We start from the raw sequence: 144,179 nt of genomic DNA on the forward strand, positions 1-144,179 counted from the left end.
CGTCTGGAAAGCTATGTCGCGTGCTGCGGTATGCGGAGACACTAAAAGCACCATACTAGAACACAGATTAAGTTTCTAAGTTGATGTAATAGACAGTATGAAGTAGTACAATTCAAGTTTTAGGTATCGATTATTGACTTTTTAGCTGGCTTTTCTGCCTTGGACATGAGCTAGGACCTTAAGATTCTGCATGAAAGGAGGACTAGCAGCCGAGTTGCAAGGGACAATGTTAAAAGTGTTCATATGTAGTAAAAACCTGAGAAATCCGACCGTTTTCGTAATTTATTATCGAATCGACTTCAAGCAGTGCGTCACATTGGCCGCTCTTCTCTCTGAAACGGTTGCACTTATCGTCTGCAAAGCTATGTCGCGTGCTGCGGTATGCGGAGACACTAAAAGCACTATAGTAGAACACAGATTAAGCTTTTAAGTTGATGTAATAGCCAGTAAGAAGTAGTACAATTCAAGTTTTAGGTATCGATTATGGACTTTTTAGCTGGCTTTGGTGCCTTGGACATGAGCTAGGACCTTAAAATTCTGCATGAAAGGAGGACTAGCAGCCGCGTTGCATGGGAGTATGTGAAAAGAGTATATATGTAGTAAAAACCTGAGAAATCCGTCCGTTTTCGTAATTTATTATCGAATCGACTTAAAGCCAGATCGTCACATTGGCCGCTCCTCTATCTGAAACGGTTGAACTTATCGTCTGCAAAACTATGTCGCGTGCTGCGGTATGCGGAGGCACTAAAAGCACCATAGTAGAACACAGATTAAGTTTCTAAGTTGATGTAATAGACAGTAAGAAGTAGTACAATTCAAGTTTTAGGTATCGATTATTGACTTTTTAGCTGGCTTTGGAGCCTTGGACATGAGCTAGGACCTTAAGATTCTGCATGAAAGGAGGACTAGCAGCCGAGTTGCACGGGAGGATGTGAAAAGTGTTCATATGTAGTAAAAACCTGAGAAATCCGACCGTTATCGTAATTTATTATCGAATCGACTTAAAGCAGTGCGTCACATTGGCCGCTCTTCTCTCTGAAACGGTTGCACTTATCGTCTGCAAAGCTATGTCGCATGCTGCGGTATGCGGAGACACTAAAAGCACTATAGTAGAACACAGATTAAGCTTTTAAGTTGATGTAATTGCCAGTAAGAAGTAGTACAATTCAAGTTTTAGGTATCGATTATGGACTTTTTGCAGGCTTTGGTGCCTTGGACACGAGCTATTACATTAAGATTATGCATGAAAGGAGGACTAGCAGCCGAGTTGAAAGGGAGAATGTGAAAAGTGTTCATATGTAGTAAAAACGTGAGGAATCCGTCCGTTTTCGTAATTTATTATCGAATCGACTTCAAGCAGTGCGTCACATTGGCCGCTCTTCTCTCTGAAACGGTTGTACTTATCGTCTGCAAAGCTATGTCGCGTGCTGCGGTATGCGGAGACACTAAAAGCACTATAGTAGAACACAGATTAAGCTTTTAAGTTGATGTAATAGCCAGTAAGAAGTAGTACAATTCAAGTTTTAGGTATCGATTATGGACTTTTTGCTGGCTTTGGTGCCTTGGACACGAGCTATTACCTTAAGATTCTGCATGAAAGGAAAACTAGCAGCCGAGTTGCAAGGGAGAATGTGAAAAGTGTTCATATGTAGTAAAAACGTGAGGAATCCGTCCGTTTTCGTAATTTATTATCGAATCGACTTCAAGCAGTGCGTCACATTGGCCGCTCTTCTCTCTGAAACGGTTGTACTTATCGTCTGCAAAGCTATGTCGCGTGCTGCGGTATGCGGAGCCACTAAAAGCACCATAGTAGAACACAGATTAAGCTTCTAAGTTGATGTAATAGCCAGTAAGAAGTAGTACAATTCAAGTATTAGGTATCGATTATTGACTTTTTAGCTGGCTTTGGTGCCTTGGACATGAGCTAGGACCTTAAGATTCTGCATGAAAGGAGGACTAGCAGCCGAGTTGCACGGGAGGATGTGAAAAGTGTTCATATGTAGTAAAAACCTGAGAAATCCGACCGTTTTCGTAATTTATTATCGAATCGACTTAAAGCAGTGCGTCACATTGGCCGCTCTTCTCTCTGAAACGGTTGCACTTATCGTCTGCAAAGCTATGTCGCGTGCTGCGGTATGCGGAGACACTAAAAGCACTATAGTAGAACACAGATTAAGCTTTTAAGTTGATGTAATAGCCAGTAAGAAGTAGTACAATTCAAGTTTTAGGTATCGATTATGGACTTTTTAGCTGGCTTTGGTGCCTTGGACATGAGCTAGGACCTTAAGATTCTGCATGAAAAGAGGACTAGCAGCCGAGTTGCACGGGAGAATGCGAAAAGTGTTCATGTGTAGTAAAAACCTGAGAAATCCGTTCGTTTTCGTAATTTATTATCGAATCGACATAAGCCAGACCGTCACATTGGCCGCTCTTCTCTCTGAAACGGTTGTACTTATCGTCTGCAAAATTATGTCGCGCGCTGCGGTATGCGGAGACACCAAAAACACCATAGTAGAACACAGATGAAGCTTCTAAGTTGATGTAATAGTAAGTAAGAAGTAGTACAATTCAAGTTTTAGGTATCGATTATTGACTTTTTAGCTTGCTTTGGTGCCTTGGACCTGAGCTAGGACCTTAAGATTCTGCATGAAAGGAGGACTAGCAGCCGAGTTGATCGGGAGTATGTGAAAAGTGTTCATATGTAGTAAAAACCTGAGAAATCCGTTCGTTTTCGTCATTTGTTATCGAATCGACTTAAAGTCAGATTGTCACATTGGACGCTCTTCTCTCTGAAACGGTTGTACTTATCGTCTGCAAAGCTATGTCGCGTGCTGCGGTATGCGGAGACACTAAAAGCACTATTGTAGAACACAGATGATGCTTCTAAGTTGATGTAATAGCCAGTAAGGAGTAGTACAATTCAAGTTTTAGGTATCGATTATTGACATTTTAGCCGGCTTTGGTGCCTTGAACATGAGCTAGGAACTTAAGATTCTGCATGAAAGGAGGACTAGCAGCCGAGTTGCAAGGAAGAATGTGAAAAGTGTTCATATGTAGTAAAAACCTGAGAAATCCGTCCGGTTTCATCATTTGTTATAGAATCGACTTAAGTCCAGACCGTCACATTGGCCGCAGTTCTGTCTGAAACGGCTGTACTTATCGTCTGCAAAGCTATGTCGCGTGCTGCGGTATGCGGAGACACTAAAAGCACCATAGTAGAACACAGATGAAGCTTCTAAGTTGATGTAATAGCCAGTAAGAAGTAGTGAAATTCAAGTTTTAGGTATCGATTACTGACTATTTTGCTGGCTTTGGTGCCTTGGACATGAGCTAGGACCTTAAGATTCTGCATGAAAGGAGAACTAGCAGCCGCGTTGCACGGGAGTATGTGAAAAGTGTTCATATGTAGTAAAAACCTGAGAAATCCGTCCGTTTTCGTCATTTGTTATCGAATCGACTTAAAGCCAGATCGTCACATTGGCCGCTCTTCTCTCTGAAACGGTAGTACTTATCGTCTGCAAAGCTATGTCGCGTGCTGCGGTATGCGGAGACACTAAAAGCACCATAGTGGAACACAGATGAGGCTTCTAAGTTGATGTAATAGCAAGTAAGAAGTAGTACAGTTCAAGTTTTAGATATCGATTATTGACTATTTTGCTGGCTTTTGTGCCTTGGACATGAGCTAGGAGCTTAAGATTATGCATGAAAGGAGGACTAGCAGCCGCGTTGCACGGGAGTATGTGAAAAGTGTTCATGTGTAGTAAAATCCTGAGAAATCTGTCCGTTTACGTAATTTATTATCGAATCGACTTAAAGCCAGATTGTCACATTGGCCGCTCTTCTCTCTGAAACGGTTGTACTTATCGTCTGCAAAGCTATGTCGCGTGCTGCGGTATGCGGAGACACTAAAAGCACCATAGTAGAACACAGATTAAGCTTCTAAGTTGATGTAATAGCCAGTAAGATGTAGTATAATTCAAGTTTTAGGTATCGATTATGGACTTTTTGCTGGCTTTGGTGCCTTGGACATGAGCTAGGACCTTAAGATTCTTCATGAAAGGAGGTCTAGCAGCCGAGTTGCAAGGGACAATGTTAAAAGTGTTCATATGTAGTAATAACTTGAGAAATCCGTTCGTTTTTGTCATTTGTTATCGAATCGACTTAAAGCCAGATCGTCACATTTTTCGCTCTTCTCTCTGAAACGGTTGTACTTATCGTCTGCAAAGCTATGTCGCGTGCTGCGGTATGCGGAGGCACTAAAATCAACATAGCGGAACACAGATGAAGCTTCTAAGTTGATGTAATATCCAGTAAGAAGTAGTACAATTCAAATTTTAGGTATCGATTATTGACTTTTTAGCTGGCTTTGGTGCCTTGGACATGAGCTATGTCCTTAAGATTCTGCATGAAAGGAGGACTAGCAGCCGAGTTGCATGGGAGTATGTGAAAAGTGTTCATATGTAGTAAAAACCGGAGAAATCCGTCCGTTTTCGTCATTTGTTATCGAATCAACTTGAAGCCAGATCGTCACATTGCCCGCTCTTCTCTCTGAAACGGTTGTACTTATCGTCTGCAAAGCTATGTCGCGTGCTGCGTTATGCGGAGACACTAAAAGCTAAATAGTAGAACACAGATGAAGCTTCTAAGTTGATGTGATAGCCAGTAAGGAGTAGTACAATTTAAGTTTTAGGTATCGAATATTGACTTTTTAGCTGGCTTTGGTGCCTTGGACATGAGCTAGGACGTTAAGATTCTGCATGAAAGGAGGACTAGCTGCCGAGTTGCACGGGAGAATGCGAAAAGTGTTCATATGTAGTAAAAACCTGAGAAATCCGTCCGTTTCCGTAATTTATTATCGAATCGACTTAAAGCAGTGCGTCACAATAGCCGCTCTTCTCTCTGAAACGGTTGTACTTATCGTCTGCAAAGCTATGTCGCGTGCTGCGGTATGCGGAGACACTAAAAGCACCATAGTAGAACAAAGATTAAGCTTCTAAGTTGATGTAATAGCCAGTAAGAAGTAGTACAATTCAAGTTTTAGGTAACGATTATTTACTTTGTAGCTGGCTTTGGTGCCTTGGGCATGAGCTAGGACCTTAAGATTCTGCATGAAAAGATGACTAGCAGCCGAGTTGAACGGGAGAAAGCGAAAAGTGTTCATGTGTAGTAAAAACCTGAGAAATCCGTTCGTTTTCGTAATTTATTATCGAATCGACATAAGCCAGACCGTCACATTGGCCGCTCTTCTCTCTGAAACGGTTGTACTTATCGTCTGCAAAGCTATGTCGCGCGCTGCAGTATGCGGAGACACTAAAAACACCATAGTAGAACACAGATGAAGCTGCTAAGTTGATGTAATAGCCAGTAAGAAGTAGTACAATTCAAGTTTTAGGTATCGATTATTGACTTTTTAGCGTGCTTTGGTGCCTTGGACCTGAGCTAGGACCTTAAGATTCTGCATGAAAGGAGGACTAGCAGCCGAGTTGATCGGGAGTATGTGAAAAGTGTTCATATGTAGTAAAAACCTGAGAAATCCGTTCGTTTTCGTCATTTGTTATCGAATCGACTTAAAGTCAGATTGTCACATTGGCCGCTCTTCTCGCTGAAACGGTTGTACTTATCGTCTGCAAAGCTATGCCGCGTGCTGCGGTATGCGGAGACACTAAAAGCACTATAGTAGAACACAGATGATGCTTCTAAGTTGATGTAATAGCCAGTAAGGAGTAGTACAATTCAAGTTTTAGGTATCGATTATTGACATTTTAGCCGGCTTTGGTGCCTTGAACATGAGCTAGGAACTTAAGATTCTGCATGAAAGGAGGACTAGCAGCCGAGTTGCAAGGGAGAATGTGAAAAGTGTTCATATGTAGTAAAAACCTGAGAAATCCGTAAGTTTTCATCATTTGTTATAGAATCGACTTAAGTCCAGATCGTCACATTGGCCGCAGTTCTGTCTGAAACGGCTGTACTTATCGTCTGCAAAGCTATGTCGCGTGCTGCGGTATGCGGAGACACTAAAAGCACCATAGTAGAACACAGATGAAGCTTCTAAGTTGATGTAATAGCCAGTAAGAAGTAGTACAAATTACGTTTTAGGTATCGATTTTTGACTTTTTAGCTGGCTTTGGAGCATTGGACATGAGGTAGGAGCTTAAGACTCTGCATGAAAGGAGGACTGGCAGCCGCGTTGCACGGGAGTATTGTGAAAAGTGTTCATATGTAGTAAAAACCTGCGAAATCCGTCCGTTTTCGTCATTTGTTATCGAATCAACTTGAAGCCAGATCGTCACATTGGCCGCTCTTCTCTCTGAAACGGTTGTACTTATCGTCTGCAAAGCTATGTCGCGTGATGCGGTATGCGGAGACACTAAAAGCACTATAGTAGAACACAGATGAAGCTTCTAAGTTGATGTAATAGCCAGTAAGAAGTAGTGAAATTCAAGTTTTAGGTATCGATTACTGACTATTTTGCTGGATTTGGTGCCTTGGACATGAGCTAGGACCTTAAGATTCTGCATGAAAGGAGAACTAGCAGCCGCGTTGCACGGGAGTATGTGAAAAGTGTCCATATGTAGTAAAAACCTGAGAAATCCGTCCGTTTTCGTCATTTGTTATCGAATCGACTTAAAGCCAGATCGTCACATTGGCCGCTCTTCTCTCTGAAACGGTAGTACTTATCGTCTGCAAAGCTATGTCGCGTGCTGCGGTATGCGGAGACACTAAAAGCACCATTGTGGAACACAGATGAGGCTTCTAAGTTGATGTAATAGCCAGTAAGAAGTAGTACAGTTCAAGTTTTAGGTATCGATTATTGACTATTTTTCTGGCTTTTGTGCCTTGGACATGAGCTAGGAGCCTAAGATTATGCATGAAAGGAGGACTAGCAGCCACGTTGCACGGGAGTATGTGAAAAGTGTTCATATGTAGTAAAAACCTGAGAAATCCGTCCGTTTTCGTCATTTGTTATCGATACGACTTATAGCCAGATCGTCACATTGGCCGGTCTTCTCTCTGAAACGGTTGTACTTATCGTCTGCAAAGGTATGTCGAGTGCTGCGGTATGTGGAGACACTAAAAGCACCATAGTAGAACACAGATGAAGCTTCTAAGTTGATTTAATAGCAAGTAAGAAGTAGTACAATTCAAGTTTTAGGTATCGATTATTGACTTTTTAGGCGGCTTTGGTGCCTTGAACATGAGCTAGGACCTTAGGATTCTGCATGAATGGAGGACTAGCAGCCGAGTTGCACGGGAAAATGTGAAAAGTGTTCATATGTAGTAAAAACCTGAGAAATCCGTCCGTTTTCATCATTTGTTACAGAATCGACTTAAATCCAGATCGTCACATTAGCCGCAGTTCTGTCTGAAACGGCTGTACTTATCGTCTGCAAAGCTGTGTCGCGTGCTGCGGTATGCGGAGACACTAAACGCACCATAGTAGAACATAGATGAAGCTTCTAAGTTGATGTAATAGCCAGTAAGAAGTAGTACAATTTACGTTTTAGGAATCGATTTTTGACTTTTTACCTGGCTTTGGAGCCATGGACATGATGTAGGACCTTAAGATTCTGCATGAAAGGAGGACTAGCAGCCGAGTTGCAAGGGAGAATGTTAAAAGTGTTCATATGTAGTAACAACCTGAGAAATCCGTCCGTTTTCGTCATTTGTTATCGAATCGACTTAAAGCCAGATCGTCACATTTTCCGATCTTCTTTCTGAAACGGTTGTACTTATCGTCTGCAACGCTATGTCGCGTGCTGCGGTATGCGGAGACACTAAACCACCATAGTAGAACTTAGATGAAGCTTCTAAGTTGATGTAATAGCCAGTAAGAAGTAGTACAATTTACGTTTTAGGTATCGATTTTTGACTTTTTAGCTGGCTTTGGAGCCTTGGACATGAGGTAGGACCTTAAGATTCTGCATGAAAGGAGGACTAGCGGCCGCGTTGCACGGGAGTATTGTGAAAAGTGTTCATATGTAGTAAAAAAGTGAGAAATCCGTCCGTTTTCGTCATTTGTTATCAAATCAACTTGAAGCCAGATCGTCACATTGTACTTATCGTCTGCAAAGCTATGTCGCGTGATGCGGTATGCGGAGACACTAAAAGCACCATAGTAGAACACAGATGAAGCTTCTAAGTTGATGTAATAGCCAGTAAGAAGTAGTACAGTTCAAGTTTTAGGTATCGATTATTGACTATTTTGCTGGCTTTTGTGCCTTTGTACATGAGCTAGGAGCTTAAGAATCTGCATGAAAAGAGGACTAGCAGCCGCGTTGCACGGGAGTATGTGAAAAGTGTTCATATGTAGTAACAACCTGAGAAATCCGTCCGTTTTCGTCATTTGTTATCGAATCGACTTAAAGCCAGATCGTCACATTGGCCGCTCTTCTCTCTGAAACGGTTGTACTTATCGTCTGCAAAGCTATGTCGCGTGCTGCGGTATGCGGAGACACTAAACCACCATAGTAGAACATAGATGAAGCTTCTAAGTTGATGTAATAGCCAGTAAGAAGTAGTACAATTTACGTTTTAGGTATCGATTTTTGACTTTTTAGCTGGCTTTGGAGCCTTGGACATGAGCTAGGACCTTAAGATTCTGCATGAAAGGAGGACTAGCAGCCGAGTTGCATGGGAGAATGTGAAAAGTGTTAATATGTAGTAAAAACCTAAAGAAATCCGGCCGTTTTCGTCATTTGTTATGGAATCGACTAAAAGCCAGATCGTCACATTGGCCGCTCTTCTCACTGTAAAGGTTGTACTTATCGTCTGCAAAGCTATGTAGCGTGCTGCGGTATGCGGAGACACTAAAAGCACCATAGTAGAACACAGATGAAGCTTCTAAGTTGATGTAATAGCTAGTAAGAAGTAGTACAGTTCAAGTTTTAGGTATCGATTATTGACTATTTAGCTGGCTTTGGTGCCTTGGACATGAGCTAGGAGCTTAAGATTCTGCATGAAAGGAGGACTAGCGCCCGCGTTGCACGGGAGTATGTGAAAAGTGTTCATATGTAGTAAAAACCTGAGAATCCGTCCGTTTTCGTCATTTGTTATGGAATCGACTTAAAGCCAGGTCGTCACATTGGCCGCTCTTCTCTCTGAAACGGTTGTACTTATCGTCTGCAAAGCTATGTCGCGTGCTGCGGTATGCGAAGACACTAAAAGCACCATAGTAGAACACAGATGAAGCTTCTAAGTAATGTAATAGCCAGTAACAAGTAGTACAGTTCAACTTTTAGGTATCGATTATTGACTTTTTAGCTATCTTTGGTGCCTTGGACATGCGCTAGGACCTTAAGATTCTGCATGAAAGGAGGACTAGCAGTCGAGTTGCACGGGAGAATGTGAAAAATGTTCATACGTAGTAAAAACCTAAAGAAATCCGTCCGTTTTCGTCATTTGTTATCGAATCGACTTAAAGCCAGATCGTCACATTGGCCGCTCTTCTCTCTGAAACGGTTGTACTTATCGTCTGCAAAGCTATGTCGCGTGCTGCGGTATGCGGAGACACTAAAAGCACCATAGTAGAACACAGATGAAGCTTCTAAGTTGATGTAATAGCCAGTAAGAAGTAGTACAATTCAAGTTTTATGTATCGATTATTGACTTTTTAGCTGGCTTTGGTGCCTTGGACATGAGCTAGGACCTTAAGATTCTGCATGAAAGGAGGACTAGCAGCCGAGTTGCACGGGAGAATGTGAAAAGTGTTCATATGTAGTAAAAATATGAGAAATCCGTCCGTTTTCGTCGTTTGTTATCGAATCGACTAAAAGCCAGATCGTCACATATACCGCTCTTCTCTCTGAAACGGTTGTACTTATCGTCTGCAAAGCTATGTCGCGTGCTGCGGTATGCGGAGACACTAATAGCACCATAGTAGAACACAGATGAAGCTTCTAAGTTGATGTAATAGCATGCAGGAAGTAGTACAATTCAAGTTTTAGGTATCGATTATTGATTTTTAGCTGGCTTTGGTGCCTTGGATATGAGATAGGACCTTAAGATTCTGCATGAAAGGAGGACTAGCAGTCGAGTTGCACGGGAGAATGTGAAAAGTGTTCATATGTATTAAAAACCTAAAGAAATCCGTCCGTTTACGTCATTTGTTATCGAATCGACTTAAAGCCAGATCGTCACATTGGCCCCTCTTCTCTGAAACGGTTGTACTTATCGTCTGCAAAGCTATGTCGCGTGCTGCGTTATGCGGAGACACTAAAAGCACCATAGTAGAACACAGATGAAGCTTCTAAGTTGATGTAATAACCAGTAAGAAGTAGTACAATTCAAGTTATAGGTATAGATTATTGACTTTTTAGCTGGCTTCGGTGCCTTGGACATGAGCTAGGACCTTAAGATTCTGCATGAAAGAAGGACTAGCAGCCGAGTTGCACGGGAGAATGTGACAAGTGTTCAAATGTAGTAAAAACCTGAGAAATACGTCCGTTTTCGTCATTTGTTATCGAATCGACTTAAAGACAGATCGTCACATTGGCCGCTCTTCTCTCTGAAACGGTAGTACTTATCGTCTGCAAAGCTATGTCGCGTGCTGCGGTATGCGGAGACACTAAAAGCACCATAGTAGAACATAGATGAAGCTTCTAAGTTGATGTAATAGCCAGTTAGAAGTAGTACAATTTACGTTTTAGGTATCGATTTTTGACTTTTTAGCTGGCTTTGGTGCCTTGGACATGAGCTAGGACCTTAAGATTCTTCATGAAAGGAGGACTAACAGCCGAGTTTCATGGGAGAATGCGAAAAGTGTTCATATGTAGTAAAAACCTGAGAAATCCGTCCGTTTTCGTCATTTGTTAATGAATCGACTTAAAGCAAATTCGTCACATTGGCCGCTCTTCTCTCTGAAACGGTTGTACTTATCGTCTGCAAAGCTATATCGCGTGCTGCGGTATGCGGAGACACTAAAAGCACCATAGTAGAACACAGATAAAGCTTCTAAGTTGATGTAATAGCCAGTAAGAAGTAGTACAATTCAAGTTTTAGGTATCGATTATTGACTATTTAGCTGGCTTTTGTGCCTTGGACATGAGCTAGGAGCTTAAGATTCTGCATGAAAGGAGGACTAGCAGCCGCGTTGCACGGGAGTATGTGAAAAGTGTTCATATGTAGTAAAAACCAGAGAAATCCGTCCGTTTTCGTCATTTGTTATCGAATCGACTGAAAGCCAGATCGTCACATTGGCCGCTCTTCTCTCTGAAGCGGTTGTACTTATCGTCTGCAAAGCCATGTCGCGTGCTGCGGTATGCGGAGACACTTAAATCACCATTGTAGAACACAGATGAAGCTTCTAAGTTGAAGTAATATCCAGTTAAATGTAGTACAATTCAAGACTTAGGTTCGATTATTGACTTTTTACCATTCTTTGGTGCCTTGGACATGAGCTAGGACCTTAAGATTCTGCATGAAAGGAGGACTAGCAGCGAAGTTGCATGGGAGAATGTGAAAAGTGTTCATATGTAGTAAAAACCTGAGAAATCCGTCTGTTTTCGTCATTTGTTATCGAATCGACTGAAACCCAGATTGTCACATTGGCACCTCTTCTCTGAAACGGTTGTACTTATCGTCTGCAAAGCTATGTCGCGTGCTGCGGTATACGGAGACACTAAAAGCACCATAGTAGAACACAGATGAAGCTTCTAAGTTGATGTAATAGCCAGTAAGAAGTAGTACAGTTCAAGTTTTAGGTATCGATTATTGACTATTTTGCTGGCTTTTGTGCCTTTGTACATGAGCTAGGTGCTTAAGAATCTGCATGAAAGGAGGACTAGCAGCCGCGTTGCACGGGAGTATGTGAAAAGTGTTCATATGTAGTAACAACCTGAGAAATCCGTCCGGTTTCGTCATTTGTTATCGAATCGACTTAAAGCCAGATCGTCACATTGTCCGCTCTTCTCTCTGAAACGGTTGTACTTATCGTCTGCAAAGCTATGTCGCGTGCTGCGGTATGCGGAGACACTAAACCACCATAGTAGAACATAGATGAAGCTTCTAAGTTGATGTAGTAGCCAGTAAGAAGTAGTACAATTTACGTTTTAGGTATCGATTTTTGACTTTTTAGCTGCCTTTGGAGCCTTGGACATGAGCTAGGAATTAAGATTCTGCATGAAAGGAGGACTAGCAGCCGCGTTGCACGGGAGTATGTGAAAAGTGTTCATATGTAGTAAAAACCTGAGAATCCGTCCGTTTTCGTCATTTGTTATGGAATCGACTTAAAGCCAGGTCGTCACATTGGCCGCTCTTCTCTCTGAAACGGTTGTACTTATCGTCTGCAAAGCTATGTCGTGTGCTGCGGTATGCGGAGACACTAAAATCACCATAGTGGAACACAGATGAAGCTTCTAAGTTGATGTAATAGCCAGTAAGAAGTAGTACAATTCAAGTTTTAGGTATCGATTATTGACTTTTTAGCTGGCTTTGGTGCCTTGGACAAGAGCTATGTCCCTAAGATTCTGCATGAAAGGAGGACTAGCAGCCGCGTTGCACGGGACTATGTGACAAGTGTTCATATGTAGTAAAAACCTGAGAAATCCGTCCATTTTCGTCATTTGTTATCGAATCGACTTAAAGCCAGATCGTCACATTGGCCTCTCTTCTCTCTGAAACGGTTGTACTTATCGTCTGCAAAGCTATGTCGCGTGCTGCGGTATGCGGAGACACTAAAATCACCATAGTGGAACACAGATGAAGCTTCTAAGTTGATGTAATAGCTAGTAAGATGTAGTCAATTTAGGTATCGATTATTGACTTTTTAGCTCGCGTTGGTGCCTTGGACATGAGCTATGTCCTTAAGATTCTGCATGAAAGGAGGACTAGCAGCCGCGTTGCACGGGAGGATGTAAAAAGTGTTCATATGTAGTAAAAACCTGAGAAATCCGTCCATTTTCGTCATTTGTTATCGAATCGACTTAAAGCCAGATCGTCACATGGGCCCCTCTTCCCTCTGAAACGGTTGTACTTATCGTCTGCAAAGCTATGTCGCGTGCTACGGTATGCGGAGACACTAAAAGCACCATAGCAGAACACAGATTAAGCTTCTAAGTTGATGTAATAGCAAGTAAGAAGTAGTACAATTCAAGTTTTAGGTAATGATTATTGACCTTTTTGCTGGCTTTTGTGCCTTGGACATGAGCTAGGACCTTAAGATTCTGCATGAAAGGAGGACTAGCAACCGCGTTGCACGGAAGTATGTGAAAAGTGTTCATATGTAGTAAAAACCTGAGAAATCCGTCCATTTTCGTCATTTGTTATCGAATCGACTTAAAGCCAGTTCGTCACATTGGCCCCTCTTCTCTCTGAAACGGTTGTACTTATCGTCTGCAAAGCTATGTCGCGTGCTGCGGTATGCGGAGACACTAAAAGCACCATAGTAGAACACAGATGAAGCTTCTAAGTTGATGTAATAGCCAGTAAGGAGTAGTACAATTCAAGTTTTCGGTATCGAATATTGACTTTTTAGCTGGCTTTGGTGCCTTGGACATGAGCTAGGACCTTAAGATTCTGCATGAGAGGAGGACTATCAGCCGCGTTGCACGGGAGTATGTGAAAAGTGTTCATATGTAGTAAAAACCTGAGAAATCCGTCCATTTTCGTATTTGTTATCTAATCGACTTGAGGCCAGTTCGTCACATTGGTCCCTCTTCTCTCTGAAACGGTTGTACTTATCGTCTGCAAAGCTATGTCGCGTGCTGCGGTATGCGGAGACACTAAAAGCACCATAGTAGAACACTGATGAAGCTTCTAAGTTGATGTAATAGCCAGTAAGGAGTAGTACAATTCAATTTTAGGTATCGAATATTGACTTTTTAGCTGGCTTTGGCGCCTTGGACATGAGCTAGGACCTTAAGATTCTGCATGAAAGGAGGACTAGCAGCCGAGTTGCATTGGAGAATGTGGAAAGTGTTCATATGTAGTAAAAACCTGAGAAATCCGTCCGTTTTAGTCATTTGTTATCGAATCAACTTGAAGCCAGATCGTCACATTGCCCGCTTTTCTCTCTGAAACGGTTGTACTTATCGTCTGCAAAGCTATGTCGCGTGCTGCAGTATGCGGAGACACTAAAAGCACCGTAGTAGAACGCAGATGAAGCTTCTAAGTTGATGTGATAACCAGTGAGAAGTAGTACAATTAAAGTTTTAGGTATCAATTATTGACTTTTTAGCTGGCTTTTTTGCCTTGGACATGAGCTAGGACCTTATGAATCTGCATGAAAGGAGGACTAGCAGCCGAGTTACAAGGGAGAATGTGAAAAGTGTTCATATGTAGTAAAAACCTGAGAAATCCGTCCGTTTTCGTCATTTGTTATCGAATCGACTTAAAGCCAGATCGTCACATTGGCCGCTCTTCTCTCTGAAACGGTTGTACTTATCGTCTGCAAAGCTATGTCGCGTGCTGCGGTATGCGGAGACACTAAAAGCACCATAGTAGAACACAGATGAAGCTTCAAAGTTGATGTAATAGCCAGTAAGAAGTAGTACAATTCAAGATTTAGGTATCGATTATTGACTTTTTTGCTGGCTTTGGTGCCTTGGACATGACCTAGGACCTTAAGATTCTGCATGAAAGGAGGACTAGCAGCCGAGTTGCACGGGAGATGTAAAAAGTGTTCATATGTAGTAAAAACCTGAGAAATCCGTCCGTTTTCGTCATTTGTTATCGAATCGACTTAAAGCCAGATCGTCACATGGGCCCCTCTTCTCTCTGAAACGGTTGTACTTATCGTCAGCAAAGCTATGTCGCGTGCTGCAGTATGCGGAGACACTAAAAGCACCATAGTAGAACACAGATGAAGCTTCTAAGTTGATGTGATAGCCAGTGAGACGTAGTACAATTCAAGTTTTAGGTATCGATTATTGTCTTTTTAGCTGGCTTTGGTGCCTTGGACATGAGCTAGGACCTAAAGATTCTGCATGAAAGGAGGACTAGCAGCCGAGTTGCATTGGAGAATGTGGAAAGTGTTCATATGTAGTAAAAACCTGAGAAATCCGTCCGTTTTAGTCATTTGTTATCGAATCAACTTCAAGCCAGATCGTCACATTGCCCGCTTTCCTCTCTGAAACCGTTGTACTTATCGTCTGCAAAGCTATGCCGCGTGCTGCGGTATGCGGAGACACTAAAGTTACCATAGTAGAACTCAGATGAAGCTTCAACGTTGATGTAATAGCCAGTAGGAAGTAGTACAATTCAAGTTTTAGGTATCGTTTATTGACGTTTTAGCTGGCTTTGGTGCCTTGGACGTGAGCTATGTCCTTAAGATTCTGCATGAAAGGAGGACTAGCAGCCGAGTTGAATGGGAGAATGTGAAAAGTGTTCATATGTAGTAAAAACCTGAGAAATCCATCCTTTTTCGTCAGTTGTTATCGAATCAACGTGAAGCCAGATCGTCATATTGCCCGCTCTTCTCTCTGGAACGGTTGTACTTATCGTCTGCAAAGCTATGTCGCGTGCTGCGGTATGCGGAGTCACTAAAAGCACCATAGTAGAACACAGATGAAGCTTCTAAGTTGATGTAATAGCCAGTAAGGAGTAGTACAATTCAAGTTTTAGGTATCGAAAATTGATTTTTAGCTGGCTTTGGTGCCTTGGACATGAGGTAGGACCTTATGATTGTGCATGAAAGGATTACTAGCAGCCGAGTGGCACGGGAGGATGCGAAAAGTGTTCATATGTAGTAAAAACCTGAGAAATCCGTCCGTTTTCGGAATATATTTTCGAATCGACTTAAAGCAGTGCGTCACATTGGCCGCTCTTCTCTCTGTAACGGTTGTACTTATCGTCTGCAAAGCTAAGTCGCGTGCTGCAGTATGCGGAGACACTAAAAGCACCATAGTAGAACACGGATGAAGCTTCTAAGTTGATGTGATAGCCAGTGAGAAGTAGTACAATTCAAGTTTTAGGTATCGATTATTGACTTTTTAGCTTGCTTTTATGCCTTGGACATGAGCTAGGACCTTATGATTCTGCATGAAAGGAGGACTAGCAGCCGAGATGCATGGGAGAATGTGAATAGTGTTCATCTGTAGTAAAAAAATGAGAAATCCGTCCGTTTTCGTCATTTGTTATCGAATCGACTTAAAGCAGATCGTCACATTGGCCGCTCTTCTCTCTGAAACGGTTGTACTTATCGTCTGCAAAGCTATGTCGCATGCTGCAGTATGCGGAGACACTAAAAGCACCATAGTAGAAAACAGATGAAGCTTCTAAGTTGCTGTAATAGCCAGTAAGGAGTAGTACAATTCAAGTTTTAGGTATCGAATATTGACTTTTTAGCTGGCTTTGGCGCCTTGGACATGAGCTAGGACCTTAAGATTCTGCATGAAAGGAGGACTAGCAGCCGAGTTGCACGGGAGGATGCGAAAAGTGTTCATATGTAGTAAAAACCTGAGAAATCCGTCCGTTTTCGTAATTTATTATGGAATCGACTTAAAGCAGTGCGTCACATTGGCCGCTCTTCTCTCTGAAACGGTTGTACTTATCGTCTGCAAAGCTATGTCGCGTGCTGCGGTATGCGGAGACACTAAAAGCACCATAGTAGAACACAGATTAAGCTTCTAAGTTGATGTAATAGCCGGTAAGAAGTAGTACAATTCAAGATTTAGGTCTCGATTATTGACTTTTTAGCTGGCTTTTGTGCCTTGGACATGAGCTTGGACCTTATGATTCTGCATGAAAGGAGGACTAGCAGCCGAGTTGCATGGGAGAATGTGAAAAGTGTTCATATGTAGTAAAAACCTGAGAAATCCGTCCGTTTTCGTCATTTGTTATCGAATCGACTTAAAGCCAGATCGTCACATTGGCCGCTCTTCTCTCTGAAACGGTTGTACTTATCGTCTGCAAAGCTATGTCGCGTGCTGCGGTATGCGGAGACACTAAAAGCACCATAGTAGAACACAGATGAAGCTTCAAAGTTGATGTAATAGCCAGTAAGAAGTACTACAATTCAAGATTTAGGTATCGATTATTGTCTTTTTTGCTGGCTTTGGTGCTTGGACATGAGCTAGGACCTTAAGATTCTGCATGAAAGGAGGACTAGCAGCCGCGTTGCACGGGACTATGTGACAAGTGTTCATATGTAGTAAAAACCTGAGAAATCCGTCCATTTTCGTCATTTGTTATCGAATCGACTTAAAGCCAGATCGTCACATTGGCCTCTCTTCTCTCTGAAACGGTTGTACTTATCGTCTGCAAAGCTATGTCGCATGCTGCAGTATGCGGAGACACTAAAAGCACCATAGTAGAACACAGATGAAGCTTCTAAGTTGATGTAATAGCCAGTAAGGAGTAGTACAATTCAAGTTTTAGGTATCGATTATTGACTTTTGCGAGTTACATGGGAGAATGTGAAAAGTGTTCATATGTAGTAAAAACCTGAGAAATCCGTCCGTTTTCGTCATTTGTTATCGAATCGACTTAAAGCCAGATCGTCACATTGGCCGCTCTTCTCTCTGAAACGGTTGTACTTATCGTCTGCAAAGCTATGTCGCGTGCTGCCGTATGCGGAGACACTAAAAGCACCATAGTAGAACACAGATGAAGCTTCTAAGTTGATGTGATAGCCAGTGAGAAGTAGTACAATTCAAGTTTTAGGTATCGATTATTGACTTTTTAGCTTGCTTTTATGCCTTGGACATGAGCTAGGACCTTATGATTCTGCATGAAAGGAGGACTAGCAGCCGAGATGCATGGGAGAATGTGAATAGTGTTCATCTGTAGTAAAAATATGAGAAATCCGTCCGTTTTCGTCATTTGTTATCGAATCGACTTTAAGCAGATCGTCACATTGGCCGCTCTTCTCTCTGAAACGGTTGTACTTATCGTCTGCAAAGCTATGTCGCATGCTGCAGTATGCGGAGACACTAAAAGCACCATAGTAGAACACAGATGAAGCTTCTAAGTTGCTGTAATAGCCAGTAAGGAGTAGTACAATTCAAGTTTTAGGTATCGAATATTGACTTTTTAGCTGGCTTTGGCGCCTTGGACATGAGCTAGGACCTTAAGATTCTGCATGAAAGGAGGACTAGCAGCCGAGTTGCACGGGAGGATGCGAAAAGTGTTCATATGTAGTAAAAACCTGAGAAATCCGTCCGTTTTCGTAATTTATTATGGAATCGACTTAAAGCAGTGCGTCACATTGGCCGCTCTTCTCTCTGAAACGGTTGTACTTATCGTCTGCAAAGCTATGTCGCGTGCTGCGGTATGCGGAGACACTAAAAGCACCATAGTAGAACACAGATTAAGCTTCTAAGTTGATGTAATAGCCGGTAAGAAGTAGTACAATTCAAGATTTAGGTCTCGATTATTGACTTTTTAGCTGGCTTTTGTGCCTTGGACATGAGCTTAGACCTTATGATTCTGCATGAAAGGAGGACTAGCAGCCGAGTTGCATGGGAGAATGTGAAAAGTGTTCATATGTAGTAAAAACCTGAGAAATCCGTCCGTTTTCGTCATTTGTTATCGAATCGACTTAAAGCCAGATCGTCACATTGGCCGCTCTTCTCTCTGAAACGGTTGTACTTATCGTCTGCAAAGCTATGTCGCGTGCTGCGGTATGCGGAGACACTAAAAGCACCATAGTAGAACACAGATGAAGCTTCGAAGTTGATGTAATAGCCAGTAAGAAGTACTACAATTCAAGATTTAGGTATCGATTATTGTCTTTTTTGCTGGCTTTGGTGCCTTGGACATGAGCTAGGACCTTAAGATTCTGCATGAAAGGAGGACTAGCAGCCGCGTTGCACGGGACTATGTGAAAAGTGTTCATATGTAGTAAAAACCTGAGAAATCCGTCCATTTTCGTCATTTGTTATCGAATCGACTTAAAGCCAGATCGTCACATTGGCCTCTCTTCTCTCTGAAACGGTTGTACTTATCGTCTGCAAAGCTATGTCGCATGCTGCAGTATGCGGAGACACTAAAAGCACCATAGTAGAACACAGATGAAGCTACTAAGTTGATGTAATAGCCAGTAAGGAGTAGTACAATTCAAGTTTTAGGTATCGATTATTGACTTTTGCGAGTTACATGGGAGAATGTGAAAAGTGTTCATATGTAGTAAAAACCTGAGAAATCCGTCCGTTTTCGTCATTTGTTATCGAATCGACTTAAAGCCAGATCGTCACATTGGCCGCTCTTCTCTCTGAAACGGTTGTACTTATCGTCTGCAAAGCTATGTCGCGTGCTGCCGTATGCGGAGACACTAAAAGCACCATAGTAGAACACAGATGAAGCTTCTAAGTTGATGTAATAGCCAGTAAGAAGTAGTACAATTCAAGATTTAGGTATCGATTATTGACTTTTTTGCTGGCTTTGGTGCCTTGGACATGAGCTAGGACCTTAAGATTCTGCATGAAAGGAGGACTAGCAGCCGAGTTGTACGGGAGAATGTAATAAGTGTTCATATGTAGTAAAAACCTGAGAAATCCGTCCGTTTTCGTCATTTGTTATCGAATCGACTTAAAGCCAGATCGTCACATGGGCCCCTCTTCTCTCTGAAACGGTTGTACTTATCGTCTGCAAAGCTATGTCGCGTGCTGCGGTATGCGGAGACACTAAAAGCACCATAGCAGAACACAGATTAAGCTTCTAAGTTGATGTAATAGCAAGTAAGAAGTAGTACAATTCAAGTTTTAGGTATCGATTATTGATCTTTTAGCTGGCTTTTGTGCCTTGGACATGAGCTAGGACCTTATGATTCCGCACGAAAGGAGGACTAGCAGCCGAGTTGCTTGGGAGAATGTGAAAAGTGTTCATATGTAGTAAAAACCTGAAAAATGCGTCCGTTTTCGTCATGTGTTATCGAATCGACTTAAAGCCAGATTGTCACATTGGCCGCTCTTCTATCTGAAACGGTTGTACTTATGGTCTGCAAAGCTATGTCGCGTGCTGCGGTATGCGGAGACACTAAAGGCACCATAGTAGAACACAGATGAAGCTTCTAATTTGATGTAATAGCCAGTAAGAAGTAGTACAAATCAAGTTTTAGGTATCGAATATTGACTTTTTAGCTGGCTTTGGCGCCTTGGACATGAGCTAGGACCTTAAGATTCTGCATGAAAGGAGGACTAGCAGCCGAGTTGCACGGGAGGATGCGAAAAGTGTTCATATGTAGTAAAAACCTGAGAAATCCGTCCATTTTCGTAATTTATTATCGAATCGACTTAAAGCAGTGCGTCACATTGGCCGCTCTTCTCTCTGAAACGGTTGTACTTATCGTCTGCAAAGCTAAGTCGCGTGCTGCGGTATGCGGAGACACTAAAAGCACCATAGTAGAACACAGATGAAGCTACTAAGTTGATGTAATAGCCAGTAAGGAGTAGTACAATTCAAGTTTTAGGTATCGAATATTGACTTTTTAGCTGGCTTTGGCGCCTTGGACATGAGCTAGGACCTTAAGATTCTGCATGAAAGGAGGACTAGCAGCCGCGTTGCACGGGACTATGTGACAAGTGTTCATATGTAGTAAAAACCTGAGAAATCCGTCCATTTTCGTCATTTGTTATCGAATCGACTTAAAGCCAGATCGTCACATTGGCCGCTCTTCTCTCTGAAACGGTTGTACTTATCGTCTGCAAAGCTATGTCGCGTGCTGCGGTATGCGGAGACACTAAAAGCACCATAGTAGAACACAGATGAAGCTTCGAAGTTGATGTAATAGCCAGTAAGAAGTACTACAATTCAAGATTTAGGTATCGATTATTGTCTTTTTTGCTGGCTTTGGTGCCTTGGACATGAGCTAGGACCTTAAGATTCTGCATGAAAGGAGGACTAGCAGCCGCGTTGCACGGGACTATGTGACAAGTGTTCATATGTAGTAAAAACCTGAGAAATCCGTCCATTTTCGTCATTTGTTATCGAATCGACTTAAAGCCAGATCGTCACATTGGCCTCTCTTCTCTCTGAAACGGTTGTACTTATCGTCTGCAAAGCTATGTCGCGTGCTGCGGTTTGCGAAGACACTAAAATCACCATAGTGGAACACAGATGAAGCTTCTAAGTTGATGTAATAGCTAGTAAGATGTAGTCAATTTAGGTATCGATTATTGACTTTTTAGCTGGCTTTGGTGCCTTGGACATGAGCTATGTCCTTAAGATTCTGCATGAAAGGAGGACTAGCAGCCGAGTTGCATTGGAGAATGTGGAAAGTGTTCATATGTAGTAAAAACCTGAGAAATCCGTCCGTTTTAGTCATTTGTTATCGAATCAACTTGAAGCCAGATCGTCACATTGCCCGTTTTTCTCTCTGAAACCGTTGTACTTATCGTCTGCAAAGCTATGCAGCGTGCTGCGGTATGCGGAGACACTAAAAGCACCATAGTAGAACTCAGTTGAAGCTTCAAAGTTGATGTAATAGCCAGTAAGAAGTAGTACAATTCAAGTTTTAGGTATCGATTATTGACTTTTTAGCTGGCTTTGGTGCCTTGGACATGACCTATGTCCTTAAGATTCTGCATGAAAGGAGGACTAGCAGCCGAGTTGGATGGGAGAATGTGAAAAGTGTTCATATGTAGTAAAAACCTGAGAAATCCATCCTTTTTCGTAAGTTGTTATCGAATCAACTGGAAGCCAGATCGTCATATTGCCCGCTCTTCTCTCTGAAACGGTTGTACTTATCGTCTGCTAAGCTATGTCGCGTGCTGCGGTATGCGGAGTCACTAAAAGCACCATAGTAGAACACAGATGAAGCTTCTAAGTTGATGTAATAGCCAGTAAGGAGTAGTACAATTCAAGTTTTAGGTATCGAAAATTGACTTTTTAGTTGGCTTTGGTGCCTTGGACATGAGGTAGGACCTTATGATTGTGCATGAAAGGATTACTAGCAGCCGAGTGGCACGGGAGGATGCGAAAAGTGTTCATATGTAGTAAAAACCTGAGAAATCCGTCCGTTTTCGGAATATATTATCGAATCAACTTAAGGCAGTGCGTCACATTGGCCGCTCTTCTCTCTGAAACGGTTGTACTTATCGTCTGCAAAGCTATGTCGCGTGCTGCGGTATGCGGAGACACTAAAAGCACCATAGTAGAACACAGATGAAGCCACTAAGTTGATGTAATAGCCAGTAAGGAGTAGTACAATTCAAGTTTTAGGTATCGAATATTGACTTTTTAGCTGGCTTTGGCGCCTTGGACATGAGCTTGGACCTCAAGATTCTGCATGAAAGGAGGACTAGCAGCCGAGTTGCACGGGAGGATGCGAAAAGTGTTCATATGTAGTAAAAACCTGAGAAATCCGTCCGTTTTCATAATTTATTATCGAATCGACTTAAAGCAGTGCGTCACATTGGCCGCTCTTCTCTCTGAAACGGTTGTACTTATCGTCTGCAAAGCTATGTCGCGTGCTGCGGTATGCGGAGACACTAAAAGCACCATAGTAGAACACAGATGAAGCTACTAAGTTGATGTAATAGCCAGTAAGGAGTAGTACAATTCAAGTTTTAGGTATCGAATATTGACTTTTTAGCTGGCTTTGGCGCCTTGGACATGAGCTAGGACCTTACGATTCTGCATGAAATCAGGACTAGCAGCCGCGTTGCACGGGAGTATGTGAAAAGTGTTCATATGTAGTAAAAACCTGAGAAAACCGTCCATTTTCGTCATTTGTTATCGAATCGACTGAAAGCCAGATCGTCACATTGGCCCCTCTTCTCTCTGAAACGGTTGTACTTATCGTCTGCAAAGCTATGTCGTGTGCTGCGGTATGCGGAGACACTAAAATCACCATAGTGGAACACAGATGAAGCTTCTAAGTTGATGTAATAGCCAGTAAGAAGTAGTACAATTCAAGTTTTAGGTATCGATTATTGACTTTTTAGCTGGCTTTGGTGCCTTGGACATGAGCTATGTCCTTAAGATTCTGCATGAAAGGAGGACTAGCAGCCGAGTTGCATGGGAGAATGTGAAAGGTGTTCATATGTAGTAAAAACCTGAGAAATCGGGCCTTTTTCGTCACTTGTTATCGAATCAACTTGAAGCCAGATCGTCACATTGCCCGCTCTTCTCTCTGAAACGGTTGTACTTATCGTCTGCAAAGCTATGTCGCGTGCTGCGGTATGCGGAGTCACTAAAAGCAGTATAGTAGAACACAGATGAAGCTTCTAAGCTGATGTAATAGCCAGTAAGGAGTAGTACAATTCAAGTTTTAGGTATCGAATATTGACTTTTTAGCTGGCTTTGGTGCCTTGGACATGAGGTAGGACCTTACGATTCTGCATGAAAGGAGGGCTAGCAGCCGAGTTGCACGGGAGAATGTAAAAAGTGTTCATATGTAGTAAAAACCTGAGAAATCCGTCCGTTTTCGTCATTTGTTATCGAATCGACTTAAAGCCAGATCGTCACATTGGCCCCTCTTCTCTCTGAAACGGTTGTACTTATCGTCTGCAAAGCTATTTCGCGTGCTGCGGTATGCGGAGTCACTAAAAGCACCATAGTAGAACACAGATGAAGCTTCTAAGTTGATGCGATAGCCAGTGAGAAGTAGTACAATTCAAGTTTTAGGTATCGATTATTGACTTTTTAGCTGGCTTTGGTGCCTTGGACATGAGGTAGGACCTTAAGATTGTGCATGAAAGGAGGACTAGCAGCCGCATTGCACGGGAGTATGTGAAAAGTCTTCATATGTAGTAAAAACCTGAGAAATCCGTCCCCTTTTATTCATTTGTTATCGAATCGACTTAAAGCCAGATCGTCACATTGGCCGCTCTTCTCTCTGAAACGGTTGTACTTATCGTCTGCAAAGCTATGTCGCGTGCTGCGGTATGCAGAGACACTAAAAGCACCATAGTAGAACACAGATGAAGCTTCTAAGTTGATGTAATAGCCAGTAAGGGGCAGTACAATTCAAGTTTTAGGTATCGAATATTGAATTTTTTGCTGGCTTTGGTGCCTTGGACTTGAGCTAGGACCTTAAGATTCTGCATGAAAGGAGGACTAGCCACCGAGTTGCACGGGAGAATGCGAAAAGTTTTCATATGTAGTAAAAACCTGAGAAATCCGTCCGTTTTCGGAATATATTATCGAATCGGCTTAAAGCAGTGCGTCACATTGTCCGCTCTTCTCTCTGAAACGGTTGTACTTATCGTCTGCAAAGCTATGTCGCGTGCTGCAGTATGTGGAGACACTAAAAGCACCATAGTAGAACACAGATGAAGCTTCTAAGTTGATGTGATAGCCAGTGAGATGTAGTACAATTCAAGTTTTAGGTATCGATTATTGACTTTTTAGCTGGCCTTGGTGCCTCGGACATGAGCTAGGACCTTAAGATTCTGCATAAAAGGAGGACTAGCAGCCGCGCTGCACGGGAGTATGTGAAAAATGTTCATATGTAGTAAAAACCTGAGAAATCCGTCCATTTTCGTCATTTGTTATCGAATCGACTTAAAGCCAGATCGTCACATTGGCCCCTCTTCTCTCTGAAACGGTTGTACTTATCGTCTGCAAAGCTATGTCGTGTGCTGCGGTATGCGGAGACACTAAAATCACCATAGTGGAACACAGATGAAGCTTCTAAGTTGATGTAATAGCCAGTAAGAAGTAGTACAATTCAAGTTTTAGGTATCGATTATTGACTTTTTAGCTGGCTTTGGTGCCTTTGACAAGAGCTATGTCCTTAAGATTCTGCATGAAAGGAGGACTAGCAGCCGAGTTGCATGGGAGAATGTGAAAGGTGTTCATATGTAGTAAAAACCTGAGAAATCGGTCCTTTTTCGTCAGTTATAATCGAATCAACTTGAAGCCAGATCGTCACATTGCCCGCTCTTCTCTCTGAAACGGTTGTACTTATCGTCTGCAAAGCTATGTCGCGTGCTGCGGTATGCGGAGTCACTAAAAGCACCATAGTAGAACACAGATGAAGCTTCTAAGTTGATGTAATAGCCAGTAAGGAGTAGTACAATTCAAGTTTTAGGTATCGAATATTGACTTCTTAGCTGGCTTTGGTGCCTTGGACATGAGGTAGGACCTTACGATTGCGCAAGAAAGGAGGACTAGCAGCCGAGTGGCACGGGAGGATGCGAAAAGTGTTCATATGTAGTAAAAACCTGAGAAATCCGTCCATTTTCGTCATTTGTTATCGAATCGACTTAAAGCCAGATCGTCACATTGGCCCCTCTTCTCTCTGAAACGGTTGTACTTATCGTCTGCAAAGCTATGTCGCGTGCTGCGGTATGCGGAGAAACTAAAATCACCATAGTGGAACACAGATGAAGCTTCTAAGTTGATGTAATAGCCAGTAAGAAGTAGTACAATTCAAGTTTTAGGTTTCGATTATTTACTTTTTAGCTGGCTTTCGTGCCTTGGACATGAGCTAGGACCTTAAGATTCTGCATGAAAGGAGGACTAGCAGCCGAGTTGCACGGGAGGATGTGAAAAGTGTTCATATGTTATAAAAACCTGAGAAATCCGTCCGTTTTCGTAATTTATTATCGAATCGACTTAAAGCAGTGCGTCACATTGGCCGCTCTTCTCTCTGAAACGGTTGTACTTATCGTCTGCAAAGCTATGTCGCGTGCTGCGGTATGAAGAGACACTAAAAGCACCATAGTAGAACACAGATGAAGCTTCTAAGTTGATGTAATAGCCAGTAAGAAGTAGTACAATTCAAGTTTTAGGTATCGATTATTGACTTTTTAGCTTTCTTTTGTGCCTTGGACATGGGCTAGGACCTTATGATTCTGCATGAAAGGAGGACTAGCAGCCGAGTTGCATGGGAGAATGTGAAAAGGGTTCATATGTAGTAAAAACCTGAGAAATCCGTCTGTTTTTGTCATTTATTATCGAATCGACTTAAAGCCAGATCGTTACATTGGCCGCTCTTCTCTATGAAACGGTTGTACTTATCGTCTTCAAAGCTATGTCGCGTGCTGCGGTATGCGGAGACACTAAAAGCACCATAGTAGAACACAGATGAAGCTTCAAAGTTGATGTAATAGCCAGTAAGAAGTAGTACAATTAAAGATTTAGGTATCGATTATTGACTTTTTTGCTGGCTTTGGTGCCTAGGACATGAGCTAATACCTTACGATTCTGCATGAAAGGAGGACTAGCAGCCGAGTTGCACGGGAGAATGTAAAAATTGTTCAAATGTAGTAAAAAACTGAGAAATCCGTCCGTTTTCGTCATTTGTTATCGAATCGACTTAAAGCCAGATCGTTACATTGGCCGCTCTTCTCTCTGAAACGGTTGTACTTATCGTCTGCAAAGCTATGTCGTGTGCTGCGGTATGCGGAGATACATAAAGCACCATAGTAGAACACAGTTGAAGCTTCTAAGTTGATGTAATAGCCAGTAAGAAGTAGTACAATTCAAGATTTAGGTATCGATTATTGACTTTTTACCCTTCTTTGGTGCCTTGGACATGAGCTGGGGCCTTAAGATTCTGCATGAAGCGAGGACTAGCAGCCGAGTTGCACGGGAGAATGTGAAAAGTGTTCTTATGTATTAAAAACCTGAGAAATCCGTCCGTTTTCGTCATTTGTTATCGAATCGACTCAAAGCCAGATCGTCACATTGGTCGCTCTTCTCTCTGAAACGGTTGTACTTATCGTCTACAAAGCTATGTCGCGTGCTGCGGTATGAAGAGACACTAAAAGCACCATAGTAGAACACAGATGAAGCTTCAAAGTTGATGTAAAAGCCAGTAAGAAGTAGTACAATTCAAGATTTAGGTATCGATTATTGACTTTTTTGCTAGCTTTGGTGCCTTGGACATGAGCTAGGACCTTACGATTCTGCATGAAAGGAGGACTAGCAGCCGCGTTACACGGGAGTAAGTGAAAAGTGTTCATATGTAGTAAAAACCTGGGAAATCCGTCCATTTTCGTCATTTGTTATCGAATCGACTTAAAGCCAGATCGTCACATTGGCCCCACTTCTCTCTGAAACGGTTGTTCTTATCGTCTGCAAAGCTATGTCGCGTCCTGCGGTATACGGTAACACTAAAATCACCATAGTAGAACACAGATGAAGCTTCTAAGTTGATGTAATAGCCAGTAAGAAGTAGTACAATTCAAGATTTAGGTATCGATTATTGACTTTTTTGCTGGCTTAGTGCCTTGGACATGATCTAGGACCTTACGATTCTGCATGAAAGTAGGACTAGCAGCCGAGTTAAACGGGATAATGTAAAAAGTGTTCATATGTATTAAAAACCTGAGAAATCCGTTCGTTTTCGTCATTTGTTATCGAATCGACTCAAAGCCAGATCGTCACATTGGTCGCTCTCCTCTCTGAAACGGTTGTACTTATCGTCTGCAAAGCTTTGTCGCGTGCTGCGGTATGCGGAGACACTAAAATCACCATAGTGGAACACAGATGAAGCTTCTAAGTTGATGTACTAGCCAGTAAGAAGTAGTACAATTCAAGTTTTAGGTATCGATTATTGACTTTGTAGCTGGCTTTGGTGCCTTGGACATGATGTAGGACCTTAATATTCTGCATGAAAGGGGGACTAGCAGCAGCGTTGCACGGGAGTATGTGAAAAGTGTTCATATCTAGTGAAAACCTGAGAAATCCGTCCGTTTTCGTCATTTGTTACCGAATCAACTTGAAGCCAGGTTTTCACATTGGCCGCTCTTCTCTCTGAAACGGTTGTACTTATCGTCTGCAAAGCTATGTCGCGTGCTGCGGTATGCGGAGACACTAAAAGCACCATAGTAGAACACAGATGAAGCTTCTAAGTTGATGTAATAGCCAGTAAGGAGTAGTACAATTCAAGTTTTAGGTATCGAATATTGACTTTTTAGCTGGCTTTCGTGCCTTGGACATGAGCCAGGACCTTAAGATTCTGCATGAAAGGAGGACTAGCAGCCGAGTTGCACGGGAGGATGCGAAAAGTGTTCATATGTAGTAAAAACCTGAGAAATCCGTCCGTTTTCTTAATTTCTAATCGAATCGACTTAAAGCAGTGCTCCACATTGGCCGCTCTTCTCTCTGAAACGGTTGTACTTATCGTCTGCAAAGCTATGTCGCGTGCTGCGGTATGCGGAGACACTAAAAGCACCGTAGTAGAACACAGATGAAGCTTCTAAGTTGATGTAATAGCCAGTAAGAAGTAGTACAATTCAAGTTTTAGGTATCGATTATTACTTTTCAGCTTGCTTTTTTGCCTTGGACATGAGCTAGGACCTAATGATTCTGCATGAAAGGAGGACTAGCAGCCGAGTTGCATGTGAGAATGTGAAAAGTGTTCATATATAGTAAAAACCTGAGAAATCCGTCCGTTTTTGTCATTTGTTATCGAATCGACTTAAAGTCAGATCGTCACATTGGCCGCTCTTCACTCTGAAACGGTTGTACTTATCGTCTGCAAAGCTATGTCGCGTGCTGCGGTATGCGGAGACACTAAAAGCACCATAGTAGAACACAGATGAAGCTTCAAAGTTGATGTAATAGCCAGTAAGAAGTAGTAAAATTCAAGATTAAGTATCGATTATTGACTTTTTTGCTGGCTTTGGTGCCTTGGACATGAGCTAGGACCTTACGATTCTGCATGAAAGGAGGAGTAGCAGCCGAGTTGCACGGGAGAATGTAAAAAGTGTTCATATGTAGTAAAAACCTGAGAAATCCGTGCGTTTTCGTAATTTATTATCGAATCGACTTAAAGGAGTGCGTCACATTGGCCGCTCTGCTCTCTGAAACGGTTGTACTTATCGTCTGCAAAGCTATGTCGCGTGCTGCGGTATGCGGAGACACTAAAAGCACCATAGTAGAACACAGATGAAGCTTCAAAGTTGATGTAATAGCCAGTAAGAAGTAGTACAATTCAAGATTTAGGTATCGATTATTGACTTTTTTGCTGGCTTTGGTGCCTTGGTCAAGAGCTAGGACCTTAAGATTCTGCATGAAAGGAGGACTAGCAGCGCGCTGCACGGGAGTATGTGAAAAGTGTTCATATGTAGTAAAAACCTGAGAACTCCGTCCATTTTCGTCATTTTTAATTGAATCGACTTAAAGCCAGATCGTCACATTGGCCGCTCTACTCTCTGAAACGGTTGTACTTATCGTCTGCGCATCTATGTCGCCTGCTGCGGTATGCGGAGACACTAAAAGCACCATAGTAGAACACAGATTAAGCTTCTAAGTTGATGTAATAGCAAGTAAGAAGTAGTACAATTCAAGTTTTAGGTATCGATTATTGACTTTTTCGCTGGCTTTGGTGCATTGGACATGAGCTAGGACCTTAAGATTCTGCATGAAAGGAGGACTAGCAGCCGAGTTGCACGGGAGGATGCGAAAAGTGTACATATGTAGTAAAAACGTGAGGAATCCGTCCGTTTTCGTAATTTATTATCGAATCGACTTCAAGCAGTGCGTCACATTGGCCGCTCTTCTCTCTGAAACGGTTGTACTTATCGTCTGCAAAGCTATGTCGCGTGCTGCAGTATGCGGAGACACTAAAAGCACCATAGTAGAACACTGATGAAGCTTCTAAGTTGATGTGATAGCCAGTGAGAAGTAGTACAACTCAAGTTTTAGGTATCGATTATTGACTTTTTAGCTGGCTTTTGTGTCTTGGACATGAGCTAGGACCTTAAGATTCCGCATGAAAGGAGGAGTAGCAGCCGCGTTGCACGGGAGTATGTGAAAAGTGTTCATATGCAGTAAAAACCTGAGAAATCCGTCCATTTTCGTCATTTGTTATCGAATCGACTTAAAGCCAGATCGTCACATTGGCCGCTCTTCTCTCTGAAACGGTTGTACTTATCGTCTGCACAGCTTTGTCGCGTGCTGCGGTATGCGGAAACACTTAAAGGACCATAGTAGAACACAGATGAAGCTTCAAAGTTGATGTAATAGCCAGTAAGAAGTAGTACAATTCAAGATTTAGGTATCGATTATTGACTTTTTAGCTGGCTTTGGTGCCTTGGACATGAGCTAGGACCTTAAGATTCCGCATGAAAGGAGGACTAGCAGCCGCGTTGCACGGGAGTATGTGAAAAGTGTTCATATGTAGTAAAAACCTGAGAAATCCGTCCATTTTCGTCATTTGTTATCGAATCAACTTAAAGCCAGATCGTCATATTGGCCGCTCTTCTCCCTGAAACGGTTGTACTTATCGTCTGCACAGCTATGTCGCGTGCTGCGGTATGCGGAGACACTAAAAGCACCATAGTAGAACACAGATGAAGCTTCTAAGTTGATGTAATAGCAAGTAAGAAGAAGTACAATTCAAGTTTTAGGTATCGATTATTGACTTTTTAGCTGGCTTTGGTGCCTTTGGCATGAGCTAGGTCCTTATGATTCTGCATGAAAGGAGGACTAGCAGCCGAGTTGCATGGGAGAATGTGAAAAATGTTCATATGTAGTAAAATCCTGAGAAATCCATCCGTTTTCGTCATTTGTTATCGAATCGACTTAAAGCCAGATCGTCACATTGGCCGCTCTTCTCTCTGAAACGGTTGTACTTATCGTCTGCAAAGCTATGTCGCGTGCTTCGGTATGCGGAGACACTAAAAGCACTATAGTAGAACACAGATGAAGCTTCTAAGTTGATGTAATAGCCAGTAAGGAGTAGTACAATTCAATTTTTAGGTATCGATTATTGACATTTTAGCTGGCTTTGGTACATTGGACATGAGCTAGGACCTTAAGATTCTGCATGAAAGGAGGACTAGCAGCCGCGTTGCACGGGAGTATGTGATAAGTGTTTATATGTAGTAAAAACCTGAGAAATCCGTTCATTTTCGTCATTTGTTATCGAATCGACTTAAAGCCAGATCGTCACATTGGCCGCTCCTCTATCTGAAACGGTTGTACTTATCGTCTGCAAAGCTATGTCGCGTGCTGCGGTATGCGGAGGCACTAAAATCACCATAGTGGAACAGAGATGGAGCTTCTAAGTAGATGTAATAGCCAGTAAGTAGTAGTACAATTCAAGTTTTAGGTAACGATTATTGACCTTTTAGCTGGCTTTGGTGCCTTGGACATGAGCTAGGACCTTAAGATTCTGCATGAAAGGAGGACTAGCAGCCGAGTTGATCGGGAGAATGCGAAAAGTGTTCATGTGTTGTAAAATCCTGAGAAATCTGTCCGTATACGTAATTTATTACCGAATCGACTTCAAGCCAGATCGTCACATTGGCCGCTCTTCTCTCTGAAACGGTTGTACTTATCGTCTGCAAAGGTATGTCGCGTGCTGCGGTATGCGGAGACACTAAAAGCACCATAGTAGAACACAGATAAGCTTCTAAGTTGATGAAATAGCCAGTAAGAAGTAGTACAATTCAGGTTTTAGGTATCGACTATGGAGTTTTTGCTGGCTTTGGTGCCTTGGACATGAGCTAGGACCTTAAGATTCTGCATGCAAGGAGGACTAGCAGCCGAGTTGCAAGGGACAGTGTTAAAAGTGTTCATATGTAGTAAAAACCTAAGAAATCCGTTCGTTTTTGTCATTTGTTATCGAATCGACTTAAAGCCAGATCGTCACATTTGCCCCTCTTCTCTCTGAAACGGTTGTACTTATCGTCTGCAAAGCTATGTCGCGTGCTGCGGTATGCGGAGGCACTAAAATCACCATAGCGGAACACAGATGAAGCTTCTAAGTTGATGTAATAACCAGTAAGAAGTAGTACAATTCAAGTTTTAGGTATCGATAATTGACTTTTTAGCTGGCTTTGGTGCCTTGGTCATGATCTATGTCCTTAAGATTCTGCATGAAAGGAGGACTAGCAGCCGAATTGCATGGGAGAATGTGAAAAGTGTTCATATGTAGTAAAAACCTGAGACATCCGTCCGTTTTCGTAATATATTATCGAATCGACTTAAAGCAGTGCGTCACATTGGCCGTTTTTCTCTCTGAAACGGTTGTACTTATCGTCTGCAAAGCTATGTCGCGTGCTGCGGTATGCGGAGACACTAAAAGCACCATAGTAGAACACAGATGAAGCTTCTAAGTTGATGGAATAGACAGTAAGGAGTAGTACAATTCAAGTTTTAGGTATCGAACATTGACTTTTTAGCTGGCTTTAGTGCCTTGGACATGAGCTAGGACCTTAAGATTCTGCATGAAAGGAGGACTAGCAGCCGAGTTGCAAGGGACAATGTTAAAGTGTTCATATGTAGTAAAAACCTGAGAAATCCGTTCGTTTTTGTCATTTGTTATCGAATCGACTTAAAGCCAGATCGTCACATTTGCCCATCTTCTCTCTGAAACGGTTGTACTTATCGTCTGCAAAGCTATGTCGCGTGCTGCGGTATGCGGAGACACTAAAAGCACCATAGTAGAACACAGATTAAGCTTCTAAGTTGATGTAATACCCAGTAAGAAGTAGTACAATTCAAGTTTTAGGTATCAACTATTGAATTTTTAGCTGGCTTTTCTGCCTTGGACATGAGCTAGGACTTTATGATTCTGCATGAAAGGAGGACTAGCAGCCGCGTTGCACGGGAGTATGTGAAAAGTGTTCATATGTAGTAAAAACCTGAGAAATCCGTCCATTTTCGTCATTTGTTATCGAATCGACTTAAAGCCAGATCGTCACATTGGCCCTTCTTCTCTCTGAAACGGTAGTACTTATCGTCTGCAAAGCTATGTCGCGTGCTGCGGTATGCGGAGACACTTAAAGCACCATAGTAGAACACAGATGAAGCTTCTAAGTTGATGTAATAGCCAGTCAGAAGTAGTACAATTCAAGTTTTAGGTATCGATTATTGACTTTTTAGCTGGCTTTTCTGCCTTGGACATGAGCTAGGAATTTATGATTCTGCATGAAAGGAGGACTAGCAGCCGCGTTGCACGGGAGTATGTGAAAAATGTTCATATGTAGTAAAAACCTGAGAAATCCGTCCATTTTCGTCATTTGTTATCGAATCGACTTAAAGCCAGATCGTCACATTGGCCCTTCTTCTCTCTGAAACGGTAGTACTTATCGTCTGCAAAGCTATGTCGCGTGCTGCGGTATGCGGAGACACTAAAAGCACCATAGTAGAACACAGATGAAGCTTCTAAGTTGATGTAATAGCCAGTAAGGAGTAGTACAATTCAAGTTTTAGGTATCGAATATTGACTTTTTAGCTGGCTTTGGTGCCTTGGACATGAGCTAGGACCTTAAGATTTCGCATGAAAGGAGGACTAGCAGGCGCGTTGCACGGGAGTATGTGAAAAGTGTTCATATGTAGTAAAAACCTGAGAAATCCGTCCATTTTCGTCATTTGTTATCGAATCGACTTAAAGAGAGATCGTCACATTGGCCGCTCTTCTCTCTGAAACGGTTGTACTTATCGTCTGCAAAGCTATGTCGCGTGCTGCGGTATGCGGAGACACTAAAAGCACCATAGTAGAACACAGATTAAGCTTCTAAGTTGATGTAATAGCCAGTAAGAAGTAGTACAATTCAAGTTTTAGGTATCGATTATGGACTTTTTGCAGGCTTTGGTGCCTTGGACATGAGCTAGGACCTTAAGATTCTGCATGAAAGGAGGACTAGCAGCCGAGGTGCAAGGGACAATGTTAAAGGTGTTCATATGTAGTAAAAACCTGATAAATCCGTTCGTTTTTGTCATTTGTTATCGAATCGACTTAAAGCCAGATCGTCACATTGGTCGCTCTTCTCTCTGAAACGGTTGTACTTATCGTCTGCAAAGCTATGTCGCGTGCTGCGGTATGCGGAGACACTAAAATAACCATAGTGGAACACAGATGAAGCTTCTAAGTTGATGTAATAGCAAGTAAGAAGTAGTACAATTCAAGTTTTAGGTATCGATTATTGACTTTTTAGCTGGCTTTGGTGCCTTGGACATGAGCTAGGACCTTAAGATTCTGCATGAAAGGAGGACTAGCAGCTGCGTTGCACGGGAGTATGTGAAAAGTGTTCATATGTAGTAAAAACCTGAGAAATCCGTCCATTTTCGTCATTTGTTATCGAATCGACTTAAAGCCAGATCGTCACATTGGCCCCTCTTCTCTCTGAAACGGTTATACTTATCGTCTGCAAAGCAATGTCGCGTGCTGCGGTATGCGGAGACACTAAAAGCACCATAGTAGAACACAGATTAAGTTTCTAAGTTGATTTAATAGACAGTAAGAAGTAGTACAATTCAAGTTTTAGGTATCGATTATTGACTTTTTAGCTGGCTTTTCTGCCTTGGACATGAGCTAGGACCTTAAGATTCTGCATGAAAGGAGGACTAGCAGCCGAGTTGCAAGGGACAATGTTAAAAGTGTTCATATGTAGTAAAAACCTGAGAAATCCGACCGTTTTCGTAATTTCTTTTCGAATCGACTTAAAGCAGTGCGTCACATTGGCCGATCTTCTCTCTGAAACGGTTGTACTTATCGTCTGCAAAGCTATGTCGCGTGCTGCGGTATGCGGAGACACTAAAAGCACCATAGTAGAACACAGATTAATCTTCTAAGTTGATGTAATAGCCGGTAAAGAAGTAGTACAATTCAAGTTTTAGGTATCGATTATTGACTTTTTAGCTGGCTTTGGTGCCTTGGACATGAGCTAGGACCTTAACATTCTGCATGAAAGGAGGACTAGCAGCCGAGATGCACGGGAGGATGTGAGACGTGTTCATATGTAGTAAAAACCTGAGAAATCCGACCGTTTTCGTAATTTATTATCGAATCGACTTAAAGCAGTACGTCACATTGGCCGCTCTTCTCTCTGAAACGGTTGTACTTATCGTCTGCAAAGCTATGTCGCGTGCTGCGGTATGCGGAGACACTAAAAGCACTATAGTAGAACACAGATTAAGCTTTTAAGTTGATGAAATAGCCAGTAAGAAGTAGTACAATTCAAGTTTTAGGTATCGATTATTTACTTTTTGCTGGCTTTGGTGCCTTGGACACAGGCTAGGACCTTAAGATTCTGAATGAAAGGAGGACTAGCAGCCGAGTTGCAAGGGAGAATGTGAAAAAGTGTTCATATGTAGTAAAAACCTGAGAAATCCGACCGTTTTCGTAATTTATTATCGAATCGACTTAAAGCAGTGCGTCACATTGGCCGCTCTTCTCTCTGAAACGGTTGAACTTATCGTCTGCAAAGCTATGTCGCGTGCTGCGGTATGCGGAGACACTAAAAGCACTATAGTAGAACACAGATTAAGCTTTTAAGTTGATGTAATAGCCAGTAAGAAGTAGTACAATTCAAGTTTTAGGTATCGATTATGGACTTTTTAGCTGGCTTTTGTGCCTTGGACATGAGCTAGGACCTTAAGATTCTGCATGAAAGGAGGACTAGCAGCCGCGTTGCATGGGAGTATGTGAAAAGAGTTTATATGTAGTAAAAACCTGAGAAATCCGTCCATTTTCGTCATTTGTTATCGAATCAACTTAAAGCCAGATCGTCACATTGGCCGCTCCTCTATCTGAAACGGTTGAACTTATCGTCTGCAAAACTATGTCGCGTGCTGCGGTATGCGGAGGCACTAAAATCACCATAGTGGAACACAGATGAAGCTTCTATGTTGATATAATAGCCAGTAAGAAGTAGTACAATTCATGTTTTAGGTAACGATTATTGACTTTTTAGCTGGCTTTTGTGCCTTGGACATGAGCTATGTCCTTAAGATTCTGCACGAAAGGAGGACTAGCAGCCGAGTTGCATGGGAGAATTTGAAAAGTGTTCATATGTAGTAAAATCCTGAGAAATCCGTCCGTTTACGTAATTTATTATCGAATCGACTTAAAGCCAGATCGTCACATTGGCCGCTCTTCTTTCTGAAACGGTTGTACTTATCGTCTGGAAAGCTATGTCGCGTGCTGCGGTATGCGGAGACACTAAAAGCACCATACTAGAACACAGATTAAGTTTCTAAGTTGATGTAATAGACAGTAAGAAGTAGTACAATTCAAGTTTTAGGTATCGATTATTGACTTTTTAGCTGGCTTTTCTGCCTTGGACATGAGCTAGGACCTTAAGATTCTGCATGAAAGGAGGACTAGCAGCCGAGTTGCAAGGGACAATGTTAAAAGTGTTCATATGTAGTAAAAACCTGAGAAATCCGACCGTTTTCGTAATTTATTATCGAATCGACTTCAAGCAGTGCGTCACATTGGCCGCTCTTCTCTCTGAAACGGTTGCACTTATCGTCTGCAAAGCTATGTCGCGTGCTGCGGTATGCGGAGACACTAAAGGCACTATAGTAGAACACAGATTAAGCTTTTAAGTTGATGTAATAGCCAGTAAGAAGTAGTACAATTCAAGTTTTAGGTATCGATTATGGACTTTTTAGCTGGCTTTGGTGCCTTGGACATGAGCTAGGACCTTAAAATTCTGCATGAAAGGAGGACTAGCAGCCGCGTTGCATGGGAGTATGTGAAAAGAGTTTATATGTAGTAAAAACCTGAGAAATCCGTCCGTTTTCGTAATTTATTATCGAATCGACTTAAAGCCAGATCGTCACATTGGCCGCTCCTCTATCTGAAACGGTTGAACTTATCGTCTGCAAAACTATGTCGCGTGCTGCGGTATGCGGAGGCACTAAAAGCACCATAGTAGAACACAGATTAAGTTTCTAAGTTGATGTAATAGACAGTAAGAAGTATTACAATTCAAGTTTTAGGTATCGATTATTGACTTTTTAGCTGGCTTTGGAGCCTTGGACATGAGCTAGGACCTTAAGATTCTGCATGAAAGGAGGACTAGCAGCCGAGTTGCACGGGAGGATGTGAAAAGTGTTCATATGTAGTAAAAACCTGAGAAATCCGACCGTTTTCGTAATTTATTATCGAATCGACTTAAAGCAGTGCGTCACATTGGCCGCTCTTCTCTCTGAAACGGTTGCACTTATCGTCTGCAAAGCTATGTCGCATGCTGCGGTATGCGGAGACACTAAAAGCACTATAGTAGAACACAGATTAAGCTTTTAAGTTGATGTAATAGCCAGTAAGAAGTAGTACAATTCAAGTTTTAGGTATCGATTATGGACTTTTTGCTGGCTTTGGTGCCTTGGACACGAGCTATTACCTTAAGATTCTGCATGAAAGGAGGACTAGCAGCCGAGTTGAAAGGGAGAATGTGAAAAGTGTTCATATGTAGTAAAAACGTGAGGAATCCGTCCGTTTTCGTAATTTATTATCGAATCGACTTCAAGCAGTGCGTCACATTGGCCGCTCTTCTCTCTGAAACGGTTGTACTTATCGTCTGCAAAGCTATGTCGCGTGCTGCGGTATGCGGAGACACTAAAAGCACTATAGCAGAACACAGATTAAGCTTTTAAGTTGATGTAATAGCCAGTAAGAAGTAGTACAATTCAAGTTTTAGGTATCGATTATGGACTTTTTAGCTGGCTTTGGTGCCTTGGACATGAGCTAGGACCTTAAGATTCTGCATGAAACGAGGACTAGCAGCCGCGTTGCATGGGAGTATGTGAAAAGAGTTTATATGTAGTAAAAACCTGAGAAATCCGTCCATTTTCGTCATTTGTTATCGAATCGACTTAAAGCCAGATCGTCGCATTGGCCGCTCCTCAATCTGAAACGGTTGAACTTATCGTCTGCAAAACTATGTCGCGTGCTGCGGTATGCGGAGGCACTAAAAGCACCATAGTAGAACACAGATTAAGTTTCTAAGTTGATGTAATAGACAGTACGAAGTAGTACAATTCAAGTTTTAGGTATCGATTATTGAATTTTTAGCTGGCTTTTCTGCCCTGGACATGAGCTAGGACCTTAAGATTCTGCATGAAAGGAGGACTAGCAGCCGAGTTGCAAGGGACAATGTTAAAAGTGTTCATATGTAGTAAACACCTGAGAAATCCGACCGTTTTCGTAATTTCTTATCGAATCGACTTAAAGCAGTGCGTCACATTGGCCGCTCTACTCTCTGAAACGGTTATACTTATCGTTTGCAAAGCTATGTCGCGTGCTGCGGTATGCGGAGACACTAAAAGCACTATAGTAGAACACAGATTAAGCTTTTAAGTTGATGTAATAGCCAGTAAGAAGTAGTACAATTCAAGTTTTAGGTATCGATTATGGACTTTTTAGCTGGCTTTGGTGCCTTGGACATGAGCTAGGACCTTAAGATTCTGCATGTAAGGAGGACTAGCAGCCGCGTTGCATGGGAGTATGTGAAAAGAGTTTATATGTAGTAAAAACCTGAGAAATCCGTCCATTTTCGTCATTTGTTATCGAATCGACTTAAAGACAGATCGTCGCATTGGCCGCTCCTCAATCTGAAACGGTTGAACTTATCGTCTGCAAAACTATGTCGCGTGCTGCGGTATGCGGAGGCACTTAAAGCACCATAGTAGAACACACATTAAGTTTCTAAGTTGATGTAATAGCCAGTAAGAAGTAGTACAATTCAAGTTTTAGGTAACGATTATTGACTTTTTAGCTGGCTTATGTGCCTTGGACATTAGCTAGGACCTTAAGATTCTGCATGAAAGGAGGACTAGCAGCCGAGTTGAACGGGAGAATGCGAAAAGTGTTCATGTGTAGTAAAATCCTGAGAAATCTGTCCGTTTACGTAATTTATTATCGAATCGACTTAAAGCCAGATTGTCACATTGGCCGCTCTTCTCTCTGAAACGGTTGTACTTATCGTCTGCAAAGCTATGTCGCGTGCTGCGGTATGCGGAGGCACTAAAATCAACATAGCGGAACACAGATGAAGCTTCTGAGTTGATGTAATATCCAGTAAGAAGTAGTACAATTCAAGTTTTAGGTGTCGATTATTGACTTTTTAGCTGGCTTTGGTGCCTTGGACATGAGCTATGTCCTTAAGATTCTGCATGAAAGGAGGACTAGCAGCCGAGTTGCATGGGAGAATGTGAAAAGTGTTCATATGTAGTAAAAACCTGAGAAATCCGTCCATTTTCGTCATTTGTTATCGAATCGACTTAAAGCCAGATCGTCACATTGGCCGCTCTTCTCTCTGAAACGGTTGTACTTATCGTCTGCAAAGCTATGTCGCGTGCTGCGGTATGCGGAGACACTAAAAGCACCATAGTAGAACACAGATTAAGCTTCTAAGTTGATGTAATAGCCAGTAAGAAGTAGTACAATTCAAGTTTTAGGTATCGATTATGGACTTTTTGCAGGCTTTGGTGCCTTGGACATGAGCTAGGACCTTAAGATTCTGCATGAAAGGAGGACTAGCAGCCGAGGTGCAAGGGACAATGTTAAAGGTGTTCATATGTAGTAAAAACCTGATAAATCCGTTCGTTTTTGTCATTTGTTATCGAATCGACTTAAAGCCAGATCGTCACATTGGTCGCTCTTCTCTCTGAAACGGTTGTACTTATCGTCTGCAAAGCTATGTCGCGTGCTGCGGTATGCGGAGACACTAAAATAACCATAGTGGAACACAGATGAAGCTTCTAAGTTGATGTAATAGCAAGTAAGAAGTAGTACAATTCAAGTTTTAGGTATCGATTATTGACTTTTTAGCTGGCTTTGGTGCCTTGGACATGAGCTAGGACCTTAAGATTCTGCATGAAAGGAGGACTAGCAGCTGCGTTGCACGGGAGTATGTGAAAAGTGTTCATATGTAGTAAAAACCTGAGAAATCCGTCCATTTTCGTCATTTGTTATCGAATCGACTTAAAGCCAGATCGTCACATTGGCCCCTCTTCTCTCTGAAACGGTTGTACTTATCGTCTGCAAAGCTATGTCGCGTGCTGCGGTATGCGGAGACACTAAAAGCACCATAGTAGAACACAGATTAAGTTTCTAAGTTGATTTAATAGACAGTAAGAAGTAGTACAATTCAAGTTTTAGGTATCGATTATTGACTTTTTAGCTGGCTTTTCTGCCTTGGACATGAGCTAGGACCTTAAGATTCCGCATGAAAGGAGGACTAGCAGCCGAGTTGCAAGCGACAATGTTAAAAGTGTTCATATGTAGTAAAAACCTGAGAAATCCGACCGTTTTCGTAATTTCTTTTCGAATCGACTTAAAGCAGTGCGTCACATTGGCCGCTCTTCTCTCTGAAACGGTTGTACTTATCGTCTGCAAAGCTATGTCGCGTGCTGCGGTATGCGGAGACACTAAAAACACCATAGTAGAACACAGATTAATATTCTAAGTTGATGTAATAGCCGGTAAGAAGTAGTACAATTCAAGTTTTAGGTATCGATTATTGACTTTTTAGCTGGCTTTGGTGCCTTGGACATGAGCTAGGAATTTAACATTCTGCATGAAAGGAGGACTAGCAGCCGAGATGCACGGGAGGATGTGAAAAGTGTTCATATGTAGTAAAAACCTGAGAAATCCGACCGTTTTCGTAATTTATTATCGAATCGACTTAAAGCAGTGCGTCACATTGGCCGCTCTTCTCTCTGAAACGGTTGTACTTATCGTCTGCAAAGCTATGTCGCGTGCTGCGGTATGCGGAGACACTAAAAGCACTATAGTAGAACACAGATTAAGCTTTTAAGTTGATGAAATAGCCAGTAAGAAGTAGTACAATTCAAGTTTTAGGTATCGATTATTTACTTTTTGCTGGCTTTGGTGCCTTGGACACAGGATAGGACCTTAAGATTCTGCATGAAAGGAGGACTAGCAGCCGAGTTGCAAGGGAGAATGTGAAAAGTGTTCATATGTAGTAAAAACCTGAGAAATCCGACCGTTTTCGTAATTTATTATCGAATCGACTTAAAGCAGTGCGTCACATTGGCCGCTCTTCTCTCTGAAACGGTTGAACTTATCGTCTGCAAAGCTATGTCGCGTGCTGCGGTATGCGGAGAAACTAAAAGCACTATAGTAGAACACAGATTAAGCTTTTAAGTTGATGTAATAGCCAGTAAGAAGTAGTACAATTCAAGTTTTAAGTATCGATTATGGACTTTTTAGCTGGCTTTGGTGCCTTGGACATGAGCTAGGACCTTAAGATTCTGCATGAAAGGAGGACTAGCAGCCGCGTTGCATGGGAGTATGTGAAAAGAGTTTATATGTAGTAAAAACCTGAGAAATCCGTCCATTTTCGTCATTTGTTATCGAATCAACTTAAAGCCAGATCGTCACATTGGCCGCTCCTCTATCTGAAACGGTTGAACTTATCGTCTGCAAAACTATGTCGCGTGCTGCGGTATGCGGAGGCACTAAAATCACCATAGTGGAACACAGATGAAGCTTCTATGTTGATATAATAGCCAGTAAGAAGTAGTACAATTCATGTTTTAGGTAACGATTATTGACTTTTTAGCTGGCTTTTGTGCCTTGGACATGAGCTATGTCCTTAAGATTCTGCATGAAAGGAGGACTAGCAGCCGAGTTGCATGGGAGAATGTGAAAAGTGTTCATATGTAGTAAAATCCTGAGAAATCCGTCCGTTTACGTAATTTATTATCGAATCGACTTAAAGCCAGATCGTCACATTGGCCGCTCTTCTTTCTGAAACGGTTGTACTTATCGTCTGGAAAGCTATGTCGCGTGCTGCGGTATGCGGAGACACTAAAAGCACCATACTAGAACACAGATTAAGTTTCTAAGTTGATGTAATAGACAGTAAGAAGTAGTACAATTCAAGTTTTAGGTATCGATTATTGACTTTTTAGCTGGCTTTTCTGCCTTGGACATGAGCTAGGACCTTAAGATTCTGCATGAAAGGAGGACTAGCAGCCGAGTTGCAAGGGACAATGTTAAAAGTGTTCATATGTAGTAAAAACCTGAGAAATCCGACCGTTTTCGTAATTTATTATCGAATCGACTTCAAGCAGTGCGTCACATTGGCCGCTCTTCTCTCTGAAACGGTTGCACTTATCGTCTGCAAAGCTATGTCGCGTGCTGCGGTATGCGGAGACACTAAAAGCACTATAGTAGAACACAGATTAAGCTTTTAAGTTGATGTAATTGCCAGTAAGAAGTAGTACAATTCAAGTTTTAGGTATCGATTATGGACTTTTTGCAGGCTTTGGTGCCTTGGACACGAGCTATTACCTTAAGATTATGCATGAAAGGAGGACTAGCAGCCGAGTTGAAAGGGAGAATGTGAAAAGTGTTCATATGTAGTAAAAACGTGAGGAATCCGTCCGTTTTCGTAATTTATTATCGAATCGACTTCAAGCAGTGCGTCACATTGGCCGCTCTTCTCTCTGAAACGGTTGTACTTATCGTTTGCAAAGCTATGTCGCGTGCTGCGGTATGCGGAGACACTAAAAGCACTATAGTAGAACACAGATTAAGCTTTTAAGTTGATGTAATAGCCAGTAAGAAGTAGTACAATTCAAGTTTTAGGTATCGATTATGGACTTTTTAGCTGGCTTTGGTGCCTTGGACATGAGCTAGGACCTTAAGATTCTGCATGAAAGGAGGACTAGCAGCCGCGTTGCATGGGAGTATGTGAAAAGAGTTTATATGTAGTAAAAACCTGAGAAATCCGTCCATTTTCGTCATTTGTTATCGAATCGACTTAAAGCCAGATCGTCGCATTGGCCGCTCCTCAATCTGAAACGGTTGAACTTATCGTCTGCAAAACTATGTCGCGTGCTGCGGTATGCGGAGGCACTAAAAGCACCATAGTAGAACACAGATTAAGTTTCTAAGTTGATGTAATAGCCAGTAAGAAGTAGTACAATTCAAGTTTTAGGTAACGATTATTGACTTTTTAGCTGGCTTATGTGCCTTGGACATTAGCTAGGACCTTAAGATTCTGCATGAAAGGAGGACTAGCAGCCGAGTTGAACGGGAGAATGCGAAAAGTGTTCATGTGTAGTAAAATCCTGAGAAATCTGTCCGTTTACGTAATTTATTATCGAATCGACTTAAAGCCAGATTGTCACATTGGCCGCTCTTCTCTCTGAAACGGTTGTACTTATCGTCTGCAAAGCTATGTCGCGTGCTGCGGTATGCGGAGACACTAAAAGCACCATAGTAGAACACAGATTAAGCTTCTAAGTTGATGTAATAGCCAGTAAGAAGTAGTACAATTCAAGTTTTAGGTATCGATTATGGACTTTTTGCTGGCTTTGGTGCCTTGGACATGAGCTAGGACCTTAAGATTCTTCATGAAAGGAGGTCTAGCAGCCGAGTTGCAAGGGACAATGTTAAAAGTGTTCATATGTAGTAAAAACCTGAGAAATCCGTCCGTTTCCGTAACTTATTATCGAATCGACTTAAAGCAGTGCGTCACAATAGCCGCTCTTCTCTCTGAAACGGTTGTACTTATCGTCTGCAAAGCTATGTCGCGTGCTGCGGTATGCGGAGACACTAAAAGCACCATAGTAGAACAAAGATTAAGCTTCTAAGTTGATGTAATAGCCAGTAAGAAGTAGTACAATTCAAGTTTTAGGTAACGATTATTGACTTTGTAGCTGGCTTTGGTGCCTTGGGCATGAGCTAGGACCTTAAGATTCTGCATGAAAAGAGGAATAGCAGCCGAGTTGAACGGGAGAATGCGAAAAGTGTTCATGTGTAGTAAAAACCTGAGAAATCCGTTCGTTTTCGTAATTTATTATCGAATCGACATAAGCCAGACCGTCACATTGGCCGCTCTTCTCTCTGAAACGGTTGTACTTATCGTCTGCAAAGCTATGTCGCGCGCTGCGGTATGCGGAGACACCAAAAACACCATAGTAGAACACAGATGAAGCTTCTAAGTTGATGTAATAGCCAGTAAGAAGTAGTGAAATTCAAGTTTTAGGTATCGATTACTGACTATTTTGCTGGCTTTGGTGCCTTGGACATGAGCTAGGACCTTAAGATTCTGCATGTAAGGAGAACTAGCAGCCGCGTTGCACGGGAGTATGTGAAAAGTGTTCATATGTAGTAAAAACCTGAGAAATCCGTTCGTTTTCGTCATTTGTTATCGAATCGACTTAAAGTCAGATTGTCACATTGGACGCTCTTCTCTCTGAAACGGTTGTACTTATCGTCTGCAAAGCTATGTCGCGTGCTGCGGTATGCGGAGACACTAAAAGCACTATTGTAGAACACAGATGATGCTTCTAAGTTGATGTAATAGCCAGTAAGGAGTAGTACAATTCAAGTTTTAGGTATCGATTATTGACATTTTAGCCGGCTTTGGTGCCTTGAACATGAGCTAGGAACTTAAGATTCTGCATGAAAGGAGGACTAGCAGCCGAGTTGCAAGGAAGAATGTGAAAAGTGTTCATATGTAGTAAAAACCTGAGAAATCCGTCCGTTTTCATCATTTGTTATAGAATCGACTTAAGTCCAGACCGTCACATTGGCCGCAGTTCTGTCTGAAACGGCTGTACTTACCGTCTGCAAAGCTATGTCGCGTGCTGCGGTATGCGGAGACACTAAAAGCACCATAGTAGAACACAGATGAAGCTTCTAAGTTGATGTAATAGCCAGTAAGAAGTAGTGAAATTCAAGTTTTAGGTATCGATTACTGACTATTTTGCTGGCTTTGGTGCCTTGGACATGAGCTAGGACCTTAAGATTCTGCATGTAAGGAGAACTAGCAGCCGCGTTGCACGGGAGTATGTGAAAAGTGTTCATATGTAGTAAAAACCTGAGAAATCCGTCCGTTTTCGTCATTTGTTATCGAATCGACTTAAAGCCAGATCGTCACATTGGCCGCTCTTCTCTCTGAAACGGTAGTACTTATCGTCTGCAAAGCTATGTCGCGTGCTGCGGTATGCGGAGACACTAAAAGCACCATAGTGGAACACAGATGAGGCTTCTAAGTTGATGTAATAGCAAGTATGAAGTAGTACAGTTCAAGTTTTAGGTATCGATTATTGACTATTTTGCTGGCTTTTGTGCCTTGGACATGAGCTAGGAGCTTAAGATTATGCATGAAAGGAGGACTAGCAGCCGCGTTGCACGGGAGTATGTGAAAAGTGTTCATGTGTAGTAAAATCCTGAGAAATCTGTCCGTTTACGTAATTTATTATCGAATCGACTTAAAGCCAGATTGTCACATTGGCCGCTCTTCTCTCTGAAACGGTTGTACTTATCGTCTGCAAAGCTATGTCGCGTGCTGCGGTATGCGGAGACACTAAAAGCACCATAGTAGAACACAGATTAAGCTTCTAAGTTGATGTAATAGCCAGTAAGATGTAGTATAATTCAAGTTTTAGGTATCGATTATGGACTTTTTGCTGGCTTTGGTGCCTTGGACATGAGCTAGGACCTTAAGATTCTTCATGAAAGGAGGTCTAGCAGCCGAGTTGCAAGGGACAATGTTAAAAGTGTTCATATGTAGTAATAACTTGAGAAATCCGTTCGTTTTTGTCATTTGTTATCGAATCGACTTAAAGCCAGATCGTCACATTTTTCGCTCTTCTCTCTGAAACGGTTGTACTTATCGTCTGCAAAGCTATGTCGCGTGCTGCGGTATGCGGAGGCACTAAAATCAACATAGCGGAACACAGATGAAGCTTCTAAGTTGATGTAATATCCAGTAAGAAGTAGTACAATTCAAATTTTAGGTATCGATTATTGACTTTTTAGCTGGCTTTGGTGCCTTGGACATGAGCTATGTCCTTAAGATTCTGCATGAAAGGAGGACTAGCAGCCGAGTTGCATGGGAGTATGTGAAAAGTGTTCATATGTAGTAAAAACCGGAGAAATCCGTCCGTTTTCGTCATTTGTTATCGAATCAACTTGAAGCCAGATCGTCACATTGCCCGCTCTTCTCTCTGAAACGGTTGTACTTATCGTCTGCAAAGCTATGTCCCGTGCTGCGTTATGCGGAGACACTAAAAGCTAAATAGTAGAACACAGATAAAGCTTCTAAGTTGATGTGATAGCCAGTAAGGAGTAGTACAATTTAAGTTTTAGGTATCGAATATTGACTTTTTAGCTGGCTTTGGTGCCTTGGACATGAGCTAGGACGTTAAGATTCTGCATGAAAGGAGGACTAGCTGCCGAGTTGCACGGGAGAATGCGAAAAGTGTTCATATGTAGTAAAAACCTGAGAAATCCGTCCGTTTCCGTAATTTATTATCGAATCGACTTAAAGCAGTGCGTCACAATAGCCGCTCTTCTCTCTGAAACGGTTGTACTTATCGTCTGCAAAGCTATGTCGCGTGCTGCGGTATGCGGAGACACTAAAAGCACCATAGTAGAACAAAGATTAAGCTTCTAAGTTGATGTAATAGCCAGTAAGAGGTAGTACAATTCAAGTTTTAGGTAACGATTATTTACTTTGTAGCTGGCTATGGTGCCTTGGGCATGAGCTAGGACCTTAAGATTCTGCATGAAAAGAGGACTAGCAGCCGAGTTGAACGGGAGAAAGCGAAAAGTGTTCATGTGTAGTAAAAACCTGAGAAATCCGTTCGTTTTCGTAATTTATTATCGAATCGACATAAGCCAGACCGTCACATTGTCCGCTCTTCTCTATGAAACGGTTGTACTTATCGTCTGCAAAGCTATGTCGCGCGCTGCAGTATGCGGAGACACTAAAAACACCATAGTAGAACACAGATGAAGCTGCTAAGTTGATGTAATAGCCAGTAAGAAGTAGTACAATTCAAGTTTTAGGTATCGATTATTGACTTTTTAGCTTGCTTTGGTGCCTTGGACCTGAGCTAGGACCTTAAGATTCTGCATGAAAGGAGGACTAGCAGCCGAGTTGATCGGGAGTATGTGAAAAGTGTTCATATGTAGTAAAAACCTGAGAAATCCGTTCGTTTTCGTCATTTGTTATCGAATCGACTTAAAGTCAGATTGTCACATTGGACGCTCTTCTCGCTGAAACGGTTGTACTTATCGTCTGCAAAGCTATGTCGCGTGCTGCGGTATGCGGAGACACTAAAAGCACTATAGTAGAACACAGATGATGCTTCTAAGTTGATGTAATAGCCAGTAAGGAGTAGTACAATTCAAGTTTTAGGTATCGATTATTGACATTTTAGCCGGCTTTGGTGCCTTGAACATGAGCTAGGAACTTAAGATTCTGCATGAAAGGAGGACTAGCAGCCGAGTTGCAAGGGAGAATGTGAAAAGTGTTCATATGTAGTAAAAACCTGAGAAATCCGTAAGTTTTCATCATTTGTTATAGAATCGACTTAAGTCCAGATCGTCACATTGGCCGCAGTTCTGTCTGAAACGGCTGTACTTATCGTCTGCAAAGCTATGTCGCGTGCTGCGGTATGCGGAGACACTAAAAGCACCATAGTAGAACACAGACGAAGCTTCTAAGTTGATGTAATAGCCAGTAAGAAGTAGTACAAATTACGTTTTAGGTATCGATTTTTGACTTTTTAGCTGGCTTTGGAGCCTTGGACATGAGGTAGGAGCTTAAGACTCTGCATGAAAGGAGGACTGGCAGCCGCGTTGCACGGGAGTATTGTGAAAAGTGTTCATATGTAGTAAAAACCTGCGAAATCCGTCCGTTTTCGTCATTTGTTATCGAATCAACTTGAAGCCAGATCGTCACATTGGCCGCTCTTCTCTCTGAAACGGTTGTACTTATCGTCTGCAAAGCTATGTCGCGTGATGCGGTATGCGGAGACACTAAAAGCACTATAGTAGAACACAGATGAAGCTTCTAAGTTGATGTAATAGCCAGTAAGAAGTAGTGAAATTCAAGTTTTAGGTATCGATTACTGACTATTTTGCTGGATTTGGTGCCTTGGACATGAGCTAGGACCTTAAGATTCTGCATGAAAGGAGAACTAGCAGCCGCGTTGCACGGGAGTATGTGAAAAGTGTCCATATGTAGTAAAAACCTGAGAAATCCGTCCGTTTTCGTCATTTGTTATCGAATCGACTTAAAGCCAGATCGTCACATTGGCCGCTCTTCTCTCTGAATCGGTAGTACTTATCGTCTGCAAAGCTATGTCGCGTGCTGCGGTATGCGGAGACACTAAAAGCACCATAGTGGAACACAGATGAGGCTTCTAAGTTGATGTAATAGCCAGTAAGAAGTAGTACAGTTCAAGTTTTAGGTATCGATAATTGACTATTTTTCTGGCTTTTGTGCCTTGGACATGAGCTAGGAGCCTAAGATTATGCATGAAAGGAGGACTAGCAGCCGCGTTGCACGGGAGTATGTGAAAAGTGTTCATATGTAGTAAAAACCTGAGAAATCCGTCCGTTTTCGTCATTTGTTATCGAAACGACTTAAAGCCAGATCGTCACATTGGCCGGTCTTCTCTCTGAAACGGTTGTACTTATCGTCTGCAAAGGTATGTCGAGTGCTGCGGTATGTGGAGACACTAAAAGCACCATAGTAGAACACAGATAAAGCTTCTAAGTTGATTTAATAGCAAGTAAGAAGTAGTACAATTCAAGTTTTAGGTATCGATTATTGACTTTTTAGGCGGCTTTGGTGCCTTGAACATGAGCTAGGACCTTAAGATTCTGCATGAATGGAGGACTAGCAGCCGAGTTGCACGGGAAAATGTGAAAAGTGTTCATATGTAGTAAAAACCTGAGAAATCCGTCCGTTTTCATCATTTGTTACAGAATCGACTTAAATCCAGATCGTCACATTAGCCGCAGTTCTGTCTGAAACGGCTGTACTTATCGTCTGCAAAGCTGTGTCGCGTGCTGCGGTATGCGGAGACACTAAACGCACCATAGTAGAACATAGATGAAGCTTCTAAGTTGATGTAATAGCCAGTAAGAAGTAGTACAATTTACGTTTTAGGAATCGATTTTTGACTTTTTACCTGGCTTTGGAGCCATGGACATGATGTAGGACCTTAAGATTCTGCATGAAAGGAGGACTAGCAGCCGAGTTGCAAGGGAGAATGTTAAAAGTGTTCATATGTAGTAACAACCTGAGAAATCCGTCCGTTTTCGTCATTTGTTATCGAATCGACTTAAAGCCAGATCGTCACATTTTCCGATCTTCTTTCTGAAACGGTTGTACTTATCGTCTGCAACGCTATGTCGCGTGCTGCGGTATGCGGAGACACTAAACCACCATAGTAGAACTTAGATGAAGCTTCTAAGTTGATGTAATAGCCAGTAAGAAGTAGTACAATTTACGTTTTAGGTATCGATTTTTGACTTTTTAGCTGGCTTTGGAGCCTTGGACATGAGGTAGGACCTTAAGATTCTGCATGAAAGGAGGACTAGCGGCCGCGTTGCACGGGAGTATTGTGAAAAGTGTTCATATGTAGTAAAAAAGTGAGAAATCCGTCCGTTTTCGTCATTTGTTATCGAATCAACTTGAAGCCAGATCGTCACATTGTACTTATCGTCTGCAAAGCTATGTCGCGTGATGCGGTATGCGGAGACACTAAAAGCACCATAGTAGAACACAGATGAAGCTTCTAAGTTGATGTAATAGCCAGTAAGAAGTAGTACAGTTCAAGTTTTAGGTATCGATTATTGACTATTTTGCTGGCTTTTGTGCCTTTGTACATGAGCTAGGAACTTAAGAATCTGCACGAAAAGAGGACTAGCAGCCGCGTTGCACGGGAGTATGTGAAAAGTGTTCATATGTAGTAACAACCTGAGAAATCCGTCCGTTTTTGTCATTTGTTATCGAATCGACTTAAAGCCAGATCGTCACATTGGCCGCTCTTCTCTCTGAAACGGTTGTACTTATCGTCTGCAAAGCTATGTCGCGTGCTGCGGTATGCGGAGACACTAAACCACCATAGTAGAACATAGATGAAGCTTCTAAGTTGATGTAATAGCCAGTAAGAAGTAGTACAATTTACGTTTTAGGTATCGATTTTTGACTTTTTAGCTGGCTTTGGAGCCTTGGACATGAGCTAGGACCTTAAGATTCTGCATGAAAGGAGGACTAGCAGCCGTGTTGCATAGGAGAATGTGAAAAGTGTTAATATGTAGTAAAAACCTAAAGAAATCCGGCCGTTTTCGTCATTTGTTATGGAATCGACTAAAAGCCAGATCGTCACATTGGCCGCTCTTCTCACTGTAAAGGTTGTACTTATCGTCTGCAAAGCTATGTAGCGTGCTGCGGTATGCGGAGACACTAAAAGCACCATAGTAGAACACAGATGAAGCTTCTAAGTTGATGTAATAGCTAGTAAGAAGTAGTACAGTTCAAGTTTTAGGTATCGATTATTGACTATTTAGCTGGCTTTGGTGCCTTGGACATGAGCTAGGAGCTTAAGATTCTGCATGAAAGGAGGACTAGCAGCCGCGTTGCACGGGAGTATGTGAAAAGTGTTCATATGTAGTAAAAACCTGAGAATCCGTCCGTTTTCGTCATTTGTTATGGAATCGACTTAAAGCCTGGTCGTCACATTGGCCGCTCTTCTCTCTGAAACGGTTGTACTTATCGTCTGCAAAGCTATGTCGCGTGCTGCGGTATGCGAAGACACTAAAAGCACCATAGTAGAACACAGATGAAGCTTCTAAGTAATGTAATAGCCAGTAACAAGTAGTACAGTTCAACTTTTAGGTATCGATTATTGACTTTTTAGCTATCTTTGGTGCCTTGGACATGCGCTAGGACCTTAAGATTCTGCATGAAAGGAGGACTAGCAGTCGAGTTGCACGGGAGAATGTGAAAAATGTTCATACGTAGTAAAAACCTAAAGAAATCCGTCCGTTTTCGTCATTTGTTATCGAATCGACTTAAAGCCAGATCGTCACATTGGCCGCTCTTCTCTCTGAAACGGTTGTACTTATCGTCTGCAAAGCTATGTCGCGTGCTGCGGTATGCGGAGACACTAAAAGCACCATAGTAGAACACAGATGAAGCTTCTAAGTTGATGTAATAGCCAGTAAGAAGTAGTACAATTCAAGTTTTATGTATCGATTATTGACTTTTTAGCTGGCTTTGGTGCCTTGGACATGAGCTAGGACCTTAAGATTCTGCATGAAAGGAGGACTAGCAGCCGAGTTGCACGGGAGAATGTGAAAAGTGTTCATATGTAGTAAAAATATGAGAAATCCGTCCGTTTTCGTCGTTTGTTATCGAATCGACTAAAAGCCAGATCGTCACATTGACCGCTCTTCTCTCTGAAACGGTTGTACTTATCGTCTGCAAAGCTATGTCGCGTGCTGCGGTATGCGGAGACACTAATAGCACCATAGTAGAACACAGATGAAGCTTCTAAGTTGATGTAATAGCATGCAGGAAGTAGTACAATTCAAGTTTTAGGTATAGATTATTGATTTTTAGCTGGCTTTGGTGCCTTGGATATGAGATAGGACCTTAAGATTGTGCATGAAAGGAGGACTAGCAGTCGAGTTGCACGGGAGAATGTGAAAAGTGTTCATATGTAGGAAAAACCTAAAGAAATCCGTCCGTTTACGTCATTTGTTATCGAATCGACTTAAAGCCAGATCGTCACATTGGCCCCTCTTCTCTGAAACGGTTGTACTTATCGTCTGCAAAGCTATGTCGCGTGCTGCGTTATGCGGAGACACTAAAAGCACCATAGTAGAACACAGATGAAGCTTCTAAGTTGATGTAATAACCAGTAAGAAGTAGTACAATTCAAGTTATAGGTATAGATTATTGACTTTTTAGCTGGCTTCGGTGCCTTGGACATGAGCTAGGACCTTAAGATTCTGCATGAAAGAAGGACTAGCAGCCGAGTTGCACGGGAGAATGTGACAAGTGTTCAAATGTAGTAAAAACTTGAGAAATACGTCCGTTTTCGTCATTTGTTATCGAATCGACTTAAAGACAGATCGTCACATTGGCCGCTCTTCTCTCTGAAACGGTAGTACTTATCGTCTGCAAAGCTATGTCGCGTGCTGCGGTATGCGGAGACACTAAAAGCACCATAGTAGAACATAGATGAAGCTTCTAAGTTGATGTAATAGCCAGTTAGAAGTAGTACAATTTACGTTTTAGGTATCGATTTTTGACTTTTTAGCTGGCTTTGGTGCCTTGGACATGAGCTAGGACCTTAAGATTCTTCATGAAAGGAGGACTAACAGCCGAGTTTCATGGGAGAATGCGAAAAGTGTTCATATGTAGTAAAAACCTGAGAAATCCGTCCGTTTTCGTCATTTGTTAATGAATCGACTTAAAGCAAATTCGTCACATTGGCCGCTCTTCTCTCTGAAACGGTTGTACTTATCGTCTGCAAAGCTATATCGCGTGCTGCGGTATGCGGAGACACTAAAAGCACCATAGTAGAACACAGATGAAGCTTCTTAGTTGATGTAATAGCCAGTAAGAAGTAGTACAATTCAAGTTTTAGGTATCGATTATTGACTATTTAGCTGGCTTTTGTGCCTTGGACATGAGCTAGGAGCTTAAGATTCTGCATGAAAGGAGGACTAGCAGCCGCGTTGCACGGGAGTATGTGAAAAGTGTTCATATGTAGTAAAAACCAGAAAAATCCGTCCGTTTTCGTCATTTGTTATCGAATCGACTGAAAGCCAGATCGTCACATTGGCCGCTCTTCTCTCTGAAGCGGTTGTACTTATCGTCTGCAAAGCCATGTCGCGTGCTGCGGTATGCGGAGACACTTAAATCACCATTGTAGAACACAGATGAAGCTTCTAAGTTGAAGTAATATCCAGTTAAATGTAGTACAATTCAAGACTTAGGTTCGATTATTGACTTTTTACCATTCTTTGGTGCCTTGGACATGAGCTAGGACCTTAAGATTCTGCATGAAAGGAGGACTAGCAGCGAAGTTGCATGGGAGAATGTGAAAAGTGTTCATATGTAGTAAAAACCTGAGAAATCCGTCTGTTTTCGTCATTTGTTATCGAATCGACTGAAACCCAGATTGTCACATTGGCCCCTCTTCTCTGAAACGGTTGTACTTATCGTCTGCAAAGCTATGTCGCGTGCTGCGGTATACGGAGACACTAAAAGCACCATAGTAGAACACAGATGAAGCTTCTAAGTTGATGTAATAGCCAGTAAGAAGTAGTACAGTTCAAGTTTTAGGTATCGATTATTGACTATTTTGCTGGCTTTTGTGCCTTTGTACATGAGCTAGGTGCTTAAGAATCTGCATGAAAGGAGGAATAGCAGCCGCGTTGCACGGGAGTATGTGAAAAGTGTTCATATGTAGTAACAACCTGAGAAATCCGTCCGGTTTCGTCATTTGTTATCGAATCGACTTAAAGCCAGATCGTCACATTGTCCGCTCTTCTCTCTGAAACGGTTGTACTTATCGTCTGCAAAGCTATGTCGCGTGCTGCGGTATGCTGAGACACTAAACCACCATAGTAGAACATAGATGAAGCTTCTAAGTTGATGTAGTAGCCAGTAAGAAGTAGTACAATTTACGTTTTAGGTATCGATTTTTGACTTTTTAGCTGCCTTTGGAGCCTTGGACATGAGCTAGGAATTAAGATTCTGCATGAAAGGAGGACTAGCAGCCGCGTTGCACGGGAGTATGTGAAAAGTGTTCATATGTAGTAAAAACCTGAGAATCCGTCCGTTTTCGTCATTTGTTATGGAATCGACTTAAAGCCAGGTCGTCACATTGGCCGCTCTTCTCTCTGAAACGGTTGTACTTATCGTCTGCAAAGCTATGTCGCGTGCTGCGGTATGCGGAGACACTAAAAGCACCATAGTAGAACACAGATGAAGCTTCTAAGTAATGTAATAGCCAGTAACAAGTAGTACAGTTCAACTTTTAGGTATCGATTATTGACTTTTTAGCTATCTTTGGTGCCTTGGACATGCGCTAGGACCTTAAGATTCTGCATGAAAGGAGGACTAGCAGTCGAGTTGCACGGGAGAATGTGAAAAATGTTCATATGTATAAAAAACCTAAAGAAATCCGTAGGTTTTCGTCATTTGTTATCGAATCGACTTAAAGCCAGATCGTCACATTGGCCGCTCTTCTCTCTGAAACGGTTGTACTTATCGTCTGCAAAGCTATGTCGCGTGCTGCGGTATGCGGAGACACTAATAGCACCATAGTAGAACACAGATGAAGCTTCTAAGTTGATGTAATAGCATGCAGGAAGTAGTACAATTCAAGTTTTAGGTATCGATTATTGATTTTTAGCTGGCTTTGGTGCCTTGGATATGAGATAGGACCTTAAGATTCTGCATGAAAGGAGGACTAGCAGTCGAGTTGCACGGGAGAATGTGAAAAGTGTTCATATGTAGGAAAAACCTAAAGAAATCCGTCCGTTTACGTCATTTGTTATCGAATCGACTTAAAGCCAGATCGTCACATTGGCCCCTCTTCTCTGAAACGGTTGTACTTATCGTCTGCAAAGCTATGTCGCGTGCTGCGTTATGCGGAGACACTAAAAGCACCATAGTAGAACACAGATGAAGCTTCTAAGTTGATGTAATAACCAGTAAGAAGTAGTACAATTCAAGTTATAGGTATAGATTATTGACTTTTTAGCTGGCTTCGGTGCCTTGGACATGAGCTAGGACCTTAAGATTCTGCATGAAAGAAGGACTAGCAGCCGAGTTGCACGGGAGAATGTGACAAGTGTTCAAATGTAGTAAAAACCTGAGAAATACGTCCGTTTTCGTCATTTGTTATCGAATCGACTTAAAGACAGATCGTCACATTGGCCGCTCTTCTCTCTGAAACGGTAGTACTTATCGTCTGCAAAGCTATGTCGCGTGCTGCGGTATGCGGAGACACTAAAAGCACCATAGTAGAACATAGATGAAGCTTCTAAATTGATGTAATAGCCAGTTAGAAGTAGTGCAATTTACGTTTTAGGTATCGATTTTTGACTTTTTAGCTGGCTTTGGTGCCTTGGACATGAGCTAGGACCTTAAGATTCTGCATGAAAGGAGGACTAACAGCCGAGTTTCATGGGAGAATGCGAAAAGTGTTCATATGTAGTAAAAACCTGAGAAATCCGTCCGTTTTCGTCATTTGTTATCGAATCGACTTAAAGCAAATTCGTCACATTGACCGCTCTTCTCTCTGAAACGGTTGTACTTATCGTCTGCAAAGCTATATCGCGTGCTGCGGTATGCGGAGACACTAAAAGCACCATAGTAGAACACAGATGAAGCTTCTAAGTTGATGTAATAGCCAGTAAGAAGTAGTACAATTCAAGTTTTAGGTATCGATTATTGACTATTTAGCTGGCTTTTGTGCCTTGGACATGAGCTAGGAGCTTAAGATTCTGCATGAAAGGAGGACTAGCAGCCGCGTTGCACGGGAGTATGTGAAAAGTGTTCATATGTAGTAAAAACAAGAGAAATCCGTCCGTTTTCGTCATTTGTTATCGAATCGACTGAAAGCCAGATCGTCACATTGGCCGCTCTTCTCTCTGAAACGGTTGTACTTATCGTCTGCAAAGCTATGTCGCGTGCTGCGGTATGCGGAGACACTTAAATCACCATTGAAGAACACAGATGAAGCTTCTAAGTTGAAGTAATATCCAGTTAAATGTAGTACAATTCAAGACTTAGGTTCGATTATTGACTTTTTACCATTCTTTGGTGCCTTGGACATGAGCTAGGACCTTAAGATTCTGCATGAAAGGAGGACTAGCAGCCGAGTTGCATGGGAGAATGTGAAAAGTGTTCATATGTAGTAAAAACCTGAGAAATCCGTCCGTTTTCGTCATTTGTTATCGAATCGACTGAAACCCAGATTGTCACATTGGCCCCTCTTCTCTGAAACGGTTGTACTTATCGCCTGCAAAGCTATGTCGCGTGCTGCGGTATACGGAGACACTAAAAGCACCATAGTAGAACACAGATGAAGCTTCTAAGTTGATGTAATAGCCAGTAAGAAGTAGTACAGTTCAAGTTTTAGGTATCGATTATTGACTATTTTGCTGGCTTTTGTGCCTTTGTACATGAGCTAGGTGCTTAAGGATCTGCATGAAAGGAGGACTAGCAGCCGCGTTGCACGGGAGTATGTGAAAAGTGTTCATATGTAGTAACAACCTGAGAAATCCGTCCGTTTTCGTCATTTGTTATCGAATCGACTGAAAGCCAGATCGTCACATTGGCCGCTCTTCTCTCTGGAAGGTTGTACTTATCGTCTGCAAAGCTATGTCGCGTGCTGCGGTATGCGGAGACACTAAAAGCACCATAGTAGAACACAGATGAAGCTTCTAAGTAATGTAATAGCCAGTAACAAGTAGTAAAGTTCAACTTTTAGGTGTCGATTATTGACTTTTTAGCTATCTTTGGTGCCTTGGACATGCGCTAGGACCTTAAGATTCTTCATGAAAGGAGGACTAGCAGCCGCGTTGCATGGGAGTATGTGAAAAGTGTTCATATGTAGTAAAAACCTGAGATATCCGTCCGTTTTCGTCATTTGTTATCGAATCGATTTAAAGCCAGATCGTCACATTGGCCGCCCTTCTCTCTGAAACGGTTGTACGTTTCGTCTGCAAAGCTATGTCGCGTGCTGCGGTATGCGGAGACACTAAAAGCACCATAGTAGAACACAGATTAAGCTTCTAAGTTGATGTAATAGCATGCAGGAAGTAGTACAATTCAAGTTTTAGTTATCGATTATTAATTTTTAGCTGGCTTTGGTGCCTTGGATATGAGATAGGACCTTAAGATTCTGCATGAAAGGAGGACTAGCAGTCGAGTTGCACGGGAGAATGTGAAAAATGTTCATATGTATAAAAAACCTAAAGAAATCCGTCCGTTTTCGTCATTTGTTATCGAATCGACTTAAAGCCAGATCGTCACATTGGCCGCTCTTCTCTCTGAAACGGTTGTACTTATCGTCTGCAAAGCTATGTCGCGTGCTGCGGTATGCGGAGACACTAAAAGCACCATAGTAGAACACAGATGAAGCTTCTAAGTTGATGTAACAGCCAGTAAGAAGTAGTACAATTCAAGTTTTAGGTATCGATTATTGACTTTTTTGCTGGCTTTGGTGCCTTGGACGTGAGCTAGGACCTTAAGATTCTGCATGAAAGGAGGACTAGCAGCCGAGTTGCACGGGAGAATGTGAAAAGTGTTCATATGTAGGAAAAACCTGAGAAATCCGTCCGTTTTCGTCATTTGTTATCGAATCGACTTAAAGCCAGATCGTCACATTGGCCCCTCTTCTGTGAAACGGATGTACTTATCGTCTGCAAAGCTATGTCGCGTGCTGCGTTATGCGGAGACACTAAAAGCACCATAGTAGAACACAGATGAAGCTTCTAAGTTGTTGTAATAACTAGTAAGAAGTAGTACAATTCAAGTTTTAATTATAGATTATTGACTTTTTAGCTGGCTTTGGTGCCTTGGACATGAGCTAGGACCTTAAGATTCTGCATGAAAGAAGGACTAGCAGCCGAGTTGCACGGGAGAATTTGACAAGTGTTCAAATGTAGTAAAAACCTGAGAAATACGTCCGTTTTCATTATTTGTTATAGAATCGACTTAAATCAGGATCATCACATTGGCTGCAGTTCTGTCTGAAACGGTTGTACTTATCGTCTGCACAGCTATGTCGCGTGCTGCGGTATGCGGAGACACTAAAAGCACCATAGTAGAACACAGATGAAGCTTCTAAGTTGATGTAATAGCCAGTAAGAAGTAGTACAATTCAAGTTTTATGTATCGATTATTGACTTTTTAGCTGGCTTTGGTGCCTTGGACATGAGCTAGGACCTTAAGATTCTGCATGAAAGGAGGACTAGCAGCCGAGTTGCATGGGAGAATGTGAAAAGTGTTCATATGTAGTAAAAACCTGAGAAATCCGTCCGTTTTCGTCATTTGTTATCGAATCGACTAAAAGCCAGATCGTCACATTGACCGCTCTTCTCTCTGAAACGGTTGTACTTATCGTCTGCAAAGCTATGTCGCGTGCTGCGGTATGCGGAGACACTACAAGCACCATAGTAGAACACAGATGAAGCTTCTAAGTTGATGTAATAGCATGCAGGAAGTAGTACAATTCAAGTTTTAGGTATCGATTATTGATTTTTAGCTGGCTTTGGTGCCTTGGATATGAGATAGGACCTTAAGATTCTGCATGAAAGGAGGACTAGCAGTCGAGTTGCACGGGAGAATGTGAAAAGTGTTCATATGTAGTAAAAACCTGAGAAATCTGTCCGTTTTCGTCATTTGTTATCGAATCGACTTAAAGCCAGATCGTCACATTGGCCCCTCTTCTCTCTGAAACGGTTGTACTTATCGTCTGCAAAGCTATGTCGCGTGATGCGGTATGCGGAGACACTAAAAGCACCATAGTAGAACACAGATGAAGCTTCTAAGTTGATGTAATAGCCAGTAAGAAGTAGTGAAATTCAAGTTTTAGGTATCGATTACTAACTATTTTGCTGGCTTTGGTGCCTTGGACATGAGCTATTACCTTAAGATTCTGCATGAAAGGAGAACTAGCAGCCGCGTTGCACGGGAGTATGTGAAAAGTGTTCATATGTAGTAAAAACCTGAGAAATCTGTCCGTTTTCGTCATTTGTTATCGAATCGACTTAAAGCCAGATCGTCACATTGGCCCCTCTTCTCTGAAACTGTTGTACTTATCGTCTGCTAAGCTATGTCGCGTGCTGCGGTATACGGAGACACTAAAAGCACCATAGTAGAACACAGGTGAAGCTTCTAAGTTGATGTAATAGCGAGTGAGAAGTAGAACAATTCAAGTCTTAGGTATCGATTATTGACTTTTTAGCTGGCTTTGGTGCCTTGGACATGAGCTAGGACCTTAAGATTCTGCATGAAAGGAGAACTAGCAGCCGCGTTGCACGGCTGTATGTGAAAAGTGTTCATATGTAGTAAAAACCATAGAAATCCGTCCGTTTTCGTCATTTGTTGTCGAATCGACTTAAAGCAAGATCGTCACATTGGCCGCTCTTCTCTCTGAAACGGTTGTACTTATCGTCTGCAAAGCTATGTCGCGTGCTGCGTTATGCGGAGACACTAAAAGCACCATAGTAGAACACAGGTGAAGCTTCTAAGTTGATGTAATAGCGAGTGAGAAGTAGAACAATTCAAGTCTTAGGTATCGATTATTGACTTTTTAGCTGGCTTTGGTGCCTTGGACATGAGCTAGGACCTTAAGATTCTGCATGAAAGGAGAACTAGCAGCCGCGTTGCACGGCTGTATGTGAAAAGTGTTCATATGTAGTAAAAACCTGAGAAATCCGTCCGTTTTCGTCATTTGTTGTCGAATCGACTTAAAGCAAGATCGTCACATTGGCCGCTCTTCTCTCTGAAACGGTTGTACTTATCGTCTGCAAAGCTATGTCGCGTGCTGCGTTATGCGGAGACACTAAAAGCACCATAGTAGAACACAGATGAAGCTTCTAAGTTGATGTAATAACCAGTAAGAAGTAGTTCAATTCAAGTTTTAGGTATAGATTATTGACTTTTTAACTGGCTTTGGTGCCTTGGACATGAGCTAGGACCTTAAGATTCTGCATGAAAGAAGGACTAGCAGCCGAGTTGCACGGGAGAATGTGACAAGTGTTCATGTGTAGTAAAAACCTGAGAAATCCGTCCGTTTTCGTCATTTGTTATCGAATCGATTTAAAGCCAGATCGTCACATTGGCCGCTCTCCTCTCTGAAACGGTTGTACTTATCGTCTGCAAAGCTATGTCGCGTGCTGCGATATGCGGAGACACTAAAAGCACCATGATTGAACACAGATGAAGCTTCTAAGTTGATGTAATAGCCAGTAAGAAGTAGTAAAATTCAAGTTTTAGGTATCGATTACTGACTAATTTGCTTGCTTTGGTGCCTTGGACATGAGCTATTACCTTAAGATTCTGCATGAAAGGAGAACTAGCAGCCGCGTTGCACGGGAGTATGTGAAAAGTGTTCATATGTAGTAAAAACCTGAGAAATCTGTCCGTTTTCGTCATTTGTTATCGAATCGACTTAAAGCCAGATCGTCACATTGGCCCCTCTTCTCTGAAACTGTTGTACTTATCGTCTGCAAAGCTATGTCGCGTGCTGCGGTATACGGAGACACTAAAAGCACCATAGTAGAACACAGGTGAAGCTTCTAAGTTGATGTAATAGCGAGTGAGAAGTAGAACAATTCAAGTCTTAGGTATCGATTTTTGACTTTTTAGCTGGCTTTGGTGCCTTGGACATGAGCTAGGACCTTAAGATTCTGCATGAAAGGAGAACTAGCAGCCGCGTTGCACGGCTGTATGTGAAAAGTGTTCATATGTAGTAAAAACCTGAGAAATCCGTCCGTTTTCGTCATTTGTTATCGAATCGACTTAAAGCAAGATCGTCACATTGGCCGCTCTTCTTTCTGAAACGGTTGTACTTATCGTCTGCAAAGCTATGTCGCGTGCTGCGGTATGCGGAGACACTAAAAGCACCATAGTAGAACACAGATGAAGCTTCTAAGTTGATGTAATAGCCAGTAAGAAGTAGTACAATTCAAGTTTTATGTATCGAATATTGACTTTTTAGCTGGCTTTGGTGCCTTGGACATGAGCTATTACCTTAAGATTCTGCATGAAAGGAGAACTAGCAGCCGCGTTGCACGGGAGAATGTGAAAAGTCTTTATATGTAGTAAAAACCAGAGAAATCCGTCCGTTTTCGTCATTTGTTATGGAATCGACTTAAAGCTAGATCGTCACATTGCCGCTCTTCTCTCTGAAACGGTTGTACTTATCGTCTGCAAAGCTATGTCGCGTGCTGCGGTATGCGGAGACACTAAAAGCACCATAGTAGAACACAGATCAAACTTCTAAGTTAATGTAATAGCCAGTAAGAAGTAGTACAATTCAAGTTTTGGGTACTGATTATTTACTTTTTAGCTGGCTTTGGTGCCTTGGACATGAGCTAGGACCTTAAGATTCTGCATGAAAGGAGGACTAGCGGGCGAGTTGAACGGGAGAATGTGAAAAGTGATCATATGTAGTATAAACCTGAGAAATACGTCCGTTTTCGTCATTTGTTAGCGAATCGACTTGAAGCCAGATCGTCACATTGGCCGCTCTTCTCTCTGAAACGGTTGTACTTATCGTCTGCAAAGCTATGTCGCGTGCTGCGGTATACGGAGACACTAAAAGCACCATAGTAGAACACAGGTGAAGCTTCTAAGTTGATGTAATAGCGAGTGAGAAGTAGAACAATTCAAGTCTTAGGTATCGATTATTGACTTTTTAGCTGGCTTTGGTGCCTTGGACATGAGCTAGGACCTTAAGATACTGCATGAAAGGAGAACTAGCAGCCGCGTTGCACGGCTGTATGTGAAAAGTGTTCATATGTAGTAAAAACCTGAGAAATCGGTCCGTTTTCGTCATTTGTTGTCGAATAGACTTAAAGCAAGATCGTCACATTGGCCGCTCTTCTCTCTGAAACGGTTGTACTTATCGTCTGCAAAGCTATGTCGCGTGCTGCGGTATGCGGAGACACTAAAAGCACCATAGTAGAACACAGATGAAGCTTCTAAGTTGATGTAATAGCCAGTAAGAAGTAGTACAATTCAACTTTTATGTATCGAATATTGACTTTTTAGCTGGCTTTGGTGCCTTGGACATGAGCTAGGACCTTAAGATTCTGCATGAAAGGAGGACTAGCAGCCGAGTTGCATGGGAGAATGTGAAAAGTGTTCATATGTAGTAAAAATATAGAAATCCGACCGTTTTCGTCATTTGTTATCGAATCGACTTAAAGCCAGATCGTCACATTATCCCCTCTTCTCTGAAACGGTTGTACTTATCGTCTGATAAGCTATGTCGCGTGCTGCGTTATGCGGAGACACTAAAAGCACCATAGTAGAACACAGATGAAGCTTCTAAGTTGATGTAATAACCAGTAAGAAGTAGTTCAATTCAAGTTTTAGGTATAGATTATTGACTTTTTAACTGGCTTTGGTGCCTTGGACATGAGCTAGGACCTTATGATTCTGCATGAAAGGAGAACTAGCAGCCGCGTTGCACGGCTGTATGTGAAAAGTGTTCATATGTAGTAAAAACCTGAGAAATCCGTCCGTTTTCGTCATTTGTTATCGAATCGACTAAAAAGCAAGATCGTCACATTGGCCGCTCTTCTCTCTGAAACGGTTGTACTTATCGTCTGCACAGCTATGTCGCGTGCTGCGGTATGCGGAGACACTAAAAGTACCATAGTAGAACACAGATGAAGCTTCTAAGTTGATGTAATAGCCAGTAAGAAGTAGTACAATTCAAGTTTTAGGTTCTGATTATTTACTTTTTAGCTGGCTTTGGTGCCTTGGACATGAGCTGGGACTTTAAGATTCTACATGAAAGGATGACTAGCAGCCGAGTTGCACGAAAGAATGTGAAAGGTGTTCATATGTAGCAAAAATCTGAGAAATCCGTCCGTTTTCGTCATTTGTTATGGAATCGACTTAAAGCCAGATCGTCACATTGCCGCTCTTCTCTCTGAAACGGTTGTACTTATCGTCTGCAAAGCTATGTCGCGTGCTGCGTTATGCGGAGACACTAAAAGCACCATAGTAGAACACAGATGAAGCTTCTAAGATGATGTAATAGCCAGTAAGAAGTAGTACAATTCAAGTTTTAGGTATCGATTATTGACATTTTAGCTGGCTTTGGTGCCTTGGACATGAGCTAGGACCTTAAGATTCTGCATGAAAGGATGACTAGCAGTCGAGTTGCACGAAAGAATGTGAAAGGTGTTCATATGTAGTAAAAATCTGAGAAATACGTCCGTTTTCGTCATTTGTTATCGAATCGACTTAGAGCCAGATCGTCACATTGCCGCTCTTCTCTCTGAAACGGTTGTACGTATCGTCTGCAAAGCTATGTCGCGTGCTGCGTTATGCGGAGACACTAAAAGCACCATAGTAGAACACAGATGAAGCTTCTAAGTTGATGTAATAGCCAGTAAGAAGTAGTACAATTCAAGTTTTAGGTTCTGATTATTTACTTTTTAGCTGGCTTTGGTGCCTTGGACATGAGCTGGGACTTTAAGATTCTGCATGAAAGGATGACTAGCAGGCGAGTTGTACGGGAGAAAGTGAGAAGTGTTCATATGTAGTAAAAACCTGAGAAATCCGTCCGTTTTCGTCATTTGTTATCGAATCGACTTGAGGCCAGATCGTCACATTGGCCATTCTTCTCTCTGAAACGGTTGTACTTATCGTCTGCAAAGCTATGTCGCGTGCTGCGGTATGCGGAGACACTAAAAGCACCATAGTAGAACACAGATGAAGCTTCTAAGTTGATGTAATAGCCAGTAAGAAGTAGTACAATTCAAGTTTTAGGTATCGATTATTGACATTTTAGCTGGCTTTGGTGCCTTGGACATGAGCTAGGACCTTAAGATTCTGCATGAAAGGATGACTAGCAGCCGAGTTGCACGAAAGAATGTGAAAGGTGTTCATATGTAGTAAAAATCTGAGAAATCCGTCCGTTTTCGTCATTTGGTATGGAATCAACTCAAAGCCAGGTCGTCACATTGGCCGCTCTTCTCTCTGAAACGGTTGTACTTATCGTCTGCAAAGCTATGCCGCGTGCTGCGTTATGCGGAGACACTAAAATCACCACAGTGGAACACAGATGGAGCTTCTAAGTTGATGTAATAGCCAGTAAGAAGCAGTACAATTCAAGTTTTAGGTATCGACTATTGACTTTTTAGCTGGCTTTAATGCCTTGGACATGATCTAGGACCTTACGATTCAGTATGAAAGGAGGACTAGCAGCTGCGTTGCATAGGAGAATGTGAAAAGTGTTCATATGTAGTAAAAACCTGAGAAATCCGTCCGTTTTCGTCATTTGGTATGGAATCAACTTAAAGCCAGATCGTCATATTGGCCGCTCTTCTCTCTGAAGCGGTTGTACTTATCGTCTGCAAACCTATGTCGCGTGCTGCGGTATGTGGAGACACTAAAAGCACCATAGTAGAACACAGATGAAGCTTCTAAGTTGATGTAGTATCCAGTAAGAATTAGTACGATTCAAGTTTTAGGTATCGATTATTGACTTTTTAGCTGGCTTTGGTGCCTTGGACATGAGCTAGGACCATAAGATTCTGCATGAAAGGAGGACCAGCAGCGGAGATCCACGGGAGAATGTGAAAAGTGTTCATATGTAGTAAAAACCTGAGAAATCCGTCCGTTTTCGTCATTTGTTAAGGATTCGACTTAAAGCCAGATCGTCACATTGGCCGCTCTTGTCTCTGAATCGGTTGTACTTATCGTCTGCAAAGCCATGTCGCGTGCTGCGGTATGCGGAGACACTAAAAGCACCATAGTAGAACACAGATGAAGCTTCTAAGTTGATGTAATAGCCAGTAAGAAGTAGTACAATTCAAGTTTTAGGTATCGATTATTGACATTTTAGCTGGCTTTGGTGCCATGGATATAAGCTAGGACCTTAAGATTTTGCATGAAAGGAGGATTAGCAGCCGAGTTGTACGGGAGAATGTGAAAAGTCTTCATATGTAGTAAAAACCTGAGAAATCCGTCCATTTTCGTCATTTGTTAAGGAATCGACTTAAAGCCAGATCGTCACAATGCCGCTCTTCTCTCTGAAACGGTTGTACTTATCGTCTGCAAAGCTATGTCGCGTGCTGCGGTATGCGGATACACTAAAAGCACCATAGTAGAACACAGATGAAGCTTCTAAGATGATGTAATAGCCAGTAAGAAGTAGTACAATTCAAGTTTTAGGTATCGATTATTGACATTTTAGCTGGCTTTGGTGCCTTGGACATGAGCTAGGACCTTAAGATTCTGCATGAAAGGATGACTAGCAGTCGAGTTGCACGAAAGAATGTGAAAGGTGTTCATATGTAGTAAAAATCTGAGAAATACGTCCGTTTTCGTCATTTGTTATCGAATCGACTTAAAGCCAGATCGTCACATTGCCGCTCTTCTCTCTGAAACGGTTGTACGTATCGTCTGCAAAGCTATGTCGCGTGCTGCGTTATGCGGAGACACTAAAAGCACCATAGTAGAACACAGATGAAGCTTCTAAGTTGATGTAATAGCCAGTAAGAAGTAGTACAATTCAAGTTTTAGGTTCTGATTATTTACTTTTTAGCTGGCTTTGGTGCCTTGGACATGAGCTGGGACTTTAAGATTCTGCATGAAAGGATGACTAGCAGGCGAGTTGTACGGGAGAAAGTGAGAAGTGTTCATATGTAGTAAAAACCTGAGAAATCCGTCCGTTTTCGTCATTTGTTATCGAATCGACTTGAGGCCAGATCGTCACATTGGCCATTCTTCTCTCTGAAACGGTTGTACTTATCGTCTGCAAAGCTATGTCGCGTGCTGCGGTATGCGGAGACACTAAAAGCACCATAGTAGAACACAGATGAAGCTTCTAAGTTGATGTAATAGCCAGTAAGAAGTAGTACAATTCAAGTTTTAGGTATCGATTATTGACATTTTAGCTTGCTTTGGTGCCTTGGACATGAGCTTGGACCTTAAGATTCTGCATGAAAGGATGACTAGCAGCCGAGTTGCACGAAAGAATGTGAAAGGTGTTCATATGTAGTAAAAATCTGAGAAATCCGTCCGTTTTCGTCATTTGGTATGGAATCAACTCAAAGCCAGATCGTCACATTGGCCGCTCTTCTCTCTGAAACGGTTGTACTTATCGTCTGCAAAGCTATGCCGCGTGCTGCGTTATGCGGAGACACTAAAATCACCACAGTGGAACACAGATGAAGCTTCTAAGTTGATGTAATAGCCAGTAAGAAGCAGTACAATTCAAGTTTTAGGTATCGACTATTGACTTTTTAGCTGGCTTTAATGTCTTGGACATGATCTAGGACCTTACGATTCAGTATGAAAGGAGGACTAGCAGCTGCGTTGCATAGGAGAATGTGAAAAGTGTTCATATGTAGTAAAAACCTGAGAAATCCGTCCGTTTTCGTCATTTGGTATGGAATCAACTTAAAGCCAGATCGTCATATTGGCCGCTCTTCTCTCTGAAGCGGTTGTACTTATCGTCTGCAAACCTATGTCGCGTGCTGCGGTATGTGGAGACACTAAAAGCACCATAGTAGAACACAGATGAAGCTTCTAAGTTGATGTAGTATCCAGTAAGAATTAGTACGATTCAAGTTTTAGGTATCGATTATTGACTTTTTAGCTGGCTTTGGTGCTTTGGACATGAGCTAGGACCATAAGATTCTGCATGAAAGGAGGACCAGCAGCGGAGATCCACGGGAGAATGTGAAAAGTGTTCATATGTAGTAAAAACCTGAGAAATCCGTCCGTTTTCGTCATTTGTTAAGGATTCGACTTAAAGCCAGATCGTCACATTGGCCGCTCTTGTCTCTGAATCGGTTGTACTTATCGTCTGCAAAGCCATGTCGCGTGCTGCGGTATGCGGAGACACTAAAAGCACCATAGTAGAACACAGATGAAGCTTCTAAGTTGATGTAATAGCCAGTAAGAAGTAGTACAATTCAAGTTTTAGGTATCGATTATTGACATTTTAGCTGGCTTTGGTGCCATGGATATAAGCTAGGACCTTAAGATTTTGCATGAAAGGAGGATTAGCAGCCGAGTTGTACGGGAGAATGTGAAAAGTCTTCATATGTAGTAAAAACCTGAGAAATCCGTCCATTTTCGTCATTTGTTAAGGAATCGACTTAAAGCCAGATCGTCACAATGCCGCTCTTCTCTCTGAAACGGTTGTACTTATCGTCTGCAAAGCTATGTCGCGTGCTGCGGTATGCGGATACACTAAAAGCACCATAGTAGAACACAGATGAAGCTTCTAAGATGATGTAATAGCCAGTAAGAAGTAGTACAATTCAAGTTTTAGGTATCGATTATTGACATTTTAGCTGGCTTTGGTGCCTTGGACATGAGCTAGGACCTTAAGATTCTGCATGAAAGGATGACTAGCAGTCGAGTTGCACGAAAGAATGTGAAAGGTGTTCATATGTAGTAAAAATCTGAGAAATACGTCCGTTTTCGTCATTTGTTATCGAATCGACTTAAAGCCAGATCGTCACATTGCCGCTCTTCTCTCTGAAACGGTTGTACGTATCGTCTGCAAAGCTATGTCGCGTGCTGCGTTATGCGGAGACACTAAAAGCACCATAGTAGAACACAGATGAAGCTTCTAAGTTGATGTAATAGCCAGTAAGAAGTAGTACAATTCAAGTTTTAGGTTCTGATTATTTACTTTTTAGCTGGCTTTGGTGCCTTGGACATGAGCTGGGACTTTAAGATTCTGCATGAAAGGATGACTAGCAGGCGAGTTGTACGGGAGAAAGTGAGAAGTGTTCATATGTAGTAAAAACCTGAGAAATCCGTCCGTTTTCGTCATTTGTTATCGAATCGACTTGAGGCCAGATCGTCACATTGGCCATTCTTCTCTCTGAAACGGTTGTACTTATCGTCTGCAAAGCTATGTCGCGTGCTGCGGTATGCGGAGACACTAAAAGCACCATAGTAGAACACAGATGAAGCTTCTAAGTTGATGTAATAGCCAGTAAGAAGTAGTACAATTCAAGTTTTAGGTATCGATTATTGACATTTTAGCTTGCTTTGGTGCCTTGGACATGAGCTTGGACCTTAAGATTCTGCATGAAAGGATGACTAGCAGCCGAGTTGCACGAAAGAATGTGAAAGGTGTTCATATGTAGTAAAAATCTGAGAAATCCGTCCGTTTTCGTCATTTGGTATGGAATCAACTCAAAGCCAGATCGTCACATTGGCCGCTCTTCTCTCTGAAACGGTTGTACTTATCGTCTGCAAAGCTATGCCGCGTGCTGCGTTATGCGGAGACACTAAAATCACCACAGTGGAACACAGATGAAGCTTCTAAGTTGATGTAATAGCCAGTAAGAAGCAGTACAATTCAAGTTTTAGGTATCGACTATTGACTTTTTAGCTGGCTTTAATGTCTTGGACATGATCTAGGACCTTACGATTCAGTATGAAAGGAGGACTAGCAGCTGCGTTGCATAGGAGAATGTGAAAAGTGTTCATATGTAGTAAAAACCTGAGAAATCCGTCCGTTTTCGTCATTTGGTATGGAATCAACTTAAAGCCAGATCGTCATATTGGCCGCTCTTCTCTCTGAAGCGGTTGTACTTATCGTCTGCAAACCTATGTCGCGTGCTGCGGTATGTGGAGACACTAAAAGCACCATAGTAGAACACAGATGAAGCTTCTAAGTTGATGTAGTATCCAGTAAGAATTAGTACGATTCAAGTTTTAGGTATCGATTATTGACTTTTTAGCTGGCTTTGGTGCTTTGGACATGAGCTAGGACCATAAGATTCTGCATGAAAGGAGGACCAGCAGCGGAGATCCACGGGAGAATGTGAAAAGTGTTCATATGTAGTAAAAACCTGAGAAATCCGTCCGTTTTCGTCATTTGTTAAGGATTCGACTTAAAGCCAGATCGTCACATTGGCCGCTCTTGTCTCTGAATCGGTTGTACTTATCGTCTGCAAAGCCATGTCGCGTGCTGCGGTATGCGGAGACACTAAAAGCACCATAGTAGAACACAGATGAAGCTTCTAAGTTGATGTAATAGCCAGTAAGAAGTAGTACAATTCAAGTTTTAGGTATCAATTATTGCCTTTTTGCTGGCTTTGATGCCTTGGACGTGAGCTAGAACCTTAAGATTCTGCATGAAAGGAGGACTAGCAGCCGAGTTGCACGGGAGAATGTGAAAAGTGTTCATACGTAGTAAAAACCTTAGAAATTCGTCCGTTTTCGTCAATTTGTTATCGAGTCGACTTAAAGCCAGATCGTCACATTAGCCGCTCTTCTCTCTGAAACGGTTGTACTTATCGCCTGCAAAACTATGTCGCGTGCTGCGTTATGCGGAGACACTAAAATCAGCACAGTGGGACACAGATGAAGCTTCTAAGTTGATGTAATAGCCAGTAAGAAGTAGTACAATTCAAATTTTAGGTATCGATTATTGACTTTTTAGCTGGCTTTGATGCCTTGGACATGAGCTAGGATCTTAAGATTCAGTATGAAAGGAGGACTAGCAGCCGAGTTGCATGGGAGAATGTGAAAAGTGTTCAAATGTAGTAAAAACCTGAGGAATCCGTCCGTTTTCGTCATTTGTTATCGAATCAACTTAAAGCCAGATCGTCACATTGGCCGCTCTTCTCTCTGAAACGGTTGTACTTATCGTCTGCAAAGCTATGTCACGTGCTGCGTTACGCGGAGACACTAAAATCACCACAGTGGAACACAGATGAAGCTTCTAAGTTGATGTAATAGCCAGTAAGAAGTAGTACAATTCAAGTTTTAGGTATCGACTATTGACTTTTTAGCTGGCTTTGATGCCTTGGACATGAGCTTGGACCTTAAGATTCAGTATGAAAGGAGGACTAGCAGCCGCGTTGCATGGGAGAATGTGAAAAGTGTTCATATGTAGTAAAAACCTGAGAAATCCGTCCGTTTTCGTCATTTGGTATGGAATCAACTTAAAGCCAGATCGTCATGTTGGCCGCTCTTCTCTCTGAAACGGTTGTACTTATCGTCTGCAAAGCTATGTCGCGTGCTGCGGTATGTGGAGACACTAGAAGCACCATAGTAGAACACAGATGAAGCTTCTAAGTTGATGTAATAGCCAGTAAGAATTAGTACGATTCAAGTTTTAGGTATCGATTATTGACATTTTAGCTGGCTTTGGTGCCTTGGACATAAGCTAGGACCTTAAGATTCTGCATGAAAGGAGGATTAGCAGCCGAGTTGTACGGGAGAATGTGAAAAGTCTTCATATGTAGTAAAAACCTGAGAAATCCGTCCGTTTTCGTCATTTGTTGTGGAATCGACTTAAAGCCAGATCGTCACATTGCCGCTCCTCTCTCTGAAACGGTTGTACTTATCGTCTGCAAAGCTATGTCGCGTGCTGCGTTATGCGGAGACACTAAAAGCGCCATAGTAGAACACAGATGAAGCTTCTAAGTTGATGTAATAGCCAGTAAGAAGTAGTACAATTCAAGTTTTAGGTTCTGATTATTTACTTTTTAGCTGGCTTTGGTGCCTTGGACATGAGCTGGGACCTTAAGATTCTGCATGACAGGAGCACTAGCAGGCGGGTTGTACGGGAGAATGTGAAAAGTGTTCATATGTAGGAAAAACCTGAGAAATCCGTCCGTTTTCGTCATTTGTTATCGAATCGACTTAAAGCCAGATCGTCACATTGGCCACTCTTCTCTCTGAAACGGTTGTACTTATCGTCTGCAAAGCTATGTCGCGTGCTGCGTTATGCGGAGACACTAAAAGCACCATAGTAGAACACAGATGAAGCTTCTAAGTTGTTGTAATAACTAGTAAGAAGTAGTACAATTCAAGTTTTAATTATAGATTATTGACTTTTTAGCTGGCTTTGGTGCCTTGGACATGAGCTAGGACCTTAAGATTCTGCATGAAAGAAGGACTAGCAGCCGAGTTGCACGGGAGAATTTGACAAGTGTTCAAATGTAGTAAAAACCTGAGAAATACGTCCGTTTTCATTATTTGTTATAGAATCGACTTAAATCAGGATCATCACATTGGCTGCAGTTCTGTCTGAAACGGTTGTACTTATCGTCTGCACAGCTATGTCGCGTGCTGCGGTATGCGGAGACACTAAAAGCACCATAGTAGAACACAGATGAAGCTTCTAAGTTGATGTAATAGCCAGTAAGAAGTAGTACAATTCAAGTTTTATGTATCGATTATTGACTTTTTAGCTGGCTTTGGTGCCTTGGACATGAGCTAGGACCTTAAGATTCTGCATGAAAGGAGGACTAGCAGCCGAGTTGCATGGGAGAATGTGAAAAGTGTTCATATGTAGTAAAAACCTGAGAAATCCGTCCGTTTTCGTCATTTGTTATCGAATCGACTAAAAGCCAGATCGTCACATTGACCGCTCTTCTCTCTGAAACGGTTGTACTTATCGTCTGCAAAGCTATGTCGCGTGCTGCGGTATGCGGAGACACTACAAGCACCATAGTAGAACACAGATGAAGCTTCTAAGTTGATGTAATAGCATGCAGGAAGTAGTACAATTCAAGTTTTAGGTATCGATTATTGATTTTTAGCTGGCTTTGGTGCCTTGGATATGAGATAGGACCTTAAGATTCTGCATGAAAGGAGGACTAGCAGTCGAGTTGCACGGGAGAATGTGAAAAGTGTTCATATGTAGTAAAAACCTGAGAAATCTGTCCGTTTTCGTCATTTGTTATCGAATCAACTTAAAGCCAGATCGTCACATTGGCCGCTCTTCTCTCTGAAACGGTTGTACTTATCGTCTGCAAAGCTATGTCACGTGCTGCGTTACGCGGAGACACTAAAATCACCACAGTGGAACACAGATGAAGCTTCTAAGTTGATGTAATAGCCAGTAAGAAGTAGTACAATTCAAGTTTTAGGTATCGACTATTGACTTTTTAGCTGGCTTTGATGCCTTGGACATGAGCTTGGACCTTAAGATTCAGTATGAAAGGAGGACTAGCAGCCGCGTTGCATGGGAGAATGTGAAAAGTGTTCATATGTAGTAAAAACCTGAGAAATCCGTCCGTTTTCGTCATTTGGTATGGAATCAACTTAAAGCCAGATCGTCATGTTGGCCGCTCTTCTCTCTGAAACGGTTGTACTTATCGTCTGCAAACCTATGTCGCGTGCTGCGGTATGTGGAGACACTAGAAGCACCATAGTAGAACACAGATGAAGCTTCTAAGTTGATGTAATAGCCAGTAAGAATTAGTACGATTCAAGTTTTAGGTATCGATTATTGACATTTTAGCTGGCTTTGGTGCCTTGGACATAAGCTAGGACCTTAAGATTCTGCATGAAAGGAGGATTAGCAGCCGAGTTGTACGGGAGAATGTGAAAAGTCTTCATATGTAGTAAAAACCTGAGAAATCCGTCCGTTTTCGTCATTTGTTGTGGAATCGACTTAAAGCCAGATCGTCACATTGCCGCTCCTCTCTCTGAAACGGTTGTACTTATCGTCTGCAAAGCTATGTCGCGTGCTGCGTTATGCGGAGACACTAAAAGCGCCATAGTAGAACACAGATGAAGCTTCTAAGTTGATGTAATAGCCAGTAAGAAGTAGTACAATTCAAGTTTTAGGTTCTGATTATTTACTTTTTAGCTGGCTTTGGTGCCTTGGACATGAGCTGGGACCTTAAGATTCTGCATGACAGGAGCACTAGCAGGCGGGTTGTACGGGAGAAGGTGAGAAGTGTTCATATGTAGTAAAAACCTGAGAAATCCATCCGTTTTCGTCATTTGTTATCGAATCGAATTAAGGCTAGATCGTCACATTGGCCACTCTTCTCTCTGAAACGGTTGTACTTATCGTCTGCAAAGCTATGTCGCGTGCTGCGGTATGCGGAGACACTAAAAGCACCATAGTAGAACACAGATGAAGCTTCTAAGTTGATGTAATAGCCAGTAAGAAGTAGTACAATTCAAGTTTTTAGTATCGATTATTGACATTTTAGCTGGCTTTGGTGCCTTGGACATGAGCTAGGACCTTAAGATTCTGCATGAAAGGATGACTAGCAGCCGAGTTGCACGAAAGAATGTGAAAGGTGTTCATATGTAGTAAAAATCTGAGAAATACGTCCGTTTTCGTCATTTGTTATCGAATCGACTTAAAGCCAGATCGTCACATTGGCCGCACTTCTCTCTGAAACGGTTGTACTTATCGTCTGCAAAGCTATGCCGCGTGCTGCGTTATTCGGAGACACTAAAGTCACCATAGTGGAACACAGATGAAGCTTCTAAGTTGTGTAATAGCCAGTAAGAAGTTGTACTATTCAAGTTTTAGGTATCGATTATTGACTTTTTAGCTGGCTTTGGTGCCTTGGACGTGAGCTAGAATCTTAAGATTCTGCATGAAAGGAGGACTAGCAGCCGAGTTGCACGGGAGAATGTGAAAAGTGTTCATATGTAGTAAAAACCTGAGAAATCCGTCCGTTCTCGTCATTTGTTATGGAATCGACTTAAAGCCAGATCGTCACATTGCCGCTCTTCTCTCTGAAACGGTCGTACTTATCGTCTGCAAACCTATGTCGCGTGCTGCGGTATGTGGAGACACTAAAAGCACCATAGTAGAACACAGATGAAGCTTCTAAGTTGATGTAATAGCCAGTAAGAATTAGTACGATTCAAGTTTTAGGTATCGATTATTGACTTTTTAGCTGGCTTTGGTGTCTTGGACATGAGCTAGGACCATAAGATTCTGCATGAATGGAGGACCAGCATCGGAGTTCCACGGGAGAATGTAAAAGTGTTCATATGTAGTAAAAACCTGAGAAATACGTCCGTTTTCGTCATTTGTTATCGAATCGACTTAAAGCCAGATCGTCACATTGGCCGCTCTTCTCTCTGAATCGGTTGTTCTTATCGTCTGCAAAGCTATGTCGTGTGCTGCGGTATTCGGAGACACTAAAAGCACCATAGTTGAACACAGATGAAGCTTCTAAGTTAAAGTAATAGCCAGTAAGAGGTAGTACAATTCAAGTTTTAGGTATCGATTATTGCCTTTTTAGCTGGCTTTGGTGCATTGGACATGAGCTAGGACCTTAAGATTCTGCATGAAAGGAGGATTAGCAGCCGAGTTGCACGGGAGAATGTGAAAAGTGTTCATATGTAGTAAAAACCTGAGAAATCCGTCCGTTTTCGTCATTTGTTATGGAATCGACTTCAAGCCAGATCGTCAGATTGCCGCTCTTCTCTCTGAAACGGTTGTACTTATCGTCTGCAAAGCTATGTCGCGTGCTGCGTTACGCGGAGACACTAAAATCACCACAGTGGAACACAGATGAAGCTTCTAAGTTGATGTAATAGCCAGTAAGAAGTAGTACAATTCAAGTTTTAGGTATCGACTATTGACTTTTTAGCTGGCTTTGATGCCTTGGACATGAGCTAGGACCTTAAGATTCAGTATGAAAGGAGGACTAGCAGCCGCGTTGCATGGGAGAATGTGAAAAGTGTTCATATGTAGTAAAAACCTGAGAAATCCGTCCGTTTTCGTCATTTGGTATGGAATCAACTTAAAGCCAGATCGTCATATTGGCCGCTCTTCTCTCTGAAACGGTTGTACTTATCGTCTGCAAACCTATGTCGCGTGCTGCGGTATGTGGAGACACTAGAAGCACCATAGTAGAACACAGATGAAGCTTCTAAGGTGATGTAATAGCCAGTAAGAATTAGCACGATTCAAGTTTTAGGTATCGATTATTGACATTTTAGCTGGCTTTGGTGCCTTGGACATAAGCTAGGACCTTAAGATTCTGCATGAAAGGAGGATTAGCAGCCGAGTTGTACGGGAGAATGTGAAAAGTCTTCATATGTAGTAAAAACCTGAGAAATCCGTCCGTTTTCGTCATTTGTTATGGAATCGACTTAACGCCAGATCGTCACATTGCCGCTCTTCTCTCTGAAACGGTTGTACTTATTGTCTGCAAAGCTATGTCGCGTGCTGCGTTATGCGGAGACACTAAAAGCACCATAGTAGAACACAGATGAAGCTTCTAAGTTGATGTAATAGCCAGTAAGAAGTAGTACAATTCAAGTTTTAGGTTCTGATTATTTACTTTTTAGCTGGCTTTGGTGCCTTGGACATGAGCTGGGACCTTAAGATTCTGCATGAAAGGAGGACTAGCAGCCGCGTTGCACGTCAGAATGTGAAATGTGTTCATATGTAGTAGAAACCTGAGAAATCCGTCCGTTTTCGTCATTTGTTATCGAATCGACTTAAAGCCCGATCGTCACATTGGCCGCTATTCTCTCTGAAACGGTTGTACTTATCGTCTGCAAAGCTGAGTCGCGTGCTGCGGTATGCGGAGACAATAAAATCACCATAGTAGAACACAGATGAAGCTTCTAAGTCGATGTAATAGCCAGTAAGAAGTAGTACAATTCAAGTTATAGGTATCGATTATTGACTTCTTAGATGGATTTGGTGCCTTGGACATGAGCTAGGACCTTAAGATTCTGCATGAAAGGAGGACTAGCAGCCGAGTTGCACGGGACAATATGAAAAGTGTTCATATGTAGTAAAAACCTGAGAAATCCGTCCGTTTTCGTCATTTGTTATCGAATCGACTTAAAGCCAGATCGTCACATTGGCCGCTCTTCTCTCTGAAATGGTTGTACTTATCGCCTGCAAAGCTATGTCGCGTGATGCGGTATGCGGAGACACTAAAAGCACCATAGTAGAACACAGATGAAGCTTCTAAGTTGATGTAATAGCCAGTAAGAAGTAGTACAATTCAAGTTTTAGGTATCAATTATTGCCTTTTTAGCTGGCTTTGATGCCTTGGACATGAGCTAGGATCTTAAGATTCAGTATGAAAGGAGGACTAGCAGCCGAGTTGCATGGGAGAATGTGAAAAGTGTTCAAATGTAGTAAAAACCTGAGGAATCCGTCCGTTTTCGTCATTTGTTATGGAATCAACTTAAAGCCAGATCGTCGCATTGGCGGCTCTTCTCTCTGAAACGGTTGTACTTATCGTCTGCAAAGCTATGTCACGTGCTGCGTTACGCGGAGACACTAAAATCACCACAGTGGAACACAGATGAAGCTTCTAAGTTGATGTAATAGCCAGTAAGAAGTAGTACAATTCAAGTTTTAGGTATCGACTATTGACTTTTTAGCTGGCTTTGATGCCTTGGACATGAGCTAGGACCTTAAGATTCAGTATGAAAGGAGGACTAGCAGCCGCGTTGCATGGGAGAATGTGAAAAGTGTTCATATGTAGTAAAAACCTGAGAAATCCGTCCGTTTTCGTCATTTGGTATGGAATCAACTCAAAGCCAGATCGTCATATTGGCCGCTCTTCTCTCTGAAACGGTTGTACTTATCGTCTGCAAACCTATGTCGCGTGCTGCGGTATGTGGAGACACTAGAAGCACCATAGTAGAACACAGATGAAGCTTCTAAGTTGATGTAATAGCCAGTAAGAATTAGTACGATTCAAGTTTTAGGTATCGATTATTGACATTTTAGCTGGCTTTGGTGCCTTGGACATAAGCTAGGACCTTAAGATTCTGCATGAAAGCAGGATTAGCAGCCGAGTTGTACGGGAGAAAGTGAGAAGTGTTCATATGTAGTAAAAACCTGAGAAATCCGTCCGTTTTCGTCATTTGTTATCGAATCGAATTAAGGCCAGATCGTCACATTGGCCACTCTTCTCTCTGAAACGGTTGTACTTATCGTCTGCAAAGCTATGTCGCGTGCTGCGGTATGCGGAGACACTAAAAGCACCATAGTAGAACACAGATGAAGCTTCTAAGTTGATGTAATAGCCAGTAAGAAGTAGTACAATTCAAGTTTAGGTATCGATTATTGACATTTTAGCTGGCTTTGGTGCCTTGGACATGAGCTAGGACCTTAAGATTCTGCATGAAAGGATGACTAGCAGCCGAGTTGCACGAAAGAATGTGAAAGGTGTTCATATGTAGTAAAATCTGAGAAATACGTCCGTTTTCGTCATTTGTTATCGAATCGACTTAAAGCCAGATCGTCACATTGGCCGCTCTTCTCTCTGAAACGGTTGTACTTATCGTCTGCAAAGCTATGCCGAGTGCTGCGTTATGCGGAGACACTAAAGTCACCATAGTGGAACACAGATGAAGCTTCTAAGTTGTGTAATAGCCAGTAAGAAGTTGTACAATTCAAGTTTTAGGTATCGATTTTTGACTTTTTAGCTGGCTTTGGTGCCTTGGACGTGAGCTAGAACCTTAAGATTCTGCATGAAAGGAGGACTAGCAGCCGAGTTGTACGGGAGAATGTGAAAAGTGTTCATATGTAGTAAAAACCTGAGAAATCCGTCCGTTCTCGTCATTTGTTATGGAATCGACTTAAAGCCAGATCGTCACATTGCCGCTTTTCTCTCTGAAACGGTTGTACTTATCGTCTGCAAACCTATGTCGCGGTGCTGCGGTATGTGGAGACACTAAAAGCACCATAGTAGAACACAGATGAAGCTTCTAAGTTGATGTAATAGCCAGTAAGAATTAGTACGATTCAAGTTTTAGGTATCGATTATTGACTTTTTAGCTGGCTTTGGTGTCTTGGACATGGGCTAGGACCATAAGATTCTGCATGAAAGGAGGACCAGCAGCGGAGTTCCACGGGAGAATGTGAAAAGTGTTCATATGTAGTAAAAACCTGAGAAATCCGTCCGTTTTCGTCATTTGTTATCGAATCGACTTAAAGCCAGATCGTCACATTGGCCGCTCTTCTCTCTGAAACGGTTGTACTTATCGTCTGCAAAGCTATGTCGCGTGCTGCGGTATGCGGAGACACTAAAAGCACCATAGTAGAACACAGATGAAGCTTCTAAGTTGATGTAATAGCCAGTAAGAAGTAGTACAATTCAAGTTTTAGGTATCGATTATTGACATTTTAGCTGGCTTTGGTGCCTTGGACATAAGCTAGGACCTTAAGATTCTGCATGAAAGGAGGACTAGCAGCCGAGTTGTACGGGAGAATGTGAAAAGTGTTCATATGTAGTAAAAACCTGAGAAATACGTCCGTTTTCGTCATTTGTTAAGGAATCGACTTAAAGCCAGATCGTCACATTGCCGCTCTTCTCTCTGAAACGGTTGTACTTATCGTCTGCAAAGCTATGTCGCGTGCTGCGTTATGCGGAGACACTAAAAGCACCACAGTAGAACACAGATGAAGCTTCTAAGTTGATGTAATAGCCAGTAAGAAGTAGTACAATTCAAGTTTTAGATTCTCATTAATTACTTTTTAGCTGGCTTTTGTGCCTTGGACATGAGCTGGGACCTTAAGATTCTGCATGAAAGGAGGACTATCAGGCGAGTTGTACGCGAGAAAGTGAGAAGTGTTCATATGTAGTAAAAACCTGAGAAATCCGTCCGTTTTCGTCATTTGTTATCGAATCGACTTAAGGCCAGGTCGTCACATTGGCCACTCTTCTCTCTGAAACGGTTGTACTTATCGTCTGCAAACCTATGTCGCGTGCTGCGGTATGCGGAGACACTAAAAGCACCATAGTAGAACACAGATGAAGCTTCTAAGTTGATGTAATAGCCAGTAAGAAGTAGTACAATTCAAGTTTTAGGTATCGATTATTGACATTTTAGCTGGCTTTGGTGCCTTGAACATGAGCTAGGACCTTAAGATTCTGCATGAAAGGATGACTAGCAGCCGAGTTGCACGAAAGAATGTGAAAGGTGTTCATATGTAGCAAAAATCTGAGAAATACGTCCGTTTTCGTCATTTGTTATCGAATCGACTTAAAGCCAGATCGTCACATTGGCCGCTCTTCTCTCTGAAACGGTTGTACTTATCGTCTGCAAAGCTATGCCGCGTGCTGCGTTATGCGGAGACGCTAAAGTCACCATAGTGGAACACAGATGAAGCTTCTAAGTTGTGTAATAGCCAGTAAGAATTTGTACAATATACGTTTTAGGTATCGATTATTGACTTTTTAGCTGGCTTTGGTGCCTTGGACATGAGCTAGGACCTTAAGATTCTGCATGAAACGAGGACCAGCAGCGGAGTTCCACTGTAGAATGTGAAAAGTGTTCATATGTAGGAAAAACCTGAGAAATCCGTTCGTTTTCGACATTTGTTATCGAATCGACTTAAAGCCAGATCGTCACATTGGCCGCTCTTCTCTCTGAAACGGTTGTACTTATCGTCTGCAAAGCTATGTCGCGTGCTGCGGTATGCGGCGACACTAAAAGCACCATAGTAGAACACAGATCAAGCTTCTAAGTTGATGTAATAACCAGTAAGAAGTAGTACAATTCAAGTTTTAGGTATCGATTATTGACATTTTAGCTGGCTTTGGTGACTTGGACATGAGCTAGGACCTTAAGATTCTGCTTGAAAGGAGGATTAGCAGCCGAGTTGCACGGGAGAATGTGAAAAGTGTTCATATGTAGTAAAAACCTGAGAAATCCGTCCGTTTTCGTCATTTGTTATGGAATCGACTTCAAGCCAGATCGTCACATTGCCGCTCTTCTCTCTGAAACGGTTGTACTTATCGTCTGCAAAGCTATGTCGCGTGTTGCGTTATGCGGAGTCACTAAAATCACCATAGTATAACACAGGTGAAGCTTCTAAGTTGATGTAATAGCCAGTAAGAAGTAGTACAATTCAAGTTTTAGGTATCAATTATTGCCTTTTTGCTGGCTTTGATGCCTTCGACCTGAGCTAGAACCTTAAGATTCTGCATGAAAGGAGGACTAGCAGCCGAGTTGCACGGGAGAATGTGAAAAGTGTTCATATGTAGTAAAAACCTTAGAAATTCGTCCGTTTTCGTCAATTTGTTATCGAATCGACTTAAAGCCAGATCGTCACGTTGGCCGCTCTTCTCTCTGAAACGGTTGTACTTATCGCCTGCAAAATTATGTCGCGTGCTGCGTTATGCGGAGGCACTAAAATCAGCACAGTGGAACGCAGATGAAGCTTCTAAGTTGATGTAATAGCCAGTAAGAAGTAGTACAATTCAAATTTTAGGTATCGATTATTGACTTTTTAGCTGGCTTTGATGCCTTGGACATGAGCTAGGATCTTAAGATTCAGTATGAAAGGAGGACTAGCAGCCGAGTTGCATGGGAGATTGTGAAAAGAGTTCAAATGTAGTAAAAACCTGAGAAATCCGTCCGTTTTCGTCATTTGTTATGGAATCAACTTAAAGCCAGATCGTCACATTGGCCGCTCTTCTCTCTGAAACGGTTGTACTTATCGTCTGCAAAGCTATGTCGCGTGCTGCGTTACGCGGAGACACTAAAATCACCTCAGTGGAACACAGATGAAGCTTCTAAGTTGATGTAATAGCCAGTAAGAAGTAGTACAATTCAAGTTTTAGGTATCGACTATAGACTTTTTAGCTGGCTCTGATGACTTGGACATGAGCTAGGACCTTAAGATTCAGTATGAAAGGAGGACTAGCAGCCGCGTTGCATGGGAGAATGTGAAAAGTGATCATATGTAGTAAAAACCTGAGAAATCCGTCCGTTTTCGTCATTTGGTATGGAATCAACTTAAAGTCAGATCGTCATATTGGCCGCTCTTCTCTCTGAAACGGTTGTACTTATCGTCTGCAAACCTATGTCGCGTGCTGCGGTATGTGGAGACAATAAAATCACCATAGTAGAACACAGATGAAGCTTCTAAGTCGATGTAATAGCCAGTAAGAAGTAGTACAATTCAAGTTATAGGTATCGATTATTGACTTCTTAGATGGATTTGGTGCCTTGGACGTGAGCTAGGACCTTAAGATTCTGCATGAAAGGAGGACTAGCAGCCGAGTTGCACGAAAGAATGTGAAAGGTGTTCATATGTAGCAAAAATCTGAGAAATACGTCCGTTTTCGTCATTTGTTATCGAAACGACTTAAAGCCAGATCGTCACATTGGCCGCTCTTCTCTCTGAAACGGTTGTACTTATCGTCTGCAAAGCTATGCCGCGTGCTGCGTTATGCGGAGACGCTAAAGTCACCATAGTGGAACACAGATGAAGCTTCTAAGTTGATGTAATAGCCAGTAAGAAGTAGTACAATTCAAGTTTTAGGTATCAATTATTGCCTTTTTGCTGGCTTTGATGCCTTGGACCTGAGCTAGAACCTTAAGATTCTGCATGAAAGGAGGACTAGCAGCCGAGTTGCACGGGAGAATGTGAAAAGTGTTCATATGTAGTAAAAACCTTAGAAATTCGTCCGTTTTCGTCAATTTGTTATCGAATCGACTTAAAGCCAGATCGTCACGTTGGCCGCTCTTCACTCTGAAACGGTTGTACTTATCGCCTGCAAAATTATGTCGCGTGCTGCGTTATGCGGAGTCACTAAAATCACCATAGTATAACACAGGTGAAGCTTCTAAGTTGATGTAATAGCCAGTAAGAAGTAGTACAATTCAAGTTTTAGGTATCAATTATTGCCTTTTTGCTGGCTTTGATGCCTTCGACCTGAGCTAGAACCTTAAGATTCTGCATGAAAGGAGGACTAGCAGCCGAGTTGCACGGGAGAATGTGAAAAGTGTTCATATGTAGTAAAAACCTTAGAAATTCGTCCGTTTTCGTCAATTTGTTATCGAATCGACTTAAAGCCAGATCGTCACGTTGGCCGCTCTTCTCTCTGAAACGGTTGTACTTATCGCCTGCAAAATTATGTCGCGTGCTGCGTTATGCGGAGGCACTAAAATCAGCACAGTGGAACGCAGATGAAGCTTCTAAGTTGATGTAATAGCCAGTAAGAAGTAGTACAATTCAAATTTTAGGTATCGATTATTGACTTTTTAGCTGGCTTTGATGCCTTGGACATGAGCTAGGATCTTAAGATTCAGTATGAAAGGAGGACTAGCAGCCGAGTTGCATGGGAGATTGTGAAAAGAGTTCAAATGTAGTAAAAACCTGAGAAATCCGTCCGTTTTCGTCATTTGTTATGGAATCAACTTAAAGCCAGATCGTCACATTGGCCGCTCTTCTCTCTGAAACGGTTGTACTTATCGTCTGCAAAGCTATGTCGCGTGCTGCGTTACGCGGAGACACTAAAATCACCTCAGTGGAACACAGATGAAGCTTCTAAGTTGATGTAATAGCCAGTAAGAAGTAGTACAATTCAAGTTTTAGGTATCGACTATAGACTTTTTAGCTGGCTCTGATGACTTGGACATGAGCTAGGACCTTAAGATTCTGTATGAAAGGAGGACTAGCAGCCGCGTTGCATGGGAGAATGTGAAAAGTGATCATATGTAGTAAAAACCTGAGAAATCCGTCCGTTTTCGTCATTTGGTATGGAATCAACTTAAAGTCAGATCGTCATATTGGCCGCTCTTCTCTCTGAAACGGTTGTACTTATCGTCTGCAAACCTATGTCGCGTGCTGCGGTATGTGGAGACAATAAAATCACCATAGTAGAACACAGATGAAGCTTCTAAGTCGATGTAATAGCCAGTAAGAAGTAGTACAATTCAAGTTATAGGTATCGATTATTGACTTCTTAGATGGATTTGGTGCCTTGGACGTGAGCTAGGACCTTAAGATTCTGCATGAAAGGAGGACTAGCAGCCGAGTTGCACGAAAGAATGTGAAAGGTGTTCATATGTAGCAAAAATCTGAGAAATACGTCCGTTTTCGTCATTTGTTATCGAAACGACTTAAAGCCAGATCGTCACATTGGCCGCTCTTCTCTCTGAAACGGTTGTACTTATCGTCTGCAAAGCTATGCCGCGTGCTGCGTTATGCGGAGACGCTAAAGTCACCATAGTGGAACACAGATGAAGCTTCTAAGTTGATGTAATAGCCAGTAAGAAGTAGTACAATTCAAGTTTTAGGTATCAATTATTGCCTTTTTGCTGGCTTTGATGCCTTGGACCTGAGCTAGAACCTTAAGATTCTGCATGAAAGGAGGACTAGCAGCCGAGTTGCACGGGAGAATGTGAAAAGTGTTCATATGTAGTAAAAACCTTAGAAATTCGTCCGTTTTCGTCAATTTGTTATCGAATCGACTTAAAGCCAGATCGTCACGTTGGCCGCTCTTCACTCTGAAACGGTTGTACTTATCGCCTGCAAAATTATGTCGCGTGCTGCGTTATGCGGAGGCACTAAAATCAGCACAGTGGAACGCAGATGAAGCTTCTAAGTTGATGTAATAGCCAGTAAGAAGTAGTACAATTCAAATTTTAGGTATCGATTATTGACTTTTTAGCTGGCTTTGATGCCTTGGACATGAGCTAGGATCTTAAGATTCAGTATGAAAGGAGGACTAGCAGCCGAGTTGCATGGGAGATTGTGAAAAGAGTTCAAATGTAGTAAAAACCTGAGAAATCCGTCCGTTTTCGTCATTTGTTATGGAATCAACTTAAAGCCAGATCGTCACATTGGCCGCTCTTCTCTCTGAAACGGTTGTACTTATCGTCTGCAAAGCTATGTCGCGTGCTGCGTTACGCGGAGACACTAAAATCACCTCAGTGGAACACAGATGAAGCTTCTAAGTTGATGTAATAGCCAGTAAGAAGTAGTACAATTCAAGTTTTAGGTATCGACTATAGACTTTTTAGCTGGCTCTGATGCCTTGGACATGAGCTAGGAACTTAAGATTCAGTATGAAAGGAGGACTAGCAGCCGAGTTGCATGGGAGATTGTGAAAAGAGTTCAAATGTAGTAAAAACCTGAGAAATCCGTCCGTTTTCGTCATTTGGTATGGAATCAACTTAAAGCCAGATCGTCATATTGGCCGCTCTTCTCTCTGAAACGGTTGTACTTATCGTCTGCAAACCTATGTCGCGTGCTGCGGTATGTGGAGACAATAAAATCACCATAGTAGAACACAGATGAAGCTTCTAAGTCGATGTAATAGCCAGTAAGAAGTAGTACAATTCAAGTTATAGGTATCGATTATTGACTTCTTAGATGGATTTGGTGCCTTGGAGATGAGCTAGGACCTTAAGATTCTGCATGAAAGGAGGACTAGCAGCCGAGTTGCACGAAAGAATGTGAAAGGTGTTCATATGTAGCAAAAATCTGAGAAATACGTCCGTTTTCGTCATTTGTTATCGAAACGACTTAAAGCCAGGCCGTCACATTGGCCGATCTTCTCTCTGAAACGGTTGTACTTATCGTCTGCAAAGCTATGCCGCGTGCTGCGTTATGCGGAGACGCTAAAGTCACCATAGTGGAACACAGATGAAGCTTCTAAGTTGTGTAATAGCCAGTAAGAAGTTGTACAATTTACGTTTTAGGTATCGATTATAGACTTTTTAGCTGGCTTTGGTGCCTTGGACATGAGCTAGGACCTTAAGATTCTGCATGAAACGAGGACCAGCAGCGGAGTTCCACTGTAGAATGTGAAAAGTGTTCATATGTAGGAAAAACCTGAGAAATCCGTTCGTTTTCGACATTTGTTATCGAATCGACTTAAAGCCAGATCGTCACATTGGCCGCTCTTCTCTCTGAAACGGTTGTACTTATCGTCTGCAAAGCTATGTCGCGTGCTGCGGTATGCGGCGACACTAAAGGCACCATAGTAGAACACAGATCAAGCTTCTAAGTTGATGTAATAACCAGTAAGAAGTAGTACAATTCAAGTTTTAGGTATCGATTATTGACATTTTAGCTGGCTTTGGTGACTTGGACATGAGCTAGGACCTTAAGATTCTGCATGAAAGGAGGATTAGCAGCCGAGTTGCACGGGAGAATGTGAAAAGTGTTCATATGTAGTAAAAACCTGAGAAATCCGTCCGTTTTCGTTATTTGTTATCGAATCGACTTAAAGCCAGATCGTCACATTGTGCGCTCTACTCTCTGAAACGGTTATACTTATCGTCTGCAAAGCTATGTCGCGTGCTGCGGTATGCGGAGACACTAAAAGCACCATAGTAGAACACAGATGAAGCTTCTATGATGATGTAATAGCCAGTAAGTAGTAGTACAATTAAAGTTTTAGGTATCGATTATTGACTTTTTAGCTGGCTTTGGTGCCTTGGACATGAGCTAGGACCTTAAGATTCTGTATGAAAGGAGGACTAGCAGCCGCGTTGGATGGGAGAATGTGAAAAGTGTTCATATGTAGTAAAAACCTGAGAAATCCGTCCGTTTTCGTCATTTGTTATCGAATCGACTTAAAGCCAGATCGTCACATTGGCCGCTCTTCTCTCTGAAACGGTTGACTTATCGACTGCAAAGCTATGTCGCGTGATGCGGTATGCGGAGACACTAAAAGCACCATAGTAGAACACAGATGAAGCTTCTAAGTTGATGTAATAGCCAGTAAGAAGTAGTACAATTCAAGTTTTAGGTATCGATTATTGACTTTTTAGCTGGCTTTGGTGCCTTGGACATGAGCTAGGTTCTTAAGATTCTGCATGAAAGGAGGACTAGCAGCCGAGATGCATGGGAGAATGTGAAAAGTGTTCATATGTAGTAAAAACCTGAGAAATCCGTTCGTTATCGTCATATATTACCGAATCGACTTAAAGCCGGATCGTCACATTGGCCGGTCTTCTCTCTGAAACGGTTGTACTTACCGTCTGCAAAGCTATGTCGCGTGCTGCGGTATGTGGAGACACTAAAATCACCTTAGTAGGACACAGATGTAGCTTCTAAGTTGATGTAATAGCCAGTAAGAAGTAGTACAATTCAAGTTTTTGGTATCGATTATTGACTTTTTAGCTGGCTTTGGTGCCTTGGACATGAGCTAGGACCCTAGGAATCTGCATGAGAGGGAGACTAGCAGAAAAGTTGCACGGGAGAATGTGAAATGTGCTCATATGTAGTATTAACCTGAGAAATCCGTCCGTTTTCTTCTTTTGTTATCGAGTCGACTAAAGGCCAGATCGTAACATTGTCCGCCCTTCTCTCTGAAACGGCTGTACTTATCGTCTGAAAGCTATGTCGCGTGCTGCGGTATGTGGAGACACTAAAAGCACCATAGTAGAACACAGATGAAGCTTCTAAGTTGATGTAATAGCCAGTAAGAAGTAGTACAATTCCAGTTTTAGGTATCGATTATTGACTTTTTAGCTGGCTTTGGTGCCTTGCACATGACCTAGGACCTTAAGATTCTGCATGAAAGCAGGACTAGCTGCCGAGTTGCACTGGAGAATGTGAAAAGTGTTCATATGTAGTAAAAACCTGAGAAATCCGTCCGTTTTTGTCGTTTCTTATCGAATCGACTTAAAGCCTGATCTTCACATTGGGCGCTCTTCTCTCTGAAACGGTTGCACTTATCGTCTGCAAAGCTATGTCGCGTGCTGCAGTATGCGGAGACACTAAAAGCAGCATAGTAGAACACAGATGAAGCTTCTAAGTTGATGTAATAGCTAGTAAGAAGTAGTACAATTGAAATTTTAGATATTGATTATTGACTTTTTATCTGGCTTTGGTGCCTTGGACATGAGCTAGGACCTTAAGATTCTGCATGAAAGGAGGACTAGCAGCCGAGTTGCACGGGAGAAAGTGAAAAGTGTTCATATGTAGTAAAAACCTGTGAAATCCGTACGTTTACGTCATTGGTTATCGAATCGTCTTAAAGCCAGTTCGTCACATTGGCCGCTCTTCTCTCTGAAACGGTTGTACGTATCGTCTGCAAAGCTATGTCGAGTGCTGCGGTATGTGGAGACACTAAAATCACCATAGTAGAACACAGATGAAGCTTCTAAGTTGATGTAATAGCCAGTAAGAGGTAGTACAATTCAAGTTTTAGGTATCGATTATTGACGTTTTAGCTGGCTTTCGTGAATTGGACATGAGCTAGGACCTTAAGATTCTGCATGAAAGTAGGACTAGCAGCTGACTTGCCTGGGAGAATATGAAAAGTGTTCATATGTAGTAAAAACCTGAGAAATCCTTCCGTTTTCGTCATTCGTTATCGAATCGACCTAAAGCCAGATCGTGACATTGGCCGCCCTTCTCTCTGAAACGGTTGTACTTATCGTCTGCAAAGCTATGTCGTGTGCTGCGGTATGCTGAGACACTAAAATCACCATAGTTGGACACAGATGAAGCTTCTAAGATGATGTAATAGCCAGTAAGAATTAGTACAATTCAAGTTTTAGGTATCGATTATTGACTTTTTAGCTTGCTTGAGTGCCTTGGACATGAGCTAGGACCTTACGAATCTGCATGAGAGGAGGACTAGCAGAAACGTTGCATGGGAGAACGTGGAAAGTGCTCATTTGTAGTATTAACCTGAGAAATCCGTCCGTTTTCTTCTTTTGTTATCGAATCGACTTAAAGCCAGATCTTCACATTGTCCGCTCTTCTCCCTGAAATGGTTGTACTTATCGTCTGAAAGCTATGTCGCGTGCTGCGGTATGCGGAGACACTAAAAGCACCATAGTAGAACACAGATGAAGCTTCTAAGATGATGTAATAGCCAGTAAGAATTAGTACAATACCAGTTTTAGGTATCGATTATTGACTTTTTGGCTGGCTTTGGTGCCTTGGACATGAGCTAGGACCTTAACATTCTGCATTAAAGGAGGAGTAGCAGCCGAGTTGCACGGGAGAATGTGAAAAGTGTTCATATGTATTAAACCCTGAGAAATACGTCTGTTTTCGTCATTTCTTATCGAATTGACTTAAAGCCAGATCGTCACATTGGCCGCTCTTCTCTCTGAAACGGTTGTACTTATAGTCTGCAAAGCTATGTCAAATGCTGCGGTATGCGGAGACACTAAAAGCACCATAGAAGAACACAGATGAAGCTTCTAAGTTAAAGTAATAGCCAGTAAGAGGTAGTACTACTCAAGTTTTAGTTATCGATTATTGACTTTTTAGCTGGCTTTGGTGCCTTGGACATGAGCTAGGACCTTAAGATTCTGCATGAAAGGTGGACTAGCAGCCGAATTGCAGGGGAGAATGTGAAAAGTGTTCATATGTAGTAAAAAGCTGAGAAATCCGTCCGTTTTCGTCATTTGTTATGGAATTGACTTAAAGCCACATCGTCACATTGGCCGCTCTTCTCTCTGAAACGGTTGTACTTATCGTCTGCAAAGCTATGTCGCGTGCTGCGGTATGCGGAGACACTAAAACTACCATATTAAAACACAGATGAAGCTTCTAAGTTGATGTAATAGCCAGTAAGAAGTAGTACAATTCAAGATTTGGGCATCGATTATTGACTTTAAGCTGGCTTAGGTGCCTTGGACATGAGCTAGGACCTTAAGATTCTGCATGAAAGGTGGACTAGCAGCCGAATTGCAGGGGAGAATGTGAAAAGTGTTCATATGTAGTAAAAACCTGAGAAATCCGTCCGTTTTCGTCATTTGTTATGGAATTGACTTAAAGCCACATCGTCACATTGGCCGCTCTTCTCTCTGAATCGGTTGTACTTATCGTCTGCAAAGCTATGTCGCGTGCTGCGGTATTCGGAGACACTAAAAGCACCATAGTAGAACACAGATGAAGCTTATAAGATGACGTAATAGCCAGTAAGATGTAGTGCAATTCAAGTTTTAGGTATCGATTATTGACTTTTTGGCTGGCTTTGGTGCCTTGGACATGAGCTAGGACCTTAAGATTCTGCATGAAAGAAGGACTAGCAGCCGAGATGCACGGGAGAATGTGAAAAGTGTTCATATGTAGTAAAACCCTGAGAAATACGTCCGTTTTCGTCATTTGTTATCGAATCGACTTAAAGCCAGATCGACACATTGGCCGCTCTTCTCTCTGAATCGGTTGTACTTATCGTCTGCAAAGCTATGTCGCGTGCTGCGGTATTCTGAGACACTAAAAGCACCATAGTTGAACACAGATGAAGCATCTAAGTTAAAGTAATAGCCAGTAAGAGGTAGTACAATTCAAGTTTTAGGTATCGATTATTGCCTTTTTAGCTGGATTTGGTGCCTTGGACATGAGCTAGGACCTTAAGATTCCGCATGAATGGAGGACTAGCAGCCGAGCTGAACGGGAGAATGTGAAAAGTGTTCATAAGTAGTAAAAACCTGAGAAATCCGTCCGTTTTCGTCATTTGTAACCGAATCGACTTAAAGCCAGATCGTCACATTGGCCGCTCTTCTCTCTGAAACGGTTGTACTTATCGTCTGCAAAGCTATGTCGTGTGCTGCGGTATGCTGAGACACTAAAATCACCATAGTTGGACACAGATGAAGCTTCTAAGTTGATGTAATAGCAAGTAAAATGTAGTACAATTCAAGTTTTAGGTATCGATTATTGACTTTTTAGCTTGCTTGAGTGCCTTGGACATGAGCTAGGACCTTACGAATCTGCATGAGAGGAGGACTAGCAGAAAAGTTGCATGGGAGAATGCGAAATGTGTTAATATGTAGTATTAACCTGAGAAATCCGTCCGTTTTCGTCATTTGTTATCGAATCGACTTAAAGCCAGATCGTCACATTGGCCGCTCTTCTCTCTGAATCGGTTGTACTTATCGTCTGCAAAGCTATGTCGCGTGCTGCGGTATTCGGAGACACTAAAAGCACCATAGAAGAACACACATGAAGCTTCTAAGATGATGTAATAGCCAGTAAGAAGTAGTACAATTCAAGTTTTAGGTATCGATTATTGACTTTTTAGCTGGCTTTGGTACCTTGGACATGAGCTAGGACCTTAAGATTGTGCATGAATGGAGGACTAGCAGCCGAGTTGAACGGGAGAATGTGAAAAGTGTTCATATGTAGTAAAAACCTGAGAAATCCGTCCGTTTTCGTCATTTGTTATCGAATCGACTTAAAGTCAGATCGTCACATTGGCCGCTCTTCTCTCTGAAACGGTTGTACTTATCGTCTGCAAAGCTATGTCGCGTGCTGCGGTACGTGGAGACACTAAAAGCACCATAGTAGAACACAGATGAAGCTTCTAAGATGATGTAATAGCCAGTAAGAATTAGTACAATACCAGTTTTAGCTATCGATTATTGACTTTTTGGTTGGCTTTGGTGCCTTGGACATGAGCTAGGACCTTAACATTCTGCATTAAAGGAGGAGTAGCAGCCGAGTTGGACGGGAGAATGTGAAAAGTGTTCATATGTATTAAACCCTGAGAAATCCGTCCGTTTTCGTCATTTGTTATGGAATTGACTTAAAGCCACATCGTCACATTGGCCGCTCTTCTGTCTGAAACGGTTGTACTTATCGTCTGCAAAGCTATGTCGCGTGCTGCGGTATGCGGAGACACTAAAATTACCATGTTAGAACACAGATGAAGCTTCTAAGTTGATGTAATAGCCAGTAAGAAGTAGTACAATTCAAGATTTGGGCATCGATTATTGACTTTTAGCTGGCTTAGGTGCCTTGGACATGAGCTAGGACCTTAAGATTCTGCATGAAAGGTGGACTAGCAGCCGAATTGCAGGGGAGAATGTGAAAAGTGTTCATATGTAGTAAAAACCTGAAAAATCCGTCCGTTTTCGTCATTTGTTATGGAATTGACTTAAAGCCACATCGTCACATTGGCCGCTCTTCTCTCTGAATCGGTTGTACTTATCGTCTGCAAAGCTATGTCGCGTGCTGCGGTATTCGGAGACACTAAAAGCACCATAGTAGAACACAGATGAAGCTTATAAGATGATGTAATAGCCAGTAAGATGTAGTGCAATTCAAGTTTTAGGTATCGATTATTGACCTTTTGGCAGGCTTTGGTGCCTTGGACATGATCTAGGACCTTAAGATTCTGCATGAAAGGAGGACTAGCAGCCGAGATGCACGGGAGAATGTAAAAAGTGTTCATATGTAGTAAAACCCTGAGAAATCCGTCCGTTTTCGTCATTTGTTATCGAATCGACTTAAAGCCAGATCGTCACATTGGCCGCTCTTCTCTCTGAATCGGTTGTACTTATCGTCTGCAAAGCTATGTCGCGTGCTGCGGTATTCGGAGACACTAAAAGCACCATAGTTGAACACAGATGAAGCTTCTAAGTTAAAGTAATAGCCAGTAAGAGGTAGTACAATTCAAGTTTTAGGTATCGATTATTGCCTTTTTAGCTGGCTTTGGTGCCTTGGACATGAGCTAGGACCTTAAGATTCCGCATGAATGGAGGACTAGCAGCCGAGTTGAACGGGAGAATGTGAAAAGTGTTCATATGTATTAAAAACCTGAGAAATCCGTCCGTTTTCGTCATTTGTTATCGAATCGACTTAAAGCCAGATCGTCACATTGGCCGCTCTTCTCTCTGAAACGGTTGTACTTATCGTCTGCAAAGCTATGTCGTGTGCTGCGGTATGCGGAGACACTAAAATCACCATAGTTGGACACAGATGAAGCTTCTAAGTTGATGTAATAGCCAGTAAGAAGTAGTACAATTCAAGTTTTAGGTATCGATTATTGACTTTTTAGCTTGCTTGGGTGCCTTGGACATGAGCTAGGACCTTACGAATCTGCATGAGAGGAGGACTAGCAGAAAAGTTGCATGGGAGAATGCGAAATGTGTTAATATGTAGTATTAACCTGAGAAATCCGTCCGTTTTCGTCATTTGTTATCGAATCGACTTAAAGCCAGATCGTCACATTGGCCGCTCTTCTCTCTGAATCGGTTGTACTTATCGTCTGCAAAGCTATGTCGCGTGCTGCGGTATTCGGAGACACTAAAAGCACCATAGTAGAACACAGATGAAGCTTCTAAGATGATGTAATAGCCAGTAAGAAGTAGTACAATTCAAGTTTTAGGTATCGATTATTGACTTTTTAGCTGGCTTTGGTACCTTGGACATGAGCTAGGACCTTGAGATTGTGCATGAATGGAGGACTAGCAGCCGAGTTGAACGGGAGAATGTGAAAAGTGTTCATATGTAGTAAAAACCTGAGAAATCCGTCCGTTTTCGTCATTTGTTATCGAATCGACTTAAAGCCAGATCGTGACATTGGCCGCTCTTCTCTCTGAAACGGTTGTACTTATCGTCTGCAAAGCTATGTCGCGTGCTGCGGTATGCGGAGACACTAAAATCACCATAGTAGGACACAGATGAAGCTTCTAAGTTGATGTAATAGCCAGTAAGAAGTAGAACAATTCAAGTTTTAATCATCGATTATTGACTTTTAGCTGGCTTTGGTGCCTTGGACATGAGCTAGGACCTTCAGATCCCGCATGAAAGTAGGACTAGCAGCCGAGTGGCACGGGAGAATGTGAAAAGTGTTAATATGTAGTATTAACCTGAGAAATCCGTCCGTTTTCGTCTTTTGTCATCGAGTCGACTTGAAGACAGATCGTAACATTGTCCGCCCTTCTCTCTGAAACGGTTGTACTTATCGTGTGCAAAGCTATGTCGCGTGCTCCTGTATGCGGGGACACTAAAAATACCATAGTAGAACACGGATGAAGCTTCTAAGTTGATGTAATAGCCAGTAAGAAGTAGTACAATTCAAGTTTTAGGCATCGATTATTAGCTTTTAGCTGGCTTTGGTGCCTTGGACATGAGCTAGGACCTTAAGATTCTGCATGAAAGCAGTACTAGCAGCCGAGTTGCACGGGAGAATGTGAAAAGTGTTCATATGTAGTATAAACCTGAGAAATCCGTCCGTTTTCGTCATTTGTTATCGAATCGACTTAAAGCCAGATCGTCACATTGCCCGCTCTTCTCTCCGAAACGGTTGTACTTATCGTCTGAAAGCTATGTCGCGTGCTGCGGTGTGCGGAGACGCTAAAAGCACCATAGTAGAACACAGATGAAGCTTCTAAGATCATGTAATAGCCAGTAAGAAGTAGTACAATTCAAGTTTTAGGTATCGATTATTGACTTTTTAGCTGGCTTTGGTGCCTTGGACATGAGCTAGGACCTTAAGATTCAGCATAAAAGGCGGACTTGCAGCCGAGTTGCACGGGAGAATGTGAAAAGTGTTCATATGTAGTAAAAACCTGAGAAATCCGTTCGTTATCGTCATTTGTTATGGAATTGACTTAAAGCCAGATTGTTACATTGGCCGCTCTTCTCTCTGAATCGGTTGTACTTATCGTCTGAAAGCTATGTCGCGTGCTGCGGTATGCGGAGACACTAAAAATGCCATAGTAGAACACGGATGAAGCTTCTAAGTTGATGTAATAGCCAGTAAGAAGTCGTACAATTCCAATTTTAGGTATCAATTATTGACTTTTTAGCTGGCTTTGATGCCTTGGACATGAGGTAGGACCTTAAGATTCTGCATGAAAGGAGGACTAGCAGCCGAGTTGCACGGGAGAATGTGAAAAGTGTTCATATGCAGTAAAAACCTGTGAAATCAGTCCGTTTTTGTCATTTGTTATTAAATCGACTTAAAGCCAGATCGTCACATTGGCCGCTCTTCTCTCTGAAACGGTTGTACTTATCGTCTGAAAGCTATGTCGCGTGCTGCGGTATGCCGAGACACTAAAAATACCATAGTAGAACACGGATGAAGCTTCTAAGTTGATTTAATAGCCAGTAAGAATTAGTACAATTACACTTTTAGGTATCGATAATTGACTTTTAGCTGGCTTTCGTGCCTTGGACATGAGCTAGGACCTTAAGATTCTGCATGAAAGGAGGACTAGCAGCTGAGTTGTACGGGAGAATGTGAAAAGTGTTCATATGTAGTATAAACCTGAGAAATCCGTCCGTTTTCGTCATTTGTTATCGAATCGACTTAAAGCCAGATCGTCACATTGGCCGCTCTTCTTTCTGAAACGGTTGTACGTATAGTCTGCAAAGCTATGTCGCGTGCTGCGGTATGCGGTGACACTAAAAGCACCATAGTAGAACACAGATGAAGCTTCTAAGTTGATGTAATAGCCAGTAAAAAGTAGTAAAATTCAAGTTTTAGTTATCGATTATTGACTTTTTAGCTGGCTTTGGTGCCTTGGACAAGAGCTAGGACCTTAAGATTCTGCGTGAAAGGAGGACTAGCTGCCGAGTTACACGGGAGAATGTGAAAAGTGTTCATATGAAGTAAAAACCTAAGAAATCCGTTCGTTATCGTCATTTGTTATCGAATCGACTTAAAGCCAGATCGTCACATTGGCCGCTCTTCTCTCTGAAACGGTTGTACTTATAGTCTGCAAAGCTATGTCGCGTGCTGCGGTATGTGGAGACACTAAAAGCACCATAGTAGAACACAGACAAATTTCTAAGTTGATGTAATAGCCAGTAAGAAGTAGTACAATTCCAGTTTTAGGTATCTATTAATGACTTTTTAGCTGGCTTTGGTTCCTTGGACATGAGCTAGGACCTCAAGGTTCTGCATGAAAGGAGGACTAGCAGCCGAGTTGCACGGGAGTATGTGAAAAGTGTTCATATGTAGTAGAAACCCGAGAAATCCGTCCGTTTTCGTCATTCGTTATCGAATCGACTTAAAGCCAGATCGTCACATTGGCCGCTCTTCTCTCCGAAACGGTTGTACTTATCGCCTGAAAGCTATGTCGCGTGCTGCGGTATGCGGAGACGCTAAAAGCACCATAGTAGAACACAGATGAAGCTTCTAAGATGATGTAATAGCCAGTAAGAATTAGTACAATACCAGTTTTAGGTATCGATTATTGACTTTTTAGCTGGCTTTGGTGCCTTGGACATGAGCTAGGACCTTAAGATTCTGCATGAAAGCAGGACTAGCAGCCGAGTTGCACGGGAGTATGTGAAAAGTGTTCATCTGTAGTAAAAACCTGAGAAATCCGTCCGTTTTCGTCATTTGTTATGGAATTGACTTAAAGCCAGATTGTCACATTGGCCGCTCTTCTCTCAGAATCGGTTGTACTTATCGTCTGCAAAGCTATGTCGCGTGCTGCGGTATGCGGAGACACTATAGATACAATAGTAGAACACGGATGAAGCTTCTAAGTTGATGTAATAGCCAGTAAGAAGTAGTACAATTCAAGTTTTTGGCATGGATTATTGACTTTTAGCTGGCTTTGGTGCCTTGGACATGAGCTAGGACCTTCAGATTCTGCATGAAAGGACGACTAGCAGCCGACTTGCACGGGAGAATGTGAAAAGTGTTCATATGTAGTAAAAACCTGAGAAATCCGTCCGTTTTTGTCATTTGTTATTGAATCGACTTAAAGCCCGATCGTCACATTGGCCGCTATTCTCTCTGAAACGGTTGTACTTATCGTCTGCAAATTTATGTCACGTGCTGCGGTAGGTGGAGACACTGAAAGCACCATAGTAGAACACAGATGAAGCTTCTAAGATGTTGTAATAGCCAGTAAGAAGTAGTACATTTCCAATTTTAGGTATCAATTATTGAATTTTAGCTGGCTTTGGTGCCTTGGACATGAGCTAGGACCTTAAGATTCTGCATGAAAGCAGGACTAGCAGCCGAGTTGCACGGGAGAATGTGAAAAGTGTTCATATGTAGTAGAAACCCGAGAAATCCGTCCGTTTTCGTCATTTGTTATCGAATCGACTTAAAGCCAGATCGTCACATTGTCCGCCCTTCTCTCTGAAACGGTTGTACGTATCGTCTGCAAAGCTATGTCGCGTTCTGCGGTATGCGGAGACACTAGAAATACCATAGTAGAACACGGATGAAGCTTCTACGTTGATGTAATAGCCAGTAAAAAGTAGTACAATTCAAGTTGTAATCATCGATTATTGACTTTTAGCTGGCTTTGGTGCCTTGGACATGAGCTAGGACCTTAAGATTCTGCATGAAAGGAGGACTAGCAGCCGAGTTGCATGGGAGAATGTGAAAAGTGTTCATATGTAGTAAAATCCTGAGAAATCCGTCCGTTTTCGTCATTTGTTATCGAATCGACTTAAAGCCAGATCGTGACATTGGTCACTCTTCTTTCTGAAACGGTTGTACTTATCGTCTGCAAAGCTATGTCGCGTGCTGCGGTATGTGGAGACACTAAAAGCACCATAGTAGAACACATACAACGCTTCTAAGTTGATGTAATAGCCAGTAAGAAGTAGTACAATTCCAATTTTAGGTATCGATTATTGACTTTTTAGCTGGCTTTGGTGCGTTGGACATGAGCTAGGACCTCAAGATTCTGCATGAAAGGAGGACTAGCAGCCGAGTTGCACGGGAGAATGTGAAAAGTGTTCATATGTAGTAAAAACCCGAAATATCCGTCCGTTTTCGTCATTTGTTATCCAATCGACTTAAAGCCAGATCGTCACATTGTCCGCCCATCTCTCTGAAACGGTTGTACTTATCGTCTGCAAAGCTATGTCGCGTGCTGCGGTATGCCGAGACACTAAAAATACCATAGTAGAACACGGATGAAGCTTCTAAGTTGATGTAATAGCCATTAAGAAGTAGTACAATTCAAGTTTTAATCAACGATTATTGCCTTTTAGCTGGCTTTGGTGCCTTGGACATGAGCTAGGACCTTAAGATTCTGCATGAAAGGAGGACTAGCAGCTGAGTTGCACGGGAGAATGTGAAAAGTGTTCATATGTACTAAAAACCCGAGAAATCCGTCCGTTTTCGTCATTTGTTATCGAATCGACTTAAAGCCAGATCGTCACACTGTCCGCCCTTCTCTCTGAAACGGTTGTACTTATCGTCTGCAAAGCTATGTCGCGTGCTGCGGTATGCGGAGACACTAAAAATACCATAGTAGAACACGGATGAAGCTTCTAAGTTGATGTAATATCCAGTAAGAAGCAGTACAATTCAAGTTTTAGGCATCGATTATTGACTTTTAGCTGGCTTTGGTGCCTTGGACATGAGCTAGGACCTTAAGATTCTGCATGAAAGGAGGACTAGCAGCCGACTTGCACGGGAGAATGTGAAAAGTGTTCATATGTAGTAAAAACCTGAGAAATCCGTCCGTTTTTGTCATTTGTTATTGTATCGACTTAAAGCCCGATCGTCACATTGGCCGCTATTCTCTCTGAAACGGTTGTACTTATCGTCCGCAAATCTATGTCACGTGCTGCGGTATGTGGAGACACTGAAAGCACCATAGTGGAACACAGATGAAGCTTCTAAGATGTTGTAATAGCCAGTAAGAAGTAGTACAATTCCAACTTTAGGTATCAATTATTGACTTTTTAGCTGGCTTTGGTGCCTTGGACATGAGCTAGGACCTTAAGATTCTGCATGAAAGGAGGACTAGCAGCCGAGTGGCACGGGAGAATGTGAAAAGTGTAATATGTAGTATTAACCTGAGAAATCCGTCCGGTTTCGTCTTTTGTCATCGAGTCGACTTGAAGACAGATCGTAACATTGTCCGCCCTTCTCTCTGAAACGGTTGTACTTATCGTCTGCAAAGCTATGTCGCGTGCTCCTGTATGCGGGGACTCTAAAAATACCATAGTAGAACACGGATGAAGCTTCTAAGTTGATGTAATAGCCATTAAGAAGTAGTACAATTCAAGTTTTAATCATCGATTATTGCCTTTTAGCTGGCTTTGGTGCCTTGGACATGAGCTAGGACCTTAAGATTCTGCATGAAAGGAGGACTAGCAGCTGAGTTGCACGGGAGAATGTGAAAAGTGTTCATATGTACTAAAATCCCGAGAAATCCGTCCGTTTTCGTCATTTGTTATCGAATCGACTTAAAGCCAGATCGTCACACTGTCCGCCCTTCTCTCTGAAACGGTTGTACTTATCGTCTGCAAAGCTATGTCGCGTGCTGCGGTATGCGGAGACACTAAAAATACCATAGTAGAACACGGATGAAGCTTCTAAGTTGATGTAATATCCAGTAAGAAGTAGTACAATTCAAGTTTTAGGCATCGATTATTGACTTTTAGCTGGCTTTGGTGCCTTGGACATGAGCTAGGACCTTAAGATTCTGCATGAAAGGAGGACTAGCAGCCGACTTGCACGGGAGAATGTGAAAAGTGTTCATATGTAGTAAAAACCTGAGAAATCCGTCCGTTTTTGTCATTTGTTATTGAATCGACTTAAAGCCAGATCGTCACATTGGCCGCTCTTCTCTCTGAAACGGTTGTACTTATCGTCGGAAAACTATGTCGCGTGCTGCGGTATGCCGAGACACTAAAAATACCATAGTAGAACACGGATGAAGCTTCTAAGTTGATGTAATAGCCAGTAAGAATTAGTACAATTCCACTTTTAGGTATCGATTATTGACTTTTTAGCTGGCTTTGGTGCCTTGGACATGAGCTAGGACCTTAAGATTCTGCATGGAAGGAGGACTAGCAGCCGAGTTGCACGGGAGAATGTGAAAAGTGTTCATATGTAGTAAAATCCTGAGAAATCCGTCCGTTTTCGTCATTTGTTATCGAATCGACTTAAAGCCAGATCGTCACATTGGTCACTCTTCTTTCTGAAACGGTTGTACGTATCGTCTGCAAAGCTATGTCGCGTGCTGCGGTATGTGGAGACACTAAAAGCACCATAGTAGAACACATACAAAGCTTCTAAGTTGATGTAATAGCCAGTAAGAAGTAGTACAATTCCAGTTTTAGGTATCGATTATTAACTTTTTAGCTGGCTTTGGTGCCTTGGACATGAGCTAGGACCTCAAGATTCTGCATGAAAGGAGGACTAGCAGCCGAGTTGCACGGAAGAATGTGAAAAGTGTTCATATGTAGTAAAAACCCGAAATATCCGTCCGTTTTCGTCATTTGTTATCCAATCGACTTAATGCCAGATCGTCACATTGTCCGCCCATCTCTCTGAAACGGTTGTACTTATCGTCTGCAAAGCTATGTCGCGTGCTGCGGTATGCCGAGACACTAAAAATACCATAGTAGAACACGGATGAAGCTTCTAAGTTGATGTAATAGCCAGTAAGAAGTAGTACAATTCAAGTTTTAATCATCGATTATTGCCTTTTAGCTGGCTTTGGTGCCTTGGACATGAGCTAGGACCTTAAGATTCTGCATGAAAGGAGGACTAGCAGCTGAGTTGCACGGGAGAATGTGAAAAGTGTTCATATGTACTAAAAACCCGAGAAATCCGTCCGTTTTCGTCATTTGTTATCGAATCGACTTAAAGCCAGATCGTCACACTGTCCGCCCTTCTCTCTGAAACGGTTGTACTTATCGTTTGCAAAGCTATGTCGCTTGCTGCGGTATGCGGAGACACTAAAAATACCATAGTAGAACATGGATGAAGCTTCTAAGTTGATGTAATATCCAGTAAGAAGTAGTACAATTCAAGTTTTAGGCATCGATTATTGACTTTTAGCTGGCTTTGGTGCCTTGGACATGAGCTAGGACCTTAAGATTCTGCATGAAAGGAGGACTAGCAGCCGACGTGCACGGGAGAAAGTGAAAAGTGTTCATATGTAGTAAAAACCTGAGAAATCCGTCCGTTTTATCATTTGTTATTGAATCGACTTAAAGCCCGATCGTCACATTGGCCGCTATTCTCTCTGAAACGGTTGTACTTATCGTCTGCAAATCTATGTCACGTGCTGCGGTATGTGGAGACACTGAAAGCACCATAGTAGGACACAGATGAAGCTTCTAAGATGTTGTAATAGCCAGTAAGAAGTAGTACAATTCCAATTTTAGGTATCAATTATTGACTTTTTAGCTGGCTTTGGTGCCTTGGACATGAGCTAGGACCTTAAGATTCTGCATGAAAGGAGGACTAGCAGCCGAGTGGCACGGGAGAATGTGAAAAGTGTTAATATGTAGTATTAACCTGAGAAATCCGTCCGTTTTCGTCTTTTGCCATCGAGTCGACTTGAAGACAGATCGTAACATTGTCCGCCCTTCTCTCTGAAACGGTTGTACTTATCGTCTACAAAGCTATGTCGCGTGCTCCTGTATGCGGGGACTCTAAAAATACCATAGTAGAAAACGGATGAAGCTTCTAATTTGATGTAATAGCCAGTAAGAAGTAGTACAATTCAAGTTTTAATCATCGATTATTGACTTTTAGCTGGCTTTGATGCCTTGGACATGAGGTAGGACCTTAAGATTCTGCATGAAAGGAGGACTAGCAGCCGAGTTGCACGGGAGAATGTGAAAAGTTTTCATATGCAGTAAAAACCTGAGAAATCCGTCCGTTTTTGTCATTTGTTATTGAATCGACTTAAAGCCAGATCGTCACATTGGCCGCTCTTCTCTCTGAAACGGTGGTACTTATCGTCTGAAAGCTATGTCGCGTGCTGCGGTATGCCGAGACACTAAAAATACCATAGTAGAACACGGATGAAGCTTCTAAGTTGATGTAATGTCCAGTAAGTATTAGTACAATTCCACTTTTAGGTATCGATTATTGACTTTTAGCTGGCTTTCGTGCCTTGGACATGAGCTAGGACCTTAAGATTCTGCATGAAAGGAGGACTAGCAGCTGAGTTGCACGGGAGAATGTGAAAAGTGTTCATATGTAGTAAAAGCCTGAGAAATCCGTCCGTTTTCGTCATTTGTTATCGAATCGACTTAAAGCCAGATCGTCACATTGGCCGCTCTTCTTTCTGAAACGGTTGTACTTATAGTCTGCAAAGCTATGTCGCGTGCTGTGGTATGCGGTGACACTAAAAGCACCATAGTAGAACACAGATGAAGCTTCTAAGTTGATGTAATAGCCAGTAAGAAGTAGCAAATTTCAAGTTTTAGATATCGATTATTGACTTTTTAGCTGGCTTTGGTGCCTTGGACAAGAGCTAGGACCTTAAGATTCTGCGTGAAAGGAGGACTAGCTGCCGAGTTGCACGGGAGAATGTGAAAAGTGTTCATATGTAGTAAAAACCTAAAAAATCCGTTCGTTATCGTCATTTGTTATCGAATCGACTTAAAGCCAGTACGTGACATTGGTCACTCTTCTCTCTGAAACGGTTGTACTTATCGTCTGCAAAGCTATGTCGCGTGCTGCGGTATGTGGAGACACTAAAAGCACCATAGTAGAACACATACAAAGCTTCTAAGTTGATGTAATAGCCAGTAAGAAGTAGTACAATTCCAGTTTTAGGTATCGATTACTGACTTTTTAGCTGGCTTTGGTACCTTGGACATGAGCTAGGACCTCAAGATTCAGCATGAAAGGAGGACTAGCAGCCGAGTTGCACGGGAGAATGTGAAAAGTGTTCATATGTAGTAAAAACCCGAAATATCCGTCCGTTTTCGTCATTTGTTATCGAATCGACTTAAAGCCAGATCGTCACATTGGCCGCTCTTCTTTCTGAAACGGTTGTACGTATAGTCTGCAAAACTATGTCGCGTGCTGAGGTATGCCGAGACACTAAAAATACCATAGTAGAACACGGATGAAGCTTCTAAGTTGATGTAATAGCCAGTAAGAATTAGTACAATTCAAGTTTTAATCATCGATTATTGACTTTTAGCTGGCTTTGATGCCTTGGACATGAGGTAGGACCTTAAGATTCTGCATGAAAGGAGGACTAGCAGCCGAGTTGCACGGGAGAATGTGAAAAGTTTTCATATGCAGTAAAAACCTGAGAAATCCGTCCGTTTTTGTCATTTGTTATTGAATCGACTTAAAGCCAGATCGTCACATTGGCCGCTCTTCTCTCTGAAACGGTTGTACTTGTCGTCTGAAAGCTATGTCTCGTGCTGCGGTATGCCGAGACACTAAAAATACCATAGTAGAACACGGATGAAGCTTCTAAGTTGATGTAATAGCCAGTAAGAATTAGTACAATTCCACTTTTAGGTATCGATTATTGACTTTTAGCTGGCTTTCGTGCCTTGGACATGAGCTAGGACCTTAAGATTCTGCATGAAAGGAGGACTAGCAGCTGAGTTGCACGGGAGAATGTGAAAAGTGTTCATATGTAGTAAAAACCAGAGAAATCCGTTCGTTATCGTCATTTGTTATCGAATCGGCTTAAAGCCAGATCGTCACATTGCCCGCTCTTCTCTCCGAAACGGTTGTACTTATCGTCTGAAAGCTATGTCGCGTGCTGCGGTATGCGGAGACGCTAAAAGAACCATAGTAGAACACAGATGAAGCTTCTAAGATGATGTAATAGCCAGTAAGAAGTAGTACAATTCAAGTTTTAGGTATCGATTATTGACTTTTTAGCTTGCTTTGGTGCCTTGGACATGAGCTAGGACCTTAAGATTCAGCATGAAAGGCGGACTTGCAGCCGAGTTGCACGGGAGAATGTGAAAAGAGTTCATACGTAGTAAAAACCTGAGAAATCCGTTCGTTATCGTCATTTGTTATGGAATTGACTTAAAGCCAGATTGTCACATTGGCCGCTCTTCTCTCTGAATCGGTTGTACTTATCGTCTGCAAAGCAATGTCGCGTGCTGCGGTATGCCGAGACACTAAAAATACCGTAGTAGAACACGGATGAAGCTTCTAAGTTGATGTAATAGCCAGTAAGAAGTAGTACAATTCCACTTTTAGGTATCGATTATTGACTTTTAGCTGGCTTTCGTGCCTTGGACATGAGCTAGGACCTTAAGATTCTGCATGAAAGGAGGACTAGCAGCTGAGTTGTACGGGAGAATGTGAAAAGTGTTCATATGTAGTAAAAACCTGAGATATCCGTCCGTTTTCGTCATTTGTTATCGAATCGACTTAACGCCATATCGTCACATTGGCCGCTCTTCTTTCTGAAACGGTTGTACGTATAGTTTGCAAAGCTATGTCGCGTGCTGCGGTATGTGGAGACACTAAAAGCACCATGGTAGAACACAGATGAAACTTCTAAGTTGATGTAATAGCTAGTACGAAGTAGTACAATTGAAATTTTAGATATCGATTATTGACTTTTTAGCTGGCTTTGGTGCCTTGGACATGAGCTAGGACCTTAAGATTCTGCATGAAAGGAGGACTAGTAGCCGAGTTGCACGGGAGAATGTGAAAAGTGTTCATATGTAGTAAAAACCCGAGAAATCAGTACGTTTTCGTCATTGGTTATCGTATGGTCTTAAAGCCAGATCGTCACATTGGCCGCTCTTCTCCCTGAAACGGTTGTACTTATCGTCTGCAAAGCTATGTAGCGTGCTGCGGTATGTGGACACACTAAAATCACCATAGTAGGACACAGATGAAGCTTCTTAGTTGAGGTAATAGCCAGTAAGAAGTAGTACAATTCAAGTTTTAGTTATCGATTATTGACTTTTTGGCTGGCTTTGGTGCCTTGGACATGAGCTAGGACCCTAAGAATCTGCATGAGAGGGAGACTAGCAGAAACGTTGCATGGGAGAACGTGGAAAGTGCTCATATGTAGTATTAACCTGAGAAATCCGTCCGTTTTCTTCTTTTGTTATCGAATCGACTTAAAGCCAGATCTTCACATTGTCCGCTCTTCTCTCTGAAACGGTTGTACTTATCATCTGCAAAGCTATGTCGCGTGGTGCGGTATGCGGAGACACTAAAAGCACCATAGTAGAACACAGATGAAGCTTCTAAGATGATGTAATAGCCAGTAAAAAGTAGTACAATTCAAGTTTTAATCATCGATTATTGACTTTTAGCTGGCTTTGGTGCCTTCGACATGAGCTAGGACCTTAAGATTCTGCATGAAAGGAGGACTAGCAGCCGAGTTTCACGGGAGAATGTGAAAAGTGTTCATATGTAGTTAAAACCAGAGAAATCCGTCCGTTTTCGTCATTTGTTACCGAATCGACTTAAAGCCAGATCGTCACATTTGCCGCTCTTCTCTCCGAAACGGTTGTACTTATCGTCTGAAATCTATGTCGCGTGCTGCGGTATGCGGAGACGCTAAAAGCACCATAGTAGAACACAGATGAAGCTTCTAAGATGATGTAATAGCCAGTAAGAATTAGTACAATACAAGTTTTAAGTATCGATTATTGACTTTTTAGCTGGCTTTGGTGCCTTAGACATGAGCTAGGACCTTAAGATTCTGCATGAAAGCAGGACTAGCAGCCGAGTTGCACGGGAGTATGTGAAAAGTGTTCATCTGTAGTAAAATCCTGAGAAATCCGTCCGTTTTCGTCATTTGTTATCGAATCGACTTAAAGCCAGATCGTGACATTGGTCACTCTTCTTTCTGAAACGGTTGTACTTATCGTCTGCAAAGCTATGTCGCGTGCTGCGGTATGTGGAGACACTAAAAGCACCATAGTAGAACACATACAAAGCTTCTAAGTTGATGTAATAGCCAGTAAGAAGTAGTACAATTCCAGTTTTAGGTATCGATTATTGACTTTTTAGCTGGCTTTGGTGCCTTGGACATGAGCTAGGACCTCAAGATTCTGCATGAAAGGAGGACTAGCAGCCGAGTTGCACGGGAGAATGTGAAAAGTGTTCATATGTAGTAAAAACCCGAAATATCCGTCCGTTTTCGTCATTTACTATCCAATCGACTTAAAGCCAGATCGTCACATTGTCCACCCATCTCTCTGAAACGGTTGTACTTATCGTCTGCAAAGCTATGTCGCGTGCTGCCGTATGCCGAGACACTAAAAATACCATAGTAGAACACGGATGAGGCTTCTAAGTTGATGTAATAGCCAGTAAGAAGTAGTACAATTCAAGTTTTAATCATCGATTATTGCCTTTTAGCTGGCTTTGGTGCCTTGGACATGAGCTAGAACCTTAAGATTCTGCATGAAAGGAGGACTAGCAGCTGAGTTGCACGGGAGAATGTGAAAAGTGTTCATATGTACTAAAAACCCGAGAAATCCGTCCGTTTTCGTCATTTGTTATCGAATCGACTTAAAGCCAGATCGTCACATTGGCCGCTCTTCTTTCTGAAACGGTTGTACTTATAGTCTGCAAAGCTATGTCGCGTGCTGTGGTATGCGGTGACACTAAAAGCACCATAGTAGAACACAGATGAAGCTTCTAAGTTGATGTAGTAGCCAGTAAGAAGTAGCAAATTTCAAGTTTTAGATATCGATTATTGACTTTTTAGCTGGCCTTGGTACCTTGGACATGAGCTAGGACCTCAAGATTCAGCATGAAAGGAGGACTAGCAGCCGAGTTGCACGGGAGAATGTGAAAAGTGTTCATATGTAGTAAAAACCCGAAATATCCGTCCGTTTTCGTCATTTGTTATCGAATCGACTTAAAGCCAGATCGTCACATTGGCCGCTCTTCTTTCTGAAACGGTTGTACGTATAGTCTGCAAAACTATGTCGCGTGCTGAGGTATGCCGAGACACTAAAAATACCATAGTAGAACACGGATGAAGCTTCTAAGTTGATGTAATAGCCAGTAAGAAGTAGTACAATTCAAGTTTTAATCATCGATTATTGCCTTTTAGCTGGCTTTGGTGCGTTGGACATGAGCTAGGACCTTAAGATTCTGCATGAAAGGAGGACTAGCAGCTGAGTTGCACGGGAGAATGTGAAAAGTGTTCATATGTACTAAAAACCCGAGAAATCCGTCCGTTCTCGTCATTTGTTATCGAATCGACTTAAAGCCAGATCGTCACACTGTCCGCCCTTCTCTCTGAAACGGTTGTACTTATCGTCTGCAAAGCTATGTCGCGTGCTGCGGTATGCGGAGACACTTAAAAATACCATAGTAGAACGCGGATGAAGCTTCTAAGTTGATGTAATATCCAGTAAGAAGTAGTACAATTCAAGTTTTAGGCATCGATTATTGACTTTTAGCTGGCTTTGGTGCCTTGGACATGAGCTAGGACCTTAAGATTCTGCATGAAACGAGGACTAGCAGCCGACTTGCACGGGAGAATGTGTAAAGTGTTCATATGTAGTAAAAACCTGAGAAATCCGTCCGTTTTTGTCATTTGTTATTGAATCGACTTAAAGCCCGATCGTCACATTGGCCGCTATTCTCTCTGAAACGGTTGTACTTATCGTCTGCAAATCTATGTCACGTGCTGCGGTATGTGGAGACACTGAAAGCACCATAGTAGAACACAGATGAAGCTTCTAAGATGTTGTAATAGAAAGTAAGAAGTAGTACAATTCCAATTTTAGGTATCAATTATTGACTTTTTAGCTGGCTTTGGTGCCTTGGACATGAGCTAAGACCTTAAGATTCTGCATGAAAGGAGGACTAGCACCCGAGTGGCACGGGAGAATGTGAAAAGTGTTAATATGTAGTATTAACCTGAGAAATCCGTCCGTTTTCGTCTTTTGTCATCGAGTCGACTTGAAGACAGATCGTAACATTGTCCGCCCTTCTCTCTGAAACGGTTGTACTTATCGTCTGCAAAGCTATGTCGCGTGCTCCTGTATGCGGGGACACTAAAAATACCATAGTAGAACACGGATGAAGCTTCTAAGTTGATGTAATAGCCAGTAAGAAGTAGTACAATTCAAGTTTTAATCATCGATTATTGACTTTTAGCTGGCTTTGATGCCTTGGACATGAGGTAGGACCTTAAGATTCTGCATGAAAGGAGGACTAGCAGCCGAGTTGCACGGGAGAATGTGAAAAGTTTTCATATGCAGTAAAAACCTGAGAAATCCGTCCGTTTTTGTCATTTGTTATTGAATCGACTTAAAGCCAGATCGTCACATTGGCCGCTCTTCTCTCTGAAACGGTTGTACTTGTCGTCTGAAAGCTATGTCGCGTGCTGCGGTATGCCGAGACACTAAAAATACCATAGTAGAACACGGATGAAGCTTCTAAGTTGATGTAATAGCCAGTAAGAATTAGTACAATTCCACTTTTAGGTATCGATTATTGACTTTTAGCTGGCTTTCGTGCCTTGGACATGAGCTAGGACCTTAAGATTCTGCATGAAAGGAGGACTAGCAGCTGAGTTGCACGGGAGAATGTGAAAAGTGTTCATATGTAGTAAAAACCAGAGAAATCCGTTCGTTATCGTCATTTGTTATCGAATCGGCTTAAAGCCAGATCGTCACATTGCCCGCACTTCTCTCCGAAACGGTTGTACTTATCGTCTGAAAGCTATGTCGCGTGCTGCGGTATGCGGAGACGCTAAAAGAACCATAGTAGAACACAGATGAAGCTTCTAAGATGATGTAATAGCCAGTAAGAAGTAGTATAATTCAAGTTTTAGGTATCGATTATTGACTTTTTAGCTTGCTTTGGTGCCTTGGACATGAGCTAGGACCTTAAGATTCAGCATGAAAGGCGGACTTGCAGCCGAGTTGCACGGGAGAATGTGAAAAGAGTTCATATGTAGTAAAAACCTAAGAAATCCGCTCGTTATCGTCATTTGTTATGGAATTGACTTAAAGCCAGATTGTCACATTGGCCGCTCTTCTTTCTGAAACGGTTGTACTTATCGTCTGCAAAGCTATGTCGCGTGCTGCGGTATGTGGAGACACTAAAAGCACCATAGTAGAACACATACAAAGCTTCTAAGTTGATGTAATAGCCAGTAGGAAGTAGTACAATTCCAGTTTTAGGTATCGATTACTGACTTTTTAGCTGGCTTTGGTGCCTTGGACATGAGCTAGGACCTCAAGATTCAGCATGAAAGGAGGACTAGCAGCCGAGTTGCACGGGAGAATGTGAAAAGTGTTCATATGTAGTAAAAACCCGAAATATCCGTCCGTTTTCGTCATTTGTTATCGAATCGACTTAAAGCCAGATCGTCACATTGGCCGCTCTTCTTTCTGAAACGGTTGTACGTATAGTCTGCAAAACTATGTCGCGTGCTGAGGTATGCCGAGACACTAAAAATACCATAGTAGAACACGGATGAAGCTTCTAAGTTGATGTAATAGCCAGTAAGAAGTAGTACAATTCAAGTTTTAATCATCGATTATTGCCTTTTAGCTGGCTTTGGTGCCTTGGACATGAGCTAGGACCTTAAGATTCTGCATGAAACGAGGACTAGCAGCCGACTTGCACGGGAGAATGTGTAAAGTGTTCATATGTAGTAAAAACCTGAGAAATCCGTCCGTTTTTGTCATTTGTTATTGAATCGACTTAAAGCCCGATCGTCACATTGGCCGCTATTCTCTCTGAAACGGTTGTACTTATCGTCTGCAAATCTATGTCACGTGCTGCGGTATGTGGAGACACTGAAAGCACCATAGTAGAACACAGATGAAGCTTCTAAGATGTTGTAATAGAAAGTAAGAAGTAGTACAATTCCAATTTTAGGTATCAATTATTGACTTTTTAGCTGGCTTTGGTGCCTTGGACATGAGCTAGGACCTTAAGATTCTGCATGAAAGGAGGACTAGCACCCGAGTGGCACGGGAGAATGTGAAAAGTGTTAATATGTAGTATTAACCTGAGAAATCCGTCCGTTTTCGTCTTTTGTCATCGAGTCGACTTGAAGACAGATCGTAACATTGTCCGCCCTTCTCTCTGAAACGGTTGTACTTATCGTCTGCAAAGCTATGTCGCGTGCTCCTGTATGCGGGGACACTAAAAATACCATAGTAGAACACGGATGAAGCTTCTAAGTTGATGTAATAGCCAGTAAGAAGTAGTACAATTCAAGTTTTAATCATCGATTATTGACTTTTAGCTGGCTTTGATGCCTTGGACATGAGGTAGGACCTTAAGATTCTGCATGAAAGGAGGACTAGCAGCCGAGTTGCACGGGAGAATGTGAAAAGTTTTCATATGCAGTAAAAACCTGAGAAATCCGTCCGTTTTTGTCATTTGTTATTGAATCGACTTAAAGCCAGATCGTCACATTGGCCGCTCTTCTCTCTGAAACGGTTGTACTTGTCGTCTGAAAGCTATGTCGCGTGCTGCGGTATGCCGAGACACTAAAAATACCATAGTAGAACACGGATGAAGCTTCTAAGTTGATGTAATAGCCAGTAAGAATAAGTACAATTCCACTTTTAGGTATCGATTATTGACTTTTAGCTGGCTTTCGTGCCTTGGACATGAGCTAGGACCTTAAGATTCTGCATGAAAGGAGGACTAGCAGCTGAGTTGCACGGGAGAATGTGAAAAGTGTTCATATGTAGTAAAAACCAGAGAAATCCGTTCGTTATCGTCATTTGTTATCGAATCGGCTTAAAGCCAGATCGTCACATTGCCCGCTCTTCTCTCCGAAACGGTTGTACTTATCGTCTGAAAGCTATGTCGCGTGCTGCGGTATGCGGAGACGCTAAAAGAACCATAGTAGAACACAGATGAAGCTTCTAAGATGATGTAATAGCCAGTAAGAAGTAGTACAATTCAAGTTTTAGGTATCGATTATTGACTTTTTAGCTTGCTTTGGTGCCTTGGACATGAGCTAGGACCTTAAGATTCAGCATGAAAGGCGGACTTGCAGCCGAGTTGCACGGGAGAATGTGAAAAGAGTTCATATGTAGTAAAAACCTGAGAAATCCGCTCGTTATCGTCATTTGTTATGGAATTGACTTAAAGCCAGATTGTCACATTGGCCGCTCTTCTCTCTGAATCGGTTGTACTTATCGTCTGCAAAGCTATGTCGCGTGCTGCGGTATGCGGAGACACTAAAAATGCCATAGTAGAACACGGATGAAGCTTCTAAGTTGATGTAATAGCCAGTAAGAAGTAGTACAATTCCAATTTTAGGTATCAATTATTGACTTTTTAGCTGGCTTTGATGCCTTGGACATGAGGTAGGACCTTAAGATTCTGCATGAAAGGAGGACTAGCAGCCGAGTTGCACGGGAGAATGTGAAAAGTGTTCATATGCAGTAAAAACCTGAGAAATCCGTCCGTTTTTGTCATTTGTTATTAAATCAACTTAAAGCCAGATCGTCACATTGGTCGCTCTTCTCTCTGAAACGGTTGTACTTATCGTCTGCAAAGCTATGTCGCGTGCTGCGGTATGCGGAGACACTAAAGATACAATAGTAGAACACGGATGAAGCTTCTAAGTTGATGTAATAGCCAGTAAGAAGTAGTACAATTCCAATTTTAGGTATCAATTATTGACTTTTTAGCTGGCTTTGATGCCTTGGACATGAGGTAGGACCTTAAGATTCTGCATGAAAGGAGGACTAGCAGCCGAGTTGCACGGGAGAATGTGAAAAGTGTTCATATGTAGTAAAAACCCGAGAAATCAGTACGTTTTCGTCATTGGTTATCGTATGGTCTTAAAGCCAGATCGTCACATTGGCCGCTCTTCTCCCTGAAACGGTTGTACTTATCGTCTGCAAAGCTATGTCGCGTGCTGCGGTATGTGGACACACTAAAATCACCATAGTAGGACACAGATGAAGCTTCTTAGTTGAGGTAATAGCCAGTAAGAAGTAGTACAATTCAAGTTTTAGTTATCGATTATTGACTTTTTTGCTGGCTTTGGTGCCTTGGACATGAGCTAGGACCCTAAGAATCTGCATGAGAGGGAGACTAGCAGAAACGTTGCATGGGAGAACGCGGAAAGTGCTCATATGTAGTATTAACCTGAGAAATCCGTCCGTTTTCTTCTTTTGTTATCGAATCGACTTAAAGCCAGATCTTCACATTGTCCGCTCTTCTCTCTGAAACGGTTGTACTTATCATCTGCAAAGCTATGTCGCATGCTGCGGTATGCGGAGACACTAAAAGCACCATAGTAGAACACAGATGAAGCTTCTAAGATGATGTAATAGCCAGTAAAAAGTAGTACAATTCAAGTTTTAATCATCGATTATTGACTTTTAGCTGGCTTTGGTGCCTTCGACATGAGCTAGGACCTTAAGATTCTGCATGAAAGGAGGACTAGCAGCCGAGTTGCACGGGAGAATGTGAAAAGTGTTCATATGTAGTTAAAACCAGAGAAATCCGTCCGTTTTCGTCATTTGTTACCGAATCGACTTAAAGCCAGATCGTCACATTTGCCGCTCTTCTCTCCGAAACGGTTGTACTTATCGTCTGAAAGCTATGTCGCGTGCTGCGGTATGCGGAGACGCTAAAAGCACCATAGTAGAACACAGATGAAGCTTCTAAGATGATGTAATAGCCAGTAAGAATTAGTACAATACAAGTTTTAGGTATCGATTATTGACTTTTTAGCTGGCTTTGGTGCCTTGGACATGAGCTAGGACCTTAAGATTCTGCATGAAAGCAGGACTAGCAGCCGAGTTGCACGGGAGTATGTGAAAAGTGTTCATCTGTAGTAAAATCCTGAGAAATCCGTCCGTTTTCGTCATTTGTTATCGAATCGACTTAAAGCCAGATCGTGACATTGGTCACTCTTCTTTCTGAAACGGTTGTACTTATCGTCTGCAAAGCTATGTCGCGTGCTGCGGTATGTGGAGACACTAAAAGCACCATAGTAGAACACATACAAAGCTTCTAAGTTGATGTAATAGCCAGTAAGAAGTAATACAATTCCAGTTTTAGGTATCGATTATTGACTTTTTAGCTGGCTTTGGTGCCTTGGACATGAGCTAGGACCTCAAGATTCTGCATGAAAGGAGGACTAGCAGCCGAGTTGCACGGGAGAATGTGAAAAGTGTTCATATGTACTAAAAACCCGAGAAATCCGTCCGTTTTCGTCATTTGTTATCGAATCGACTTAAAGCCAGATCGTCACACTGTCCGCCCTTCTCTCTGAAACGGTTGTACTTATCGTCTGCAAAGCTATGTCGCGTGCTGCGGTATGCGGAGACACTAAAAATACCATAGTAGAACACGGATGAAGCTTCTAAGTTGATGTAATATCCAGTAAGAAGTAGTACAATTCAAGTTTTAGGCATCGATTATTGACTTTTAGCTGGCTTTGGTGCCTTGGACATGAGCTAGGACCTTAAGATTCTGCATGAAAGGAGGACTAGCAGCCGACTTGCACGGGAGAATGTGAAAAGTGTTCATATGTAGTAAAAACCTGAGAAATGCGTCCGTTTTTGTCATTTGTTATTGAATCGACTTTAAGCCCGATCGTCACATTGGCCGCTATTCTCTCTGAAACGGTTGTACTTATCGTCTGCAAATATATGTCACGTGCTGCGGTATGTGGAGACACTGAAAGCACCATAGTAGAACACAGATGAAGCTTCTAAGATGTTGTAATAGCCAGTAAGAAGTAGTACAATTCCAATTTTAGGTATCAATTATTGACTTTTTAGCTGGCTTTGGTGCCTTGGACATGAGCTAGGACCTTAAGATTCTGCATGAAAGGAGGACTAGCAGCCGAGTGGCACGGGAGAATGTGAAAAGTGTTAATATGTAGTATTAACCTGAGAAATCCGTCCGTTTTCGTCTTTTGTCATCGAGTCGACTTGAAGACAGATCGTAACATTGTCCGCCCTTCTCTCTGAAACGGTTGTACTTATCGTCTGCAAAGCTATGTCGCGTGCTCCTGTATGCGGGGACACTAAAAATACCATAGTAGAACACGGATGAAGCTTCTAAGTTGATGTAATAGCCAGTAAGAAGTAGTACAATTCAAGTTTTAATCATCGATTATTGACTTTTAGCTGGCTTTGATGCCTTGGACATGAGGTAGGACCTTAAGATTCTGCATGAAAGGAGGACTAGCAGCCGAGTTGCACGGGAGAATGTGAAAAGTTTTCATATGCAGTAAAAACCTGAGAAATCCGTCCGTTTTTGTCATTTGTTATCGAATCGACTTAAAGCCAGATCGTGACTTTGGCCGCTCTTCTCTCTGAAACGGTTGTACTTATCGTCTGCAAAGCTATGTCGCGTGCTGCGGTATGTGGTGACACTAAAAGCACCATAGTAGAACACAAACAAAGCTTCTAAGTTGATGTAATAGCCAGTAAAAAGTAGTACAATTCCAGTTTTAGGTATCTATTATTGACTTTTTAGCTGGCTTTGGTTCCTTGGACATGAGCTAGGACCTCAAGGTTCGGCATGAAAGGAGGACTAGCAGCCGAGTTGCACGGGAGAATGTGAAAAGTGTTCATATGTAGTAGAAAAACGAGAAATCCGTCCGTTTTCGTCATTTGTTATCGAATCGACTTAAAGCCAGATCGTCACATTGTCCGCCCTTCTCTCTGAAACGGTTGTACTTATCGTCTGCAAAGCTATGTCGCGTGCTGCGGTATGCGGAGACACTAGAAATACCATAGTAGAACACGGATGAAGCTTCTACGTTGATGTAATAGCCAGTAAAAAGTAGTACAATTTAAGTTTTAATCATCGATTATTGACTTTTAGCTGGCTTTAGTGCCTTGGACATGCGCTAGGACCTTAAGATTCTGCATGAAAGGAGGACTAGCAGCCGAGATGCACGGGAGAATGTGAAAAGTGTTCATATGTAGTAAAAACCTGAGAAATCCGTCCGTTTTCGTCATTTGTTATCGAATCGACTTAAAGCCAGATCGTCACATAGCCCGCTCTTCTCTCCGAAACGGTTGTACTTATCGTCTGAAAGCTATGTCGCGTGCTGCGGTATGCGGAGACGCTAAAAGCACCATGGTAGAACACAGATGAAGTTTCTAAGATGATGTAATAGCCAGTAAGAAGTAGTACAATTCAAGTTTTAGGTATCAATTATTGACTTTTTAGCTGGCTTTGGTGCCTTGGACATGAGCTAGGACCTTAAGATTCAGCATGAAAGGCGGACTTGCAGCCGAGTTGCACGGGAGAATGTGAAAAGTGTTCATATGTAGTAAAAACCTGAGAAATCCGTTCGTTATCGTCATTTGTTATGGAATTGACTTATAGCCAGATTGTCACATTGGCCGCTCTTCACTCTGAATCGGTTGTACTTATCGTCTGCAAAGCTATGTCGCGTGCTGAGGTATGCCGAGACACTAAAAATACCATAGTAGAACACGGATGAAGCTTCTAAGTTGATGTAATAGCCAGTAAGAAGTAGTACAATTCAAGTTTTAATCATCGATTATTGCCTTTTAGCTGGCTTTGGTGCCTTGGACATGAGCTAGGACCTTAAAATTCTGCATGAAAGGAGGACTAGCAGCCGAGTTGCACGGGAGAATGTGAAAAGTGTTCATATGTACTAAAAACCCGAGAAATCCGTCCGTTTTCGTCATTTGTTATCGAATCGACTTAAAGCCAGATCGTCACACTGTCCGCCCTTCTCTCTGAAACGGTTGTACTTATCGTCTGCAAAGCTATGTCGCGTGCTGCGGTATGCGGAGACACTAAAAATACCATAGTAGAACACGGATGAAGCTTCTAAGTTGATGTAATATCCAGTAAGAAGTAGTACAATTCAAGTTTTAGGCATCGATTATTGACTTTTAGCTGGCTTTGGTGCCTTGGAAATGAGCTAGGACCTTAAGATTCTGTATGAAAGGAGGACTAGCAGCCGAATTGCACGGGAGAATGTGAAAAGTGTTCATATGTAGTAAAAACCTGAGAAATGCGTCCGTTTTTGTCATTTGTTATTGAATCGACTTAAAGCCCGATCGTCACATTGGCCGCTATTCTCTCTGAAACGGTTGTACTTATCGTCTGCAAATCTATGTCACGTGCTGCGGTATGTGGAGACACTGAAAGCACCATAGTAGAACACGGATGAAGCTTCTAAGTTGATGTAATAGCCAGTAAGAAGTAGTACAATTCCACTTTTAGGTATCGATTATTGAGTTTTAGCTGGCGTTCGTGCCTTGGACATGAGCTAGGACCTTAAGATTCTGCATGAAAGGAGGACTAGCAGCTGAGTTGCACGGGAGAATGTGAAAAGTGTTCATATGTAGTAAAAACCTAAGAAATCCGTTCGTTATCGTCATTTGTTATCGAATCGACTTAAAGCCAGATCGTGACATTGGCCGCTCTTCTCTCTGAAACGGTTGTACTTATCGTCTGCAAAGCTATGTCGCGTGCTGCGGTATGTGGTGACACTAAAAGCACCATAGTAGAACACAGACAAAGCTTCTAAGTTGATGTAATAGCCAGTAAGAAGTAGTACAATTCCAGTTTTAGGTATCTATTATTGACTTTTTAGCTGGCTTTGGTTCCTTGGACATGAGCTAGGACCTCAAGGTTCGGCATGAAAGGAGGACTAGCAGCCGAGTTGCACGGGAGAATGTGAAAAGTGTTCATATGTAGTAGAAAAACGAGAAATCCGTCCGTTTTCGTCATTTGTTATCGAATCGACTTAAAGCCAGATCGTCACATTGTCCGCCCTTCTCTCTGAAACGGTTGTACTTATCGTCTGCAAAGCTATGTCGCGTGCTGCGGTATGCGGAGACACTAGAAATACCATAGTAGAACACAGACAAAGCTTCTAAGTTGATGTAATAGCCAGTAAGAAGTAGTACAATTCCAGTTTTAGGTATCGATTATTGACTTTTTAGCTGGCTTTGGTGCCTTGGACATGAGCTAGGACCTTAAGATTCAGCATGAAAGGCGGACTTGCAGCCGAGTTGCACGGGAGAATGTGAAAAGTGTTCATATGTAGTAAAAACCTGAGAAATCCGTTCGTTATCGTCATTTGTTATGGAATTGACTTAAAGCCAGATTGTCACATTGGCCGCTCTTCTCTCTGAATCGGTTGTACTTATCGTCTGCAAAGCTATGTCGCGTGCTGCGGTATGCGGAGACACTAAAAATACCATAGTAGAACACGGATGAAGCTTCTAAGTTGATGTAATAGCCAGTAAGAAGTAGTACAATTCCAATTTTAGGTATCAATTATTGACTTTTTAGCTGGCTTTGGTGCCTTGGACAAGAGGTAGGACCTTAAGATTCTGCATGAAAGGAGGACTAGCAGCTGAGTTGCACGGGAGAATGTGAAAAGTTTTCATATGCAGTAAAAACCTGAGAAATCCGTCCGTTTTTGTCATTTGTTATTGAATTGACTTAAAGCCAGATCGTCACATTGGCCGCTCTTCTCTCTGAAACGCTTGTACTTATCGTCTGAAAGCTATGTCGCGTGCTGCGGTATGCCGAGACACTAAAAATACCATAGTAGAACACGGATGAAGCTTCTAAGTTGATGTAATAGCCAGTAAGAATTAGTACAATTCCACTTTTAGGTATCGATTATTGACTTTTAGCTGGCTTTCGTGCCTTGGACATGAGCTAGGACCTTAAGATTCTGCATGAAAGGAGGACTAGCAGCTGAGTTGCACAGGAGAATGTGAAAAGTGTTCATATGTAGTAAAAACCTGAGAAATCCGTCCGTTTTCGTCATTTGTTATCGAATCGACTTAAAGCCAGATCGTCACATTTGCCGCTCTTCTATCTGAAACGGTTGTACGTATAGTCTGCAAAGCTATGTCGCGTGCTGCGGTATGCGGTGACACTAAAACACTATAGTAGAACACAGATGAAGCTTCTAAGTTGATGTAATAGCCAGTAAGAAGTAGTACAATTCCAGTTTTAGGTATCGATTATTGACTTTTTAGCTGGCTTTGGTGCCTTGGACATGAGCTAGGACCTCAAGATTCTGCATGAAAGGAGGACTAGCAGCCGAGTTGCACGGGAGAATGTGAAAAGTGTTCATATGTAGTAAAAACCCGAAATATCCGTCCGTTTTCGTCATTTACTATCCAATCGACTTAAAGCCAGATCGTCACATTGTCCACCCATCTCTCTGAAACGGTTGTACTTATCGTCTGCAAAGCTATGTCGCGTGCTGCCGTATGCCGAGACACTAAAAATACCATAGTAGAACACGGATGAAGCTTCTAAGTTGATGTAATAGCCAGTAAGAAGTAGTACAATTCAAGTTTTAATCATCGATTATTGCCTTTTAGCTGGCTTTGATGCCTTGGACATGAGCTAGAACCTTAAGATTCTGCATGAAAGGAGGACTAGCAGCTGAGTTGCACGGGAGAATGTGAAAAGTGTTCATATGTACTAAAAACCCGAGAAATCCTTCCGTTTTCGTCATTTGTTATCGAATCGACTTAAAGCCAGATCGTCACACTGTCCGCCCTTCTCTCTGAAACGGTTGTACTTATCGTCTGCAAAGCTATGTCGCGTGCTGCGGTATGCGGAGACACTAAAAAGACCATAGTAGAACACGGATGAAGCTTCTAAGTTGATGTAATATCCAGTAAGAAGTAGTACAATTCAAGTTTTAGGCATCGATTATTGACTTTTAGCTGGCTTTGGTGCCTTGGACATGAGCTAGGACCTTAAGATTCTGCATGAAAGGAGGACTAGCAGCCGACTTGCACGGGAGAATGTGAAAAGTGTTCATATGTAGTAAAAACCTGAGAAATGCGTCCGTTTTTGTCATTTGTTATTGAATCGACTTAAAGCCCGATCGTCACATTGGCCGCTATTCTCTCTGAAACGGTTGTACTTATCGTCTGCAAATCTATGTCACGTGCTGCGGTATGTGGAGACACTGAAAGCACCATAGTAGAACACAGATGAAGCTTCTAAGATGTTGTAATAGCCAGTAAGAAGTAGTACAATTCCAATTTTAGGTATCAATTATTGACTTTTTAGCTGGCTTTGGTGCCTTGGACATGAGCTAGGCCCTTAAGATTCTGCATGAAAGGAGGACTAGCAGCCGAGTGGCACGGGAGAATGTGAAAAGTGTTAATATGTAGTATTAACCTGAGAAATCCGTCCGTTTTCGTCTTTTGTCATCGAGTCGACTTGAAGACAGATCGTAACATTGTCCGCCCTTCTCTCTGAAACGGTTTTACTTATCGTCTGCAAAGCTATGTCGCGTGCTCCTGTATGCGGGGACACTAAAAATACCATAGTAGAACACGGATGAAGCTTCTAAGTTGATGTAATAGCCAGTAAGAATTAGTACAATTCAAGTTTTAATCATCGATTATTGACTTTTAGCTGGCTTTGATGCCTTGGACATGAGGTAGGACCTTAAGATTCTGCATGAAAGGAGGTCTAGCAGCCGAGTTGCACGGGAGAATGTGAAAAGTTTTCATATGCAGTAAAAACCTGAGAAATACGTCCGTTTTTGTCATTTGTTATCGAATCGACTTAAAGCCAGATCGTGACATTGGCCGCTCTTCTCTCTGAAACGGTTGTACTTATCGTCTGCAAAGCTATGTCGCGTGCTGCGGTATGTGGTGACACTAAAAGCACCATAGTAGAACACAGACAAAGCTTCTAAGTTGATGTAATAGCCAGTAAGAAGTAGTACAATTCCAGTTTTAGGTATCTATTATTGACTTTTTAGCTGGCTTTGGTTCCTTGGACATGAGCTAGGACCTCAAGGTTCGGCATGAAAGGAGGACTAGCAGCCGAGTTGCACGGGAGAATGTGAAAAGTGTTCATATGTAGTAGAAAAACGAGAAATCCGTCCGTTTTCGTCATTTGTTATCGAATCGACTTAAAGCCAGATCGTCACATTGTCCGCCCTTCTCTCTGAAACGGTTGTACTTATCGTCTGCAAAGCTATGTCGCGTGCTGCGGTATGCGGAGACACTAGAAATACCATAGTAGAACACGGATGAAGCTTCTACGTTGATGTAATAGCCAGTAAAAAGTAGTACAATTTAAGTTTTAATCATCGATTATTGACTTTTAGCTGGCTTTGGTGCCTTGGACATGCGCTAGGACCTTAAGATTCTGCATGAAAGGAGGACTAGTAGCCGAGATGCACGGGAGAATGTGAAAAGTGTTCATATGTAGTAAAAACCTGAGAAATCCGTCCGTTTTCGTCATTTGTTATCGAATCGACTTAAAGCCAGATCGTCACATTGCCCGCTCTTCTCTCCGAAACGGTTGTACTTATCGTCTGAAAGCTATGTCGCGTGCTGCGGTATGCGGAGACGCTAAAAGCACCATGGTAGAACACAGATGAAGCTTCTAAGATGATGTAATAGCCAGTAAGAAGTAGTACAATTGAAGTTTTAGGTATCGATTATTGACTTTTTAGCTGGCTTTGGTGCCTTGGACATGAGCTAGGACCTTAAGATTCAGCATGAAAGGCGGACTTGCAGCCGAGTTGCACGGGAGAATGTGAAAAGTGTTCATATGTAGTAAAAACCTGAGAAATCCGTTCGTTATCGTCATTTGTTATGGAATTGACTTATAGCCAGATTGTCACATTGGCCGCTCTTCTCTCTGAATCGGTTGTACTTATCGTCTGCAAATCTATGTCACGTGCTGCGGTATGTGGAGACACTGAAAGCACCATAGTAGAACACAGATGAAGCTTCTAAGATGTTGTAATAGCCAGTAAGAAGTAGTACAATTCCAATTTTAGGTATCAATTATTGACTTTTTAGCTGGCTTTGGTGCCTTGGACATGAGCTAGGACCTTAAGATTCTGCATGAAAGGAGGACTAGCAGCCGAGTGGCACGGGAGAATGTGAAAAGTGTTAATATGTAGTATTAACCTGAGAAATCCGTCCGTTTTCGTCTTTTGTCATCGAGTCGACTTGAAGACAGATCGTAACATTGTCCGCCCTTCTCTCTGAAACGGTTGTACTTATCGTCTGCAAAGCTATGTCGCGTGCTCCTGTATGCGGGGACACTAAAAATACCATAGTAGAACACGGATGAAGCTTCTAAGTTGATGTAATAGCCAGTAAGAAGTAGTACAATTCAAGTTTTAATCATCGATTATTGACTTTTAGCTGGCTTTGATGCCTTGGACATGAGGTAGGACCTTAAGATTCTGCATGAAAGGAGGACTAGCAGCCGAGTTGCACGGGAGAATGTGAAAAGTTTTCATATGCAGTAAAAACCTGAGAAATCCGTCCGTTTTTGTCATTTGTTATCGAATCGACTTAAAGCCAGATCGTGACATTGGCCGCTCTTCTCTCTGAAACGGTTGTACTTATCGTCTGCAAAGCTATGTCGCGTGCTGCGGTATGTGGTGACACTAAAAGCACCATAGTAGAACACAGACAAAGCTTCTAAGTTGATGTAATAGCCAGTAAAAAGTAGTACAATTCCAGTTTTAGGTATCTATTATTGACTTTTTTGCTGGCTTTGGTTCCTTGGACATGAGCTAGAACCTCAAGGTTCGGCATGAAAGGAGGACTAGCAGCCGAGTTGCACGGGAGAATGTGAAAAGTGTTCATATGTAGTAGAAAAACGAGAAATCCGTCCGTTTTCGTCATTTGTTATCGAATCGACTTAAAGCCAGATCGTCACATTGCCCGCTCTTCTCTCCGAAACGGTTGTACTTATCGTCTGAAAGCTATGTCGCGTGCTGCGGTATGCGGAGACGCTAAAAGCACCATGGTAGAACACAGATGAAGCTTCTAAGATGATGTAATAGCCAGTAAGAAGTAGTACAATTCAAGTTTTAGGTATCAATTATTGACTTTTTAGCTGGCTTTGGTGCCTTGGACATGAGCTAGGACCTTAAGATTCAGCATGAAAGGCGGACTTGCAGCCGAGTTGCACGGGAGAATGTGAAAAGTGTTCATATGTAGTAAAAACCTGAGAAATCCGTTCGTTATCGTCATTTGTTATGGAATTGACTTATAGCCAGATTGTCACATTGGCCGCTCTTCACTCTGAATCGGTTGTACTTATCGTCTGCAAAGCTATGTCGCGTGCTGAGGTATGCCGAGACACTAAAAATACCATAGTAGAACACGGATGAAGCTTCTAAGTTGATGTAATAGCCAGTAAGAAGTAGTACAATTCAAGTTTTAATCATCGATTATTGCCTTTTAGCTGGCTTTGGTGCCTTGGACATGAGCTAGGACCTTAAAATTCTGCATGAAAGGAGGACTAGCAGCCGAGTTGCACGGGAGAATGTGAAAAGTGTTCATATGTACTAAAAACCCGAGAAATCCGTCCGTTTTCGTCATTTGTTATCGAATCGACTTAAAGCCAGATCGTCACACTGTCCGCCCTTCTCTCTGAAATGGTTGTACTTATCGTCTGCAAAGCTATGTCGCGTGCTGCGGTATGCGGAGACACTAAAAATACCATAGTAGAACACGGATGAAGCTTCTAAGTTGATGTAATATCCAGTAAGAAGTAGTACAATTCAAGTTTTAGGCATCGATTATTGACTTTTAGCTGGCTTTGGTGCCTTGGAAATGAGCTAGGACCTTAAGATTCTGTATGAAAGGAGGACTAGCAGCCGACTTGCACGGGAGAATGTGAAAAGTGTTCATATGTAGTAAAAACCTGAGAAATGCGTCCGTTTTTGTCATTTGTTATTGAATCGACTTAAAGCCCGATCGTCACATTGGCCGCTATTCTCTCTGAAACGGTTGTACTTATCGTCTGCAAATCTATGTCACGTGCTGCGGTATGTGGAGACACTGAAAGCACCATAGTAGAACACAGATGAAGCTTCTAAGATGTTGTAATAGCCAGTAAGAAGTAGTACAATTCCAATTTTAGGTATCAATTATTGACTTTTTAGCTGGCTTTGGTGCCTTGGACATGAGCTAGGACCTTAAGATTCTGCATGAAAGGAGGACTAGCAGCCGAGTGGCACGGGAGAATGTGAAAAGTGTTAATATGTAGTATTAACATGAGAAATCCGTCCGTTTTCGTCTTTTGTCATCGAGTCGACTTGAAGACAGATCGTAACATTGTCCGCCCTTCTCTCTGAAACGGTTGTACTTATCGTCTGCAAAGCTATGTCGCGTGCTCCTGTATGCGGGGACACTAAAAATACCATAGTAGTACACGGATGAAGCTTCTTAGTTGATGTAATAGCCAGTGAGAAGTAGTACAATTCAAGTTTTAATCATCGATTATTGACTTTTAGCTGGCTTTGATGCCTTGGACATGAGGTAGGACCTTAAGATTCTGCATGAAAGGAGGACTAGCAGCCGAGTTGCACGGGAGAATGTGAAAAGTTTTCATATGCAGTAAAAACCTGAGAAATCCGTCCGTTTTTGTCATTTGTTATTGAATCGACTTAAAGCCAGATCGTCACATTGGCCGCTCTTCTCTCTGAAACGGTTGTACTTATCGCCTGAAAGCTATGTCTCGTGCTGCGGTATGCCGAGACACTAAAAATACCATAGTAGAACACGGATGAAGCTTCTAAGTTGATGTAATAGCCAGTAAGAAGTAGTACAATTCCACTTTTAGGTATCGATTATTGAGTTTTAGCTGGCGTTCGTGCCTTGGACATGAGCTAGGACCTTAAGATTCTGCATGAAAGGAGGACTAGCAGCTGAGTTGCACGGGAGAATGTGAAAAGTGTTCATATGTAGTAAAAACCTAAGAAATCCGTTCGTTATCGTCATTTGTTATCGATTCGACTTAAAGCCCGATCGTCACATTGGCCGCTATTCTCTCTGAAACGGTTGTACTTATCGTCTGCAAATCTATGTCACGTGCTGCGGTATGTGGAGACACTGAAAGCACCATAGTAGAACACAGATGAAGCTTCTAAGATGTTGTAATAGCCAGTAAGAAGTAGTACAATTCCAATTTTAGGTATCAATTATTGACTTTTTAGCTGGCTTTGGTGCCTTGGACATGAGCTAGGCCCTTAAGATTCTGCATGAAAGGAGGACTAGCAGCCGAGTGGCACGGGAGAATGTGAAAAGTGTTAATATGTAGTATTAACCTGAGAAATCCGTCCGTTTTCGTCTTTTGTCATCGAGTCGACTTGAAGACAGATCGTAACATTGTCCGCCCTTCTCTCTGAAACGGTTTTACTTATCGTCTGCAAAGCTATGTCGCGTGCTCCTGTATGCGGGGACACTAAAAATACCATAGTAGAACACGGATGAAGCTTCTAAGTTGATGTAATAGCCAGTAAGAATTAGTACAATTCAAGTTTTAATCATCGATTATTGACTTTTAGCTGGCTTTGATGCCTTGGACATGAGGTAGGACCTTAAGATTCTGCATGAAAGGAGGTCTAGCAGCCGAGTTGCACGGGAGAATGTGAAAAGTTTTCATATGCAGTAAAAACCTGAGAAATACGTCCGTTTTTGTCATTTGTTATCGAATCGACTTAAAGCCAGATCGTGACATTGGCCGCTCTTCTCTCTGAAACGGTTGTACTTATCGTCTGCAAAGCTATGTCGCGTGCTGCGGTATGTGGTGACACTAAAAGCACCATAGTAGAACACAGACAAAGCTTCTAAGTTGATGTAATAGCCAGTAAGAAGTAGTACAATTCCAGTTTTAGGTATCTATTATTGACTTTTTAGCTGGCTTTGGTTCCTTGGACATGAGCTAGGACCTCAAGGTTCGGCATGAAAGGAGGACTAGCAGCCGAGTTGCACGGGAGAATGTGAAAAGTGTTCATATGTAGTAGAAAAACGAGAAATCCGTCCGTTTTCGTCATTTGTTATCGAATCGACTTAAAGCCAGATCGTCACATTGTCCGCCCTTCTCTCTGAAACGGTTGTACTTATCGTCTGCAAAGCTATGTCGCGTGCTGCGGTATGCGGAGACACTAGAAATACCATAGTAGAACACGGATGAAGCTTCTACGTTGATGTAATAGCCAGTAAAAAGTAGTACAATTTAAGTTTTAATCATCGATTATTGACTTTTAGCTGGCTTTGGTGCCTTGGACATGCGCTAGGACCTTAAGATTCTGCATGAAAGGAGGACTAGTAGCCGAGATGCACGGGAGAATGTGAAAAGTGTTCATATGTAGTAAAAACCTGAGAAATCCGTCCGTTTTCGTCATTTGTTATCGAATCGACTTAAAGCCAGATCGTCACATTGCCCGCTCTTCTCTCCGAAACGGTTGTACTTATCGTCTGAAAGCTATGTCGCGTGCTGCGGTATGCGGAGACGCTAAAAGCACCATGGTAGAACACAGATGAAGCTTCTAAGATGATGTAATAGCCAGTAAGAAGTAGTACAATTGAAGTTTTAGGTATCGATTATTGACTTTTTAGCTGGCTTTGGTGCCTTGGACATGAGCTAGGACCTTAAGATTCAGCATGAAAGGCGGACTTGCAGCCGAGTTGCACGGGAGAATGTGAAAAGTGTTCATATGTAGTAAAAACCTGAGAAATCCGTTCGTTATCGTCATTTGTTATGGAATTGACTTATAGCCAGATTGTCACATTGGCCGCTCTTCTCTCTGAATCGGTTGTACTTATCGTCTGCAAATCTATGTCACGTGCTGCGGTATGTGGAGACACTGAAAGCACCATAGTAGAACACAGATGAAGCTTCTAAGATGTTGTAATAGCCAGTAAGAAGTAGTACAATTCCAATTTTAGGTATCAATTATTGACTTTTTAGCTGGCTTTGGTGCCTTGGACATGAGCTAGGACCTTAAGATTCTGCATGAAAGGAGGACTAGCAGCCGAGTGGCACGGGAGAATGTGAAAAGTGTTAATATGTAGTATTAACCTGAGAAATCCGTCCGTTTTCGTCTTTTGTCATCGAGTCGACTTGAAGACAGATCGTAACATTGTCCGCCCTTCTCTCTGAAACGGTTGTACTTATCGTCTGCAAAGCTATGTCGCGTGCTCCTGTATGCGGGGACACTAAAAATACCATAGTAGAACACGGATGAAGCTTCTAAGTTGATGTAATAGCCAGTAAGAAGTAGTACAATTCAAGTTTTAATCATCGATTATTGACTTTTAGCTGGCTTTGATGCCTTGGACATGAGGTAGGACCTTAAGATTCTGCATGAAAGGAGGACTAGCAGCCGAGTTGCACGGGAGAATGTGAAAAGTTTTCATATGCAGTAAAAACCTGAGAAATCCGTCCGTTTTTGTCATTTGTTATCGAATCGACTTAAAGCCAGATCGTGACATTGGCCGCTCTTCTCTCTGAAACGGTTGTACTTATCGTCTGCAAAGCTATGTCGCGTGCTGCGGTATGTGGTGACACTAAAAGCACCATAGTAGAACACAGACAAAGCTTCTAAGTTGATGTAATAGCCAGTAAAAAGTAGTACAATTCCAGTTTTAGGTATCTATTATTGACTTTTTTGCTGGCTTTGGTTCCTTGGACATGAGCTAGAACCTCAAGGTTCGGCATGAAAGGAGGACTAGCAGCCGAGTTGCACGGGAGAATGTGAAAAGTGTTCATATGTAGTAGAAAAACGAGAAATCCGTCCGTTTTCGTCATTTGTTATCGAATCGACTTAAAGCCAGATCGTCACATTGCCCGCTCTTCTCTCCGAAACGGTTGTACTTATCGTCTGAAAGCTATGTCGCGTGCTGCGGTATGCGGAGACGCTAAAAGCACCATGGTAGAACACAGATGAAGCTTCTAAGATGATGTAATAGCCAGTAAGAAGTAGTACAATTCAAGTTTTAGGTATCAATTATTGACTTTTTAGCTGGCTTTGGTGCCTTGGACATGAGCTAGGACCTTAAGATTCAGCATGAAAGGCGGACTTGCAGCCGAGTTGCACGGGAGAATGTGAAAAGTGTTCATATGTAGTAAAAACCTGAGAAATCCGTTCGTTATCGTCATTTGTTATGGAATTGACTTATAGCCAGATTGTCACATTGGCCGCTCTTCACTCTGAATCGGTTGTACTTATCGTCTGCAAAGCTATGTCGCGTGCTGAGGTATGCCGAAACACTAAAAATACCATAGTAGAACACGGATGAAGCTTCTAAGTTGATGTAATAGCCAGTAAGAAGTAGTACAATTCAAGTTTTAATCATCGATTATTGCCTTTTAGCTGGCTTTGGTGCCTTGGACATGAGCTAGGACCTTAAAATTCTGCATGAAAGGAGGACTAGCAGCCGAGTTGCACGGGAGAATGTGAAAAGTGTTCATATGTACTAAAAACCCGAGAAATCCGTCCGTTTTCGTCATTTGTTATCGAATCGACTTAAAGCCAGATCGTCACACTGTCCGCCCTTCTCTCTGAAATGGTTGTACTTATCGTCTGCAAAGCTATGTCGCGTGCTGCGGTATGCGGAGACACTAAAAATACCATAGTAGAACACGGATGAAGCTTCTAAGTTGATGTAATATCCAGTAAGAAGTAGTACAATTCAAGTTTTAGGCATCGATTATTGACTTTTAGCTGGCTTTGGTGCCTTGGAAATGAGCTAGGACCTTAAGATTCTGTATGAAAGGAGGACTAGCAGCCGACTTGCACGGGAGAATGTGAAAAGTGTTCATATGTAGTAAAAACCTGAGAAATGCGTCCGTTTTTGTCATTTGTTATTGAATCGACTTAAAGCCCGATCGTCACATTGGCCGCTATTCTCTCTGAAACGGTTGTACTTATCGTCTGCAAATCTATGTCACGTGCTGCGGTATGTGGAGACACTGAAAGCACCATAGTAGAACACAGATGAAGCTTCTAAGATGTTGTAATAGCCAGTAAGAAGTAGTACAATTCCAATTTTAGGTATCAATTATTGACTTTTTAGCTGGCTTTGGTGCCTTGGACATGAGCTAGGACCTTAAGATTCTGCATGAAAGGAGGACTAGCAGCCGAGTGGCACGGGAGAATGTGAAAAGTGTTAATATGTAGTATTAACATGAGAAATCCGTCCGTTTTCGTCTTTTGTCATCGAGTCGACTTGAAGACAGATCGTAACATTGTCCGCCCTTCTCTCTGAAACGGTTGTACTTATCGTCTGCAAAGCTATGTCGCGTGCTCCTGTATGCGGGGACACTAAAAATACCATAGTAGTACACGGATGAAGCTTCTTAGTTGATGTAATAGCCAGTGAGAAGTAGTACAATTCAAGTTTTAATCATCGATTATTGACTTTTAGCTGGCTTTGATGCCTTGGACATGAGGTAGGACCTTAAGATTCTGCATGAAAGGAGGACTAGCAGCCGAGTTGCACGGGAGAATGTGAAAAGTTTTCATATGCAGTAAAAACCTGAGAAATCCGTCCGTTTTTGTCATTTGTTATTGAATCGACTTAAAGCCAGATCGTCACATTGGCCGCTCTTCTCTCTGAAACGGTTGTACTTATCGCCTGAAAGCTATGTCTCGTGCTGCGGTATGCCGAGACACTAAAAATACCATAGTAGAACACGGATGAAGCTTCTAAGTTGATGTAATAGCCAGTAAGAAGTAGTACAATTCCACTTTTAGGTATCGATTATTGAGTTTTAGCTGGCGTTCGTGCCTTGGACATGAGCTAGGACCTTAAGATTCTGCATGAAAGGAGGACTAGCAGCTGAGTTGCACGGGAGAATGTGAAAAGTGTTCATATGTAGTAAAAACCTAAGAAATCCGTTCGTTATCGTCATTTGTTATCGATTCGACTTAAAGCCAGATCGTGACATTGGCCGCTCTTCTCTCTGAAACGGTTGTACTTATCGTCTGCAAAGATATGTCGCGTGCTGCGGTATGTGGTGACACTAAAAGCACCATAGTAGAACACAGATGAAGCTTCTAAGTTGATGTGATAGCCAGTAAGAAGTAGTACAATTCCAGTTTTAGGTATCTATTATTGACTTTTTAGCTGGCTTTGGTTCCTTGGACATGAGCTAGGCCCTCAAGGTTCGGCATGAAAGGAGGACTAGCAGCCGAGTTGCACGGGAGAATGTGAAAAGTGTTCATATGTAGTAGAAAAACGAGAAATCCGTCCGTTTTCGTCATTTGTTATCGAATCGACTTAAAGCCAGATCGTCACATTGTCCGCCCTTCTCTCTGAAACGGTTGTACTTATCGTCTGCAAAGCTATGTCGCGTGCTGCGGTATGCGGAGACACTAGAAATACCATAGTAGAACACGGATGAAGCTTCTACGTTGATGTAATAGCCAGTAAAAAGTAGTACAATTTAAGTTTTAATCATCGATTATTGACTTTTAGCTGGCTTTGGTGCATTGGACATGAGCTAGGACCTTAAGATTCTGCATGAAAGGAGGACTAGCAGCCGAGTTGCACGGGAGAATGTGAAAAGTGTTCATATGTAGTAAAAACCTGAGAAATCCGTCCGTTTTCGTCATTTGTTATCGAGTCGACTTAAAGCCAGATCGTCACATTGCCCGCTCTTCTCTCCGAAACGGTTGTACTTATCGTCTGAAAGCTATGTCGCGTGCTGCGGTATGCGGAGACGCTAAAAGCACCATAGTAGAACACAGATGAAGCTTCTAAGATGATGTAATAGCCAGTAAGAAGAAGTACAATTCAAGTTTTAGGTATCGATTATTGACTTTTTAGCTGGCTTTGGTGCCTTGGACATGAGCTAGGACCTTAAGATTCAGCATGAAAGGCGGACTTGCAGCCGAGTTGCACGGGAGAATGTGAAAAGTGTTCATATGTAGTAAAAACCTGAGAAATCCGTTCGTTATCGTCATTTGTTATGGAATTGACTTAAAGCCAGATTGTCACATTGGCCGCTCTTCTCTCTGAATCGGTTGTACTTATCGTCTGCAAAGCTATGTCGCGTGCTGCGGTATGCGGAGACACTAAAAATACCATAGTAGAACACGGATGAAGCTTCTAAGATGTTGTAATAGCCAGTAAGAAGTAGTACAATTCCAATTTTAGGTAGCAATTATTGACTTTTTAGCTGGCTTTGGTGCCTTGGACATGAGGTAGGACCTTAAGATTCTGCATGAAAGGAGGACTAGCAGCTGAGTTGCACGGGAGAATGTGAAAAGTTTTCATATGCAGTAAAAACCTGAGAAATCCGTCCGTTTTTGTCATTTGTTATTGAATTGACTTAAAGCCAGATCGTCACATTGGCCGCTCTTCTCTCTGAAACGGTTGTACTTATCGTCTGAAAGCTATGTCGCGTGCTGCGGTATGCCGAGACACTAAAAATACCATAGTAGAACACGGATGAAGCTTCTAAGTTGATGTAATAGCCAGTAAGAATTAGTACAATTCCACTTTTAGGTATCGATTATTGACTTTTAGCTGGCTTTCGTGCCTTGGACATGAGCTAGGACCTTAAGATTCTGCATGAAAGGAGGACTAGCAGCTGGGTTGCACGGGAGAATGTGAAAAGTGTTCATATGTAGTAAAAACCTGAGAAATCCGTCCGTTTTCGTCATTTGTTATCGAATCGACTTAAAGCCAGATCGTCACATTTGCCGCTCTTCTATCTGAAACGGTTGTACGTATAGTCTGCAAAGCTATGTCGCGTGCTGCGGTATGCGGTGACACTAAAACACTATAGTAGAACACAGATGAAGCTTCTAAGTTGATGTAATAGCCAGTAAGAAGTAGTACAATTCCAGTTTTAGGTATCGATTATTGACTTTTTAGCTGGCTTTGGTGCCTTGGACATGAGCTAGGACCTCAAGATTCTGCATGAAAGGAGGACTAGCAGCCGAGTTGCACGGGAGAATGTGAAAAGTGTTCATATGTAGTAAAAACCCGAAATATCCGTCCGTTTTCGTCATTTACTATCCAATCGACTTAAAGCCAGATCGTCACATTGTCCACCCATCTCTCTGCAACGGTTGTACTTATCGTCTGCAAAGCTATGTCGCGTGCTGCCGTATGCCGAGACACTAAAAATACCATAGTAGAACACGGATGAAGCTTCTAAGTTGATGTAATAGCCAGTAAGAAGTAGTACAATTCAAGTTTTAATCATCGATTATTGCCTTTTAGCTGGCTTTGATGCCTTGGACATGAGCTAGAACCTTAAGATTCTGCATGAAAGGAGGACTAGCAGCTGAGTTGCACGGGAGAATGTGAAAAGTGTTCATATGTACTAAAAACCCGAGAAATCCTTCCGTTTTCGTCATTTGTTATCGAATCGACTTAAAGCCAGATCGTCACACTGTCCGCCCTTCTCTCTGAAACGGTTGTACTTATCGTCTGCAAAGCTATGTCGCGTGCTGCGGTATGCGGAGACACTAAAAAGACCATAGTAGAACACGGATGAAGCTTCTAAGTTGATGTAATATCCAGTAAGAAGTAGTACAATTCAAGTTTTAGGCATCGATTATTGACTTTTAGCTGGCTTTGGTGCCTTGGACATGAGCTAGGACCTTAAGATTCTGCATGAAAGGAGGACTAGCAGCCGACTTGCACGGGAGAATGTGAAAAGTGTTCATATGTAGTAAAAACCTGAGAAATGCGTCCGTTTTTGTCATTTGTTATTGAATCGACTTAAAGCCCGATCGTCACATTGGCCGCTATTCTCTCTGAAACGGTTGTACTTATCGTCTGCAAATCTATGTCACGTGCTGCGGTATGTGGAGACACTGAAAGCACCATAGTAGAACACAGATGAAGCTTCTAAGATGTTGTAATAGCCAGTAAGAAGTAGTACAATTCCAATTTTAGGTATCAATTATTGACTTTTTAGCTGGCTTTGGTGCCTTGGACATGAGCTAGGACCTTAAGATTCTGCATGAAAGGAGGACTAGCAGCCGAGTGGCACGGGAGAATGTGAAAAGTTTTCTTATGCAGTAAAAACCTGAGAAATCCGTCCGTTTTTGTCATTTGTTATCGAATCGACTTAAAGCCAGATCGTCACATTGTCCGCCCTTCTCTCTGAAACGGTTGTACTTATCGTCTGCAAAGCTATGTCGCGTGCTGCGGTATGCGGAGACACTAGAAATACCATAGTAGAACACGGATGAAGCTTCTACGTTGATGTAATAGCCAGTAAAAAGTAGTACAATTTAAGTTTTAATCATCGATTATTGACTTTTAGCTGGCTTTGGTGCCTTGGACATGCGCTAGGACCTTAAGATTCTGCATGAAAGGAGGACTAGCAGCCGAGATGCACGGGAGAATGTGAAAAGTGTTCATATGTAGTAAAAACCTGAGAAATCCGTCCGTTTTCGTCATTTGTTATCGAATCGACTTAAAGCCAGATCGTCACATTGCCCGCTCTTCTCTCCGAAACGGTTGTACTTATCGTCTGAAAGCTATGTCGCGTGCTGCGGTATGCGGAGACGCTAAAAGCACCATTATAGAACACAGATGAAGCTTCTAAGATGATGCAATAGCCAGTAAGAAGTAGTACAATTGAAGTTTTAGGTATCGATTATTGACTTTTTAGCTGGCTTTGGTGCCTTGGACATGAGCTAGGACCTTAAGATTCAGCATGAAAGGCGGACTTGCAGCCGAGTTGCACGGGAGAATGTGAAAAGTGTTCATATGTAGTAAAAACCTGAGAAATGCGTCCGTTTTTGTCATTTGTTATTGAATCGACTTAAAGCCCGATCGTCACATTGGCCGCTATTCTCTCTGAAACGGTTGTACTTATCGTCTGCAAAGCTATGTCGCGTGCTGCGGTATGTGGTGACACTAAAAGCACCATAGTAGAACACAGACAAAGCTTCTAAGTTGATGTAATAGCCAGTAAGAAGTAGTACAATTCCAGTTTTAGGTATCTATTATTGACTTTTTAGCTGGCTTTGGTTCCTTGGACATGAGCTAGGACCTCAAGGTTCGGCATGAAAGGAGGACTAGCAGCCGAGTTGCACGGGAGAATGTGAAAAGTGTTCATATGTAGTAGAAAAACGAGAAATCCGTCCGTTTTCGTCATTTGTTATCGAATCGACTTAAAGCCAGATCGTCACATTGTCCGCCCTTCTCTCTGAAACGGTTGTACTTATCGTCTGCAAAGCTATGTCGCGTGCTGCGGTATGCGGAGACACTAGAAATACCATAGTAGAACACGGATGAAGCTTCTACGTTGATGTAATAGCCAGTAAAAAGTAGTACAATTTAAGTTTTAATCATCGATTATTGACTTTTAGCTGGCTTTGGTGCCTTGGACATGCGCTAGGACCTTAAGATTCTGCATGAAAGGAGGACTAGCAGCCGAGATGCACGGGAGAATGTGAAAAGTGTTCATATGTAGTAAAAACCTGAGAAATGCGTCCGTTTTTGTCATTTGTTATTGAATCGACTTAAAGCCCGATCGTCACATTGGCCGCTATTCTCTCTGAAACGGTTGTACTTATCGTCTGCAAAGCTATGTCGCGTGCTGCGGTATGTGGTGACACTAAAAGCAACATAGTAGAACACAGACAAAGCTTCTAAGTTGATGTAATAGCCAGTAAGAAGTAGTATAATTCCAGTTTTAGGTATCTATTATTGACTTTTTAGCTGGCTTTGGTTCCTTGGACATGAGCTAGGACCTCAAGGTTCGGCATGAAAGGAGGACTAGCAGCCGAGTTGCACGGGAGAATGTGAAAAGTGTTCATTTGTAGTAGAAAAACGAGAAATCCGTCCGTTTTCGTCATTTGTTATCGAATCGACTTAAAGCCAGATCGTCACATTGTCCGCCCTTCTCTCTGAAACGGTTGTACTTATCGTCTGCAAAGCTATGTCGCGTGCTGCGGTATGCGGAGACACTAGAAATACCATAGTAGAACACGGATGAAGCTTCTACGTTGATGTAATAGCCAGTAAAAAGTAGTACAATTTAAGTTTTAATCATCGATTATTGACTTTTAGCTGGCTTTGGTGCCTTGGACATGCGCTAGGACCTTAAGATTCTGCATGAAAGGAGGACTAGCAGCCGAGATGCACGGGAGAATGTGAAAAGTGTTCATATGTAGTAAAAACCTGAGAAATCCGTCCGTTTTCGTCATTTGTTATCGAATCGACTTAAAGCCAGATCGTCACATTGCCCGCTCTTCTCTCCGAAACGGTTGTACTTATCGTCTGAAAGCTATGTCGCGTGCTGCGGTATGCGGAGACGCTAAAAGCACCATGGTAGAACACAGATGAAGCTTCTAAGATGATGTAATAGCCAGTAAGAAGTAGTACAATTGAAGTTTTAGGTATCGATTATTGACTTTTTAGCTGGCTTTGGTGCCTTGGACATGAGCTAGGACCTTAAGATTCAGCATGAAAGGCGGACTTGCAGCCGAGTTGCACGGGAGAATGTGAAAAGTGTTCATATGTAGTAAAAACCTGAGAAATCCGTTCGTTATCGTCATTTGTTATGGAATTGACTTATAGCCAGATTGTCACATTGGCCGCTCTTCTCTCTGAATCGGTTGTACTTATCGTCTGCAAAGCTATGTCGCGTGTTGAGGTATGCCGAGACACTAAAAATACCATAGTAGAACACAGATGAAGCTTCTAAGTTGATGTAATAGCCAGTAAGAAGTAGTACAATTCAAGTTTTAATCATCGATTATTGCCTTTTAGCTGGCTTTGGTGCCTTGGACATGAGCTAGGACCTTAAAATTCTGCATGAAAGGAGGACTAGCAGCCGAGTTGCACGGGAGAATGTGAAAAGTGTTCATATGTACTAAAAACCCGAGAAATCCGTCCGTTTTCGTCATTTGTTATCGAATCGACTTAAAGCCAGATCGTCACACTGTCCGCCCTTCTCTCTGAAACGGTTGTACTTATCGTCTGCAAAGCTATGTCGCGTGCTGCGGTATGCGGAGACACTAAAAATACCATAGTAGAACACGGATGAAGCTTCTAAGTTGATGTAATATCCAGTAAGAAGTAGTACAATTCAAGTTTTAGGCATCGATTATTGACTTTTAGCTGGCTTTGGTGCCTTGGAAATGAGCTAGGACCTTAAGATTCTGTATGAAAGGAGGACTAGCAGCCGAGTTGCACGGGAGAATGTGAAAAGTGTTCATATGTACTAAAAACCCGAGAAATCCGTCTGTTTTCGTCATTTGTTATCGTTTCGACTTACAGCCAGATCGTCACATTGGCCGCTATTCTCTCTGAAACGGTTGTACTTATCGTCTGCAAATCTATGTCACGTGCTGCGGTATGTGGAGACACTGAAAGCACCATAGTAGAACACAGATGAAGCTTCTAAGATGTTGTAATAGCCAGTAAGAAGTAGTACAATTCCAATTTTAGGTATCAATTATTGACTTTTTAGCTGGCTTTGGTGCCTTGGACATGAGCTAGGACCTTAAGATTCTGCATGAAAGGAGGACTAGCAGCCGAGTGGCACGGGAGAATGTGAAAAGTGTTAATATGTAGTATTAACCTGAGAAATCCGTCCGTTTTCGTCTTTTGTCATCGAGTCGACTTGAAGACAGATCGTAACATTGTCCGCCCTTCTCTCTGAAACGGTTGTACTTATCGTCTGCAAAGCTATGTCGCGTGCTCCTGTATGCGGGGACACTAAAAATACCATAGTAGTACACGGATGAAGCTTCTTAGTTGATGTAATAGCCAGTAAGAAGTAGTACAATTCAAGTTTTAATCATCGATTATTGACTTTTAGCTGGCTTTGATGCCTTGGACATGAGGTAGGACCTTAAGATTCTGCATGAAAGGAGGACTAGCAGCCGAGTTGCACGGGAGAATGTGAAAAGTTTTCATATGCAGTAAAAACCTGAGAAATCCGTCCGTTTTTGTCATTTGTTATTGAATCGACTTAAAGCCAGATCGTCACATTGGCCGCTCTTCTCTCTGAAACGGTTGTACTTATCGCCTGAAAGCTATGTCGCGTGCTGCGGTATGCCGAGACACTAAAAATACCATAGTAGAACACGGATGAAGCTTCTAAGTTGATGTAATAGCCAGTAAGAATTAGTACAATTCCACTTTTAGGTATCGATTATTGAGTTTTAGCTGGCTTTCGTGCCTTGGACATGAGCTAGGACCTTAAGATTCTGCATGAAAGGAGGACTAGCAGCTGAGTTGCACGGGAGAATGTGAAAAGTGTTCATATGTAGTAAAAACCTAAGAAATCCGTTCGTTATCGTCATTTGTTATCGAATCGACTTAAAGCCAGATCGTGACATTGGCCGCTCTTCTCTCTGAAACGGTTGTACTTATCGTCTGCAAAGCTATGTCGCGTGCTGCGGTATGTGGTGACACTAAAAGCACCATAGTAGAACACAGACAAAGCTTCTAAGTTGATGTAATAGCCAGTAAGAAGTAGTACAATTCCAGTTTTAGGTATCTATTATTGACTTTTTAGCTGGCTTTGGTTCCTTGGACATGAGCTAGGACCTCAAGGTTCGGCATGAAAGGAGGACTAGCAGCCGAGTTGCACGGGAGAATGTGAAAAGTGTTCATATGTAGTAGAAAAACGAGAAATCCGTCCGTTTTCGTCATTTGTTATCGAATCGACTTAAAGCCAGATCGTCACATTGTCCGCCCTTCTCTCTGAAACGGTTGTACTTATCGTCTGCAAAGCTATGTCGCGTGCTGCGGTATGCGGAGACACTAGAAATACCATAGTAGAACACGGATGAAGCTTCTACGTTGATGTAATAGCCAGTAAAAAGTAGTACAATTTAAGTTTTAATCATCGATTATTGACTTTTAGCTGGCTTTGGTGCATTGGACATGAGCTAGGACCTTAAGATTCTGCATGAAAGGAGGACTAGCAGCCGAGTTGCACGGGAGAATGTGAAAAGTGTTCATATGTAGTAAAAGCCTGAGAAATCCGTCCGTTTTCGTCATTTGTTATCGAATCGACTTAAAGCCAGATCGTCACATTGCCCGCTCTTCTCTCCGAAACGGTTGTACTTATCGTCTGAAAGCTATGTCGCGTGCTGCGGTATGCGGAGGCGCTAAAAGCACCATAGTAGAACACAGATGAAGCTTCTAAGATGATGTAATAGCCAGTAAGAAGAAGTACAATTCAAGTTTTAGGTATCGATTATTGACTTTTTAGCTGGCTTTGGTGCCTTGGACATGAGCTAGGACCTTAAGATTCAGCATGAAAGGCGGACTTGCAGCCGAGTTGCACGGGAGAATGTGAAAAGTGTTCATATGTAGTAAAAACCTGAGAAATCCGTTCGTTATCGTCATTTGTTATGGAATTGACTTAAAGCCAGATTGTCACATTGGCCGCTCTTCTCTCTGAATCGGTTGTACTTATCGTCTGCAAAGCTATGTCGCGTGCTGCGGTATGCGGAGACACTTAAAATACCATAGTAGAACACGGATGAAGCTTCTAAGTTGATGTAATAGCCAGTAAGAAGTAGTACAATTCCAATTTTAGGTATCAATTATTGACTTTTTAGCTGGCTTTGGTGCCTTGGACATGATGTAGGACCTTAAGATTCTGCATGAAAGGAGGACTAGCAGCTGAGTTGCACGGGAGAATGTGAAAAGTTTTCATATGCAGTAAAAACCTGAGAAATCCGTCCGTTTTTGTCATTTGTTATTGAATTGACTTAAAGCCAGATCGTCACTTTGGCCGCTCTTCTCTCTGAAACGGTTGTACTTATCGTCTGAAAGCTATGTCGCGTGCTGCGGTATGCCGAGACACTAAAAATACCATAGTAGAACACGGATGAAGCTTCTAAGTTGATGTAATAGCCAGTAAGAATTAGTACAATTCCACTTTTAGGTATCGATTATTGACTTTTAGCTGGCTTTCGTGCCTTGGACATGAGCTAGGACCTTAAGATTCTGCATGAAAGGAGGACTAGCAGCTGAGTTGCACGGGAGAATGTGAAAAGTGTTCATATGTAGTAAAAACCTGAGAAATCCGTCCGTTTTCGTCATTTGTTATCGAATCGACTTAAAGCCAGATCGTCACATTGGCCGCTCTTCTATCTGAAACGGTTGTACGTATAGTCTGCAAAGCTATGTCGCGTGCTGCGGTATGCGGAGACGCTAAAAGCACCATAGTAGAACACAGATGAAGCTTCTAAGATGATGTAATAGCCAGTAAGAAGTAGTACAATTCAAGTTTTAGGTATCGATTATTGACTTTTTAGCTGGCTTTGGTGCCTTGGACATGAGCTAGGACCTTAAGATTCAGCATGAAAGGCGGACTTGCAGCCGAGTTGCACGGGAGAATGTGAAAAGTGTTCATATGTAGTAAAAACCTGAGAAATCCATTCGTTATCGTCAATTGTTATGGAATTGACTTAAAGCCAGATTGTCACATTGGCCGCTCTTCTCTCTGAATCGGCTGTACTTATCGTCTGCAAAGCTATGTCGCGTGCTGCGGTATGCGGAGACACTAAAAATACCATAGTAGAACACGGATGAAGCTTCTAAGTTGATGTAATAGCCAGTAAGAAGTAGTACAATTCAAGTTTCAATCATCGATTATTGCCTTTTAGCTGGCTTTGGTGCCTTGGACATGAGCTAGGACCTTAAGATTCTGCATGAAAGGAGGACTAGCAGCTGAGTTGCACGGGAGAATGTGAAAGGTGTTCATATGTACTAAAAACCCGAGAAATCCGTCCGTTTTCGTCATTTGTTATCGAATCGACTTAATGCCAGATCGTCACACTGTCCGCCCTTCTCTCTGAAACGGTTGTACTTATCGTCTGCAAAGCTATGTCGCGTGCTGCGGTATGCGGAGACACTAAAAATACCATAGTAGAACACGGATGAAGCTTCTAAGTTGTTGTAATATCCAGTAAGAAGTAGTACAATTCAAGTTTTAGGCATCGATTATTGACTTTTAGCTGGCTTTGGTGCCTTGGACATGAGCTAGGACCTTAAGATTCTGCATGAAAGGAGGACTAGCAGCCGACTTGCACGGGAGAATGTGAAAGTGTTCATATGTAGTAAAAACCTGAGAAATGCGTCCGTCTTTGTCATTTGTTATTGAATCGACTTAAAGCCCGATCGTCACATTGGCCGCTATTCTCTCTGAAACGGTTGTACTTATCGTCTGCAAATCTATGTCACGTGCTGCGGTATGTGGAGACACTGAAAGCACCATAGTAGAACACGGATGAAGCTTCTAAGTTGATGTAATAGCCAGTAAGAAGTAGTACAATTCAAGTTTTAATCATCGATTATTGACTTTTAGCTGGCTTTGATGCCTTGGACATGAGGTAGGACCTTAAGATTCTGCATGAAAGGAGGACTAGCAGCCGAGTTGCACGGGAGAATGTGAAAAGTTTTCATATGCAGTAAAAACCTGAGAAATCCGTCCGTTTTTGTCATTTGTTATTGAATCGACTTAAAGCCAGATCGTCACATTGGCCGCTCTTCTCTCTGAAACTGTTGTACTTATCGCCTGAAAGCTATGTCGCGTGCTGCGGTATGCCGAGACACTAAAAATACCATAGTAGAACACGGATGAAGCTTCTAAGTTGATGTAATAGCCAGTAAGAATTAGTACAATTCCACTTTTAGGTATCGATTATTGAGTTTTAGCTGGCTTTCGTGCCTTGGACATGAGCTAGGACCTTAAGATTCTGCATGAAAGGAGGACTAGCAGCTGAGTTGCACGGGAGAATGTGAAAAGTGTTCATATGTAGTAAAAACCTAAGAAATCCGTTCGTTATCGTCATTTGTTATCGAATCGACTTAAAGCCAGATCGTGACATTGGCCGCTCTTCTCTCTGAAAAGGTTGTACTTATCGTCTGCAAAGCTATGTCGCGTGCTGCGGTATGTGGTGACACTAAAGCACCATAGTAGAACACAGACAAAGCTTCTAAGTTGATGTAATAGCCAGTAAGAAGTAGTACAATTCCAGTTTTAGGTATCTATTATTGACTTTTTAGCTGGCTTTGGTTCCTTGGACATGAGCTAGGACCTCAAGGTTCGGCATGAAAGGAGGACTAGCAGCCGAGTTGCACGGGAGAATGTGAAAAGTGTTCATATGTAGTAGAAAAACGAGAAATCCGTCCGTTTTCGTCATTTGTTATCGAATCGACTTAAAGCCAGATCGTCACATTGTCCGCCCTTCTCTCTGAAACGGTTGTACTTATCGATTGCAAAGCTATGTCGCGTGCTGCGGTATGCGGAGACACTAGAAATACCATAGTAGAACACGGATGAAGCTTCTACGTTGATGTAATAGCCAGTAAAAAGTAGTACAATTTAAGTTTTAATCATCGATTATTGACTTTTAGCTGGCTTTGGTGCCTTGGACATGAGCTAGGACCTTAAGATTCTGCATGAAAGGAGGACTAGCAGCCGAGTTGCACGGGAGAATGTGAAAAGTGTTCATATGTAGTAAAAACCTGAGAAATCCGTCCGTTTTCGTCATTTGTTATCGAATCGACTTAAAGCCAGATCGTCACATTGCCCGCTCTTCTCTCCGAAACGGTTGTACTTATCGTCTGAAAGCTATGTCGCGTGCTGCGGTATGCGGAGACGCTAAAAGCACCATAGTAGAACACAGATGAAGCTTCTAAGATGATGTAATAGCCAGTAAGAAGTAGTACAATTCAAGTTTTAGGTATCGATTATTGACTTTTTAGCTGGCTTTGGTGCCTTGGACATGAGCTAGGACCTTAAGATTCAGCATGAAAGGCGGACTTGCAGCCGAGTTGCACGGGAGAATGTGAAAAGTGTTCATATGTAGTAAAAACCTGAGAAATCCGTCCGTTTTCGTCATTTGTTATCGAATCGACTTAAAGCCAGATCGTCACATTGCCCGCTCTTCTCTCCGAAACGGTTGTACTTATCGTCTGAAAGCTATGTCGCGTGCTGCGGTATGCGGAGACGCTAAAAGCACCATAGTAGAACACAGATGAAGCTTCTAAGATGATGTAATAGCCAGTAAGAAGTAGTACAATTCAAGTTTTAGGTATCGATTATTGACTTTTTAGCTGGCTTTGGTGCCTTGGACATGAGCTAGGACCTTAAGATTCAGCATGAAAGGCGGACTTGCAGCCGAGTTGCACGGGAGAATGTGAAAAGTGTTCATATGTAGTAAAAACCTGAGAAATCCGTTCGTTATCGTCATTTGTTATGGAATTGACTTAAAGCCAGATCGTCACATTGGCCGCTCTTCTCTTTGAAACGGTTGTACTTATCGTCTGAAAGCTATGTCGCGTGCTGCGGTATGCCGAGACACTAAAAATACCATAGTAGAACACGGATGAAGCTTCTAAGTTGATGTAATAGCCAGTAAGAAGTAGTACAATTCCAATTTTAGGTATCAATTATTGACTTTTTAGCTGGCTTTGGTGCCTTGGACATGAGGTAGGACCTTAAGATTCTGCATGAAAGGAGGACTAGCAGCTGAGTTGCACGGGAGAATGTGAAAAGTTTTCATATGCAGTAAAAACCTGAGAAATCCGTCCGTTTTTGTCATTTGTTATTGAATCGACTTAAAGCCAGATCGTCACATTGGCCGCTCTTCTCTCTGAAACGGTTGTACTTATCGTCTGAAAGCTATGTCGCGTGCTGCGGTATGCCGAGACACTAAAAATACCAAAGTAGAACACGGATGAAGCTTCTAAGTTGATGTAATAGCCAGTAAGAATTAGTACAATTCCACTTTTAGGTATCGATTATTGACTTTTAGCTGGCTTTCGTGCCTTGGACATGAGCTAGGACCTTAAGATTCTGCTTGAAAGGAGGACTAGCAGCTGAGTTGCACGGGAGAATGTGAAAAGTGTTCATATGTAGTAAAAACCTGAGAAATCCGTCCGTTTTCGTCATTTGTTATCGAATCGACTTAAAGCCAGATCGTCACATTGGCCGCTCTTCTCTCTGAATCGGTTGTACTTATCGTCTGCAAAGCTATGTCGCGTGCTGAGGTATGCCGAGACACTAAAAATACCATAGTAGAACACAGATGAAGCTTCTAAGTTGATGTAATAGCCAGTAAGAAGTAGTACAATTCAAGTTTTAATCATCGATTATTGCCTTTTAGCTGGCTTTGGTGCCTTGGACATGAGCTAGGACCTTAAAATTCTGCATGAAAGGAGGACTAGCAGCCGAGTTGCACGGGAGAATGTGAAAAGTGTTCATATGTACTAAAAACCCGAGAAATCCGTCCGTTTTCGTCATTTGTTATCGAATCGACTTAAAGCCAGATCGTCACACTGTCCGCCCTTCTCTCTGAAACGGTTGTACTTATCGTCTGCAAAGCTATGTCGCGTGCTGCGGTATGCGGAGACACTAAAAATACCATAGTAGAACACGGATGAAGCTTCTAAGTTGATGTAATATCCAGTAAGAAGTAGTACAATTCAAGTTTTAGGCATCGATTATTGACTTTTAGCTGGCTTTGGTGCCTTGGAAATGAGCTAGGACCTTAAGATTCTGTATGAAAGGAGGACTAGCAGCCGACTTGCACGGGAGAATGTGAAAAGTGTTCATATGTAGTAAAAACCTGAGAAATGCGTCCGTTTTTGTCATTTGTTATTGAATCGACTTAAAGCCCGATCGTCACATTGGCCGCTATTCTCTCTGAAACGGTTGTACTTATCGTCTGCAAATCTATGTCACGTGCTGCGGTATGTGGAGACACTGAAAGCACCATAGTAGAACACAGATGAAGCTTCTAAGATGTTGTAATAGCCAGTAAGAAGTAGTACAATTCCAATTTTAGGTATCAATTATTGACTTTTTAGCTGGCTTTGGTGCCTTGGACATGAGCTAGGACCTTAAGATTCTGCATGAAAGGAGGACTAGCAGCCGAGTGGCACGGGAGAATGTGAAAAGTGTTAATATGTAGTATTAACATGAGAAATCCGTCCGTTTTCGTCTTTTGTCATCGAGTCGACTTGAAGACAGATCGTAACATTGTCCGCCCTTCTCTCTGAAACGGTTGTACTTATCGTCTGCAAAGCTATGTCGCGTGCTCCTGTATGCGGGGACACTAAAAATACCATAGTAGTACACGGATGAAGCTTCTTAGTTGATGTAATAGCCAGTAAGAAGTAGTACAATTCAAGTTTTAATCATAAATTATTGACTTTTAGCTGGCTTTGATGCCTTGGACATGAGGTAGGACCTTAAGATTCTGCATGAAAGGAGGACTAGCAGCCGAGTTGCACCGGAGAATGTGAAAAGTTTTCATATGCAGTAAAAACCTGAGAAATCCGTCCGTTTTTGTCATTTGTTATTGAATCGACTTAAAGCCAGATCGTCACATTGGCCGCTCTTCTCTCTGAAACGGTTGTACTTATCGCCTGAAAGCTATGTCGCGTGCTGCGGTATGCCGAGACACTAAAAATACCATAGTAGAACACGGATGAAGCTTCTAAGTTGATGTAATAGCCAGTAAGAATTAGTACAATTCCACTTTTAGGTATCGATTATTGAGTTTTAGCTGGCTTTCGTGCCTTGGACATGAGCTAGGACCTTAAGATTCTGCATGAAAGGAGGACTAGCAGCTGAGTTGCACGGGAGAATGTGAAAAGTGTTCATATGTAGTAAAAACCTAAGAAATCCGTTCGTTATCGTCATTTGTTATCGAATCGACTTAAAGCCAGATCGTGACATTGGCCGCTCTTCTCTCTGAAACGGTTGTACTTATCGTCTGCAAAGCTATGTCGCGTGCTGCGGTATGTGGTGACACTAAATGCACCATAGTAGAACACAGACAAAGCTTCTAAGTTGATGTAATAGCCAGTAAGAAGTAGTACAATTCCAGTTTTAGGTATCTATTATTGACTTTTTAGCTGGCTTTGGTTCCTTGGACATGAGCTAGGACCTCAAGGTTCGGCATGAAAGGAGGACTAGCAGCCGAGTTGCACGGGAGAATGTGAAAAGTGTTCATATGTAGTAGAAAAACGAGAAATCCGTCCGTTTTCGTCATTTGTTATCGAATCGACTTAAAGCCAGATCGTCACATTGTCCGCCCTTCTCTCTGAAACGGTTGTATTATCGTCTGCAAAGCTATGTCGCGTGCTGCGGTATGCGGAGACACTAGAAATACCATAGTAGAACACGGATGAAGCTTCTACGTTGATGTAATAGCCAGTAAAAAGTAGTACAATTTAAGTTTTAATCATCGATTATTGACTTTTAGCTGGCTTTGGTGCATTGGACATGAGCTAGGACCTTAAGATTCTGCATGAAAGGAGGACTAGCAGCCGAGTTGCACGGGAGAATGTGAAAAGTGTTCATATGTAGTAAAAACCTGAGAAATCCGTCCGTTTTCGTCATTTGTTATCGAATCGACTTAAAGCCAGATCGTCACATTGCCCGCTCTTCTCTCCGAAACGGTTGTACTTATCGTCTGAAAGCTATGTCGCGTGCTGCGGTATGCGGAGACGCTAAAAGCACCATAGTAGAACACAGATGAAGCTTCTAAGATGATGTAATAGCCAGTAAGAAGAAGTACAATTCAAGTTTTAGGTATCGATTATTGACTTTTTAGCTGGCTTTGGTGCCTTGGACATGAGCTAGGACCTTAAGATTCAGCATGAAAGGCGGACTTGCAGCCGAGTTGCACGGGAGAATGTGAAAAGTGTTCATATGTAGTAAAAACCTGAGAAATCCGTTCGTTATCGTCATTTGTTATGGAATTGACTTAAAGCCAGATTGTCACATTGGCCGCTCTTCTCTCTGAATCGGTTGTACTTATCGTCTGCAAAGCTATGTCGCGTGCTGCGGTATGCGGAGACACTAAAAATACCATAGTAGAACACGGATGAAGCTTCTAAGTTGATGTAATAGCCAGTAAGAAGGAGTACAATTCCAATTTTAGGTATCAATTATTGACTTTTTAGCTGGCTTTGGTGCCTTGGACATGATGTAGGACCTTAAGATTCTGCATGAAAGGAGGACTAGCAGCTGAGTTGCACGGGAGAATGTGAAAAGTTTTCATATGCAGTAAAAACCTGAGAAATCCGTCCGTTTTTGTCATTTGTTATTGAATTGACTTAAAGCCAGATCGTCACATTGGCCGCTCTTCTCTCTGAAACGGTTGTACTTATCGTCTGAAAGCTATGTCGCGTGCTGCGGTATGCCGAGACACTAAAAATACCATAGTAGAACACGGATGAAGCTTCTAAGTTGATGTAATAGCCAGTAAGAATTAGTACAATTCCACTTTTAGGTATCGATTATTGACTTTTAGCTGGCTTTCGTGCCTTGGACATGAGCTAGGACCTTAAGATTCTGCATGAAAGGAGGACTAGCAGCTGAGTTGCACGGGAGAATGTGAAAAGTGTTCATATGTAGTAAAAACCTGAGAAATCCGTCCGTTTTCGTCATTTGTTATCGAATCGACTTAAAGCCAGCTCGTCACATTGGCCGCTCTTCTATCTGAAACGGTTGTACGTATAGTCTGCAAAGCTATGTCGCGTGCTGCGGTATGCGGAGACGCTAAAAGCACCATAGTAGAACACAGATGAAGCTTCTAAGATGATGTAATAGCCAGTAAGAAGTAGTACAATTCAAGTTTTAGATATCGATTATTGACTTTTTAGCTGGCTTTGGTGCCTTGGACATGAGCTAGGACCTTAAGATTCAGCATGAAAGGCGGACTTGCAGCCGAGTTGCACGGGAGAATGTGAAAAGTGTTCATATGTAGTAAAAACCTGAGAAATCCATTCGTTATCGTCAATTGTTATGGAATTGACTTAAAGCCAGATTGTCACATTGGCCGCTCTTCTCTCTGAATCGGCTGTACTTATCGTCTGCAAAGCTATGTCGCGTGCTGCGGTATGCGGAGACACTAAAAATACCATAGTAGAACACGGATGAAGCTTCTAAGTTGATGTAATAGCCAGTAAGAAGTAGTACAATTCAAGTTTTAATCATCGATTATTGCCTTTTAGCTGGCTTTGGTGCCTTGGACATGAGCTAGGACCTTAAGATTCTGCATGAAAGGAGGACTAGCAGCTGAGTTGCACGGGAGAATGTGAAAGGTGTTCATATGTACTAAAAACCCGAGAAATCCGTCCGTTTTCGTCATTTGTTATCGAATCGACTTAATGCCAGATCGTCACACTGTCCGCCCTTCTCTCTGAAACGGTTGTACTTATCGTCTGCAAAGCTATGTCGCGTGCTGCGGTATGCGGAGACACTAAAAATACCATAGTAGAACACGGATGAAGCTTCTAAGTTGTTGTAATATCCAGTAAGAAGTAGTACAATTCAAGTTTTAGGCATCGATTATTGACTTTTAGCTGGCTTTGGTGCCTTGGACATGAGCTAGGACCTTAAGATTCTGCATGAAAGGAGGACTAGCAGCCGACGTGCACGGGAGAATGTGAAAGTGTTCATATGTAGTAAAAACCTGAGAAATGCGTCCGTTTTTGTCATTTGTTATTGAATCGACTTAAAGCCCGATCGTCACATTGGCCGCTATTCTCTCTGAAACGGTTGTACTTATCGTCTGCAAATCTATGTCACGTGCTGCGGTATGTGGAGACACTGAAAGCACCATAGTAGAACACAGATGAAGCTTCTAAGATGTTGTAATAGCCAGTAAGAAGTAGTACAATTCCAATTTTAGGTATCAATTATTGACTTTTTAGCTGGCTTTGGTGCCTTGGACATGAGTTAGGACCTTAAGATTCTGCATGAAAGGAGGACTAGCAGCCGAGTGGCACGGGAGAATGTGAAAAGTGTTAATATGTAGTATTAACCTGAGAAATCCGTCCGTTTTCGTCTTTTGTCATCGAGTCGACTTGAAGACAGATCGTAACATTGTCCGCCCTTCTCTCTGAAACGGTTGTACTTATCGTCTGCAAAGCTATGTCGCGTGCTCCTGTATGCGGGGACACTAAAAATACCATAGTAGAACACGGATGAAGCTTCTAAGTTGATGTAATAGCCAGTAAGAAGTAGTACAATTCAAGTTTTAATCATCGATTATTGCCTTATAGCTGGCTTTGGTGCCTTGGACATGAGCTAGGACCTTAAGATTCTGCATGAAAGGAGGACTAGCAGCTGAGTTGCACGGGAGAATGTGAAAGGTGTTCATATGTACTAAAAACCCGAGAAATCCGTCCGTTTTCGTCATTTGTTATCGAATCGACTTAATGCCAGATCGTCACACTGTCCGCCCTTCTCTCTGAAACGGTTGTACTTATCGTCTGCAAAGCTATGTCGCGTGCTGCGGTATGCGGAGACACTAAAAATACCATAGTAGAACACGGATGAAGCTTCTAAGTTGTTGTAATATCCAGTAAGAAGTAGTACAATTCAAGTTTTAGGCATCGATTATTGACTTTTAGCTGGCTTTGGTGCCTTGGACATGAGCTAGGACCTTAAGATTCTGCATGAAAGGAGGACTAGCAGCCGACTTGCACGGGAGAATGTGAAAGTGTTCATATGTAGTAAAAACCTGAGAAATGCGTCCGTTTTTGTCATTTGTTATTGAATCGAC

The sequence above is a fragment of the Schistocerca gregaria genome, unplaced genomic scaffold (genome assembly GCF_023897955.1).
Source record: "Schistocerca gregaria isolate iqSchGreg1 unplaced genomic scaffold, iqSchGreg1.2 ptg000448l, whole genome shotgun sequence".
NCBI lineage: Eukaryota > Metazoa > Arthropoda > Insecta > Orthoptera > Acrididae > Schistocerca > Schistocerca gregaria.